The following is a 121,896-nucleotide window of genomic DNA, read 5'->3' as shown; positions in this document are numbered from 1 at the left end:
TTTATTTTTTATTTTGTCTTTAGGCCCTTTTTATTAAAGATAAAAAATGAAATAGTTAATATTTATATAGGAAATGTACAGCATTTTATTATGTTTGTAATCACAGACATGTTCCTTCTTTTAAATCTGTATTGTGTGATTTAAATGTGCTACGTAGCAAATAACATTTTGATCTATAAACGGTAAAAGTCTTAAGGTTGGGTTCCAGGATTTATTTGATAAGATAAAATAAGTCCTGGTCGGGAAACGTAAGCGACACGTGTTAAGTTTAACGACGAATTGAAATGCGATGACTTAAAACCAATGAAAAGAAGATATGGGTGGTCAGGAGGTCAGGCTCCACCCCTTGGATCAGATCCAGCCCCACCCCCTGGACTTGTGGTTCTGCAGCGAGGGGTATCTCCCTTTTGGAAGCTCATTAACAAACTTTCATCTTTGGTGGGAAAAAAAAACATCCCTATGTTTAAGCCACCCGTTTTCAGAGAGTGACTCAAATTTAGAGAGCGCCCACATCCTGTGGCCCTCCGAAATGCACCCTATATAAAGGAATGAATGAGCTATTTAGGCTTATACAGATACAGAGACAAAAATTTGGCACGTCGTCATATTTATTAAAGCTCACCTTCCGTAGTTTTTTCTTTCATTTTAAAATGTCTAGTTGTGGTCTCTAGTATGAATGAATGACATGTGAGCCGTTTTTGTAAAAAAAAAGTGCTCAGGTGTCTCTGTATAGCTCTTTTTTAATGGACTGTTTTAGGGGTGTGTCCAAAATGACCGGATTCCAGCTTTGCTCATGAATATTCATACATGCAAACAGAATGCAAATATCTCTCCTCTGATTGGCTAGGAGCACTGCGACGCCCCTCCACCGCTCTGCCGCTCACTGCCTCCCACCTCCTAACTGATGAGCGGTGATGTTGCGTCGCTTCAGCTCCGCCTCTGGGAGTTTCTCGAGCCAAGGTGGGCTGGTCTGTGAGTTTCTGCCTACGTAGGCAGAAAGATAATTCAAAATTCACCCGTTTTTCGGAGGGGGGGAGGGGGGATTTCTTTGCTTAGCTCCTGCAGACAATGGGGGCTGCAAAACAGTTTAATGTGCAGGTGTACACATTCAACTCGGAGAGACCTACTGTATTCCACAAAAAACAAGAAAAATCGGATTTTCGCGGAAGGTGAGCTTTAAATACCGTCCTTGGTTAGAGATGCCATTAAAATATTTTATTTGAGCAATAGAACACGAGAGAGAGTGTGTTATCACGAATAACATCACGGCTTTTATCTAGTGCCGTAGATCATCACAGCCGTGATGTTATTCGTGCTGAGCACCATAGATTAATAGTCCAACCCCCTTAACCACTAGGCCACCTCGCCTTAAATTGCTTTGTTTAAAACTCAGTCGGAAATGCCTTTACACAAAGTTGACTTTCTTTACAGTGAACAAGGGAATACAGACGCATTTCACAACATTCCAGTCCCAGAAATGAAACTGTGTTTCTGACTGAGTTTTAAACAAAGCACTCGACGAGGGTGGGATTCGAACCCACACGTGCAGAGCACAATGAATAGTCCACCGCCTTAAACAGTCGGCCACCTCGCCTTAAATTACTTTGTTTAAAACTCATTCGAAAAATAGAGTTAATTAACTTATTTAATTACCATAAATTAATTAACTTAATTGACTTATTAAGGCGTGGGAACGAGTATCTCATTCCACGTCTTAATTATCTTGCCGCCACGCCTTAGGATCTCATCCCCACACCATGCATTATGGCCATGCATTATTGTTATCTTTTTAAATAAAAAGTTTAAATTTAAAAATATTTTGGAGGTGTGGGGAGGAGGGAAGGAATGTAATTTAGTTTTTGGGAGAAGGATGATCCCACGACACGCCCGTATTTATAACCTCGGTTGATGACGTCTTCACTGACCAAATTTACAACACTGTAAGGCATTGTTAAGTTACGGGACAGCAAAATACAATGGAATTAGGTACATTTACACAAACAAGCAGCAAAACAGGAAATCAGCTTGACAGAACAAATAATAAATTATTTATCAACACCTTATTTACCATTCGTTTGTTATTTATTTACTACTGTCTGTCTACCAGCCTAAGTGCAATAACATTCATATAAAATATATTTTTTAATATTCTAAAAGTATTATGCCAGGCTATATGAAATAAGTGTGATATCATAACACATACGGACATATGTACTAGGGAATCAGTATATAAAAATATTATCAAAATGTAATATTTATATAAAAATAATATAAAAAAATTAATTGTTTAATTAAAAACGTACTTCTCGTTAATCGTTAAAACCCTCGCTGCTGCGGGACTTTTATTATGCATAATAATCGCTTAACAAGCTATATATTTCTTATGTCAGTGTAAAATATTATTAGAATAAAACCTTTTGCATGTTATTTACAGTCATCGCTTATTAAACACGACTGGTTAGGTTTTTATTTAGTAAAACCCTCGCTGCTGCTGGACTTTTAATATTATGTCTCAATTTCTAAACAACACTAACATATAATTTAATTATAATATTTTACATGTTATTTGCAGTGCTTTTATTTATTAAAACCCTCGCTGCTACGGGACTTTTATTCTATGAATCTCAGCTCCTTTAACTCCAGCCTTTTATGGTAACTTCATCCACCCAAGTAAACTTCCCCCGTTCAGTGCAACCGACCTTCAGACAGCTGAGCGAAACGGATGATTGACGGATTTTTGGACCAATAGAATCAGTGAAATGAGGGCCTGCCCATGGCTTTGACCAATGAGCGCGGAGTACGCCAGTAGGGGGCGGAGAGACTGCAAGTTTACAGTAGTTTACTCCAATCAAAACACAGTGCAGCGGGGAGATGAGCAGCTGTGGTGGCCAATGAAATGGCAGTCTGCAGTGACGTGGGAGGGGATAAGTGCTGCTTATGCAATCAGGATCTTGCAAGAGGTTTGGGGCGTGTCTTGGTGCGCAGGAGGTGAAGGATTAGGGTGCAGCAGTGCAGCTCGAGCGTGAGTGGAGGAGGATTGACAGCAGATCCTTTGGGCCCTTTTTTGCAGGTAAGACAGTTTGGGGGGCTTTAATGGCTTGTGCATGCGGTGATCACCTGTCTGACGTCATATAAACCCACCAGCAGTGTGGCAGTACCAGCGCCAGTTTGTGTTTGTGTTGGGAAAGCTGGGGAATGCTTCTGCTGCATGCTGAACTGGGGGAACTGGGAAGACTGGGGCTGTAACTGTGCTACTGGTGCTACTGGTGGTAAGGTTTACTGGTGTGTACTGGTGTGCAAAACCTGTTAAAACTGATTAGCACTGGGATTTTAGCTGAGATTAACAGTTAACTACTGGCCTGTTGGAGTCTAGGCCTCCTGCATGCAGAACGAACCAGGCTACCTATCAGTGGCTGTATTCAATCAACTGCAGGGTTCTAGACTAAGTAAGTTAGCTGGTTTAACTAGTTAAGTGGTTCTGGTGGTCTTGGTCCTGGTGATCATACTGTCTTTATAGCTAACAAACATACTGTAGCCGCTTGTCTCTAGTGGTTTCCATTGTTTGTAGCTAAATTTAGATTCAGTGCAACAATGTCTCTCTTCTGAAAAATCCAGTTTAAGTCCAGTCTTTGGTCTAAGATGGTCTCTGATTGTCAAGGTGGTTAGAAAGCTGGTCAGGTAGAAGATAGCTACAGTAACATAACCTAGACTGCTATGCTAGCTTAGTTGGTTGGTTAACCATGGTCATGGTGGGTGGCCAGCTTGGCTTTGCTGGTCATGGTTGGCGACCAACTTGGTTTTACTGGTCATGGTGGGCATTTAAATTAATTTTGCTGGTCATGGTGGCAATTTAAATTAATAAAGGCGAATAACTTGGTAGTGCTGGTCTTGTTGGGCGACCAGCTTGGGTTTGCTAGTCGTGGTAAGCAACCAAATTCATTTTGCTGGTCATTATGGGTGGCCAGCATGGTTTTACTGGTAATGGTGGGTGGCCAGCATGGTTTTACTGGTAATGGTGGGTGGCCAGCTTAGTTTTGCTGGTCATGGTGAGTGAACAACTTAGTAATGCTGGTTATAGTGGGCAACTGGATTGTTTGTGCTGGTCATGGTGGGCAACCAGCTTAGTTATGCTGGTTATAGTGGGCGACTAAATTTGTTTGGCTGGTCATGGTGAGCAACCAGCTTAGTAATGCTGGTTGTAGTGGGCAACCAGATAGTTTTTTCTGGTCATGGTGGGCGACTAAATTTGTTGTACTGGTCATGGTGGGCAACCAACTTGATTTTGTTGGTCGTGGTGGGCGACTAACTTGATTTTGCTGCTCATTTTGGGTGATCAGCTTGGTAATGCTGGTTATAGTGGGCAACCAGATTGTTTTTACTGGTCATGGTGGGCAACTAAATTTGTTTTGCTTGTCACTGTTGGTGAACAACTTAGTAATGATGGTTATAGTGGGCAACCAGATGGTGGGCGACCAGCTTGATAATGCTGATCATGGTGGGTGACCAGCTTAGTAATGCTGGTTATAGTGGGCAACCAGATTGTTTTTCTGGTCATGGTGGGCGACTAAATTAGTTTGGCTGGTCATGGTGGCTGACCAACTTGGTTTTGCTTGTCATGGTGGGCGTTTAAATTAGTTTTGCTGATCCTGGTGGTCGGCCAGCTTGGTTTTGCTGGATGTTTTATCTTATGAAATGCAGAACATCGCATCAGGATAAGAAGAGCCATATGTGTCCCTCACCCACCCCCTTAAAAAAAACACCTGTTGGCTCATTAGTAGGAACTTTATTTACAAAGAGAGACCATTGCAATCATAGTAACACAACTTACTTAGGATCTGTACACAGTGCTGATTCATCTAGAAACCATTCAGTTCCTTGATATATTATAGTATAGTGTTATTGATATTGTGAAATAGGGGTTGGTAATATTTGAACAGACAAACTGTCCCTTACACTGCAGCAAAATTTCTTATTGGACCGATAGAAAAACTTAAAAATGACCTGAACAAAACTTTCAATGGAAGTCAATGTAAAAAAAAGTTTATAAAGTTTTTTCTTTCTCCTGTAAAGTTGCTGTTTTGGAGATACTTGTTTTTCATTGGACAGCAACGATATGCATGTGCTATTGCAATATTCTACAATTTATTGTTGTAGTACACTTTAGTTACATCACATTCTTTCTATGTTACATTATTCAGTGCAAGTTGATAAACTACTGATACAAAATATAGATATTTTAAGTTTCTACTGACTAACTTTTATTTAGTTGCAGTTTTTAGTATATTTCTGTAAATAATCAGGAATTGTTTAGTGTTTCTTAGTGTGTATTGTAGTAAAATAACTATTAAAAAAACACATTACTTTGAAAACCGATGTGTCTAAGGTATAAAGTGCTGCGCTAGAGAATATTGCATAACCTGACCTCATGTCTCATAATATAAATATACACTTAAAATAGATCATTCTCTGTTTAATACATCTATATATTATCTATAGGTATTATATACTTCACATTTTGAACTACTTCGAATTACTGAAATTAGTTACTTTTTAATGATATTTTTTTAAATGCACTAGTAATTCTGATATCATCATTACTAAACTATACGGAGTAGAACGTCATTGGTCAGACACTCAGGCCAGTCCTTATTGTCCTAAATGTGCATTCTGTGCAGACTGAGATAATACTATTTTCATGCTACATTTTTTTAAAGTGTAAGCTTTTCAGTTGACCTGATATCCTATATACACTGGTCATCATTAGGATTGAATGAGCAGCTTTTTGTTTCAGTGTTCCCTCTAGTGGACAGTCAAAGCAAGTGGCTTTATACAGCTCTCAAAACAATTGAGACCACTTCAGTTTCTGAATCAGTCTCTCTGATTTTGCTATTTATAGGTATAAGTTTGAGTAATTAAATTCCAAATAAAAATATTGTCATTTAGAGCATTTATTTGCAGAAAATGAGAAATGTATAAAATAAAATAAAAAGATGCAGAGCTGTCAGACCTCAAATAATGCAAAGAAAACAAGTTCATATTCATAAAGTTTTAAGAGTTCAGAAATCAATATTTGGTGGAAAACACCTGGTTGGTTTTTAATCACATTTTTCATGCCTCTTGGCAGCATGTTCTCCTCCACCAGTCTTACACACTGCTTTTGGATAACCTTTTGCCTTTAATCCTGGTGCTATAAAGGTATAAAGGTGCTCCAACAGGATATGAGTGTGTGACTTTTTTTGGCCAGGCAATGTATTTAACCTTTTAATTTAAAAGAGGGAAAAGTCTATGAAATCTCTTTTTAACGTCCAGTTAGCTAAATGAATGTGAAAACAAATTTCTCAGTCTAGTTGCTAATGTGCTGTTTTTGGCCAAGCTTTGATTTTATATTTGAGTTTTTTTTTTATGTTTTTCTGATCTAGAAATCCTCTGTCGGAACACAGCCACACAATGGGAAAGAAGAGTCGAGTGAAGACTCAGAAGTCTGGGACAGGAGCCACGGCGGTGGTTTCCCCCAAAGAGATGATGAACCTGATCTCAGAACTCCTGCAGAGTGAGTAAAACACTTTTTCTCAACGACCTACTAACTGCATATGTTTTCCTTCATTCATAGTTTTAAAATAAGTCTTTAATATTAATCTACGATGTAGTAAATAATTTACAGCTCTGGAAAAAAATGAAGAGACCACTTCAGTTTCTGAATCAGTTTCTCTGATCTTGCTATTTATAGGTTTATGTTTGAGTAAAATGAACATTGTTGTTTTATTCTAGAAACTACAGAAAACATTTCTCCCAAATTCAGAATAAAAATATTGTCATTTAGGGTGTTTATTTGCAGAAAATTAGAAATTGTTGTAAAGAAAATGTAAAGAAAACAAGTTCATGTTCATAAAGTTTTAAGTGTTCAGAAATCAATATTTGATGGAATAACCCTGGTTTTTAATCACAGTTTTTATGCATCTTGGCATCATGTTCTCCTCCACCAGTCTTACACACTGCTTTTGGATAACTTTATACTGCTTTACTCCTGGTGCAAAAATTCAAGCAGTTCAGTTTGGTGGTTTGATGGCTTGTGATCATCCATCTTCCTCTTGATTATATTCCAGAGGTCTTCAGTTTGGTAAAATCAAAGAAACTTGTCAATTTTAGGTGGTCTCTTATTTTCTTTTTTTCCAGAGCTGAAGAAAACGAAAAAAGAGTGTGTGTCCAAACTTTTCACTGATATTCTATATATGCATGCTTTAAATTGTATTATTATAATTAATTTATTGGTTTTACATTTTTTATTACTGCATTGATGCACTGGTAGTCGAGACTCTTAAAGAAAATAAAATCATGAATCAATAAATTATTTTAATTTATAGATTATTTTGATTTAACTGGGATTGTTCATTGCATTCCAGAAGTTATACAGTTAAAGAGCTGTTTTTCCTTTGTTGATTGCATGATTACAATACTCTTACTAAAGAATCATATTTATTACTTTATGTTGTTGCATTATTTTGTTGCTATTTGTTATAATAACTTGTTATAGTTGATATAGTTGAGTTATAATCCATGTGTGCTTTATTTTGACGTGTTTTGGTCTGTGTTTTTAGAATGCAGCAGTGCAGCTCCTTCAGCAGGGAAAGAGTGGGAGGAATACGTACAGATCCGAGCTCTGGTGGAGAAGATCCGCAAGAAACAGAAAGGTACGCTATGCAGTTTAACAGCTTTGTTCATTTTCTGTCTTTTATTACACGCCTAAACCTTGGGGATTTATACTTAAGCATTACATAAAAAGTTTTTCTTGTTTGATGTTAGATTTTAAGCGTCAAGGGAGCCAAACACGGGACAGACAAGCGCGGATGCAAAACAAATAGTTTATTAACTACAGGATTAAACAAATATGGATAGTCAGGGGCAGGCAGTAACAAAATGGCAGTGTGAATAAACAACATATCAGAGCGTGTCCAGGCAAACAGAGGTCATAAACAACGAATCCATACACTAGAATAAAAGGGCAAAAGGCAAAAGAGTGGTCAGTAAACAGAAAAAGTTCGAGAACTAGAGAGAACTAACAATAGAAAAGTTCAAATTACAATAGAAAAGAATGGTCAAATAGCAAAAGAGTGGTCAAAAAGTGTCGGCAACTAGAAAACAAAGTATAAAACACATGTGAGGTAGAAGAGCTATACAAGATACATTCAATACCGGGCAACAGTAGAGTGAAAGCTAGGGCTATTTATACTGCAGGGACCAGGTGTTAGCAATCTCAGTAACAAGGTGATCAGGAACACTGATGTGTCACGTGATCCGGCAGTTCCGGAGGACAGAGCGCAGGTGCATTCTGGGAACTGGAGTCTTTCTCAAGAGAATTAGAGTCATTGGCCGGCAGACAGGCAGTGAAGGGTCTGACAATAAGAAACATTAATGCAAATTTTAATTGTAATAGAGATTATATATAAAAAAGAAGTAAATCTGCAACTTTAAAAATATAATGAATAACAATCATAAAATTGGCACTGTCTTCAACTTCATTTAAATTTATTTATTTATTTTTCTGAATATAAAACAAACATTTCATGTCCTCCAAACCTTTTGTTATCTTTGTCTAGTTTTTACGTCTATTTTCAAACCTGCAGAATTTGGGTTGATTCCTGTTACTGATCTGGAATTATTAGGAAGAGTAAAGAGAAAACAGGCAGCTTCTCCAAGTGTCCTGTAGGAGATTTTAAAGCCCTCAAATTTCCAGAATGAATTTTTAAGTTATATTACTGCAGAGAATAAGGGTTTTGTATCACCTACATCTATAGCCAGTATACAATCCAAGGCCTGTAAACAGGTTAAATCAGCCTATAGGACTAAATCTCAGTGTGAATCCAGTGGGTCTGATCTGATCACTCGTCTCTTGTCCTCTGTTCCAGGGGTCTCTGTGGTGTTTGAGGGCAGCAGGGAGGATTATTTCCCTGAACTGATGTCCTGGGCTGCAGAATGCGGCGCGTCGTGTGATGGGTTTGAGATCAGCAGCTTTGCAGATGAAGGATATGGTCTTAAAGCCACCAGAGATATCAAGGTTTGTGTTTAATCACCTTCAATGCATTTCTTTCTTTTTATGATTTTTTGCATTGTGAATTTAATATTGAAGACTATATTAAAGCTATACAGGAACATGTGCTGATTTTTTTCTTTTTTTTTAAAGAAAAGGTGTTTAACAAACCAGAATATGTTTAATTCTTCAGATTACTCTCTTTGAGGACAGATCTGCACACTCTTGGTTTACTCTTGGTCACCTGGAATAGTTTTCTCAGCATCTTGAAGGAAGGAGTTCCTGGAGGTCACATTAGCCCAAGCCTGAACCATAAACTGTCATTATGAGCCCAATTTAAACTTAATTTTTTTAATTAAGTAGAGCATTGTTAAAACTGAGCTTTTAAAAACATTTTCGGGCTGTTTGAATGAGCAAAATCTCTTCAGAATGATGTTAATTAACATTGCAACACTGAAGAAACATAGACCTATAAGACCTTTTAATAAAAATGTTTATTTAGAGCAAAATTATCTCCAATCTCCAAATTATTAAAACATGAATGTGAACAATGATCAACAGCCTGAACACTGGTAAATTAGGCTACAAGAATGATGTCAGAATGACTTTCCTCTAATCTAATATTTAATTTAACAAAAAAAAACAAAACTTTCTAAACATTTTGTTTTTTTTTTATATTCAGCTTATAGACTAAGTGCAAAAACACAAAAAAACAACAATAAGGCTATGTACTGCACAATCATTAAACCCAAATAGACCAACAACAACAACAACATAATTTACAGTGACTTTCCTCTACTTTAATATGATTAACAAGGTTTAAGAATATAAAACTCTTTCTGAACAAACAAACATTTTATTTATCATTTTAATATTTAGCATTAGGGGTGCGTCATATTGTATCGTACGCTATAATATCGCCAACGTTTTTGAATATGGTGAGTAATATTATACCCTGAAATATAGTGCCATATCACTCACATCTAATTATCACATCAGGGTTCTACTTTTTTGCTGTTTTTAGCAAAAGAAAAGTTCAAACTGTTCTAATTTCCCTTTATATATCTACTAGAGACAGATTATATCTGTCCAGTATTTATTGTACTTTAATCCTGGATATATGGAGATATTAGAAGTGCATTTATTATAAGTATCATGACATTCTGGATCATTGACTTTTTGTATTATTTTACATCTTAGTTAGGGCTGTGTCATATCATATAGTGTGCCATAATAAAATGTTAATTTCTTTTTGTTGCAGTACTGTATTCTTATTTTATTTCATTGTGTGTAAAAGTGTTTTGTCATATTTCCAAGAGTATCGTTATTGAGAAAATACCATAAAATATTATTTTAGGGGCTTATCGCCCACATCCAAAAAAAAACAAAAAAAAGCAATTAGACAGTGCACTACAAGTCAGTTGCATAATGTGGACAAGCGGAGGAGCTCATAACATTCTAACTTGTGCAAATTTTTCCTTAAACACAGTTTGATTTGTTATTTTGCTATATTGTGATCATCACTCCATATATATATATATATATATATATATATATATATATATATATATATATATATATATATATATATATATATGTTATATATATATATATATATATAGTTATATATATATATATATATATATATATATATATATAGTTCAGATATTTGTATATGTCTACTGTAAGTTAGCAGCGGGTTGCCATATTGTCTTTGTCTTACATTGTTTAAAGATGTGTCCTCTTTTAAAAGGAGATGCTATAGAAGACCTATATCTGCGTCCCTTGAGAGCCTTTAAATGATACAGCCTTCCTAAATGGAAATATCGGAAACGGTGCTGTATGGCAGAGAAATATGATGTCTCAGTTCAGAAAAAAATAGTATTTTGCCTCTCTGCACTGGTCAGGACCTAGCAAAAGTGGTTCTGATTAGGACCACCAGTGAACTGGTGACTGGGTCATGTGAAGTAGAAAAAAAGCTCTGGAAAAAAAAAATAGGAGACCCACTTTAAAATGATGAGTTTCTTTGATTTTACCAATTTAAAAACCTCTGGAATAAAATCAAGAGGAAGATGGATGATCAAAAGCCATCAAACCACCAAACTGAACTGCTTGAATTTTTGCACCAGGAGTAAAGCAGCATAAAGTTATCCAAAAGCAGTGTGTAAGACTGGTGGAGGAGAACATGATGCCAAGATGCATGAAAACTGTGATTAAAAACCAGGGTTATTTCACCAAATATTGATTTCTGAACTCTTAAAACTTTATGAACATGAACTTGTTTTCTTTGCATTATTTGAGGTCTGAAAGCTCTGCGTCTTTTTTTTTGTTATTTCAGCCATTTCTCATTTTCTGCAAATAAATGCTCTAAATGACAATATTTTTATTTGAAATTTGGGAAACTGATTCAGAAACTGAAGTGGTCTCAATTTTTTTTTACAGAGTTGTATACATGTAGAAAAATCCCACAAGTTAAAAAATAGTCTAGAAGATTATAATAAATTGCGCAATGATTTCCATGTATAAGAAACATAAGAAAAACAACTTATCAATCAGTAATAATTCATTAATTTAATTGAATATAATTTTATATATTTATTTTATTCCTGAATCAACCCCTTAATCCAGTGTACAGGCCTAAATCCACCTCTACTACTACTATTAAGATGTGCCGACTGTAATAAAGGAATGAGTTTTCTGCTGTTTTCCAGATGATCAGAGTTTTTATTCCAGCTGTCTGTCTGAAGAATTGATCAGCACAACCAAACCAGCGTTTTACTAGAGCGCTTTTTACTGTAGAAATCAATGCTGTCCACTTCCTCTCAAAAGCAATGTGATTACTGTTACATATAGATGTAATAATCATTGTCATTTTCCTCAGAGCGACTTGTTAGCTTATTAGAAACAGCCTGAATTGCGGCGTAACCTGAGCATTGAAGGGAGCGGAGGAATAGAAGCTATTGATTGGTCATCTTTTGCTTTCAGACGAGGCTGAGTTTAGTTCAGTGGTCAATACGCTTCCATGCGGCTGCGGCGTGAGTCCTCATCGATGTTTTCAATTGCCTCCATTCACTGCTGGTCAAAGCCGTGCGACTGTAATGTACTGGAGACGGAGTGTGCAGTTATTGCAGTGTTTAGATTATTCTGATTTAGTGATTATGTTTGGATCGAGTGATGAGAGGCCAGCGCTCTGCTCTGCTGTTTTGACGTCTGTCTGCTCTGTGAGTTTACAACAGGTTATAAAAAAACAAGCTGAATAAAAAACTGTTGTATCTGAATCTCCTGCTCTTTCTGTGTTCTGCAGGCAGAGGAGCTGTTTCTGTGGATCCCCAGGAAGATGCTGATGACGGTAGAATCAGCTAAAAACTCTGTTCTTGGTGAGTTCGGAAGAATTGCAGATCCAGAATTTAACCTGAAAGCCCTTTTACACTGATTCAGATGCACTTTTTTGCTTTTTTGTTTTCTTTAAATGGGTCTAGACATGCCAGAGCTTTTATAAATGTCAATTCTTCCAGTTTTAGCAACCAGAATCAAGAAACTGAGGATTAAAATGGGTTTCAGAGATAACAACCAAAAAAAATAAAATTGAAAACCTCTGGAATATAATCAAGAGATGGATGATCACAAGCCATCAAACCACCAAGCTGAACTGCTTGAATTTTTGCACCAGGAGTAAAGCAGCATAAAGTTATCCAAAAGCAGTGTGTAAGACTGATGGAGGAGAACATTCCAAGATGTATAAAAAAACAGGGTTATTCCACCAAATATTTTTTTCTGAACTTGAATGAATATGAATATGAACTTGTTTTATTTGCATTATTTGAGGTCTGAAAGCTCTGCATCTTTTTGTTCTTTCAGCCATTTCTCAAATTTTCTGCAAATAAACGCTCTAAATGACAATATTCTTATTTGGAATTTGGGAGAAATGTTGTCTGTAGTTTATAGAATAAAACAACAATGTTCATTTTACTCAAACATAAACCTATAAATAGCAAAATCAGAGAAACTGATTCAGAAACTACTATATACTAAATACTTTGATGTGAACTGTGTTTCAGGTCCGTTGTACAGTCAGGACCGGATTCTGCAGGCCATGGGGAACGTCACCCTGGCCCTCCACCTGCTCTGTGAACGGGCGAACCCCGCCTCCCCCTGGCTGCCCTACATCAAGACCCTGCCCAGCGACTATGACACACCTTTATACTTCGAGGAGGAGGAAGTGCACCACCTGCTGGCCACCCAGGCCATTCAGGACATGCTGAGCCAGTACAAGAACACAGCGCGCCAGTATGCTTACTTCTACAAAGTCATCCATGTGAGTACATGACTTTTATTTTTTTTTTAATGGTTTATTTTGTATTAAAGATACATTCTGTAGGAAAAGAGAGCGAGCATGTGAAATAGCTGGAGCGGTCCAATTTTAAAACATCACAGAGTAGTCTGCTCCGCCCACCCCTCCCCAGCCACGATGCTACCTCGGGTTGCCAAGTTGGGCTGAATCCAGTGAAAGACGCATTCAGTAATTTCTACCATGGCAAGAAAGTAGGGGTGTCACGATTTCGATATTTTATCGAAATCAATCGAAATTAAGTCAAAAAGATGATCGATGATCCCTCCCTCTAAGCTACGCTACGCAAATGGCGCAGCACACTGTAGCCGATGCCGCGGACATTGTGACTGCTCAAAGAGCAGCCCTTTCTCCAGAGAATGTGAACATTCTCATCTCCTTAAAAAAAAACATACAAATATAAAAATAACAGTAGTTTTGTCTAGCCTCAAATATGTTAATAGTTTTGGTACCTTAAGAAGCATCTTTCTGTCAGATAAAGTTAATAATATATCTTTATTAAAGAAAAAAAACTTGTCATTCTCAGGGACCGAGTCTTATTTTTTATGTTTAACTGTTATAGTAGGACAGAGTTCAGTTTGTTAAGGCTCTAATTGTTCTATTATTTTGTACATAACTGTTCCTGTATTGTTTTATTATTTATTTTATGTTGCACATTGCTGTTTTAATAGTGCACACTGCTGCTACCAAAAAAAGCCACTAGATGGCATTACGTATATATCTTAATTAAATTATTTAAATTTGACCATTAGTGCCTAATGTGGTGTATTACAGATCACTTGGATCACTTTGCATCACTTATATCAAGCCCACCTTTTGAAATAAGATATGGTAAATTTGATGAATCAAACCAATGACTGACCATAGACTAATCTAAAACTGGCATAGGCCTCTCTGCAGTAATAAATAAATAAATAAATAAAAGAAAATCGATAATCGAATCAAATTGTGACCGTAATTTATCGGAAATAAAATCGAATCGAGGATTTAGAGAATCGTGACACCCCTACAAAAAAAGTTATATTATAATCCGGCTCATGTGAACTATATCCGTAGCTAGCTAAACTTGCCTCATGCATCGCTAGCTGCGTTAGCCTAAACCAGGCCTGTTATGCCTGAAAAATCCCACTGCTCCAAAAATACACACCCCAGAGAGCTGGAGTAGAGTGGAGACTTTACAGGTGCTAGTAATATAACTACTGCTTAGCTTAGCAAAGCCAGTAGGAAAGACAGATAATGGAAAGGGACTCTTCTAAAACCTGTATCTAACGTTATATTGACTGCTAAACAGCTAAATAGCTAAAAAGTTGCTAGGGATGGCCATAAGTAATGTTTACCATTAATCGTTTTAGAAAATTAGAAACAAAATTATTTGAAGTCTGAAAGCTCTGCATCTTTTTTGTTATTTCAGCCATTTCTCTTTTTCTGCAAATAAATGCTGCAACATTTTTATTTGGAATTTGCGAGAAATGTTCATCCAAAAGCCAAAAAGCAGTGTGCAAGACTGGTGGAGGAGAACATGATGCCAAGATGCATGAAAACTGTGATTAAAAACCAGGGTTATTCCACCAAATATTGATTTCTGAACTCTTCTGAAAAAATAAGAGATCACTTAAAAATGATGAGTTTCTTTGATTTTACCAAATTGAAAACCTCTGGAATATAATCAAGAGGAAGATGGATGATCACAAGCCATCAAACCAAACTGAACTGCTTGAATTTTTGCACCAAGAGTGACATAAAACTATCCAAAAGCAGTGTGTAAGACTAGTGGAGGAGAACATGATGCCAAGATGCATGAAAACTGTGATTAAAAACCAGGGTTATTCCACCAAATATTGATTTCTGAACTCTTAAAACTTATATATGAATATGAACTTGTTTTTTTTGTTGCATTATTTGAGGTCTGAAAGCAGCTCTGCATCTTTTTTTTTATTATTATTATTTCAGCCATTTCTCTTTTTCTGCAAATAAATGCTCTAAATGACAATATTTGTATTTGGAATTTGGGAGAAATGTTGTCTGTAGTTTATAGAATAAAACAACAATGTTCATTTTACTCATTTTATTTAAACATATACCTATAAACAGCAAAATCAAAGAAACTGATTGTCCTATTAGTGGGATGTTACAGGTTAGGACTATTTTATTGTATTATATAATGGACAAGCTCCACCACTGGTTTATACACACAGGACTTCCAGAGTCAGTGGCTCCTTTAAGCAGCTTCTGCTACAACTTATTCAGCCTCGGTAGTTGTGTACAGCTGTGCGTTACTCCTCTCAGTGATCAGGTGTGGAAATCAGGTCTTAAAAGGTTTTAGCTGCTGGCAGCACATTGGAGATGGGTAAAAGGAGCTTTATAATGCCCTCTTGCACCCAATTTCAGGGGCTCTGATAAGCTGCCATTGACATGGTTTAGAAGCTGGGGTGCTGTGGGCTTCTGGGGGCAGCAGGGGGAGCTGTTCACCCCTCCATGAGTGTGCCGCCCTTCAACCCACAGTGAACACGGCGCACGGGGCACAGATACAAGGCCGTCACTGTTTTTTATGGCTCTTTTGGAATCAAAGCTCGAGCTGCAGTTAGATTATTACGAGGGTTAAGATTAATAAGGGCTGGGATTTTATTAACATTAACATTTCATTAAATATGATTGTTATAATTAATAATATGGTTAATTCTCTTCTTGAGACTTGTTAGATTTTTAGTGAGCAGTTCTCTGTCTCTGTATTTTCCACAGCTGAGTGTTGCAGTGTCTCTCTGATGATGGTGATATTTAGGCTTGTCCTCATTAACCTGATTGACCTTATGTTTCTGAAAGTGTCCACTACCTGTGATTAAGCTGGCTGAGATATTTATTGCTAATGAAAAAAGCTGCAGTGTTATGTAGCAACCAGTCAGAACCAGTGATCTACAAAAAATTACCTCTTTTTCTTTCCTGGAAGAAAAAATAAACCTTATCTTTCAACCATTTCAACACAGAGATTAACCGATCAGTGTTTGTTTTGGATCACCTGACCCTATTGTCCTTTTTGGCCACCTCTAAACAAACATTGTAAATCTAAGGGATTTACTTATTCAAATATATATATTTTTTCAGAAGAGATATGCAGCTCTGGAAGAAAATGAGACTTTCACTTCAGTTTCTGAATCAGTTTCTCTGATTTTGATATTTATAGGTTTATGTTTGACTAAAATGAACATTATCGTTTTATTCTATAAACTACAGACAACATTTCTCCCAAATTCCAAATAAAAATATTGTCATTTAGAGCATTTATTTGCAGAAAATGAGAAATGGCTGAAATAAAAAAAAAGATGCAGAGCTTTCAGACCTTAAATAATGCAAAGAAAACAAGTTCATATTCATATATACGTTTTTAGAGTTCAGAAATCAATATTTGGTGGAATAAACCTGGTTTTTAATCACAGTTTTCATGCATCTTGGCATCATGATCTCCTCCACCAGTCTTACACACTGCTTTTGGATAACTTTATGTCTTTACTCCTGGTGCAAAAATTCAAGCAGTTCAGTTTGGTGGTTTGATGGCTTGTGATCCTCTATCTTCCTCTTGATTATATTCCAGAGGTTTTCAATTAGATAAAATAGTTCTCTGTAGTTTATAGAATAAAACAACAATGTTAATTTTACTCAAACCTATATCTGCAAATAGCAAAATCAGAGAAACTGATTCAGAAACTAAACTCATTTTTTTCCAGAGCTGTATATTTTGGCTGAAATTTAAGCAGTACCGATTTAGAGACCATACTTGATTCTGTTAATGATGTTGATTATTGTATGTTAGACACATTTCAGATCTCACTGTTAAAAACTGTTTTTTTATGCTTGTGTGTTCTGCCATGACATTGTGTGGGCATTTAACAATTTATTGCTTGTCCCGCAGTGGACAGTAGCTCAGTGGGTGTTAATAATGATGATGACCGGTGGTGTCTGGCTGGAAATGTCCACATAAACGGAGAAGCAACTGTGGCAGAAATCCATAATGCACTTCTACGGGTCTTTGGGCACAATATTAGTTCCTGTACCTGACTTTTGGCATGTGTGTATTATATCCTAGCAGCAGCTGAATGAGTTGTGTCCCAGTGAAATGCATTAATCAGATGTCTGATATTATTCCTAAATTTAATTTAATGATCAAGTTTATAAATTTGTGAGGAAATCCTCCATCGTGCAAAAGTGACGTTTTGAAGTGATGCTCTGATATGACTATTAATTTTAACCGTGCCTTTAATCAGACCAATAAATATTAGCTTTGTTTATGTTCCTCTTTTTCTTGGCTATTAAAGAAGCAATAATCTGCTCTGCTCCCCCAAATTCCAGAGCCAGTGTCTGCCAGGGCATTTTGTCTCTTTCATTAGATGACTGTCAATTAGAAAAAAGGTAATATTTCACATTATTGTCAAGATAAGCCATCAAATATTCATGGGAATAGTTAATGTATTTGTCATGGTGTCATCGAGTCTATTGACATTTTTCTTTATTAAATGTTTTCTAGTGTTCAGCTGTGTGTGCTGGGGGGGGGGGCGTCGGGGGTTGTGGGGGTGTTGAGTAATTAGGCGGAGCTTTATTGTTTTCCCTGCCACAGCCTTGTCTTAATCAGCTGAATTTGTGCCAATTTGACTACAGTAATACAGGTGACAGATAATATTAACACGGGTAATCTGGTATCCGTTAGCTCTTTTATTCAGAGAGTTCTTCAGTTGTGGGAAGAACGTGTGTGTGTGTGAGGTTGGCGAGGATGAGGTGTGTGTGTGTGTAAAAGAGTGAGAGTTAGTTATGAGCTTTAATCCGTATTTCAGCATAAATAAAATGTAAAAAAAAAAATAAAAATAAAAAGATTTTTAGGTGTCTGATCATCCCATTTGTATATTATTGTGTATTAATTGTTGCTGATCAGATCATTAACGGCCTGCAGTATCTCAGAAAACACTGATAATAATTTATTATATTTTTTTATGGGACGACACTGAAGATATGACTCTGAAACGTAAAGTGGTCAGTGTACAGCTTTTGAATAACAGTGTACATTTACTGTGCCCTCAAAATAACTCAACACACAGCCATTAATGTCTAATCCGCTGGCAACAAAAGTGAAATTTTCACTGTTATACAAACCGTACACTGTCCTTTTGAGCCTGAGCCGACATTTTTTGAGTGAGTACAGCGTTAAAAATGAGCTTTTTTGGAATGTTTGAATGAGTGAAATCTAAAAGATTAAAACACGAACAATACGGGGGTGTCACGTGAGGTGATAGGAGATGGCCGCCTGAAACTTCGCTCCGCTCCTAAATATTCTAAAAATAGCTTTTTCTTCTCCGAAAAGGACATTCTGCTTTTAAAAAGGTACTACTATCCGTTTCTGAAACATGTCGGATCCACAAAATGACAAGGACTTTCCAATTTTTGCCTCGTCTCGCCCTCAAACAGGCAAGAAAAAAGAACCGCATGTGTCCAACGAACGGCTAAAGCTAACATGGACGCCACGGCGTCAGCAGCTCCGTCTGATTCAGACCTGATCCTTGCCGAGATTAAGTCTGTTGGGTCGTGGCTGGACACCATGGATGGGCGACTGAACACAATCGCTGTATCAATCTCATCTATGGAAAGAGCTATCACCAACCTCACTCAGCGGGTCCAACAAACCGAAAGTAGGCTCAATGTAGCCGAAAACAGAATCTCGGCAGGCGAGGATGCTAACGATAAGCAGGCTACGATTCTCGCGTCTCTGACGGCAACGGTGGGCCAGCTTCAGGCCAAGGTCGATGATTTGGAAAACAGAGGACGACGGAAGAATTTAAAAATCATCGGCCTACCTGAAAAAGCCGAGGGTTCCACACCAAGAAATGCTTCCCTCTTGGGTCGGTCTTTCTCAGGATTTCCATCCCCTTGACGTAGAGCGTGCCCACCGCTCTCTCGCTCCTGCACCAGCCTCAGGTTCTCCACCGAGGAGCGTCCTTGTCCGTTTTCTGCGGTTCCCAGATAGGGAGGCTGTCCTGAGAGCCGCGGCTAAGAAGCGTGAGATGTCCTTTCAGGGTTCCCGGCTCCACTTTTACGCAGATCTGTCATCGGAGGTTCTTCGGAAACGCCTTACATTTGACACCGTTTTGAAACGCATGGTACAACGCAACATGTTTCGTGGGTTTGCGTACCCCGCCAGGCTTAGATGCGTTCATGAAGGACCGATCCGGCTGTTTGAGGATCCAAAATCCGCTCTCACCTTTCTGGAATCCCTCGGACCAGAGTGAGTTTTCTTACTTGTACCTGTTCTGGCTTAATGTCCTAGTTATATTTTATTTTTATTTTTTCGGAGATGTCTTCACTTTAAAACCAGCAGTCTCTTCACCACCCAGGGCATTTTGTTGAGGTGTTGTTGTTTTAGTACTGGGTGGATGACAAATAGACATAAAACACAGTTTGTATAACTTTCTCATTTGACTAATATTAAGTTTTCTTGCTGGTTCGTAATATACATGGAGCCGCTGTTGTCCTCAGGAGGTCCCGATGTTTGTCCTGTGATATGTTTGATTTTGGTGACCTGCTAGATCTGATTAAACTGCCCCGTCATTTGGGGACGGGGCTGGGAGGGTGGGTAAGGGGATGTTATTGTTATTGTGTTCTTTGTTTAATTTTGTTCTACTATATAACTGCTCAATCTCTCGCCGCACAGTATGTTATCTTTGCATATGATTATAATACAAGCCTACTTTTAAATCATATTTATTATGAATGATACTTTGAGGTTGGTTACATGGAATGTTAAGGGTATGGGCAATGTTATAAAAAGGAAAAAAATCTTAACGTCCTTAAAGAAAGATAAAATATCAATCGGATTACTACAAGAAACGCATCTCACTGATGCAGAACATGCTAAACTTATGCGTGATTGGGTAGGTCAAGTCTATTTTTCTTCTTTTACATCGAATAAACGGGGTGTAGCTATTCTTATAAATAAAAATATTCCGTTCATCCTCGACTTCGAAAAGCGGGATCCCGAAGGTCGTTATATTCTAATTGTTGGCTCCATTTTGGGACAATCTATCACTATAATGAATGTTTATGCCCCCAATGTAGACTGCCCTCAATTTATGTCTCACATCGTTTTGTTGTTTAATCAGTACTGTAAAGGATTAGCCCTTTTGGCCGGGGACTTTAATTGTGTGCTGGACGATACATTAGATAGATCATCATCTGTGCCATCATCAAATCAGAAATCTTCCAAAACCCTTAAAAAACTCTGCAGTGATTCTGGCCTTGCTGACATATGGAGAGAGCGGCACCCCATGATCAAAGATTATACATTTTATTCTCATCCACACCAATTATATTCAAGATTAGATTATATTTTTATACCGGTTAGTTATATACATTCAGTAATTGATTGTAAAATTGGCCCCATTTTGCTCTCAGATCATAGTCCGGTTTATTTGAGCTGTAATTTCTGTGTAACTTTACCAAGGACAAAAAATTGGAAATGTAATTCGTCATTATTGAGTAATGACACATTCTGCGAATCAATCTGGAATTCAATAAAATACTACTGGTCAGAAAATCAACACTCCCCAGTCTCCCCGTGCATAATCTGGGATGCTGCCAAAGCCACAATTCATGGCCATATAATCAGCCAGAGCTCGTTTATTAAAAAATCACGAGAGGAGAGACGACGCACTCTAGAGGCCGAGCTTCTCCGATTGGAACAGCAACATAAACAAATACCTAATCAACATAATTGGAATCAGTTGATTAAAGCAAGGGCACAGTTCAATCTCCATTACACGGATTATATAAAGAAGCTCCTTTTTTTAACTAAGCAAAATTTTTATGAGTACGGGAACAGACCGAGCAGACTGTTGGCGTATCAACTAAAGGCAGATCAGAACATGAAATCCATAAAAGCAATTAAAACAAATAATGGTGACATTACATATGACCCACATTTAATAAATGAAACTTTTCGAGATTTCTATAAAAATCTCTACTCAGCACAGCCCAAGAGCGGTGTAAATATTGAAGCTTATCTTGATCAGATTGTTCTACGAGTAGCTTCCGAAGCCGAAATAGCAGACCTTAGCTCACCGTTCACTGAGGAGGAGGTTTGGGAGGCTATTCAGTCTATGCCCTCTGGTAAGGCTCCAGGACTAGACGGATATTCTGTGGAGTTTTATAAGAAATTCTGGCCTGAGTTATCACCTATTTTTATGCCTGTTCTCCACCACATTTATGAACAAAATGTTATGCCAGATTCATGGAGAGCCGCATCTGCTTCTTAAAAAAAATAAAAATCCACTGGAATGCTCTTCTTATAGACCGATAAGTTTATTGAATGTGGACTTTAAAATGATTTCTAAAGTGCTAGCTCGAAGACTTGATGGTTTATTACCACGGTTAATACATGCCGACCAAACGGGATTTGTAAGATCAAGATATGGTTCAGACAATGTGCGTTGAGCTCTCAATATAATAGACCACCTTAGTAGAAACACGGACCCAGCACTAATTGTTTCTCTTGACGCTGAAAAAGCGTTTGACAGGGTCCATTGGGATTTCTTATTCGCGGTACTGGAGAAATCAAACTTGGGATCAGTTTTTATCAATTTAATTAAATCACTGTACTCACACCCAGCTGCCATAGTTAATACAAACAATCTTAATTCTGGAATGTTTCCAGTGGCTAGGGGCTGTCGTCAGGGGTGCCCACTCTCTCCTCTCCTTTTTTCCTTAGTAATTGAACCCTTAGCTCAGTCAATCAGAGGTGTAATATACTTCTTTCTGAAGTATATTACCCTGAAATATCATGATATTATTTTAGGGCCATATCGCCCACCCCTAGTATATATATGTAACCCAAGTTGTTGGGTGCAGTATTGTATTGTATTGTATCGTCTACCTGTATTATTTTCAAGTCTATATGAAGTCTGTATCCTTCCACTAGGTGCCAGTAGATATTTGTGGATGGTGTACTGTATGGAATGAGCTGTAAATCTCTCTCTAAAGCTCATCGTTTGTCTTAAAACTTTTTTTTCTTTAGTCTTCAGAAGTCCAAAACCCCGCGTGAAGTCTCCAGAGCTGAAGGCTAGTACTAGTGTGCTCCTTTTTTTATTTTTTTGAGCGTGCATTTCGGCCCAGTGCTGCTGAGGGTGGTGGAGGAGTCAGAAGTGATACGTGCATATAACTGTTTCTTGCTTGGCTGGAGATTTCAGGGGGGGGGGGGGGTGGGGGGTGTCGTCGCTCTGGCCCCTTCGGAGAGTGTCCTGTCCGCACTCTTCCTCGGCTCAGGTTGGAGCCGGTGTCACTGTAATGACTACTGTCAATGTCAGCCTCTCGTCGGAGGCGGCCGCAGATGACCGGGCTGGAAAATTAGCTTGTCGCATCGGCTTTGAATTGAATTGACCTGATTGTACCTTCCGCACATGTTGAGAGAGGAGACTGACACCACCTCGCAACCAACACACACTCATACACCCCTCCCACCAACCCCTCCGTCCCTCCGTCCCTCTGTCCCTCCATCCCTCAGTCCCTCCACCAGTCGCTCGCCTTTATACTGCTGCCCCCCCTGCCCACATCCATCCACCCACCCCTCCCAATGCTTTTCTGCCTGCCTGCTTGCTTTGGACTCTACCCCACCTCCATCACATCACCCCCTGTACCCTCTTCAATCTGCATTGGCTGGAAGTCCAAGAGTCTAGGCCCTCTGTCTGCTGCAATTGGGGTTCTATTATTTATGTGTATGTATATATATACATACAGGGGTTGGACAATGAAACTATAACACCTGTCATTTTAGTGTGGGAGGTTTCATGGCTAAATTGGAGCAGCCTGGTGGCCCATCTTCATTAATTGCACATTGCACCAGTAAGAGCAGAGTGTGAAGGTTCAATTAGCAGGGTAAGAGCACAGTTCTGCTCTGAATATTGCAATGCACACAACATTTATGGGTGACATACCAGAGTTCAAAAGAGGACAAATTGTTGGTGCACGTCTTGCTGGAGCATCTGTGACCAAGACAGCAAGTCTTTGTGATGCATCAAGAGTCACGGTATCCAGGGTAATGTCAGCATACCACCAAGAAGGACCAACCACATCCAACAGGATTAACTGTGGACGCTGTAAGAGGAAGCTGTCTGAAAGGGATGTTCGGGTGCTAACCCGGATTGTATCCAAAAAACATAACCACGGCTGATCAAATCACGGCAGAATTCAATGTGCACCTTAAATTATTGTAGTCTAAAACCAGGTGTTTCAGTTTCATTGTCCAACCCCTATATATATAAATATTATTATGTATATATCTAATTTTCCTCTGTCTGAAGAAAAGGGATAGACTGTCGTCAAAGGCGACTGCCCTCTGAGGCATATCCGAGTGCCGTTCCTGTCCGCAGGGGACCAATGATCGCAGTGCTGTCCTTACCAGGACTATATGTGTGTATGGGTGTATATGTGTGTATATGAGTGTGTGTGGGGGAGGTGGACCTCATAAGGTGACCCCCAGTATGCAGCGAATGCAAAGTAACCTTGGTGTGCTGCATCTGCTGCTGTTGATGAGAAATGAATAGGGTCCCTGAGGTACCCTCTCGCCGCCACCCGCCCCCTCCGCCCCCCTCCCCTCGTCGTCCCCGTATCTCACACGAGATAGTTGTTTGACCTTCCTGGTGTGGCGAGCGAAATAATGGGTTGGCACATCATGCATGACTACATCGTCTACGTTGTGTTTTTTTTTTCCTCTCTGGTTTCACTTGGAAATCAAGGAACTGAACATTTTCATAGGGTCGTAGTTAATATGGAATATTTAACTCTTAGATGTTGCAGTTAGTTAAAGGGATACTTTACCAATTCGTGCAATTTTAGTCATAAATGTACCTCAGCAGTGCTACTTACTGTAGATTGAAAATCACATGTGATTGAAAATCACAGAAAAATGCCCAGAGTTTTGGTAAAGAAATGCTAAAGCTGCGATCCAGTTACTTTATTGTTGTTAGCATTGTCTCAGATTAGCATTGTTAGCAATACCAGTTGATGATGATGATGATGATGATGATAACTCATCAAACAACTGCATCCAATGCTTATAGAAACATGGTCCACAGATTAAAAATGGACAAAACTGTGTGTACGACTGATTTAACGATACACTAATAGATAGAGGTGGTGATGAACTGTATAATACTAATACCTACTACTACTTTTACTGTTGATGTATAGGGCAGCCATCTTCGATTATAAACTCTGGGTTGTTGAGGTTCTCTCAACCTTTCTAGTAGGAAAACCAACCTGTAGGAACGTTCTAGTTAAAATTCTGACTTCCAGGGCTAAGCACTGCCAATATAATTGGGAGATCACTGGTTCAAATCCCAGTCATGCAGCTTGCTATCAGCTGTGTGGCAGAAGCCATGGGACACGATACTAGTTTCTGTCCCATGACATGTGGCATGACACGTTATAGACATAAGAAAATCTGTAAGACATAATAAGAAGGTATACGTGAATATAAGAAATATGTGTATGTACTAGTGCATCTCAAAAAATTGGAATATAATTGAAAAGTTATTTTATTTCAGTAATTCAGTTCAGAATGTGAAACTTATATATTATATAGATATATTACACACAGAGTGATCTATTTTAAGCGTTTATTTTTTATTGTTGATAATTATGGCTCACAGCCAATGAAAAGCCAAAAATCAGTGTTTCAGAAAATTAGAATATTATATAGGACCAATTGGTACTTAAGACAGTACTGTGGTCAGTGTGCCAAGTCCTGCTGGAAAATGAAATCTGCATCTCCATAGTAGTTGTCAGGTGCTGTAAGATTTTGTGGGAAAACTTCACTGACTTTAGTCTTGATAATAAAACACAGTGGATCAACACCAGCAGATGACATGTCTCTCCAAACCATCACTGATTGGTGGAAACTTCACACTAGACCTCGAGCAGCTTGGACTGTGTGTCTCTCCACTCTTCCTCCAGACTCTGATCCCTTAATTTCCCTTAAATGAAAAGTAAAATTTACTGATGGATTTACTCAGTGATGGTTTGGAGAGTCATGTCTGTCATCTGCTGGTGTTGATCCACTGTGTTCTGTCAAGTCTAAAGTCAGTGCAACACCTCTATATTGCTGTGGGTTGAAAACCTGAACTGAGCGACGGTCCATTTTAAAGAAGGAGGGAAATCGATGCAGATTGAGCTGTGAAATGGATGGCGGCTCCCGGTGATGCTGGCCACTGTTTCAGGTGGGGCACGGACCCCGGAAACCCTCCGAGGACCCCGAGCCCTCCTCCTACAGACCAGCGACCAATTAGCTGTTTCCCATCGGCTCGTTAAAGAAATCTGGAGCTCGGCGTGAGAGCTTTTGTTTTTTAATTGATTTACAGGACACCCCCGCAATCCCACCTCGTACCCCCCTCCCCTCCTCCTCCCGGGCCACCACCACACGTGGTGCCAGTGTGGGCTGCTGTAGCACATGATGAATTACCTCTCTCTCTGGTGATGCTAATGCATCAAGAGCTCGAGCTGCAGAAGGAAGAACCCCCCCATCTCCCCCCCACATCCAACCTTTTTCCCTTTTCTCTGGAAACTCCACCCACGCTCATCAGCTACACCACCCACAACCACCTCTGGACCCTCTGCCCCCCTTCGCACGTCTCCGTGTTTCATGTGATGTTTTTCTTTGTGTTTGAGATCTCGGACGCCTCAGAGTCTTGTATATCTTGCCTGTTCGGACGGCGCTGCCCCCCGAAGAGCGCTGCACCATTTCCCCAGAGCTTCACTGCTCCACTCAACTAATTATTGCCTTAATTGAGTCTATTAACGCGTCCAGGTGCTCCAAGGTTGCTGATCTCAGCGGGCTGAAGATGCTGCTAATCCCTCTTTAACCTCTTAAACCCCAAGCGCTGGTGTACGGCCCACACTTCCACACTTCTGCACTATTAGAACTTTAAAACTTTAAAACGTACCTGCAAGTTTCATACTTCAGAGTAGTAAATAATTTACACATTTATTTTTTTTAAGGCTAAGGATGCACTAAAATGAACATTTGTGGCCAAATAACACACCATTCCAATATACAATACGACTACTATTTTAAAATGCATATTAAAATACATGTAACACTGAATATTTTAATATCCCAGAAAACAAACCATTAATGGAGCATTAATCATCAATTTACTATCAGTACTATTCTAGTAACACCTTAGCAGTGCAACACTAGTCATTCATTTACTAAAGCAGTGCAATTGCATTCAAAGATTTACCTCAGTAGTGCTGTTCTAATCACAAATTTACTTAAGCAGTGCAAATTTTAGTCAGAAATTTGCCTGCCTCAGTAATGCTTTTTTTAATCATAAATGTACATAAGCATTGCCTTTTTTTGTCAAAGATGTACCTTAGTAGTGCTGTTCTAATCACAAATTTACTTAAGCAGTGCAAATTATAGTCACAAATTTGCTTCAATAACGCTATTTTAATTATACATTTACTTACAGTGCATGTTTTTCTGTCAAAGATTTACCTCAGAAGTGCTGTATTAATCAGAAATGTACTTAAGCAGTGCAAATTATAGTCATACATTTTTTTAATCAAATTTACTTTTTCAAAGATTTTTAGTGCTATTTTAAACATAAACCTTACTTAAGCAGGGCACATTTCCCAGAAATTAAAACAGTGCATTAACCATTAACCAGTTGGTTTACTATCAGTACTATTCTAGTAACACCTTAGCAGTGCAACGTTAGTCATACATTTACTAAAGCATTGCAATTGCATTTAAGGATTTAGCTCAGTAGTGCTGTTTTAATCACAATTTTAGCAAAGCAGTGCAAATTTTAGTCAGACATTTGCCTCTGTAATGTTATTTGAATCATACATTTACTTAAACAGTGCATGTTTTGTCAAAGATTTACTAAAGTAGTGCTGTACTAATGGCAAATGTATATAAGCAGTGCAAATTAGTCATAAATTTTCCTCAGTAATGCTATTTTAACTATATATTTACTTAAACATTATTTTTTTTTCAAAGATTTGCCTCAGTTGTGCTATTTTAAACATAAAACTTACTTTCAGTAAGTGCACATTTCCCAGACAACAAAACAGTCCATTAACAATCAATTTACTATCAATACTACTCAAGTAACACCTGCAGTGCAGTGCAGTGCAGTGCAATATTAGTCATAAATTTACTAAAGCAATGCAATTGAATTCTAAGATTTACCTCAGTAGTGCTGTTCAAATCAGAAATGTATATAAGACATTTGTCTCAGTAGTGCTATTTTAAATATAAATTTACTTAAACAGTGAATTTTTTTGTCAAAGATTTTTCAAAGATCTCAGTTAGTGCTATTCTTATCATACATTTTTAAGGAAGTGCAATTTTAGTCATGAATTCACCTCAGCAGTGCTGCTTTTACCAAAAGTCTAGCTGCTTTTCTCTGTGTAACTGTTTAACAATTTGAGAAAACGCTGCAATAATTTGTTATAAATTACTCAGTCTTTCACTCTTTTGAAGTGCTTTTCTTTGCTGATTACGGCTGAATATTGTAGCTGAAGTGTTGGTTCAGCGTTGGTTCAGGCATTATGTTTGGAGATTTGCTGTCCAAAGATTTGAACCTTAACTTTTGTCGATCCTTTAATAGGCATTACGTATAATTTATTTATTTATTTTTTGGACATGGAAACTCTGTACAGGTTCATTCAGTGAGACCCGGACCCGGGCATTCTCAGCGGCTGCTGGCTTTACTCTCCGCCTGGCTATCTTTTAATGGTTGTCTGTCAGAGGTTTATGAGCTTCAAACCCTTCAATTCTGCTCTGTGGACAGGGACAGACAGTCCTTCAGCACAATCTTGAAGGAGAAAAGGAGGAGCAAAGGGGTTTAGAATGGCAGTGATTGGTCGAGAAAGTTGATTATTTATCGATATTGATCAGTTTGGTCTTGGAAGGGGGGTGGAAGTCATGTGGATTGTGATAGATTGAACGTATATATTAAAATTTTTACATTTGAGCACATCAAGTAACTGCTTTTAACAAAAAGGTTTGGAAAAGTCATGGAAATTTGGTTTACAAGACTTTGTGTTTCAGTTTATCGATGAAGATGATCTGTTTTGAGGTAAAAAAAAAAATAATCAGCTCAGAGTTAATTCAGTAATTTAGCCCGACACAATGGAGCTTTCAGGATCTGACACACATTTTATTATTAAAGATTGTGTATAAGCATTTTTATCATATTCATTTTAGGCCTGATATAATAAAAAAAATCAAACAAAAATTTATTTAATTATTTTTTTTTTTGTTTTATTTTCCATGTCTGCATTGATAGTCATGAAAATTTCCCTTAAAGACATGGAAATGTCATGGGGAAAAATAATAGAAATGCATTGGTTAAAAAGTGTATGAACCGATCCCTGTAATAAACATCTTTAAATGGTTAAATAATGTCTTAACGGATTATAAATTGACACTAGTTAAGATATGATTAATCAAGTATAATGCTTAAGAAGGCTGTAAATAATTAAGACATGAGACATTCATAGTTAAAAAAATTTATGTTCTAAGTTTTGTCAATTTATAACAAAGTTGATATACATTCTGTTAATTAATGTACCCTTACTGTAAAGTGTTTTTGAGACTTTTTAAAGAACAACTGGTTCTTTTTGTTTAAAAAAATATGATTTTATAAAGCATTGCATAGGACTTTTTTGTGTTATTTGGCTGTAATGTTTCCAGACATTCCAGACTGTAGGTACAAGTTACAAGGCTTTCAGCAGTGGAATGGTAAAGCAGGGCTGCAGACATTTTTTTTCACAGCTGTCAATGAATGGTCCTAAAAGAAATAGTGAGGTAACTATAAGTGTCTTAGTCTTTGTTTAAACTGAATTAAAAGAGATCTATAACAACTGCTCTGTGTTCGAAAACATTTCTAAATAAATGTCTGAACATGACCGCAATAGGGCGCAAACCAAAGATGTGGGCGTGGCCAAAAATTCTGCCCTTTTTTTTCCCAACAGTGAGTTGGAAAATAATAGTTCTGTAATAATTATTGTGATAAGCCCGGCTGTGAGCCACTGGAACTCATTGATGGATCCTGAAATGCTGTGGAAGATGAAACCGAAACTTCATGGGAAGCGCTGTTCTTTTAGAGCATTAGTTAAGGAGTTGTTTAGACAGATGTCACATAACTAGCCCTTACGTAGTGGCTTTTGTTACTGATGTTTTTTAACAAACAACTAAAGTGCCCTAAAGTTTGGATAATAGTGTTAATATCATTTGTTAACTTTTTCAACTAAAAGTAAATATTTTTTTTAATTTCCAATTTTTTCCCAGTTTCTCCCATTTTCTCCCCAGTTTGGACGGCCAGTTACCCAACCCTTGCCCAACCCACTCATTAGGACTCCCCCGTCACTAGTGATGCCCCAACATCCCTAGCACACACCCCCATTTTTTTTTAAACTGTTGCTAATGCAGCATTGCCGAGTAGCATCACGGCAAACTCTGAGAAAAGCACAGCTACTCGGTTTTTATACATCAGCTCACAGACGCAGCCTTGTGCTAATCCACATCACCCTTTGGAGTGATGAGGGGAAAGAGCGCCATCTACTGTACCCACCCAGAGAGAGCAAGGCCAATTGTGCTCTCTCAGGGCTCTGGCAGCTGATGGCAGACTACAGGAACAGGATGCAAACCAGCAATTTCCTGCTCATAGTGGCAGGACTTTTTCTTCATTGACAATATACACAGCAAAAAGTCTATGATGTGTGTCAGTGTCAGAGGAATCAGACGATTCAATATTCAGGTCAGTTATAGAGGTCATGATTAGTTTGAGGATGTTTTAGGTGTTTGTTGCTGGTGGTGGTTCTTCTCTTTCGGGCTGATATCTCAGTATTTAGGCCTGTCCTGTCACCCCTCATCTGCACCTGAGTGTGTTACACCTTGGCCGGCGAGTAGGGGCTGGTGGAGCCGGCGGAGTGGCCGCAGGCGGGGTCAGGAGGGGCGGAGGAGAGCGTGGGGCGGCTCTGCGGTTAGACGCCGGCTCTCGCTCCCCTGTAGGCCTGAATCAGCATCAAGGCTGGACCTGCCCGCTGCAGCAGCACCGCGCCGGGCCACGGGCGAGCCGGAGACGTGACCACACGCCTACCCTTAGCATGGCACTTACAGGCTCAGAGAGAGAGAGTGTGTGTGTGTGTGTGTGTGTGTGTGGCGGAGCAGCAAGGGGTAGTACAGGGCTCAATTAGTGTCAGTGAAATTGATTAATGGGAAGAGACATGGAAGGTAAAAGTTAGCTAGCACCTCTGAGTGGTTTCATTTCATGCTTATCCTGCTCTCTGAGTGTGTGTAATTATACTGTTTGATATGCGCATGTACCGCTACCTCCAGAAAAAAGGAAGAAAAAGCTTTTCTGAAGTCCGTATTGAAGATATATATGTATAAGATTATTTTAAGATATATCAAGTTTAGGCTTTATCTATCTATATATATATATATATATATATATATATATATATATATATATATATATATATATATATATATATATATATATATATATATATATATAAAGCCTAAACTTGATGCATCTTAAAATAATTCATATCGTCACTGTCCAATGAAAAGAACTTATCTCCAAAACAGCAACTTTAAAAGAAAAAAAACCTTCTAAACTTTCATTTTGAAGAGTTTCTATTGGTCCCTTCATTAAGAAATGTTGGCACAGTGTAAGGGACAGTTGGTCTGTTCAAATTATGTAGTAAACTAAAATTCAACAATTAGATATAAGGAGATAAGTCTTTTTCATTGGACAGTGACGATATACAGTACCAGTTTCATTATTATAAAATGTTCTGCATTGTATTGTAATTAATACAAAAGTCATCCAAACTAAAAAGAAAGCATAAAAATAACATACAAAGGCACCTCTTGCTAAGATAACTGTAGTTTTGCACACCTTGGCTTGATTTTCTCAGTCAGTTTTATGAGGTAGAGTCATCTGGAATTCAAGCTTTCAGTTAACAGCTGTGCTGAACTCATCAAGAGTTAATTACTGGAATTTCTTGTCTTTTAATGTTAGTTTGAAAGCATCAGTTGTAAAGTAGTGAAGAGGTAGAGTTACAGGTATACAGTGAATAGTGAATATTTGAGTAATGTTCTAATCCAGATTATAAGAAGCAACAACTACTCAATTTAAGTAAAGAAAAAAAGAAATTAAAAAAGAAGTGAGGTCAGTCAATCCAAAAAGAAGCATTTCAAGAACTTTAAAAGTATCCTCAAGTGTAGTTACAACAAAGACTATAGTAAATATTATAATGATGAAACTAGCTCTCATCAGGACCGCCCTAGAAAAGGAATAGCAAGAGTTACCTCTGTTGTACAGGATAAGTTCATCCCAGTTACCAGCTTCAGAAATCGCAAGCTCCCCAGAGCCACCTTGCATTTGTTAAACACTTTTAAGGTCCTACATGATTCCTTATGGGTTCCTTTTTTAGCCTGGATGACTTCAGTATTTATTTACAATGTAGGAAAAAAATATATATATCAAATATATATTATATCCAACTTGTATATTGCGATATATTGAATTCTTTCAATAAGCTTCTGCAGTGCCACAAGATTTATTATTTCAATCCAGTGTTGCATTAATTAATTTTTCACCAAGATCTATCAGCAGCATTGATGATGGTAGAGTCTGACCACTGCACAAAGCAGCTCTTCTCCATCCAGCACATCCCAAAGATTCTCAATGAGGTTAAGATCTGGACTCTGTGGTGAACCCCCCCCAATCCATGTGTGAAAATGATGATCTCATGCTCCCTGAACCCTGAACTCTTTCACTATTCCAGCCCCATGAATCCTGACATTGTCTTATCTTGGAATATGGCCGTGAACATCAGGGAAGAACAAAATAAATGCATTGCTGGAATAACCTGGTCTATATTCAGCAGAGGTGGATAAAGTACTGAAAATTTGTAATTAAGTAAAAGTACCTTTACTTTGCTTAAATTGTACTCAAGTAAAAGTAAAAGTACCAATCTAAAAATCTACTCGAGTAAAAGTAAAAAAGTACTCAACTTTGAGTAAAAGTTACATAGTTACTTTTAATTATTTGATGTAAAAAAGTACCACAAATCATACATTAAATAATTTTTAATTAACTATTATTCCACATAATAATTTGGACGTTTCAGGCAGTATTTGTTCAGACCACCCCATAAAACATTTTCAAGAACAAGTGGCATAGGTTTCTATCATCCATTTTTTTTCTTTACTGTTAAAAAGTTATGGTCATCTAGGTGACTGTATACTGTATTTTTACAGTTTTACAGACCATTATTATTTTTTAACATGCCATTGCTGTGCTTTAACTGCTATTTACATGTTTTTTTTTTGGGGTTTTTTTTTACATTTATGCAGATTGTTTAATGATAAAACACTTAACACGACGAGCTTTCTCAGGTTTGATGTGGAAGTTTTGAAAGCTGAACAGCTCTGTCCAGCGGGGCACATTGTGTATTGCATGAGGACGTTATTGCCTCGCTATTCCACGTGCCAGCATTTTATTTTTTACTCAGTAACGGGGAGTTTTCCAATGTAGCGAAGTAAATTACTTGTGTCAAAATGTACTTGAGTAAAAGTAAAATGACCTATTTTAAAAACTACTTTTAAAAATTACAAATTACTTTACAAAATCTATTTCAATACAGTAACTTGAGTAAATGTTATTCATTACTTTCACCTCTGATATTCAGTATATTCAGGTAGTCAGCTGACCTCATTCTTTCAGCACTTACTGTTGCTGAACCTAAACCTGCAGACCAACTGCAGCATCAACCAACCCCACATCATTTACTTGCTTTTTTTTGTTGTTTTTTTTTTTAGCCAGGCAGTCTATAATATACAGTAATATATAATTTTACATTTTACAAGGCATATGCTAGCCTGGAGAAAAAAATCTACTTAAAAAAATAATAATGAAATAAAGCTACAGGGCAGTGCGATCATTTGGTCAGTGTGACGCAGTGATCATTTGATTAATGCAAATGATTTCGGTGCACAAACGTAAGGTGATGAATTGCTTTTTCACTCCCACTGAGAGTATGCTGTAGTGCTCTCTGTGTGTGTGTGTGTTTGTGTGTGTGTGTGTGTGTGTGTGTGTCCTCGGTGTGTAGCGGGGGGCTTCATTTAGTAGGACGAGGAGAGCCACACACACAGCCTTGGGAGCACCTGGGTGGGGAGAAGTGCTGCATGCTTCTCTTTCACATTCATTCCTACATCTATTTTTATGACTCATTTTGCATGTTCAGGAGGGCGCTTCAGTCTGCCGGAGTCGGACCCTGGCATTCTTTACGCCTTCCAGTTTTTTTTTTACCCCCCCTCCTTTTTTTCTTTTTTATCCCTCCATCCCCCCGTATCTCTCTCCTCTCCGCAGGAATGCAGCTTTTTTACCCCCTGCATGACACCCGCTGCAAATGAGCCCTTGGAGGGAGTTGGTCTGTTCCTTTAAATGTAGATTTCTGTGGCACCAGTGGCTCTCTGTCACCCAAATTGATGAAGCAGATTTATGACGGCTGCTGGGCACAACAAATTAAGTTGACAGTGATGTATGGGGGGCTAATGCCACAATGATCCCTCAGTACCACCGCTGGACGTTCCTACCTTCTCCACGCTCTTGTTAGGATCTGTTAGGCAGCCACATAATGAAATTCCACTGACTGATTTGTGTGTGTGTGTGTGTGTGTGTTTTTCTCTCTTTCTCCCCTCCATCCCTCATTTTTCCACCTCCTTCCCTCCTTTTGTCTCTCCCTTCTCCTCGCCTCTGTCCTCTCTGCTCGTCACCTTCGATCCCCAGACTCATCCCAACGCCAGCAAACTGCCCCTGAAGGATGCTTTCACCTTCGACGACTACAGGTTGGTTGGAACGTCCTGCCTCACTTCCCCAGTTGGAACTGAACTGGAACTTCTCCTCTCTGACTCTTAGATTAATTTTTACAGTGAAAAAAGTACAGACTGGATGCGAGGCTGTGAAATGGCCCCTTATAAAATCCCAATTGTTCTTTAATTTGCACAAAATTACATTATCACACTGTAAAACCTGCAACCACTGCAGATTCATACTGGATAAAAATTATTTAACACTTATCTCACATGATTATATTAACTATACCACTGCAGATTCATACTGGATAAAAATTATTTAACACTTATCTCACATGGTTATATTAACTATACCACTGCAGATTCATACTGGATTAAAATAATGAAGCACTTATCTCATATGACTATACTAACTATACCACTGCAGATTCATACTGGATTAAAATAATGAAGCACTTATCTCACATGACAATACTAACTACACCACTGCAGATTCATACTGGATAAAAATAATCTAAAGCTTCTCTCTCATGACTATACTAACTATACCACTGCAGATTCATACTGGATTAAAATAATGAAGCACTTATCTCACATGACAATACTAACTACACCACTGCAGATTCATACTGGATAAAAATAATCTAAAGCTTCTCTCTCATGACTATACTAACTATACCACTGCAGATTCATACTGGATTAAAATAATGAAGCACTTATCTCATATGACTATACTAACTATACCACTGCAGATTCATACTGGATTAAAATAATTAAGCACTTATCTCACATGAATATACTAACTACACCACTGCAGATTCATACTGGATTAAAATAATGAAGCACTTATCTCATATGACTATACTAACTATACCACTGCAGATTCATACTGGATTAAAATAATTAAGCACTTATCTCATATGACTATACTAACTATACCCCTGCAGATTCATACTGGATTAAAATAATGAAGCACTTATCTCACATGACTGTATTAACTATACCACTGCAGATTCATACTGGATTAAAATAATTGCACGCTTATCTCACATGACTATACTAACTATACCACTGCAGATTCATACTGGGTTAAAATAAATTAGCACTTGTCTCACATGACTATACTAACTATACCACTGCAGATTCATACTGGATTAAAATAAATAAGCACTTATCTCACATGACTATACTAACTACACCACTGCAGATTCATACTGGATTGAAACCAGTCCACAATTGTTACTGTCATACTGTTTGTTAAATGTTGAAGCATTGCAAAGTCATACCGTTTAAATTTACTCCACACACTGCAGTTTCATACTGGGTTAAAATCAGCCTGCACTTATTACTATCATACTGTTTACTGTCAAACTGTAATGCCTCAGATTCACACTGGGTTAAAATCAGCCTAGAATTATTATCATACTGTACACACACATCATACTGTATACACTGCACACACTGCAGATTCATACTGGGTTAAAATCAGTCTATAGTTATTACTATTATATTGTGAACTTGCACACACTGAAGATTCATACTGGGTTTAAATCCCTCTACATTTATTACTATTGTCCCGTAAAACCTGCGCACACTACAAAAAAATAATTCCAGATTTATCACATATGACACTATAAACTACACTGTAGATTCATACTGCACACACTACAGATTCATACTGGGTTAAAATTAGTCTACATTTCTTACTATCGTCCTGTAAAGCCTGCACGCACTAAATAAAATAATTTCAAGCTTATCACATAACTTTATAAACAGCACTGCAGATTCATACTGGATTAAAAACAGTCCACAATTATTGCTGTCAGACTGTAAAATGTGAAAGCATTTGCAGATTCATACTGGTTTCAGTTCACTCCACATTTATTGCTGTTTTGACTACAAAAGCTGCTCACATTACAGATTCATACTGGAATGAAGTTAGCCTACAGTAATTACTATCATTCTGTGAAACCTGCATACACTGCAAATTCATACTGGGTTAAAATTAGTCTGCAGTTTTTACCATCATCACATAATACCTGTACACACTACAGATTCATACTGGATTTAAAAGGTCCAGAATTATTACTGCCAGACTGTTAAATGTGGAAGCATTGCAAATTCATACTGGTATAAAATCAGCCTACAGTTATTACTTTCTTTCTGTGAAACCTGCATATCCTGTGCAGATTCATACTGGATAGAAATCGCTCCACATTGTTAAGAGTAAGCATGTTGTTTGGAACGTCCTGCCTCACTTTTCCTGAACTGGAACTTCTCTTGTCTGACTCTGAGAGGAGGAAGAGGGAGGGAATAAACTGAAAGGGAGGAAGGGAAGAGTGCGGCTGGTTGTGAGGCTATGGAATGGCCTCTTAAAACGAGGCGTTTGTTCTCATTGTTCTTTCATTAGCACCAAATTATCTGTGAGGGAATTATTTATCATTGGTCCCCTTTTATCTTCGGATTGTTGGGCATGATGCAAGTCTTCGCTCCCGCTGGGCAATATGTGAAAGGAATGAAATAGCGTCTTGTCATAGTTAATGCCTGCGTCTCCAGTAGCCTCAGATATTCCAGATCTTTATTAATTAGAGCGGGATCATTTGTAGAGGTGAGGGGGAATATTCTGTTCTCTGAGGATGAGCAGTCCCTGTCCTGAAGCCATTATTATCATACCTGCGCTGCAGAAGAGCTTATGTGACCAGGCAAATTGATTAGAAGGACTTGTCAAACTGCCTAATTTCAATAATAGTGTGAGTAATAATCCTTTGTATTTTATGGTATTAGACAGTAATTTGTAGCCTTCATACACTCTGTACTAAGTTCATTAATTAAACTGATTAAATGGACTTTTAAAATTAAAAAGTACGTGTGTGTGATTCATACCTTAAGTCTATAATTATTTAGTTATACAGCAGGTGCCAAATAATGCATCTTTAAGGTTTAGAACTGATTAATAAAGCTAATAAATCAATGGATTTATTCTAAGAAAACAAATCAGTTCTGGATTATTCTTAAAAAAAGAAATCTGAGAGGCCAGCTGGTAATTTCCCCCAAAATTCCCCAGAGATATTCCAGATTTACAGGTAATAGCTACCCTTGTTAAAAAAAAAAGTGCTTTTAATGAAATTTTTTAAAAGTATACTTAACATAGAAAAGTTTTTTTTTGTAATAAAATTTAAATATGTAGTTGAGTACATAATAAATGTTTTATTTTGAAACAACTTATGGCAACTTAAGTATATTTCAATTGTAATTAAGCTAGTACCACTAATACAACAAAATCATTAAAATGTGATTTTGAGTGCTTTTTTCAAATAACTTGTGCAAACTTGAGTAGATTTAAGTGTTTTTTTTTTTTTTTTTTTAACAACTTGAAGTATGTTGTAAATTTACTACTTTGCATATTGTTGCACATATTGTGGTCACCTTAATGCTACTGGGAAAAAACTACACTAAAGTGCAATTGACTGATCTTCATTTTTTTTTAAGTATTTTTTTTTTTATTTAATTAGTTGAGTAGTTTTTGCTTCTCATATTCTGGATTAGAACATTACTCAAATATTCACTATTCACTGTATACCTGTAACTCTACCTCTTCACTACTTTACTTTAACTGATGCTCTCAAACACTTTATTAAGAGACAAGAAATTCAAGTAATTAACTCTTGATGAGTTCAGCACAGCTGTTAACTGAAAGCTTGAATTCAAGATGACTCTACCTCATAAAACTTAATGAGAAAATCCAGCCGAGATGTGCAAACCTGTCTAATCTAAGCAAGAATTGCTATTTTTTTATTTTATTTTATTATTAATCTACATTGCAGAACGTTTTTTAAATAATGAAAAACCGCCTCATCATTTATGGTTTGTTTTTGACTGGTACTGTAACACCAACTAATCCACCTTTAATAGTCCTCGTCAGTTGATTTCTGTTGTTACTGACAGTGATGCTCTTCTGTATTTTAGATGGGCTGTATCTTCTGTGATGACCCGCCAGAACCAGATCCCCACAGAGGACGGCAGCCGGGTCACCCTGGCTCTGATCCCACTGTGGGACATGTGCAACCACACCAATGGCCTGGTGAGTACACACGCACACACACACACACACACTGATGCAAAACTGGACCCTGGCACTGTCCGATGTGTATCGCAGGTGCTGTGTTAGGATCTCCTATCCTGTATTCTGCCCCCTCCCCACTCCCCCGCTGGCCTACACTCACACTGAGTTTAAACAATCCGTGCCCGAGCACACTTTCTCTGCTCAGTGGGCGTGCTGGTGTTGTGCTGAATTCAGACCCGCGATATTACGATATTGGAAAATCTTTAAATTGCAAATGTTCTTTTTTCGAAAATGTACATTGCAATATTAAACAATGCAGGGCCCATGACACCAGCAGCCCCGCCCCCACCCATGCGCTGTCTTGTGTCCGGATAGATCAAAAGCTAAGTCAGCGCCGAGCTCAACTCAAAACCCGAGGAAAACAGCAAAACAATAGCAATCAGCCTATTAAACAGGCATTTAAACAGCTTTTTAAAAGTTAAATAGAAGCGTTTTTCTCGGATTAAAACCGAGAATTCAGCTGCAAAATATCTGCAAAAATCACAAAACTGTGCTGGACTGAGGTGCACAGCTTTCAACACTTGCTCATGTTTACAAGCACATTTGGATGGAGGCCATGCATGCAGTTACCTCGTGTTTACTCCTGCCCCCTCCCCATTACGCTTCTCAGGCAGCAGCAGCCTGTCACTAACACAGACACAGAGACAGCGCTGTGTATCTACTTCTTGTGTTGAGAATCAAAAAATTGCAACATGTTGTGTTTGATTTAATTGCCTTAAGCGACATCGCACTTCCTGCACTGTGACTATTGCACATGCACACATCGAGATGACTACACTGTAAACTCATACGTTGTTTGAACTCAAATGATTTAAGTCTGTTTTACATCAAATTGGATGTTTCTAAACAATACTCAAATATTTTGAGTTAGTTGAACATTTGTGGGCACATAATAATAATACATTCAAACTGAGATCTTTGAGTTGAACCACCTTATAATAACTGAGTTTAGTCTGTTGCCATTTGCAGCTTCTTTTCCATTGGCTTCTGTCACAATCTATTTGCATACTGGGTGTGTCCAACAGTTTCTGACAGACTAACACTCACCATCAGTGTGTAGTGATTCCCTCTGGGCTACCTAAGAAATAATTTAAGTTTCTTTTTAGTTGTAATAACTTAATATATACTAACTCATTAACTTTTTTAAGGCAACCTTTTTTTAAAAAAAAAAGTAACTTCAACTTATCTGGGCTTACAGTGTATGCTTAAATGATATATCGTGCAGCTCTAATGCGCACAGTGCCATAGTGAACCGTGCCCTGGGCCAGCGCTTCAGGTGCCGGGCATGGCACGGATTGCCTAGTGTGAGTACAGCCCTAGTTATGCGTTTGTAAATGCATATCATGGGGATATACTGTATGCGAAACAAGCTGTTTGTAAGAAAAGCTCTAAAGTAATGTAGTTTTGTGTTGATTGTGCTGGCGGCTCGGGGGATATTTTATATTTATTTGAATCATTTGTATTTGATTGCATTCAGCGCCTCTCGCCGCAGAGCAATATATCGCTTTCTTTCATTTGTGCGGGGAAACGCGTTTATATCCTGCAATGAATTTTTCTTTTTGAATTGTCATATGTTGTGAAAATGAGAGTCATTAAGATGCTTAATGAAACGACTCCCTGCTATTCCCCTGGTTTAGGGTTAATAAAAATGCATTGTTTCTGTAATAGTTTTGTTTATCGTGAAGTTCCGACAATTTAGCCTGGCTTTATTAAGTTGTATTAATTTCTTTACATTTTCTGTGATTGGATTTCACAGGTACGTATTTGCCGGGACATGCGCTGATTTAGTGCTTTATAACTTTAAAATGTATCTAAGCATCTTAATCGGTTTGTTTTTTTACACACTGGTAATAAGTGGTGTGACAAACAGCTTTGTATTATTTATTTTTGGGTTTATAAGGTTGTTTAATTGAACAATTAATACACTAGAGCTTTTTTTCCACAGTGACTGGGTGTGTAGCAGTGCTGTTATAAGAGTATTATCTCAGGATTTTATGTTGTTAATCTGAGAAGAACACACACCTGATCTCAGTGCTTTTCTTTTTTCAGATTACGACCGGCTATAATCTGGAAGATGACAGGTGTGAGTGTGTTGCTCTGCAGGACTATAAGGAGAATGAGCAGGTGAGTGTGTTATTTACAGCTCTTCTGACTGTTAAACACAGTGTTGGGTTATGAGACCTCAGACCTGAACAGCTTATTGTGAATTAATGTAATTTATTGTTAGTAACTGAGTAATGGCATAGAAGAACCAGTCATTTTAAAACTAAAACTCGCTTAAAAATACTGAATTAAAAGTTTTTTCCATTATAAATTAAATCAGTAGTTTTAAGCGAGTTTTAGTTTTAAAATGACTGATTCTTTAGTTTTTAGTGTATATTTGATTGCATTGCCCCAAATGTCTCTGAGCTCTAGAGTTTATAAATGTATAAATGTTGTCTTTGCAGAAAAAAAAAATGTGATTAATGTAAAAGTTATTTTGGAGCACTTCTATTGGCCCATTCATCATTTAAAAAATAAATTAAAACAGATATATATATGAAGGAATAAAACGATGAAAATGACAAAAAATCCACCATATTCGAATGATGTCACAAAAATTATACAACCGAAGTGGACATACAAGGTTTTCACATGGCCGTAGCAAAATGTAAGTGATGGCAAATTACCTGGTCAGCAACTTCTTCAGTTAGACACTCTCACTGAATCCTCACTTAATTTGAGTTTTTTTGGGTTTATAGATTCTACTGTTATATAGAGGTAATTGCAGGTAGACACACTCACTGACTACTGACTTTGTTTGTGTTTATTTGCGTTTATATAGTCTAATGTTATATAGAGTTAATTACTGGTAGATACTCTCACTGACCACTGACTTTATTTGGGTTTATACATTTTAATGTTATATAGAGTTAATTGCAGGTAAAAATCACTCACTGACTACAAACTTTTATTCATGTTTATTTGGGTTTATTTTAATGGTGTATATAGCTAATTACAGGTAGACACACTCACTTACCGCTGACTTTACTCATATTTATTTAGGTTTATGTATTCTAATGTTATATGGTGTTAGTTACAGGTAGACACTCTCATTGACCACTGAATTTATTTATGTTTATTTGGCTGTGGTTTATTCTAAGTTTATATAGATTTAATTACAGATGTACATTCTCACTGACCACTGACTTTATTTATGTTTAGGTGGGTTTATATATTCTGATATATATTCTGAGTTAATTCTGACTTTATTTATTTGGCTGTGGTTTATTCTCATGTTATATAGAGAAAATTTTCTCTGAATGTAAAATTGGAATAATCCCAAATAAACAGCGTCAATTACAGGTAGATACTCTCACTGACATTTAACCCCTGTTATTTGGCTGTAATTTAAAATTCTAGTATTCTATACAGTTCAGGTAAGTACTTAAGTTTTGACCACTGACTTTATTTATGTTTATTTGGGTTTATATATTCTAATATTATTTAGAGTTAATTACAGGTAGGCACTCTGTGTATTTTAATGCTATGTGAAGTTTTTTCAGGTAGGTGTGAACGGGTCTGTTCTGTCCATCGTTTTTGGGTGTTGGGTTTCCGTTCACGTGTTCCCGCTCCGTTTTTTTTCTCCCGCTCACGGTCGTGTGATGCGTTTATCAGCCGTTGGCTGTTACAGGGGCTCGTGGGTAATATCAGCTCACAGGCATTCAGCTCCAGCCATAGGGAGAGAGGAGAGGGGGGGGCACGGGCTGACAGGCCAGGTAGATCCCCCCCCCCCCTCCTCCACAGCAGAATAGGAATTATTTGATAAGATTTGGGGAGACAGGCGGGAGAGGAGGAGAGGGGCTGTGGGGGCTGCCGTGTTGGACGAGGGTGGAGGGGAGGGTCGGAGTGCCGAGGCTTCTGATCCCTGATTCCTGCTGCAGATTTCACATGGGGCCTGAACTGGTAGCAGTGGCTGAAATCAGGACTTTCCCTTTCTTTCTCTCTCTCGTTCACTCTCTCTATATATATACCCAGCTCTTCTCTTTCTTTATCTGACTCTCTCTCTCTCTCTCTCTCTCTCTCTCTCTGGCTGACTCTGTGCTGCACTATCAGTAAGTGTTATACGGAGGAGGGAGACGTGAGTGGGGTTTGGAAAGGGACACAACCGCAGCTCTGGAATGATGGAAGTTTGAAGTTCGTTTTTTGGGACCCAAGCTGTGTTAAGTCTGAGCTAAAATGGACAGTATAGGTGGGAGATTTGTTTTTTATTCTTAGGCCCAGTCTAATTTCAGCCCTTGGCCCTACTACATACCCCTATTACCCCTAGTAATAACCCTTCAAGCACCTGATTCGTCATCAGGAGCGCCAAAGTTCAGTAACCTAATTGCTGCTGCTGGTTACCTGTATAACTTATTTTAATATTGTATGTCTTCAGAAAGGAAGGACAAGGAGCTGAAATTAGCTTTGATTAGCTTTTTTTTTTTCTTCATTTTATTTTTCCGTTCCACCCTAAATGCTGCAGCCCCTGCCGTCTGTTGCACCATTTAAGGTGGAACTGAAAAGTTAGCTAGCTTGCTACTGAGACAAACTACTAGCAATCTTTTTTTTTTATGCTTTTTATGAAAAATTCGGCCACAAAACATTGAAACTACGCATTAAACTATAGTAATATAGTGCTAATCATCACTTTTAATAAAGAAAATATTTACATTTGTGTGTTTCTTAGCAGTGATTCACATAACCCTTTGTTTGAAGTGTGTATCTGTAAAATCTTTGTATAAAAAGGCTAACAAGCCCTATTCCTTCCCCTAACCTACCCCCAGAGGGGTAGGGGTAAGGGGTGAAATGGGATTGATGCATCTCGATTCGGACGTGGACCAATCTAAAGCGATTCACAAATGACAGAAATCAATTCAGACCACTAGTACACTTTTTGACCTCCTAATACGCTTGTTAGATTCCTTGTTTTTAAGTATGCGTATCTCCCGTTTAACTTATGTTCTCCCAAATTTGTCTGTGTGAGAGTGTTTGTAGCCCTTGCGTTGTTTATCAATACTGATTGTCCACTTAGCTTGAATGCTAATCCAACAAGCTACCTACTGAGCCATCAGCTACTTTCCTCCGCATCATTTTCTTACAAATATTTGAAACTAATTCACTGTGCTGAAGACCCTTAGGCCCAATCCCATTTCTCCCCTTGACCCTTCTTGTATTGTGTGTGCACGCCAAGGGGTAGGGATGTCCCGATTCTTGTTAGGCTGGAGGGGTAGGTTAGGGGAAGTGATGGGGCTTGTTAGCTCTTCATACAGAGATTTTTCAGAGGCACACTTCAAACCGAGGGGTGTGAGAATCACTGGTAAGATGGTGGAACAAGTGACCAAAGAAACCCACAAATATAAGTTGTTAAAAGTGACAGTTAGCATTATATTACCATAGTTTAATGTGTAGTTTTAATGTTTTATGACCAAACATCATAACAAACATAAAAAAGATTGCTAGTACTTTGTCTACCTTAAATGCTGCAACAGACAGCAGGGGCTGAAGCATTTAATGCGAAATGTAAGAAAATGTGAGTTAAATTTTAGCTCCCCATCATAGAGGAATTAGGGAAGGAAGTTTTTCACTTTTGGATGTTGTGTAAATCCAGTACTTTTTATTTATACTCTTGTCAAATTGTATTATAAATGGGCCAATAGAATTGCTAGAATTGCCAAAATGGCTTTAGAAAATTTATTTTACATTGACACGTTTACATTGTCCCATTGAAAGTCAGGAAATTGTTACGTTTTTTTATGTGACTGTCAATATGTAAAATGTCTCTTATGATGTATTTTTGTTTCAGATCTACATATTCTACGGTACGAGATCCAACGCTGAGTTCGTGATCCACAACGGCTTCTTTTTTGAGGACAACGCACACGACCGGGTGAAGATCAAACTGGGCGTCAGTAAGAGCGAGAGACTGTACGCCATGAAGGCTGAAGTTCTGGCCCGCGCTGGAATTCCTGCGTAAGATATTTAAAATACCGTCATTTTCATATGCAGCAAGCATCTGCTGGGCTACTGTTCCACAATATGGAGAAAAGTGTTGGGTTAAATGTTCATTAATAGTTTCTTCCCAAATTAAGAGCATTAAAAAGAGTTTATCAGAAGGCATCAGCAGCCAGAGTCAGAGAGAGACACAGCACAATTGGCTGTTCTCTTTCTGGATGGGTACAATAGGTGGGGCTCTTTCCTCTTATCAATCCCAGTGTGATGCTGGTCATTACAGGTGTCTGTTAGCTGATGTGATGTTGCCTAGTGATGTGAAATTGGTGGCAGTTGGAAAAGAGGCGGAGTCTGACTGATTCCTAATTAGTGGTTGGGTTAATTGCTAAGCTAAATTAGGGAGAAAATAAATAAAAAAGAATCATTTTTTATCTGTTTCTAAAGTATTCAAATGTCCGATGCTCCTCTCTTGGAGTGTAGATACACTGAAGTGATTTTTATTTTTTATTTTTTGGCTGAAATTGGAACCAAACAGATGGTGAAGACAAGCACATGCCTCCTCCAATACATGTGAAGTAAGACTCCGCCTTTTTTTGAACTGCTGCTGATGCAGCATTACCGAGTAGCATCACAGCACTCTCGGAGGAAATCGCATCAACCCAGCTCTGATATATATATATATATATATTGGCTAACAGCTAACATCTGTGCTTTGTGAGTGATGTGGGAAGAGAGCGCCATCTACCCACTCGGAGAGAGCATGGCCAATTGTGCTCTCTCGGACTCAAACAGATTTTTATAGAATTCGTCCCTTTTTTACCATTGGGTATAATAAATAGCCTATATGTGTTTTTTACCATTGTGTGTAATAAATAGCCAATATGTGTTTTTTACCATTGGGTGTAATAAATAGCCTATGTGTGTTTTAGCCTTCCTTTTCAAGGGAAAATCACTTGTTCAGTATAAATTATAAGTCGTTTTACATAATTTTAAAGATCTCATTACATCGTTTTTTTATTCATTTTTTATTCACTAGACATAACATGTCTAGTTGTGGTCTCTAGTATGAATGAATGCCATGTGAGCATTTTTACCATTTTTTTGGTATAATGCTGCTTTAGTCTGGTGGAAGAGGGGTCAGGGAGAAAAGATGGGATTCCAGCTCTTGCTCATGAATATTTATACAAGCAGACATATCACCTCTGATTGGCTAACAGCGACAGTTAGAAATTTTTTAAAATAAAGACATTGTTATGTGACACTGATGTGTTATTTGCACAAATAACGCAGGAACGAACTGCCATGCTGTTCCTCGAGCTCTCTGTGGGCGGTCGCGAGCCAAGGTGGGCAGGGCGATGAATACTAATTCGCAGGTTGATGTAGACACGGTGGTTTTCCTGATCGACTCATTTTGTCTGAATAATTTCTTTTACTAGCTGCTGCAGACAATGAAGGTTGAGGAAGAGTTTCATCATGTGCAGCATCATAAACATCTCAGGGAGACCTGCTGTATTTCACATATAGTACAAGAGAAAGTGGATTTTAGCAGAACACCTATTAAGTATTTTAACTTTTTTCCTCTAATATTCATTAGAATATTTTTGGTTGCCAAATATTATATATTATTATATCTCTTTCGTGCGATGGGTGCATTAGTGAGTTCAGGATGATGTTAGATGATCACCAGCACACCTCATCCCCAACTCCTAAACTCCACAACTCCTTCTAGAAGTATTGGAGTATTGGAGTCGTGATAGGTTTTCCCTTTAAAAAAAGAAAAGAGAAGTTCAGTCCGTTTCTTTTATAACTTCTGTCGCATTAGCTGCTCTGGGAGAGAAGTTGACGTGTTGAGATCATGTTCCTCAGTGTGTTTCTCAGTGTGTTTTCTGAGTTTAAACTTCAGAAAGTGTTTGGACGGATCTGACAGCGGTTGTTTTTGCTCTCAGAGTGAAGGGTTAATCTTCCCCTATTGAATCCATTCGATATGAAGCACAGGGCACGGGGTAATTGAATTGCTGTGCAGCAGCAGAACCTCTGTAATGTATTTGCGGTGTAATATTGTTGACTCGATCGCCTGCGTATTGTCTCGCTGATCAATAGCCCGGAATTTATGAAAGCGTCGGCCGTCCAAAATTACCTTTTTGATTCAGCCCAAGCGATCGCTCTCCTTTTCATCCGGTGTCGGAATCAGTCAGGAAAAGGCCATGGATATGCTCCGGTAATTAAATGGTAATTAAATGGTCTCATCACTTCAGATCAATCAGCTGTGGTGTGAGGGGGAGCCGCCGCGTGCTCCGTTACAGGCAGGAGGCTTCCATTAGCTCCCGCCTGCCCCACCTGCTGGAGTTAATTAGGGTTTAATTCGAGGGTGGGGACGTTGGCGGGGGGGTGGGGTAAAAGGCCCTCACTGTAAAGCCTCACTTTGAACCCTTTCTGCTCCTCTAACTCCTGCAGGTCCAGCATCTTTGCCCTGCACTGCAGTGAGCCGCCCATATCCGCACAGCTCCTGGCCTTCCTGAGGGTCTTCTGTATGACTGAAGGTAAGAGAGGCACAGCTGGGGGAAGGTGGCAGGCAGTTTTAAAGGGTCCTGATATTGCCCTTGCTGACTAATATACAGTATACTGGCTATATATATATATATACTGGAATTGATATAAATATTTTACTTTTCTACAGGTGCATCTTTTAAAAAATATGAATATCATTGTGAATTTACTTTATTTAAGTAATTCAGTTCATTGTATAGATGTATTACACACAGTGTGATTTATTTTAAGCTTTTATTTCTTTTGTTGGTGATGATTATTATGGCTTACAGCCAATGAAAACCCAAAAATCAGTGTCTCAGAAAATTTTTATATTATATAAAACCAATTGGTACTTTGGGCAGTGTGGGCAGTGTGCCAAGTCCTGCTGGAAAATGAAATCCGCATCTCCATAAGCATGAAGTGCTGTAAGATTTTCTGTAAGAAAACACTTTTTTTTTTAAAATATCGATTATTTGAACATGCAATCAAAGATTTCTTTAAAACAAATACTTTTTTCAGAGAAAATCAAAGGAATTAGTTGACTTGCTTTTAAAGATGCTTTTTGCATGCTTTTTCACATGAGTTTTTAACCCTCTTCAGATAAGAAACCTCATATAAAATGAAGTAAAGCTGCCTGAGATTGACCAGTAATTAAGTAAAATAATTAAATATGTGCTATTAGATTCAGAGTTGAAAAAATATATATATAAAAAAAATATATGTTTATTTTGGAAGAGTTACAACGAGCATATGGCTCCCATTCAGTGGAATGACCCTCTAATTTTCTGAGACACAGATTTTTGGGTTCTCATTGGCTGTAATCCATAAACAACTATCAACAATAAAAGAAATAAACTGTTAAAATAGATCACTCTGTGTGTAATACATCTACATATATAATAGTTTCACATAAGTTTCACATGTTTAATTGAATTACTGAAATAAAGTAACTTTCCAGTGATATTCTAATTTTTTTAGATGCTTTCTAGTAATAGAATTAGTCAATCCTGTAAAGCATCTCATGATTTAAAATATCAGGCTGCTTCTCAAGCTCTGTACCTGAGCTGCTGCATGCAGTAAGGGGGTCGGGGGCGGGGACCAGGCTGAGCGGGCGTCCCTCAGGTGTTTTAATTGATGGAGACAGTCCTCCAGCTGTGTGGAAGGAGTGATCCACAGCCAGTGAAATATTCATCCACACATATGCAGAAAGAGTTTGTGTCATAAATCCCATGAAGCAGGGCGTGTCCTCTGGCACAGAGCTCTTATGGGTGAGTTATTTATTATTCAGCTCCTGTATGTAAATTTTTAAAGCAGGAGCGGGGCCTGTAGTAGAGGCTCACTTTCTACACATCTGACATCCAGCACTCCTTCACCCGGCCCCTTCATCTCCTCATCAGCCGTGTAATCATACCTTACGTAATGTCTCATCACTCGCCAGAGCTTACCGCCTCAACGCTAACACACACACACACACACACACACGCACACAGGTTTTTTATACTGTGTTTAATTAGGGCTGGGCGATATTGTAAAAAAAAATAATAATAATAATTAATTAATTAAAAATATATGTATTTTTAAATATATGAGTGATTCTCGATTAAAATTTTTGGTTACAACTTAACAGTTTCAGTTTTTGTATTTTCAAACAATCAGCACCATTTAAAGTGATTGCACAACTATTGTTTCCTTTACATTTAATTGTATTCATTTATTCATTTTATTTTTATTTTATTTTATTTCTTTATTTATTTATTCAACTTTAAATGCAGCTTTTATATTAACCCTTTGATGCACAGCATATCCACCAAATATTGATTTCTGAACTCTTAAATCTTGAAAACTATGAATCTGAACTTGTTTTCTTTGCATTATTTGAGGTCTGAAAGCTCTGCATCTTTTTTGTTATTTCAGCCATTTCTCATTTCCTGCAAATAAATGCTCTAAATGACAATATTTTTATTTGGAATTTGGGAGAAATGTTGTCTGTAGTTTATAGAATAAAACAGCAGTGTTAATTTTACTCAAACATAAACCTATAAATAGCAAAATCAGAGAAACTGATTCAGAAACTGAAGTGCTCTCTTCATTCTTTTCCACAGCTGTATTTTATCATACTGTACAATCATATGATAAGAGTAATAGTGTCTTAATGCAGTACAGTTCAGTTAGTGAGGTGTTTGTGATGATCTCGTGTCTGCAGAGGAGCTGAAGGACTACCTGGTGGGTGATCATGCCATCAACAAGATCTTCACTCTGGGGAACACAGAATTCCCTGTCAGCTGGGAGAACGAGATCAAGCTGTGGACCTTCCTGGAGACGAGAGCCACTCTGCTCCTCAAAACGTACAAAACCACATCAGAGGTACATCAGTACAAATCCATCTTCAATACCAGTATAACCTATATAAGTCATGCATCTGCCATAGTTCATATTATCACAGTGGATCAACACCAGCAGATGATGGACATGTCTCTCCAAACCATCACTGATTGGTGGAAACTTCACACTAGACCTTGAGCAGTTTGGACTGTGTGTCTCTCCACTCTTCCTCCAGACTCTGCCCCCTTGATTTACTTTAAATGAAATGTAAAATTTACTGATGATCAGTGATGGTTTGTAGAGACATGTGCAACATCTGCTGGTGTTTTATTGTCAAGTCTAAAGTCAGTGCAGTTTTGTTTTCCCACAAAATCTTACAGCACTTCATGCTTCCCTCTGCTACTGACAACTTTTATGGAGATGATAATTTAATTTTCCAGCAGGAATTGGCACACTGCCCACACTGCTAAAAGTACCAATTGGTCTTATATAATATTCTAATTTTCTGAGATACTGAGATACTCAGTTTTCATTGACTTAAAATAGATCACTCTGTGTGTAGTACATCTATATAATATGAAAGTTTCACATTTTGAACTGAATCACTGAAATGAAGTAACTTTTCAATTATGTAAAAAAAAATTGAGATGCAGTAGTACAGGCCAAAAGTTTGGACACAGCTTCTCTTTTTTCAATGCGTTTTCTTTATTTTCATGACTATTTACATTGTAGATTCTCACTGAAGGCATCAAAACTATGAATGAACAAGTGGAGTTTTTTACGTACTTAACAAAAAATATATATATTCTAGTAGTGCTGGACGATATGGCCAAAATTCATATCACGATATATTCCTTAATTTCGGTCGATACGATATAATTTCGATATCGATATAAATACTTAGAAGGCCACAGAAAACTGCGAAGAATCCCTGCAATGGAAATATGTACCTACTACTGTCTGAAAATTCAATTTAAGTCTTTGAAACCTCCTTTCACGAAAACATTATAATACTTAAGAAATAAAAAATAGTCAAGATAAATCAATGCTCAATTTTATTTGCATATAGCAAAATAAAAACATGACATCCCTGTCAAACATAAGCCTATATAACTATTACCAATAAAAATAACTTTAAATTAGGACAGAAGCAGAGCTTCTTATTCTTTTGTAAACAAATTTAACAGATCAAAACAAAAGTGTTTCAACTAGGATAAAGTATAAAAGAAGCCTTTATACACATAAAAGCAACAAGATTTTCCCGTCAAATAAACAAACCTATAGGCTTTATCAACTATAAATAACTTAGTTACAATATAAGCTACAAAAGTGCTTCAGCCAAAATACAACTCTTTATAAACATAAAAGGAACATGATATCCCCGTCAAATAAACAAACCTAAAGGATTCATAAACTTTAAATAACTTAAATAACTTACAACAGCTATAAAAGTGCTTCAGCCAGTATAAGGAAAATATTGTATGTAGTGGAACTGATTGAGGTGGTGGAACAGATTAGATGTTTTAACGTTACCGCTGCTGGTCGGCTCCACTCTCCGGCACAATTTGCAGCAAACTGAAGTTTAGCAGACCTTCCGAGAGTCGAACCAAATCCTCACCACTGAATTAGACCTCCCTCCTTCAATTAATCACTTGTGGAAGCGGCAGGGGCATTCATTTTGCATCAAAAATGTTCCACGCTGGGAGCCAAGAGGACCCGCGGCGGACCGAGAGGACCCGCGACTGACCGCTGAACGAGCGGACCCGTGGGTGGACCGAGCGGACCAGAGGCTGACCGAGCGGACCTGTAGGCGGACCGAGCGGACCTGTGGGCGGACCGAGCGGACCCGAGGCTAGGCTAGGCTAGGCTAGGCTCGGCTCGGTTCCGCTCCGTTCCACTCCAGCGCGGAACATTTCAGATGCGAACCGAGCCTACCTTAGCCTTGGATCCGCTCGTCCCGGCTCCGTTTGGCTCCAGCGCGAGGCATTTTAGATGCGTAGCGGACCCGAGCCTAGCCTAGACTAGCCAAATCTAGCCTAGCCTAGCCTATCTGGCTACGTGCCTATGTGATTACATCATCACGCACAGAGATAGTCCAGCTACGGAGGCTGATTGTGTTCAGCTGTGCGGCGAGCAGACGCCAGTAAAACGCCTGTCCGTGACAGATTCTGTAAATAATACATATCGATATACCACAAAAATTATATCACCGTTATTGAAACATTTCTTATCGCGATAAATACCGATATCGAATTATTGTCCAGGCCTATATTCTAGTTTCTTCAAAATAGCCAACCTTTGCTCTGATTGCTGCTTTGCACACTCTTGGCATCATTCTCTCAATGAGCTTCTCAATAAGAGGTGGCCACCTGAAATGAAAAGTTTTCCAACAGTCTTGAAGGAAGGAAGGAGTTCCCAGAGGTGTTTACTAGCACTTGTTGCTCCTTTGCCTTCTTCACTCTGTTCTCCAGCTCACCCCAAACCTCAAATCTGGATTGGGTTCAGGTCCGGTGACTGTGGAGGTTCAGCTCATTTTTTGTTAAGTACATAAAACTCCACATGTGTTCATTCATAGTTTTGATGCCTTCAGTGAGAATCTACAATGTAAATAGTCATGAAAATAAAGAAAATGCATTGAAAAAGAGAAGGTGTGTCCAAACTTTTGGCCTGTACTGTATGTAGTATGCAAGTGCAACTGTCTAAATTATGGAGGACCAAAACTGCCAAAATATAAAATAATATAAAAATAAATAAATAAAAAAATGCTAAGCAAATCACTCGATAAAAGTAATATGGTGATTAAAACAGTAAACAATAATGATAATTAATATAAAAATAAATACATATGCATAAAAATAAATATCTTACATATCTTACACATGTTATTTATGGGTTTAATTTCACTTTTGATTCGTTTGTTTATTTATTTACATAACTATTTATTTCTGCATTTATTTATTTCCTGAATTATTTATTTCAGATTTTATTGTTTTCTGTTTTTCCTTTTCCTTATATGATAATGAAGGGGCTGTCCAGCAATGATGTCACGGTGTCTTAGCATTCCTATTGGTTGATCAATGTCAGATAAACTAGACTGATTGTACATGTCTTGCCCCTGGCAACGTAGAAGATTATTAGAAAACACATCCCTTCATTATCATATAAGGACAAGGAAATAATAAGATAGATATAAATATATAAATTTATATTTATATTTATAAATATTAATAAATGAGCAAATAAATGAATGCAAAAATAAACAAGCTGGAAATAAATAAATGCAGGAATAAATAAATGAATTAAAAAATTAAACAATATTTATAAAGAAACCTATGAATAACAAATAATTAAGATATTTCTTTTTATAGATATGTATTTATTTTTATATTAATTATAATTATTCTTTACCATTTTAATCACCATATTACTTTTACTGAGTGATTTACTTTCGCTTTTATTAGGGGTTCGAGCACGTAGTGCTAGAAACCCTATTGTAATTGTTCTGATTATTATTATAGTTCTTATTCTTTTTCTGCCATAGAAGTGATTGGGCAGAAGAAACCGTAAGGCCTACAGGGCTGAGACTTGGTCATATGGTAGTACTTCTCACCGCTACTCAGATTCAAAAGATGAGCCCGATCGGCCTCAAGGGGGCGCTATGGCAAAGGTCAACGCGTTTGGCCCCGTAACTCCTACGCCCTGATAGCTAGAGCAAAAACACTTGCATTATATGATTCCTTGGTTAATGGCAAATCAAAAAGGTCAATAGAACCACTAAGCTCCGCCCACTTAGATTTTTTGCTATTTAGCATAATATGCAAAACCTACTTTTGAGAACTTGTCCTAGGGTCATTGACCAATCCTGCCATATTTGGTGTCAAAAAACTCAGCAGAGTCCCAAGCTCAATAATTATCGAAAAAATCTTGAAATTTGCAAAAAATATGGCCGCCATATGCAAATTAATCTTACCGTGGCACACCCAAATTTACTTTAACAGCTGTAACTTTGGAATGCTTAAACCGACACTTATGCCACTTTAGACCTATGATGCCAACATGATTCTGAGGTAGCATGTCAATCTGTGTAGACATACGCCCCCAGGGGGCGGAGCCAAAGCTAAAAATCTGTTTCTCAGGAACCGTACAAGCTATTAAGCTCTCCTTTGGCATGTATCATCTATGGCCTATGTCCTAATGTTTTACAGAAGGAAAATTTGATATGCAAATTTTTGCGATCGTTATTAGCCAATCAGATTCCAGCAAGCTTTTGACAGGCTAAACAATGACCAATCAGGACGATACTTATACGCTACATGTATCTCAGGGCCTTCTATCATCCATTAAAATATGGCGTTGATTGGCCTCAAGGGGGCGCTATAGCAGAAAATCAGTTATATCTAAAGGTACAAGTGGCCTAGGCTTGTTATTCTTTTTTAGTTGTATACTTTGCTGTAGGCTTTACAACTTTGTATTTACATGTGTTTTCCAAAAATGCAAAGATTTTCATCAGTGGCCAAAAGAGTAAAAATTGCTCTTTTCGAACTTGTCTTTAAGTCCTTAATCAATCAAAACAAATTTGGTCTTGATGCAATCTTGAGACTCTGTAGGTAAATAATTATCAAAAAAATCTTGACATTTTAACTATTTGAGGCCCATAAACCTTGATCAAACATGTACGTGAAAGCCTTTTCAGAGTTATTTGGCCAAAACTCTGTCAAAGTTTTAAACAGGTCAAAACTGTTGAAGCTACTAATTAACAATGACATTTCACGCACATGTGCCAAGTATGAGCCAAATAAGTCTTCAGTAGGCTCTACAGTGACAAATTAACTATTTTCAATTTATTCTATTTATCGCTATTTTCCAACCTAAATGGACAGAAGACAGGAACCTTTGACCCTATCAACACACAAATTTATACACGTATATAGACTGATAATCTGATCTTGATTGCAAATTGTCAGCCAAATCGGACATGTTTTCCCTCTACAACGGCTGGAAAACTACAGCGATTTTGTAGGCCTCAAGCCTGTATTATCGCTTTTTTCAAACCTAAATGGACAGAAGTCAGGAACCTTTGACCCTATCGACACAGAAATTTACATACATATATAGACTGATATTGTGATCTTGATTGCAAATTTTGAGCCAAATCAGATATTCTTTGCCTCTAATATGGCCAAAGAGCAACAGCCATTTTGTAGGCCATAAGCCTGTATTATCGCTTTTTTCAAGCCTAAATGGACAGAAGTCAGGAACCTTTGACCCTATCAACACACAAATTTACACACATATATATACAGACCACTTGATCATGAGTATCAATTTTGAGCCCAATCGGACTTTTCCTCTCTTTGTAATAAATAGAAACACACTGATAGGGAATGTTCTGTCTTACTTAAAGAGTGATAGATTTCCAGCAGGTTATATGTGGTCTCTTGCTGCGCTCTGGTGGTCATTTGGTGAAACAGCTACAGGTGAATTATTCTAAATTAAAGCTCTGCTGAACTTATTTAATCTTGCTTGTCTTGCTTAATTGAAGATCTTTATCCTTCTTGGTCATGCTAGTCAGCCACCTGGGTCATTCTTGTTTATGTTCCACCCACTTAATTTTTTTTTTATTTGCATAATATGCAAAACTTACTTTTGAGATCTTGTCCTTGGCTCCTTGACCAATCATGACATGTTTGGTATCAAACAGTTCAGCAGAGCTTACTCCTCAATAATTATTAAAAAAATCTTTACATTTATAAACAATATGGCCGCCATATGCAAATGAGTTCTACCATGGTGCAGTAAAATCTCTTTAACACTTATAACTTTTGAATGCTTAACCTGACACTAATACCACTTCAGTCCTTTGATCATTACATGATTCTCAGATACCCTGTCAGTTTAAGTAGACATACACCCCCAGGGGGCGGGGCCAATGCTCGATAGCTGTTTCTCTAGAACCATACAAGCTATCAAGGTCATCCTAGCCAATTATCATCTATGGCCCATGCACTAATGGTACACCAAATGAAAATTTGATATGGACACTTTTGTGGTCACTATTAGCCAATCACATTCCAGCAAGCTTTTAACAGGCGGAATGTTAATCAGGTCAAAACTTATATACTATATACGGGTTATTTATATGCCCTTTTTATGCGTTGTGTTTTTTCAATTTAAGAACTGAATTTGTTTCACCAAATGCCCACTAGAGTGCAGTAAGACACCACATAAAACCTGATGAACACTACAGCTCAATTTATCAATGCTTTTCAACTAGTTTACTCACACCACTCATCTAGCATTGCCATTATGGTCTTTATGGTCACGCTGGTCACCCAGCTTGGTTATGCTGGCCATCCAGCTTGGTCATGCTGGCCATTCACATTGGTCATTATGGTCCTGCTGGTCATTCAGCTTTGTCCTCATAGTAATGGTGGTCTTCCAGCTTGGTCATACTGGCCAACCACCTTTGCCATGCTGGTCATCCAGTTTGGTCATTATGGTCTTCCAGCTTGGTCAATATGGTCAACAAGTTTGTCATCCAGATTAGTCATGCTGGTAATCTAGCTTGGTCTTCACGGTCATGCTGGTCATCCTCATCCAGTTTGGCGATGCCGGTCAACCGGCAACATGTTTTAAGCCTAACTGGCCTCCAGGGGTCTCTTTGCCTGTAACGCTCGAACCCCGTAAATCGCCGCTTGCGGCTATATTTTATTTATTTATTTTTAATTTTGGCAGTTTTGGTCCTCCATACTAAATGGGTTATTTATGTTTAAGTTTTTTGTCAGTGAGCATGCATTTGGAGTACAAATTTTACATTTTTGGAAATAGAAGCTCATGCATTGTTCAAATGTGTCTAAATCACACAGTTCTTTGAAATTAAAGTGTTTGATGGTTTATTTCAGGAGGATCGCTCCATCCTGCAGAAGCCGGACCTCTCCCTGCACTCCCGTGTGGCCGTAAAGCTGAGACTCGCCGAGAAGGAGATCCTGGAGCGCGCCGTGTCCAGCGGCCGCAACAAGCGCCTGCACTTCCAGAAGCAGCTGGAGGAGGGCTCTCCGCTGCCTCTGTACGAAGAGAGCGACATTGCGCTTCTGGAGAACGCAGACGCCAAGCTGCCTATCATCCTGCGCAAGCTGGACGAGGAGGACGAGCACGCGGCCGAGGCCCACAACGCCCTGCTGGAATCCGCACAGACTCCGCCTCCGCCGCTGCCGCTGCTCCTCAACGGCCAGAGCAAGGAGGAGGTCAACGGCAACCTGGAGGAGGAGGAGGAGGACGGCGGCAAGCGACTGCAAGCGACCGCAAAGGGAAAAGAGGAGGCTAGCTCACAGCGGGAGGAGCCGAGCAGCCAGCGAACTGAAGACGCGTCCAAAGATAAAGGAGAATAGTGAATTGGGAGCTTGGCGCGGCCGTTGTTTATTACGCTACTTATTTATTTTTTTTTCCGTTTTAAGTGACTGGCAATTAGGAGTCAAAGCAATTGACAGGAAAAAAAAGAGACTAAAATGGCAGAAGATTTTGTTTTGTTTGGTTTATTGACTCATTAATGGCTCATTTTTGGGTTTTTAAATGTGCGCTAAAGCATTAGCATTCTTTAGCATTGCTAATAGAAGCCTTCTAGAGGAGCTTTATGGAGAACAGAGAACAAACTGCTGTTTTGTCCCATGTTATTTGTGCTTTTCGAGGTTTTTCGAGTTTTTTTTTATGTTTTTACAGTGACGCACTGATGATTTATGTTTAGTTGAGTTTTTGTTTGAAGCAGATCCTATCTTATCATGTCCGTTCTTAAAGAGGAATGCGTTGAATGTTCGAGGATCTGATTTGAGAACAGAGAGACGGGAAGCGTAAAAAATCAGGATTCAGATGTTCAGTTAATTCAGGACTTTGCCTAGTTGACTTTAAAGGTGTTTCAGGTGTGTGGTTTTTTTTCTTCTTTTCTTTTGCTTCTTTTTTTTTTCAGTTCCTTGCGTCTAAAACACTGCCTGCCTGCCTGACTCGCTCTGCTCTAACGGAGGCCAGCGTTTACTTTAATTACTGTAGGCTACGCCAGGAAAGTGCTCGATGTGTTGACGTGTTGCTAGACAATCATTTTCCGCTCATGTTTTTTGCATTGATCTGTTGTAGAAGCCTCCTGCTCCTGCGCTGCTCTCTGCTAATATTACCTGTGGAGTCCTGGCATTTCCGAAAAGGACGTTCGCCCAGAAATAGATGATAGATTCTCATTTTTTTTTTTGCACTTTGGGAACAGTCAGTATATTTTTCAAAGTGATATCCTCCACACAAACACAGGTAAAGGTGCAACAGAAGGGGTTCTTTGAGAGATTGTACAGTGCAGAGGTTCTTAAACCAGTCTTTCTGTATCTTCTGGATGGTCCAGGGTGCATTTAACTCTTTTCTACTGCACCGTTTTCATGTATGGTTGGACAATAATTCAATATCAATGTATATTGCAATAGAAAAATGTTTTAATAGTGGTGATAAGCATCTGTCACTGACATTCATTACACGATTCATGGCGCAAATCTCTTTTGGACGTTCTCTGCAGCTTCTCTGTTTTTTTTGCAGCTCTTATATTGTTTAAAAGAATTTTGAAATGATACTGTGTTGAATTAAATTAAGAAATACAGTAGTAATGTTGGGCAAGGCCTGTAGTGATTTGGGACAAGGCCCTTAACCAGAGTGCTAACACTGTGGTAGTGATGCTGAACAAGGCCATTAGCCAGCATGCTAATCTCACTATAGTGATGTTGCACAAGGCTCATTACCAGAGTGCTAACACTGTGGTAGTGATGTTGAACAAGGTCGATAGCCAACATGCTAATGCCACTATAGTGATGTTGCACAAGGCTTGTAACAAGCTTGCTAACACTGTGGTAGCGATGCTGAATAAAGCCATTAGCCAGCATGCTAACACTGTGGTAGTGATGCTGAACAAAGCCATTAGCCAGCATGCTAACACTGTGGTAGTGATGCTGAACAAAGCCATTAGCCAGCGTGCTAACACTGTGGTAGTGATGCTGAACAAGGCCGATTGTCAACATGCTAAAGCCACAGTAGTGATGTTGCACAAGGCCCATTGCCACAGTGCTAACACTGTGGTAGTGATGTTGAACAAGGTCGATAGCCAACATGCTAATGCCACTATAGCAATGTTGCACAAGGCTTGTAACAAGCGTGCTAACACTGTGGTAGTAATACTAAACAAAGCCATTAGCCAGCATGCTAACACAGTGGTAGTTATGCTGAACTAGGCTGATAGTCAGCATGCTAAAGCCACAGGAGAGATGTTCCACAAGGTTTGAAACCAGAGGGCTAATACTGTGGTAGTGATGCTGAACAAGGTCAATAGCCAGCATGCTAAAGCCACAGTATCGGCCTTGTTCAGCATCACTACCACAGTGTTAGCACTCTAAACAAGGCTGATAGCCAACATGCTAAAACCACAGTAGTGATGTTGCACAAGACCCATTGCCAGCGTGCTAACACTGTGGTAGTAATGCTGAACAAGGCCAGTAGCCAACATGCTAAAGCCACAGTAGGGATGTTGCACAAGACCCGTAACTAGCGTGCTAACACTGTGGTAGTGATGCGGAACAAGGCTGGTAACTTGAGTGAAAACTACAGTTTTACAGCATTTAGTATTTAATTAGTTTACTCAGTTTCAAAGAACCCTAACAAACGATTGGAGGAAATTAAAACCGTTACCAGTCTGATGACTGGCGCAGAGCGGTTCAACATGCATTAGTAACGATTTGGCCCTGCAGTGGAAAAGAGGCAAATGTGTTTCTAGTTGGACCATCTGTATTGTGTCTAAAGAACCACTCGTTTTAGAACCACTGCTATAGAAGAACCATCAATCAGCCATAACATTAAAACCACCTGCCTTTTATTGAATAATGTCAATATTTTTTGTTTGCGATACGTTATCGATATATTTGAGTCGTTGACACACTCCTCAAGACCTGTAATATGACTTAGTAAAGTTACTGCTTCATTACTCCACATGGTGGCGCTAATCTGATGATAAAGGTAACATATTTTTTGCACCTAAAATCCTTCAATTTTGTATGTATGAATTTTACCAGTTTGCTTGTAAGGAGCAGTAAAGCCACTCCACTGAAATTTTAGTTAAGTTGGAGCTGGAGCAGCATTAGCATTAGCCGCTAACTGCCATTCAGGGGTAAATATTATCGGCCTGTAGCCTGCCGCTAACCCCGATAATACTCATCTGTGAAAGGCGAAAGAGCTAGTGCTTAGCGGCTAATGATAACCCTGCTCCATAGCAGGGCTCCTTAGCATTAGCCGCTAAGCACTAGCTCTTTCGCCATTCACGTTGAGTATATTGGTCTGTAGTCTGTAGTAATATCTAATATCGCCCTGACTTTCTGGAACACTTATGGTTTCTAAGTGTACCGCTGTTGTGCGGCATTAGCCTAGTTCTAGCAGTTAGCAGCTAATGCTAATGCTCCAGCCTTAGTGCTGGAGAAATTTTGGAATCTAAGCTTACTGTAAATAAACAGAAGCGATTTGCAGTTTAGTTTTTTTTTAACTTAGCTTTTCTTAACTTAGTTAACCTACCCCACGACCACCACCCAGCGGTGAGACCTGCTGAATTAGAAGGAAAACATGGCGACACCCCTGTTCCTTACTAGTGTCTCATAATTTAGCTTATAATCTGGTGCATTTTATAGTCTGAAAAATACGAAAAACCTGCGGTAAAGAATATTGGTTGTGACATTCTGTGAAATTGATACTAATAAATCTATAATTCCTGGTATTTTATTATTTAGGAGTATTTTATCCTCTTCAGTAACACAGATATATGTGATATATTGAGTATCGCAGAATCACAGTATCGTGATATCATCGTTATCGTCGGTAATGTATCATGATGATATTGCAACTACTTTTCCCTCACTGCCTAATATTCTCACTTATTGAAATGTGCTGCTGCATCCAAGTGATCAATGATTTTCACTTCCTGTCTTTTTTTTTTGTTATATAGTGGTTTTAATGTTATGGCTTGCTGATGTCTGAAAGTTCTGGGTCAGTTTAAGGATTCTTTCTAAATCTTTTATAAAATATAAAATATAAAGGTGGTTTATGCTTTGAAAGGGTCCATCCTCATTCTCATTGGACAGTTTTCTGTATGTGGTTCTTCTCTGTGCTTTGGATAAAGAAAACCCCCTTCAGCACCATTACGTTTCCTGTTTTGATCATTTGAAGCACTATAATAATGAATTAAACCTCAGTAGAATTGAACCCCAGTCCACATGATGATGTGGTAGCTCACTGGCACCCCACCACACCAACCACATCCCTATCGAGATACATGTTTTTATTTTTGTTGGATAATGCTAAAGATTCTTGATATTCTTGTATAGGGGTTGGACTATGAAACTGAAACACCTGTCATTTTAGTGTGGGAGGTTTCATGGATAAATTGGAGCAGCCTGGTGTTCAATCTTCATTAATTGCACATTGCACCAGTAAGAGCAGAGTGTGAAGGTTCAATTAGCAGGGTAAGAGCACAGTTCTGCTCTAAATATTGCAATGCACACAACATTATGGGTGACATACCAGAGTTCAAAAGAGGACAAATTGTTGGTGCACGTCTTGCTGGAGCATCTGTGACCAAGACAGCAAGTCTTAGTGATGCATCAAGAGCCACGGTATCCAGGGTAATGTCAGCATACCACCAAGAAGGACCAACCACATCCAACAGGATTAACTGTGGACGCTGTAAGAGGAAGCTGTCTGAAAGGGATGTTTGGGTGCTAACCCGGATTGTATCCAAAAACATAAAACCACGGCTGATCAAATCACGGCAGAATTCCTCAAATGTGCACCTCAACTCTCCTGTTTCCACCAGAACTGTCCGTCACCACAATCAATTATTGTGCTCTAAAACCAGGTGTTTTTTAGTTTCATTGTCCAACCCCTGTAAGTTACTGCTGCTTATAGCTTTAAATACCTTTTTTAAACTTAAAAACTGTTATCAAGGCACAAAAAAGTAGTGGTCGGGTTCGGTCAGTGGCAGCAGATTGTGTTGGAAAATGTCCAGAATTGAAGAGTCCAGGATTAAAGTCGCTCACAGTTTTCACCTGATTTGTGTAAGGTGCTGTTCTTTCTCCACTACGTGACCCATCCCTTCACTTTTAAGTTCCCGAGATGACATAAGGCCACCGTCCCATTGTCTCTTAGCCCTGAGTGGAATGAATAAAAAAAAAAAAAAAGTTTTATCTAATGTATTTTTTTTCCCTATTCTTTGCCCCCTTAGCCCCATTACGAATTTATAAAAGAAACATTATCTTGAATCATTTAATTCGGGGCAATTAAATTTTGAAATTCCATATTCATTATTCATGGGCTTCAAGATAAAACCCCTTTAATCCTTGAATAGATTATTATAATGGGCAGCAGGGTGGGCAGTAGTAAACGGGGGCAGCGCTGCACTTGTCCGGTGTGGTTAGTATTCCTCGTGTCAGGGCTGAGAGCACGAGCATGTGGAGCTTCCCTTGGCCTGGGACCACTGCACCAAAGTAATCTCGCTCATGAATAAAACACACCCCTCCCCTATTAATATACAATGCCTCTGAACGCACTCGAGCAGAAACCAAACCTATTGTCATGCAACTATTTACCAATATGTCTCGCGTCTTTGTCCGAGAGCGCGAGGCCGGGCTGCTCTGAGGTCAGGGGGTCACTGTACTCGCTCTACTCTTCACTGACCAGAAACCACGACCCCGGACTTTCAGTCACATGACTCCCACCATTTCTGTCTGTACTAACTGTAACTCAGATCTGACAGCTGAGTGAAATCTCTCTTATTCTCACAGTCCAACTTCTGAGAAGTATTTTAGCAGCTCATGGCGAGATTTATGCTGGGAATCGTTCTGACGTGTGCTGGATTTCAGATTTCATCTCTTCATATGCAGGGAGATCATCAGGGGTTCATCAGAGGTAGATGTCCATCTTGCGTCCAGGACCGAGCTTGCAGCTCTTCATTCAGACACTGGGAAGGGACAAAGTGCATGAGCAGATTGAAAAGTTACTTTTAATTCAGTTACAAATGTAAAACTCATATATTATAAAGATCAGGAGTATTTAATTAGAAGTCAGGACAGTCCAGTTAGAGAAATTTCATCAGGCCAAGGTCTAGACATTTTTAACTTTAGCTTTTTAACATCTTAATGTGTTATGATTCAGTGCTATATCCTGTATACCGAAGAAGCCTAGTAGTTATGTCAGTGTATTATGTCCTTAACGCCTGAAAGACAAAACAATTTACACATACTATTAAGTATATTTCAACAATATTTATTGTTTTAAATAGACCCGTCACAATAATTACATTATTGACTTATCATACAATAAGTGGAAACACCCTCAATAATTAAACTTATTGAGTCTTTTAATATGAATCTGAATCTGTATGTCAACTTTGTTTAATAAAAAAATATATATTTATATTAGATTAAGGCCTGCCTGTCATGTTAGTTACATGAATGACAAATCATACAATATATGGAGGAATGTTTGCTGATCTTGGCCAAAATATCAGATTTGTTAAAAACAGCAGTTTTATTTTATTTAATATTATTACTGTTAGAATGTTTTATTAATGTAGTATTTTAATCTCTTTTTCTGGTGCGCACCATCTGAATTAGCCTTTATCGCTTTATTCTTTAACTGCTACTTCTTACTGTCTATTTCGCCTGTGCGTAATCCACACTCTGAATCTGCACAGTTCTGATTGGCTGAGGAGAGCGTTTGGTTATCTTATAGCACACGTGATTGGTCTGTGAGTTTACTGCACCACAAAGCACGTAGCACTTTTTCTTTTATTGTTGATGATTATGGCTTACAGTCAATGAAAACGCAAAAATCAGTGTCTCAGAAAACTAAATTTATTTATTATATAAGAACAATTGTTTGGCAGTGTGACAAATCCTGCTGGAAAATGAAATCCACATCTCCATAAAAGTTGTCAGTAGCAGAGGGAAGCATGAAGTGCTGTAAGATTTTGTGGGAAAATAAAACTGCACTGACTTTAGACTTGATAATAAAACACAGTGGATCAACAGCAGCAGATGACATGTCTCTCTAAACCATCACTGATTGGTTGAAACTTCACACTAGACCTCGAGCAGTTTGGACTGTGTGTCTCTCCACTCTTCCTCCATACTCTGCTCCCTTGAATTACAAATGAAATGTAAAATTTACTGATGATCAGTGATGATATGGAGAGACATGTCATGCTTAAATTAAACTGGTTTCTGTTTATATCATGATGTTATTATACATCTATTTCCATATTTATGAATATTTTATGAAAGTTTTCCAGAACAACTTTTTAAAGAGTTTTCTCTTCCAGATTCTTCAGGAATTGTTTTTAAATCAAATAAACATACATTTAAATGAATAAAAAATGATGTGTTGTAATAACAAAAGTTTTGTAAAAAGGACCACGCCCGAACTTTATGTTCTAACTCCCTGTATCAATCAACCGCCCTATAAATATCTGCCCTAAATAACTACCTCTCGTGATGAAAGTTTGCAACCCATCTCCTCCCCAACAACTCCCTTCTTCTACTCTACCACTTCCTGTTAAATAAAAAGGGGGGGATATAACTGCACGCTCCTTCAGCACGCAGTTTCAGAACTCCAGCCCAAATTCCCAGAGTTCCCTCACCTTTTTCTTTTCTTTTCTTTACTTCTTTTTGGCGTGGTCCTCACTTACCAAAAGCAGGTTCACACCAAATGAGAACATGATGGGCATCATTTACCCAACTGGCTTGTTTCCTGGCTTGAATGAGTGTTTCTTGGAGAAATCTTTAATTGGAGAGAAACTGTTGCGTTAAAATGTGTTTTTTAATTAAATCAGTTTACGGTCTTATCTGTGCTGTCATTATGCATCTTATTTCTCCTCATTTATGAAAATACAAAGTTGCAAAAACACAAAGAAACTCAAATTTAAAAGGATTTTTAAGAAACTGCTTATTGGAAATTCTGGAGTGAACCAATGGTGCTTCTCACTTACAAGAAAACACCTTTTGGGCACCTTAAGTAAAGTAGATTGACTGCATTTATCTATAAACTAAATCAGGTAAAGCACTTGTTCTGTATTGAGAGAGAGAGCGTAAGGCCCTGGTCTTGGCCGCACTGGTTGGAGAGCGTGAGTGATCTGCTGGCGGTTGCAGCTCCTCTCTGAGTGAGAGTGAGGAGGGCTGGAGGAGACTGCTCGTCGTATGGCCTGTGGTTTCTCTGCTCTAGTCTGGCTGTTTAAAGGCTGAGACGCGCTAACGGTTGCGTATACAGAGCGCTCGGGCTGTCATGGCTGCTGCTTCTGCTGTCTGTTTGAAGTGGTTGCTGCTGAGCGTTCGTCCTCCTGCTTATCACAGGCTCTTATATCACTGTTGTCACAAAGAAAAGCCCTCAATTTCCAAACAGCAACATTTTTCAGAAGATCAGAGCGGATCAGAGCACCAGTTCTACTGGTGTTGACCTCATTAACTCTGAATAGCAACAGCTTATAGGTTTTAGAAAAATACATGTCATACAAAAGCCCTTACAGACCTCCACTTGCTTTTTTATTGCATGTAGACTTGGGTTGATGTTTAATTTGAGATCACTGTATATTGAATTAAACACTTAAAGAAGAACTCAGGTGTAAAATTGAATTTTGTTGTAGTAAATGTAGTAAAAACGTACTTACCTTTGATAACCTCCGTTGAGAACCTCCGTTCTCCAACAGTGTTCCAAGATCCAGAAATTTTAACAGTTCGTCCAAAACCCATCAGACTGGGTGAAACGGGGCATAATTTACCCCAATAAATCGCTTTTTCCACCGTTATCCAGCTCAAAATAGCTCCACACCTCCTAGCTAGAATCTCGAGAGCCCTGACATTTAAAACAAGGCATTAATAACTTAAAAAGTGCACAAGAAGCTTATTAAAAAACACTTTTTACATTCTATAACGTGAGCCATTACTCCTGGCACCAGCTTCTATGCTGTGCGGAGTCTATGTATATATATATATATACTGTATATATATGTCTATGTATATATATGTCAGTTCAGTAATGGCGGCGCTCGGAGCTGAAGCTCGCGTTACAGGATGTAAGCAAACTGTTAAAATTTCTAGATCTCTGAACGCTCTGGGAAAATGGAGGTGTGCTATTCATCAAAGGTAAGTCCTTTTTTATCATGTTTTACTACAACAAAACTCCATTTTACACTGGAGTCCTCCTTTAAAATTTACACATAGAGTATATCTAGGCAAATCTATTGAGATAAGGTTCTCAATTTTGCATCTGAAGTGATTGAGTGACTGATCAATGCCATCAAATTCTCACACCAATGTTCCAATATCTAATCTAAAGCCTTTCCAAAGCAGTAGACGGACCAGTATATGTCCTCAAACGTTTAGACATACATTATTTGGACAAATGTGTTGGCAAATTCATTATTTACTCTGAAATCAAGGCTTAAAAAGTGTTTATTCTGCTTTTGTTGGAGTAACTGTCTCTACTGTCCAGAGAAGTCTTTAGGAGAGTCTTTAGGTTTTGGGAGCATTGCTTTGAGGATTTGATTGCATTCAGCAACAAGAGCATTAGAGGACAGGCTGTTGGATGATCACCACCCTACCTCCTCCACAACTCATCCCAAAAGTGTTGGATGGAGCTCCATCATTCTAGAGAACAGTTTCACTTCTCACCTGGCATTTGTTATCGTATAAAGAGGTTTCTATTCTTTTGGCTATATTATCTAAAGGCGTTTTTACACCTGTAGTTGGTTTCTATGGTCTGGATAAGTTTCTTCCTCTGTTTGATTTGGTTCCAGACAGATATAACCCTAAACGCAGGAAAAAGCACTAATAAACCTTTCGAGCACATCGTCTTCTCTGATTGGTCAGAGATTCTGGGTTCCAGCATGTATGTCTGTGCAGTGTGAAGCTGCTTTAGCACAGAATGCTGAAACACTGCACTTTTAAAAACAGTGTTCAATAGAATGTGCAGCGCAGATGTTGTGCAGCTAGCTGCGAGCAGTGAACACAGCAAACACACTGCACATGTAAACAGCATGGAGCAGCAGAGACAGCATTTGTTCATAGCTGTATTAACTAATTAGCGTTATCTGGCTAATATATAAGATTAAACTGCACCTTATTAGCATTTTTGCTTAAGTAAAATGAGTATATTTGATATCTGGGTCGGATTGAGACCAGATGATGTTTTTACCACAAGTGAACTGCTCCAGAATCCGGACCGAGACCACCTCCAAATATTGCTGGTGTGAAAACACCCTAAGGAACCGTACAGGGAATAGACAAGCTGTGATAGCTGTGACAGTTATATAATAATTTAAATTCAGCAGTGCAAAAGATACGTAAACAGTAGCTGAATGAACTAGTGAATGAACTATTAGCGCAAAATAGGGTAGAACTATAAAAATAGTGTTATAGGCATCAGCAAGTCTGAGAGTGTGTCCATGGTGTGGCTGGAGTTACCAGAATGAAAAAGTGTCACAGAGTCTTCAGTTTGCTGTGCTGAGAGGAGTTGAACAGTCTTATGGCCTGAGGGACAAAAGACTTTCGAAGTCTGTCTGTGGAGCAGGACTGGGACAGCATTCTGCCGCTGAATGAGCTCCTCTGCCTGGTGATGGTGCTGTGCAGAGGGTGGTGAACATTGTCCATGATGTTCAGCAGCTTGCCGAGGGCTCTCCTCTCTGCCAGTGGTGTTAAGGACTCCAGCTCTAATCCCAGCACAGAACCAGCTTTCCTCACCAGCCTGTCCAGTCGTCCAGCGTCCCTCTTGCTGATGCTGCCTCCCCAACACACTACAGCGTAAAAGAGGACGCTGGCTACCACAGACTGGTAGAACATCAGCAGGAGTTTCTGGCTGATGTTGAAAGATCTGAGCCTTCTGAGGAAGTACAGTCTGCTCTGAGCCTTCCTGTAGAGGGAGTCAGTGTTCACTGACCAGTCCAGCCTATCGTCCAGGTGCACACCAAGGTATCTGTAGGACTTGACCACCTCCACATCGACCCCCTCGATGGTGTTTGTGCATTAGCTGAATTCAGTCAGTAGAAAGGATCTCCATTTTTGGCCATAAAAACATATAAAAACATCTAAGTTTGTACTTAGAGCCCTGGTAGAAGCCTTCAGACGGCTGTGACCTTCACGTGACCTTGTAAAGATGTCTATGCTCAGTCAGTGACCTTAGTTCAACATGCTGTGTGTGTGTGTGTGTATGTGTGTGTGTGTGTGTGTTGCTCTGGTCTGATGTTAAGGATGAGTCTGATAATGGAGGGATGGTGTATAATAGATGAGGGGGGTGGTGGGCGAATGGTGTGCCTGAGAACGAGTGTGTGGAATCTATCTATCCATCCATCCATCCATCCATCCATCTATCCCATTGTCTTTTCTTCCTTTTGCCTTATTTTTCTGTCTTCCTCTTTCTTTTACCCCTCTTTTATCTGTTCTTTATATCTTTCTTCTCTGAAGTCACTCTCTCTCCAACTAGGTTAAACTCTGTTTCTGCCCAGTCACTCTCTTTCTTTTTCTTTTCATCTTTTTTCCCATATACTATTTTTTAATCTTTCTCTTTTTCACTTCTTTCTTTCTTGTTTTGTTTTGTTTTCTTTTGTCATTGTTTTTAATGGACATGTAGCACAGACGTACATGTAGGAAAGCTGTGGTAACTAATTTATATTTTTCTTCTTTCTCTCTCTCTTTCTTCTGTCTATCTCTCTCACACACTCCTCTCTTTGGCATTATCATCTTCATTTCTTTATTTCATTCATTTCTGTTCTCTTTGTTCTTTTTACTGTCCTTCTTTCTTCCTGTCAATTTTTTTCTAATGTTTTCTCCTCTCTGTGTCTCTTTGTTCTCTGTATCTCTTTCTTTAATTCTTTTTGTTCCTCTTTCTGTCCCTCTTTAGCCCTATCCAGATGGGGTTAGTTTCTCAGGTGGATGTCTGTGAAAAATTAAATATGTCACACTTTTATTCAGTGATAAAACTCTTACATCTGGATTTCAATTGAAAAACAGGAGAACCAGTGAGTTTTTGGTCATGTGCTTTCTCGGCCACATGACATCGCGTTCAGTAGCTCCTCCATTTCCACTCGCTGTTGTGTTTACATGGATCTATATGGAAACACATGCCCAAAGTATAACTACGGTGTGTGGCAGTGGACAAATAGCTGTTTTATTAAATGCGAGGAGGTGAAATTCAGAGATGTCTGTCTGGAAAGGATTAAAATTACCGGAGGACCACGAAAAAACAGTAGATAATTCAGCCTGTAATTTTCTGATTTCTGACGTCTGAGGAAAACATGTATATGGTTGTTCTGGACGGTATTAAAATCACAGAGGATCCCCTGTGAAACTAATGTCGTCCTGATAGGGCTTTAGTTTTTCTTTTCACTATTTTTTTTACATTACTTTCTCTTTCTCCCACTTGTCTCGTCCTCTTTGTTGTGTCTTTTTATATTCTCTCTCTCTCGCTCCCTTTTTTCTCTCTGCTGTTTAAGATTTAAACAGGTGAACTGATACCTACAACATGATTTTATCCTCCGTCCACTTGAGCAACATGAGCAGCGCTGCAGTGCGTTTGTGTGTATGAAAAGTGTGTGTGTGTGTTTCTGTGCGAGTTCGTGTTTAAACCCCGGTCTGGGACGATCTCTAACAGCAGTGCGTGGTGAATTATGGAGTGCAGGCTGGGTCACTCTGCAGCCGGGGCCCTTTTAAGTGCACTTTTCGGCGGGGCTTGTTTGTGCGGCGCAGTCTTAAAGTTGGGTAAATATTTGCTGGTGATCTGCTCAGAGACCAGCCATCAAAGGGTTGGCATCCTGGCATCGCGTGGCCTCGCACGAGCATCCCGGCCCAAAACAGCCGCCGCCGCGGCTCCCCCGCCGGCCCCGGCAGTCCTGCTTGAAAGTAGCAGGAGTTCAGGCTGATTTGGTATTCCTTTTCAGCAGCCATATTTAATTTTTAATCCTATTTAAGCCAACTGGAAATAGTATTTTGCAACAGTGAAACCAAGGCATGTATAATTGATGCCTTGTCTTAACTAATGCAGCGGGAGTGTTTAGGAGCAGGAGTGATGCATGGCAGACCCTGTGGGCACTGAGAGGCCGAGCGAGCCTCTACCCAGAGCGAGAGAGAGAGAGAGAGAGAAAGAGAGAGAGAGAAAGAGAGAGGAGAAAATGGGCCTGAACCACACGGCTCCACGCACATGCAAATGGCATGCTGATAAGGAGCCATAAATCCATTGTGTGTGACGTCTCATATACTAGCACGCTCCCAGAGCACCCCCCTGAGCACCCCCCCGAGCACCTCCAACCCCACTCAGCACACACACTCACACACATTCACACACACACACACACATAAACGTGCACTAGCTTTGAAAAAAATAAAAAAGAAAACTGTCCTTCCAGATCTGTAGCATGTACGTAAATTAATACACTCATTATCAATTGATCAAGCACCACTAATCATACCGTAGCACTCTGTAGTTCTATAATAATTACAGACTGTAGTCCTGAATCTGTTTCTCTGGGTACTTTATCTACTATCCTCCTTTCACCTTGTTCTTCAATGCACGGGACCACCACTACAGTGTGTGTTATGCCAGTGTGAGTGGAGCTGCTCAGGTCAGTATTTTCTGCTGAGACGAAGCTAAAAAGTGCCGCGCTGTTAAGATAGGAACGCGCCAAAGCCAGAGCGAACCTGCCTCTTAAAGGGAATGACAACTGGTACACTGATTGGATTATTTCATGTTACATACAAAATTTAATCACACCCATGATTAATTAAGAGAATTAAGAGAACTTCTGCATGTTTTGAGCTGTGCAAGGTGTGTTTTTTGCGATACCACAGACACACCCTAAATCCAGCTGCATGATATGCAATCGACCGGTGATAATAGGTTCATGTTCATGCCACTTAAAGTGGCTAAATGCATTCATTGAAGGAAGTGGCCATACATATTTGGACATATACTGCATGTATATGTATATATGTACATGTACAGCTCTGGGAAACAAAAATAAGAGACCACTTAAAAATGATGAATTTCTTTGATTTGACCACATTGGAATATAATAAAGAAGAAGGTGCCTGATCACAAGCCACCTTGAATTTTTGCACAAGGGGCGGCATAAAGGTATCCAAAAGCATTGTGTAAGACTGGTGGAGGAGAACATACAACATACAAAAACGCATGAACGCAAATGTGATTAAAAACCAGGGTTATTCCACCAAATATTGATTTCTGAACTCAAACTAAAACTTCATGAATATGAATTTGTTTTCGTTGCATTATTTGAAGTCTGAAAGCTCTGCATCTTTTTTGTTATTTTAGCCAAATAAATGCTCTAAATGTCAATATTTATATTTGGAATTTGGGAGAAATGTTGTCTGTAGTTTATAGAATAAAACAACAATGTTCATTTTACTCAAACATAAACCTATAAATAGCAAAATCAAGAGAATCTGATTCAGAAACTGAAGTGGTCTCTTAATTTTTTTTTTTTCCAGAGCTGTATATGTATGTATGTATGTATTTTTGTACAGTATGTATGTATATATGTATATATATGTATCTTCCATTCCTGGACTGCAGTATTAGACTGGCCTCCTCTTTCTTCTGCCCACAGATAGCTCCTCCATCACCCCCTCCTCTCCGGTTCTTTTGTGTGAGCGAGCTGGTGAGTTGTGCAGTAATGGGGGAAGGACTGTGGCCCAGAAAGGCGTTTTTGGGGGGAGCAGGGCGAGGCGGCCTGACCGCTGTGCCTCGGCCATCCCCACAGAGTTGTTAATTCTCCTCGCCCTGCTCCGGCGCGAGAGAGGAGGAACATCATTCTCTATTCTCTCAGGTCAGAGTGGGAACAATTAAGTGTGGAGGGCGCCGCGAGCCGGCCGACAGTTGATGAATGTGCGGGCAGGCTGCAAGTGACAATATGCAGACAAGCGAGATCATTTGCAAATGGATGCAGGGAGATGGAGGGAGAGAAAAAGAGAGAGGGAGCGAGGGAGGGAGGCAAAGTCAGGGGCAGGGGACGAGAAGGTGGGGGGGGGACTTAACCCTTTATGGGCACCTATTTTAAGGAGAAAGAGGAAAAATAGAGGCAATAGAGGACCAGGCTGGAGGATACTGAAGCGTCTAGTGGCCAATTTATTGGAAACATGGAAATCCAAGGCTGACGTGATTATTTGCTAAGAAAAAAAAAAAATCTCAAGCAAGTGACATACACTCATCATCAAAAAAAAGTAGTTACACTCAGAAGGAAGTATGGAATTGTGATGCTACTCAGAAAGAAAGATAAAGTTACCGGGAACAATAGATATTTTAAATTTAATACTGATATGGAAACTATTGGTCATATTTATTGGGCTATACATACAAGTAATGCATGTGTAACACAACCTCAGGCATCTTAAAATGTTTTAAATGAGTTGTAGAGGGTACTAATGGAGTCCTGTGATAATATACTGTATCCTATGCAACACACAGTTCCTGCAGATTTTGTGGTAGAGGTTTGTGGTTGGGGGTGTTAAAAGTGCACGTCCAGTTTCATCCCAAACGTTTTTAATCAGGGATAGGTCTGGTGATGTACAGTACTTGACCGTGACATTGCATTCGATGAATTCGATGAGGACCACAAGGAGGGTGAAGACTAAGCACATGCCTCCTCCGATACATAGAACGTCAGCCACAGCCTTTTTGGGAACTGCTGCTGATGCAGCATTGCCGAGTAGCATCACAGCGCTAATGCTCGGAGGAAAGCGCAGCAACTCGGTTCTGATACATCAGCTCACAGACGCAGCCTTGTGCTGATCAACATCACCCTAGGAGTGATGAGGAGAACGAACGCCATCTATCCACTCAGAAAGGCAAGGCCAATAGTGCTCTCTGCTCTCAGGTCTCCGGCAACAGATGGCAAGCTGCATGACTGGGATTCGAACAAGCGATCTCCCGATCACAGTGGCAGCGTTTTAGACTGCTGGTAGCAGATCGATCACCTTTGGTCATCCCTAAGGTCATCCTGCAACCTGTGGTCCTACCTTTTTTTCTACCTATTTCTACAGGACAGTGCTCTTGTCCACATACTGCTGCAATCTCAAGAGCTTGGAGAGCATTGGAGACACAGATACTATTCCACGTCCAGCTGCATCACCGGACCGGTTCCCAAATAAAAAGGGTTGAATGGTATTGGATGCTCAATCAACACTTCCAACCACCCATAACCACACAATCTGCAGAAACTGTGTGAGAATATTGAAGATGCATGGGACTCCATTAGGAACATCTACAACTTTCTACAAGCTGAGATATCTGGCTTTTTGCCTCATTACATTGAACACATGAATTACACATTACTTCTGTATGTGTAGAGGCACGGTGGCTTAGTGTTTAGCACTTTCACCTCTCAGCACCTCTCAGGAGTCTTGGGTTCAAGTCCCTATAAGGGTGGAGATTACATGTTCATGTTCTCCTGTGGAGATCAAGTAAATTGGATGTATGTGTAAAAGTGTGTGGTATGTATGTAAGTTTGTGTTTGTGTAAATGTGTAAAATGTATGTATGACTGTGTGCCCAGATATGGATTGGCACTCTAGCCTGGGTAAATGCTGTAGTGCTGGATGCAGTCCTCCAGGTGGACGGTGGTTTCCGGTTGAGAGTACGCTGTGCGCTATTGGCTGCTGCTTCTCACCGGTGTGTGGATGAGTCCTGAGTGTCAATGGTTGTACGTAAAAACGTCTAAATTGTAAAGCGTCCTTGGGTTTCTAGAAAGGTGAGATATAAGATGAACTTCATTCATTCATTCATTCACAAATATGGCTATGTTTTTTTTTTATTGTTTATTATTCCTTCCAATATAGCAATTCCTAATTTCCTAATTTCTTAAAGATGAGTATAAATGATTTGAGCAGGGTTTGGTCAGTAGATGGCTGTTTTTTTCTTTCATTTGTTTCTCGCTGTAACAGGTCCAGAATCCACTCTGAATCTTAAGCACTCAGGTTTTTAAGTAAAGACCCCGGTGATGGATGCTGATGCAGAGCCGCGGTGATGTGCAGAGGCTTCAGGCCCGGCGTGTTATTTCTCATTTGTACTCTGAGGCTGTTGTTGTGGACGGGGCAGTGGGAAAACCCTCTTCCTCTTAAGTGGAGATGGTTACGTTGATGGGTAAAGGATGATCTGAATGAAATCAAAGCCCATTAGCCTGCTAGTGATGGAATAAGGAGCAGCGCTACCCAGTCAAATCTCCCATTAATCACCGTCTCCCTCTCGTGATATGTTAATCCGACAGCATCTATATTTAATGCTGAGAAGACGTTCTTCTCGATCCATCAGTGAAGAGCAGCGGTAAATAGACTGACGGAGGAGAGGCAGTGTATTAATGCTGTTAACCCTCTCTGCCTTTTCTTTCCCTTTTCAGTCTTTTTCTCTGGACTATTAAATGAAATGCATGTTATAGACCTATTGCTCTCAGTATATACAGTATACAGCTCTGGAACAAAACAAGAGACCACTTAAAAAATTATGAGTTTCTTTGATTTTACCAAATTTAAAAACCTCTAGAATATAATCAAGAGGAAGATGGATGATCACAAGCCATTAAACCAAACTGAACTAATTGAATTTTTGCACCAGGAGTAAAGCAGCATAAAGTTATCCAAAAGCAGCGTGTAAGACTGGTGGAGGAGAACATGATGCCAAGATGCATGAAAACTGTGATTAAAAAACAGGGTTATTCCACCAAATATTGATTTCTGAACTCTTAAAACTTAAAAAAAAAAAAAACATGAATATGAACTTTTTTTCTTTGCATTATTTGAGGTCTGAAAGCTCTGCATCTTTTTTGTTATATCAGCCATTTCTCATTTCTGCAAAAAATAAAAAAATGCCCTAAATGACAATATTTATATTTGGAATTTGGGAGAAATGTTGCCCGCAGTTTATAGAATAAAACAACAATGTTCATTTTACTCAAACATAAACCTATAAATAGCAAAATCAGAGATACTGAGCTGTGTATGTAATTTCCAAAAATATCTGAACAAAATTGTTTAAACCTAGAACAAATGGTCCTATCAAAGCTACTTAATGAAAAAAAAAAAGATTTGGGTTAGGTTTCTTGTATACTATATTACACTATGTACTATTATATAACTATAGTAAGTTACATTAAAAGTAAGACCAAACAAATTTAGGACATTCAATACTATTTATAAGAACTTGCATAAATAAAATATATATATAATAATACAAATGAGGCACATTACTATTTTTGTACATTCCAACGTACATGTATTATATATTAGACAGGTTATTGACTATACACCAATACAGTATGTTCTATTAATATGATTGAATAGAATGTTTGACATAATATATACAGTACCAGTCAAAAGTTTGGACACATCTTTAATTCAGTATTTTTTTATTATTTAAAAATTATCTGCATTGTAGATTAATACTAAAGTCATCCAAACAAACCAGAATATATTTTTTATTTTAGATTCTACAAAGTAGCAACTCTTGCTTAGATTAGACAGTTTTGCACATCTCTGCTGGATTTTCTCAGTCAGTTTTATGAGGTAGAGTCACCTGGAATTCAGGCTTTCAGTTAACAGCTGTGCTGAACTCCTCAAGAGTTAATTACTTGAATTTCTTGTCTCTTAATAAAGTGTTTGAGAGCATCAGTTAAAGTAAAGTAGTGAAGAGGTAGAGTTACAGATATACAGTGAATAGTGAATATTTGAGTAATGTTCTAATCCATATTATGAGAAGCAAGAACTACTCAATTAAATAAAGAAAAAACATGTTATAAAGATTAAACTGGATCTCATCAGGACTGCCCTAGGAAACGAAGAGCAAGAGTTCCCTCTGTTGTACAGGATAAGTTTATCAGAATAGGCAGCCTCAGAAACCGCAAGTTAACAGCTCCCCAGATAAAATACTGTACTACATAATTCCTTATGTGTTCATTCATAGTCTGAACCATTTCACTGTTCATTTATAATGTAGGGAAAAAATAATAAAAAAAACATTAAATGAGACTGGTACTGTATATTACTATGACAAGTATCAGGTGCGACATATTACTTGGCCTATGTATAAATATATGTTGTACATATATATATATTTTTTACCTTATATATAATACATGAATATGACAAATATTTGCATATGAAATTAATTTGACAAATTACTGGTGTTACATATTTACATATTGTTAGTTGCATACAGTATTTATATAGGGCAACATATTAATAGTTAATTAGCTAGATATTTACACATGGGGCACAATACTAAACCTAGTTAGTTACACACATACATATGGGACATATTTTATTTATGTCATATACTACTATATATATGTGATATTACTGTTATTACATATAGCTGGTTGTATCTTTTGATATATACAGCTCTGTGGAAAATGAAGAGATCACTTGAGTTTCTGAATCAGTTTCTCTGATTTTGCTATTTATAGGTTTATGTTTAAATAAACATATTGTAATTTTAAAGCATTTATTTGCATTTATATGAGAAATGGCTAAAATAACAAAACAAGTTTATATTCATAAAGTTTTAAGAGTTCAGAAATCAATATTTGGTGGAATTTTGGTGTTTTTTTATGCGTCTTGGCATGTTCTCCTCCACCAGTCTTACACACTGCTTTTGGATAACTTTATGCTGCTTTACTCCTGGTGCAACAATTCAAGCAGTTCAGTTTGGTTTGATGGCTTGTGATCATCCAGCTTCCTTTTGATTTTATTCTCGAGGTTTTTTTAATCGAGTAAAATCAAAGAAACTCATCATTTTTAAATGGTCTCTTATTTTCCATCAGAGCTTTATATGGTAAATTATTAAATAGATAATATTTTTATTATTATTTGATTATAGGATTATGTATGACATCATGTTGTATCAAGGTATGTGCACATACACATACACAGATATGTGAGGTGTACACTGTCCTTCAGGGCCAGACCCTCCCCCATAAAAAATAGTCATAGAGCGAAAGGGGACAGGCAAATGAGTGTGTGTGTCTCTGTGTGTGTGTGTGTGTATGATAGGTGGGTGGTAGGACTGGAGGACAGAGGACCGGGCTCTGTGCGGTAGATAACGGCTGCAGGTTCCCGGTTCCTCCCTCACCTCTCCAGCTCCTAATTGACCTCTGGGTGTAAAATGAGCTGTGGACGGGCGCGTCCACGCCTTCACTTAAGGATCTGACATGTAGATCAATCACTGTGTTGATCCTAACACCCTTAACAAGGTACGTCTGGGACTCAGAGGACATCCCGGCCAGCCCGGCTCCCCTCTCTGTCCCAGTCAAACCTTTCATGTCCTCGGCTGCGCTGCAGTCCGCTCATCCTCGCTCATCCTCCCTCATCCTCCCTCTGTCTGTGAAATATGTATGAGCTCGGCTTCATCACCAAAATACTGCGCACATCTCACACTCTGTATTCTAATCTGGTTTTAGCCCACACTTTATTTTATTCAGGTTTAATGTGCCAAATAAGTGTATTGATTTATTTATTATATTGTTAATTTACTGTACATATATGAGTCATTTAGAGCATTTATTTGCGGAAAATGAGAAATGGCTGAAATAACAAAAAAAAAAGTTTTAAGAGTTCAGAAATCAATATTTGGTGAAATAACCCTGGTTTTAATCACATTTTTTATGCATCTTGGCATCATGTTCTCTTCCACCAGTCTTACACACTGCTTTTGGATAACTTTATGCTGCTTTACTCCTGGTGCAAAAATTCAAGCAGTTCAGTTTGGTGGTTTGATGGCTTGTGATCATCCATCTTCCTCTTGATTATATTCCAGAGGTTTTCAGTTTGGCAAAATCAAAGAAACTCATCATTTTTAAGTGGTCTCTCTTTTTTTTTTGTATACAGAGCTGTATGAATGCAAATGTCCTCAGTCCTGATTGGCTGCCTTATACTGTAGTGTGCCTTGTTAAAAAAAAACAGTCCAGTTAAAACACAATTAATTTTTGGTTCTCTGTAGAGTTACTGTTCGTAGGTTTATATAGGACCAAATCTGGTTGTTAAAAGCATATAGTTACAAAGCATTAAACCATTTTTCTAAGATTATGAGCTCTATTGTACACATGCCTTGTGATGCTCATTGCTATGTTACACCTTACCAACAGTCTATTTTCACGCCTTGAGTTAAGAAATTCATATTTATGCCGAAAAACGCTGTTTTAGTGACGGAAGGCACAGGTGCGCCACTGACTGAAATAAACCTAGACAACAGTCAATCGTCAGAGTCCATTCCTGTAGGTGCTCCCAGCGCATAAACTCAACTTTTAACTCAACAATAAACAGAATAAAGAATAAAATAACTACATTACTGTTACCTTAAGTGAACTGCTGGTGTATCATCACAGCGTGAACTCGCAGGTCAGTATTCTCTGCTGAGACTTACAAGAGGAAAGCGCCGCACTGTTAAAATACCAATGTGCCAAAGTCAGAGCTCACCTGCCTCTTAAAGGAAATGACTACTGGCACACTGATTGGTTTCTTTCGTAGTACACCCAAAATTAACCACAGCCATGATTAATTAAGAGATCATTAGTTCATGCCTTTTGCTAATTTCAAGCTGCACCTTGAACACCTGCTGGAAAATGAAATCCGCATCTCCATAAAAGTTGTCAGAAGCAGAGAGAAGCATGAAGTGCTGTAAGATTTTGTGAGAAAACAAAACTGCACTGACTTTAGACTTGATAATAAAACACAGTGGATCAACACCAGCAGAAAGTTATTTTTTTCAGTAAATCCAGTTCAGAATTTGACACTATATATATATATATATATATATTAAATAGATGTATTTTACACATAGTGATCTATTTTAAGTGTTTATTTATTTTATTGTTGTTGATTATGGCTTACAGTCAATTTAAACCCAAAAATCAGTGTCTCAGAAAATTAGGATATTATATAAGATCAATTGGTACTTTTGGCAGTGTGGGCAGTGTGACAAATCCTGCTGGAAAATGAAATCCACATCTCCAGATTTCACACTAGACCTCAAGCAGTTTGGACTGTGTGTCTCTCCACTCTTCCTCCAGACTCTGCTCCCTTGAATTTTTTTAAATGTAAAATTTACTGATGATCAGTGATGGTTTGGAGAGACATGTCATCTGCTGGTGTACTAATAGTACACTAGTAGATGCACTAGTAGTACCAAAACAGGGTCTGTCACAGTTGCCTTTTCTGTACTCTAAAGAATCCATTTCTCTAAGATTTTGTAGCACCAATAGTAGTTCTATAGTTGCCACAAGTTGTAGAATATTTTTGATACTCTGTGTATCCACGTATAATCATGTTTTTTTGATGATGCAGTGCTAAACTGAGGAAAATAATAAAATAATCATAACAACAACATGCTTTTAATTATCTTATATAAATAGCTCATTATTTAGGAGGATGATGTAAACGGTAGATCGGGGCTGTCCTCTTGAACTGTGTGGTAAAGGGGGAGGGGGGGGGGGGGGGAACTCATCAAAGCAAAATCAAATTAGATTGTGACAAACTAATATGACATTTCATTTTTATGAATAATTACTGGCTGAAGAGTCCCCGGCGGCCGTGCCTGAAGGAGATCAAACTTCTAATGCTCTTAAAATTGTCTGCCATTTTTTATTTATGGCGTTTTATACACTTTGTTGCCTGAAGATCCCCTGAAAATACTTTATTGTATCTGATGCAGGCGTTCTATAATAGGATTCTGGCTTTTGTAGTTGGTGTGCCGGTGGTCCTGCTCCGCGTGTTTCTCGTAATAACCCCGGCGTAATCTTTTCACTTGTACGGGAAAAATGAATTTTGTGTCTATCTTGAGATCAATATATACGAGTGCAGAAAATAGCATGTAGGAACAGTCAGAGACAATATGCGCTGGGTTTGGAGGTGTGCGGATCTGTGAGGAGCTGCTGTTCTCCGGCTCTTCTCGGATGTTTTTTTCTGCGTTTGACGGGTCGGACAGCTCTCTGCCGGACACTGCGCTCTCAGCGTGCTGTCTGGACCCCGGTGAACATGTGACCTGGCAGAGGAACTCCCAGAGAATGATGGTTTTCAGCACACAGGGGGAGAAATGAAGCCATGAAGCTTCACACCTATTAAAGCCATTGTTGCTGACAGTGAGCTTCAGTATCTGAGAGTCTCCACAGCTTTCCTCTATGCCAGAGGTGGGCAATAGGCTTGTGTTGTTACTTGAACTATAATAAACAATAATAAAATAAAATAAAATGCTTCTCTGGTGAGCTTTTGTTTAAATTCCTTCCCTGTCTCTTTTTTCCCGGCTGTGTCCCAATTCACTAGCCGTGGCAGCGATTTAAGCATTTAAGCATTAGCATTTAACCACGACCCTGATGACATGGGTTCGATCCCGCGTGAGGAGCGGTGTGTATATTTATTTATCTATTTAATTGTTGTTCAACTCTTCTGCAATTGGGTTCAACAACCCTCTGGGCTGGAGAGCTACTAGTCTGTAGCATTGCATCCCATTACACTACATTTTCCAACACTGAACTTTTTTTGAGGCCCGACCTCTGCATTATGCATTGCTCTCTCTCACCATGCAGAGGTTTTGACAAACCCACAATGTAACCCTTTCTAAAAGTGCCTAAAACTGATTATTTGGGGTGGTACCATCCATTCACAAGAAATTACAGTTGAAAAAAAAAATACTAATTAATTAGCCATATCTAAATAATATTTATTTGTATGGGATTATATTTTTTATTTTGTGGAGAATCTTTAAAAAGTACATATTCTGTGCAAAACTCACTTTTTTCATGATTTTGTATTTTTACGCTGATCTCGACAGCCTCTATAAACATAAAAAAAAAAAACTGTTACAATACAACGTTACATTAAGGAAACCTGCACCTAATTAACCAGAGCCCCACCCACTAGATAAAGAAAAAAACAGCTCAAGAAATGCCATTTCCGTAATTTTGGTTGAGAACCACAGACAGAGTACACAGCAGGATTAGCCAGCAGACTTTGTCCGAAGGAGGGCTCTGTACCTACTGTTGTAGTATCGTAGAAGTTGCAAAAAAAAAAGCAGAGCTTTCAGACCTCAAATGCAAAGAAAACAAGTTTTAAGAGTTCAGAAATCAATATTTGGTGGAATAACTCTGTTTTTTTAATCACAGTTTTTTTATGCATCTTGGCATCATGTTCTCCTCCACCAGTCTTACACACTGCTTTTGAATAACTTTATGCTGCTTTACTCCTGGTGCAAAAAAAATCAAGCTGTTCAGCTTGGTTTTAATGGCTTGTGATCATCCATCTTCCTCTTGATTATATTCCAGAGGTTTTTTAATTTGGTAAAATCAAAGAAACTCATCATTTTTAATTCACTGGACATGGCAAAAGTTATTGGACTCGATACTTTGTCACAAACCCTGCAGTGTTGTAAGTGAAATAAACAACAGTATAAAAGCAGTGTGTCTCACTGTCCTGCCCTGACCGCTCACCGTACTGAGACACCATACTTCAGCCAGTGTGATGGTGCGTCCTGTCTCTCTTCTTTGAGATGGACGATAGTGCGAGAGACAGAGAGACAGCGAGAGAGAGAGAGACAGCGAGAGAGAAAGCAGGATCAGTTTGGATCAGGTCTGATTCCTCACGCAGGGCCGGTGAGCTGCACTTTTCACAGTTGGCCCACAGTGAAGTGGAGATGCTCCATTGTCCGACCCAATCTCCATCACACCCCCTCCTCCCTCCAGCCTGACCTAGAAACAGGGCGGAGTGGTGTGGCGGCTGACCGGTGGAGGAGCGCAGGGCCGCTCAGGTGGACGCAGCGCGGCGTGGAGCCGAGCCGAGAGGAAGACGAGATGACTTTTGGCACGGCGGAGCTCCAGCCGGCCCAATAGCCACACTGTCACAGCTAATGTCTGAGAGAGAGGGAACGGAGAAGTAGGAGGAAAGAGTGGTGGAGGAGACTGGAGGAGAGAGAGAGGGACATCTCAGAATCTCAGAGGAAGCCCCTTTGGGGTGGAGGCCACTGGACAGTGACCCTGAGCCCTGTGATGATAGAAGATACAAGTACACTGCAAACCCATATGTTGCTTGAACTCAAATGAATTAAGTTTTTTTTACATAAAATTTTAAGTTATTTTAAGTCAGCTGGAAATTTGTGGGCACATATACAGTAGGGGTGGGCAATATTATATCGTATACAATATATCGTGACACAGAAATATCATGATAGTAAAAATCCATATCGTGATAATAGGGCTGTTCTGTCTTAAAAGTAGTCTATTATTTACTGTGAAGCTTTAGGTGTATTTATTGTATAATTGTTTTAGTTTGCAGTTTATATGCATGCACTAAATATTCTGCAATATTATTTGCTGCATTATATTATTTTATGCTATAATATATATTTTGCCACGTTATGATTATTCTGTTATACTATTATACTATATTCCTGAAATGAATGAATTATTTTAGTTTTCCTATATCGCCAAGTATATCGTTATCGCAAAAATACCCTGAAATATCGTGAAATTATTTTAGAGCAATATCGCCCACCCCTAATATACAGTACCGTGCAAAAGTTTAAGGCACCAAAGAAATTACACTAATCCATTTATCTCAGCAATATGAGTTTTTACCTGAAAAAAGCACCACATATGATTTGAACAGATGCAAAAAAACATACTAAATACAGCAAAACGCAACAAGGAGTTGGAGATAAATTCATTTTTAACTATTTATAACGTTTTTAACCTGTGAGCCGAGCTGAAGCGCTGTAGAGATTGTAGAGATGAATATGTTCAGTTCCGTCAGCAGCTCACCTGATTTACCACACTTACCAAAATTTACCAAACCAGAACTAGAAATAACCTCATTAAACCCAGATGAGGAGAGATTAGGAGATGTTTTTTAAGGAAAACAGGGCTATAAAAGCTGTAACTGCTTTTTGTAAAATTGCTGTTAGTATTTATTGTAATGCTGCTTTAATAATGTTTATTTTTCTGAGCTTTATTAAACACTTACTTCACAGATAAGAAGCTTTTCTTTTCTTTACTAAAATTCCCACAGGTGCCTAAAGCATTTGCACAGTACTGTACATTCACACGGAGATCTTTATGTTGAACCAACTTATAATAATTGAGTTTAGTCTGTTGCTATTTTCAGCTTATTTTCACTTGGCTTCCATTGGCACAATCTGCAATTTGCATTCTGGGTGTGTGTCCCACATTTTCTGACTAACCCTCACCATCAGTGTGTACTCACTCCCTCCAAGGCTACCTCGGCCTCTGTATTGTAGGCTGTAAGAACAAGCACCAGTTTCTGAGCTGCTATAGTAACTCTTTAAAACTTGTTTTCGACTTTCTGTGCAATTTTCTAATACGTTTTACTAAGATATTACTTTTTCTTCTTTTAATTTAAATTTTTTTGTGGCTATAAAAACAGCTACAATATGCTTCAATATTTGAGTGAAAACCACTTAAAGTAATCATTGCAATAAACTGCTTTGCAATTGTTATTTTAAAGGAGAACTCTGGTGTAAAATTGACATGATGAAAAGTACTTACCTTTGTTGAATAGCACACCTCTGCTCTCCTACAGCTTTCTGAGATCCAGTAATTGTGTGCTTTTTGCCCGGCACTCTGTACAACGGCCATATCAGCGCATATTTTGACCCAATAAATCGTTTTTACATGTTTTTTTTAGTAGCTCAACGTAGCTCCACATCTTGCTAGAATCCAGAGAGCATTGACATTTAAAACAAGGCATTAATAACTTAAAATTGCACAATATACATAGATTTCAGCATAGCCTGCCTCCTGCCGTAGCAGCCGGCACCAGAAGACAGGCTATGTGGAGTCTATGTACAGGAACACCCAAACTGAAACACCTGGTTTTAGACCACAATAATTTATTGTCCTGATGGACAGTTCTGGTTAAAACAGGAGAGTTGAGGTGCACATTGAATTCTGCCGTGATTTGATCGGCCGTGGTTTTATGTTTTTTTGGATACAATCCGGGTTAGCACCTGAACATCCCTTTCAGACAGCTTCCTCTTACAGCGTCCACAGTTAATCCTGTTGGATGCGGTTGGTCCTTCTTGGTGGTATGCTGACATTACCCTGGATACCGTGGCTCTTGATGCATCACAAAGACTTGCTGTCTTGGTCACAGATGCTCCAGCAAGACGGGCACCAACAATTTGTCAACAATTTCTCTTTTGAACTCTGGTATGTCACCCATAATGTTGTGTGCATTGTGATATTTTGAGAGAAACTGTGCTCTTACCCTGCTAATTGAACCTTCACACTCTGCTCTTACTGGTGCGACGTGCAATTAATGAAGATTGAACACCAGGCTGTTCCAATTTAGTCATGAAACGTCCCACACTAAAATGACAGGTGTTTCAGTTTCATTGTCCAACCCCTGTATATATGTCTATGTCATTATCAGTACAGTGATGGTGGTGCTCGGAGCTGAAGCTAGCGTTTACGGGATGTTAGCAGTGTTTTTTTAATAAGCTTCTTGTGCACTTTTTAAGTTATTTATGCCTAGTTTTAAGTGTCAGGGCTCTCCGGATTCTAGAAAGGAGGTGTGGAGATACTTTGAGCCTGAGAAGAGTAATGATGTCCGTAGTTTATAGAATAAAAAAAACTATGTACAAATAGCAAAATCAGAGAAACTGATTCAGAAGCGGTCTCTGAAGTGGTCTCAATTTTTTTCCAGAGCTGTAGTTTATACTGTATATTGTTCAATATGTATTTTAGTGTGTTGTACAAATTTAGGATATACTTTTTTTTTATGGAACCAGAATTTTTTTTGATTTTTTTCTATGACATCCCTCAAACAACCAATTAAAACACCTTTATTTTTAAAGGTGAGTGTTATTTTGAGTGTAGATGAGCGCTAAATTTATATTCAGAGCTATAAACAGTTGTCTTTTTATGACACATGACACATTGTGGACTTCTAAGAGTGAAAATTCCCACTGTGTAATCCACAGGACCTGTCTGATGTCCGTTGTCTTCAGAGCTCCTGCTGCTGAGTGTTTTTGGTCCTATAGTTTAATTTAATTAACAACAGCAGAGGTAGCGCGTTTAAAGGGCTGCCGTTCTGCCAATATGAAAGCACAATTAAATATTAATTGGCCGCTGAATAATAGATGAACAGTGTCGGTGTACAGTTCAGCAGCCTAATTCCTGTTAAAGTACAAGTCTTTAATCAGGCTGTAATGAACATTACTGTGTCAACAGGCGTTGCGCCGTATCAGCAGCGAATAGAGGGAATTACCGCGGAAGGCCCTCAGCGTGAAGGACCCGGACCAATTGTAACGTAATTACGCTTATTTCAAAAACAATCCAGTTCATTTAAAACTGCGCTCGCTGTAATCGATTCTATAAACAGCCGACGTTCTGCATAATATCTTCTTCTACTCTGTGCTGCTGAAGAACAAAAAATGTCAGAGGGGTGAACATACTAATGCATCTTAAAAAAAAATAGAATATCATTAAAAAAAGTGACTTAATTCCAGAAATCCATATATTATATAGAGGTAATGTTGTAAGCATTTATAGCTTATAGCCAATACAACCCCCAAAAATCAGTGTCTCAGAAAATTAGAATATTATATAAGACCAATTGGTACTTTTGGCCAGTGTGCCAAGTCCTGCTGGAAAATGAAATCCACATCTCCATAAACGTTGTCAGTAGCAGAGGGAAGCATGAAGTGCTGTAAGATTTTGTGGGAAAACAAAACTGCACTGACTTTAGACTTGATAATAAAACACAGTGGATCAACACCAGCAGATGACATGTCTCTCCAAACCATCACTGATCATCAGTACATTTTACATTTCATTTAAAGTAAATAAAGAAAGCAGAGTCTGGAGGAAGAGTGGAGAGACACACAGTCCAAACTGCTTGAGGTCTAGTGTGAAGTTTCCACCAATCAGTGATGGTTTGGAGAGACATGTGATCTGCTGGTGTTGATCCACTGTGTTTTATTATCAAGTCTAAAGTCAGAGCAGTTTTCTTTTCCCACAAAATCTTACAGCACTTCATGTTTCCCTCTGCTACTGACAACTTTTATAGAGATGCAGATTTCATTTCCCAGCAGGATTTGTCACACTGCCCACACTGCTAAAAGTACCAATTGGTCTTATATAATATTCAGATTTTCTGAGACACTGATTTTTGGGGGGTTTTCGTTGGCTGCAAGCCATTATCATCAACAATAAAATAAATAAACGCTTAAAATAGATCACTCTGTGTATTTAATACACATGTATAATATATGAGTTTCTTATTTTGAGCTGCATTACTGAAATAAAGTCATTTTTCAATGATATTGTAGTTTTCTGAGATGCACTAGAATGTGTCGCTCATATACAGCTCTGGAACTTCAGCTTCTGAATCAGTTTCTCTGATTTTGCTATTTATAGGAATAAGTTTGAGTAAAATGAAAATTTCCAGCAAATTCCAAATAAAAATATTGTCATTTAGAGCATTTATTTGCAGAAAAAGAGAAATGGCTGAAATAACAAAAAAGATGCAGAGCTTTCAGACCTCAAATAATGCAAAGAAAACAAGTTCATATTCAAAAAGTTTTAGGAGTTCAAAAATCAATATTTGGTGGAATAACCCTGGTTTTAATCACAGTTTTCATGCATCTTGGCATCATGTTCTCCTCCACCAGTCTTACACACTGCTTTTGGATAATTTTATGCTGCTTTACTCCTGGTGCAAAAATTCAAGCAGTTTAGTTTGGTGGTTTGATGGCTTGTGATCATCCATCTTCCTCTTGATTATATTCCAGAGGTTTTCAATTTGGTAAAATCAAAGAAACTCATAATTTTTAATGATGTTTACATTTGGAATTGTTAATTGTCCAACAAAACCAAAGTGAAGCTACAGTAGAAGTGTTTCCAATAAAGTGTCCAGGCGTGTGTACAGTCACACACATACACATGCCTGCAGCTTCAGCCAGAAGAGGGCAGTGGTGGACAGTTAATGAGTGGAAAGCATAATTAATGAGGGGAAGTGAGTGACCTGTGAACCACAGCGGTGTGTGGGCAGAGCGGTCAGTGTGGGGCGTGGTCAGTACACACAATGACGGTCAGTCAGTCTCATTATAAACATCACTGGAGCTTTTTGTAACTTCCAGAGTTCAGTGTGCGTCTGGATGTGGTTCTGACCCCCCTTCCTGAGTTCTTTATACAATAAAATTCAACTTATTCTGTAAATTAATTTTACAGATAAGAGATGTGTGCTGTGATACACCAGCCATAACATTAAAACCACTGGCAGGTTATGTGACAAAAATTAAATAAACTTTTTGTCCTTTAGAATTGAGTTTAGAGGTTTGCATACACTTCTAATGTCTCAATAAGCACACTAATACACTATTAACACCCAGCCAACCACTTGGCAACACCCTAGCAACCAATCACTATTCGCTAAGCAATGACATAGCAATGGGAACCAGCAGAAATAACATACAGTAGCAAGCTACCTCCAAGCTAACATTTTTTGGTAAGTTAAACGCTTTCTGAATGTTACGGTTAACATTCTTAGAACTTTCAATCTATCAAGCCTTCTGGATGTTCTCAGAACATATTTTTTTTTACTTTTTAACATTTTTAAACATCACTGCAATGGCACTTTTTAACGTTTCCAAAATGTTATAATTCGTCTAGCTGGGAATGTTATGTAAGAGACATTCTAATAACGTTGTGATGCAAACATTATTGTCACATGTTTTCAGAACATTATTTCTGCAATGTTACAGGCTAACTTTCCTGGGACTCACAATGTTATTCTATTTCATCCTAATGACCTTGTAGCTACTGCTGTTGCTGGAAAGCTAGAAAGCTGTGCAACAATTCGGTGTTTCTCCTTTATTCATTGGGACATTGACTGTTTTGGTTTACATGTGGTTACACCAATAGCAGAATTATTCTCAGTTTTTATTTAAAATGTTATTATTATGACAAATATATATTTAGTTGATATATATATATATATATATATATATGTATATATATATGTATATATATATACATATATATATACATATATATATACTGTATATATATATATATATATATATATATATATATATATATATATATATATATATATATATATATATATATATATATTATTCCTCAAATTTCCACAATTATCTTTTTAAATTTCTAATTAAATGTAATTTTAATTTCTAAGTAAATAATACTGTGTAGAAATGTTTTGTTTTTTGTTTTTTTTTCACACATTTTTAGCCTGATAGTGGATGCCAGATGGATATGACATTTACCACTTTACCATTTACCAATTACCAGCATTATCACCCATAGTGGACAGCACAGTGGATACTATATATAATGTAGAATATACAGTACCAGTCAAAAATTTGGACACACCATCTCATTCAGTGTTTTTTTTTTCTACACTGTAAATGAATAGTGAAGTGATCCAGACTATGAAGGAATCATGTAGTAACTTGTTTAGTGTTAAACAAACCAAAATACTCAGTGAATCCTTTAGGTTCTCGTATCTGGAGAGCTATTAACTCGCAGTTTCTAAGGCTGGGAACTCTGAATAACTCTTTCTCCTCTTTTTCCTGGGGCAGTCCTGATGAGAGCCAGTTTCATCGTTATAATGTTTTTGATGACTTCACTTAATGACACTTTCAAAAAATTCATGGAATTTTTTTAGGATTTACTGACCTTTATTTCTTAAAGTATTTTATCTTTACTTATTTGAGTAATTCTTGCTTCTCATAATCTGGATTAGAACATTACTCAAATATTCTCTATTCACTGTGTACCTGTAACTCTACCTCTTCACTACTTTACAACTGATGCTCTCAAACTAACATTAAGAGACCAGAAATTATATTAATTAACTCTTGATGAGTTCAGCACAGCTGTTAACTGAAAGCCTGAATTCCTGGTGACTCTACCTCATAAAACTGACTGTCATGTTGAAAAATCTAAAATATAAAACATATTCTGGTTTGTTTAACACTTTTTTTGTTTAGAAGATAATTCCATATGTTTTTCTTCATAGTTTGAGTGACTTTAGTATTAATCTACAATATAGAACATTTTAAAATAATGAAAAAAGAAAAAAAAAACTGAATTTAATAGGTACTGTACATAATATACAGACTTGATACAAACACATTTTTTTTTTTGAATGTGTAAATGTAGTGTGTAAACAGGGAGGGAGGGGTATGAGGTGTATGATTACGGTCGCTGCGAGCTATACACACACACTGTAATGTGTGTTTCCACCTTTTCGGCCTCGTAAGTCATGTGGTCCGCTGATGAGCCATTGATTTTAATTCCAGATAACAAAAGGATTGAACAGATAATCACAAATTCTGCCTAAACTAATTTATCAGTCACCTCTGCATAATTAAGGGCAGGCGTGGTATTGATAGCGGATTAACACGGACTCTCGTACAAGCGGTGCGTTTCCTCTAATGAATGTATTAGACAAGCTGCACGCTCCAGAGCCACGGTAAACAGCGCCGGGCCAGAAAAGGTCAACTGATACTGAAAACAGACCGATCTGCTCTGTAATACTGCCTCTCTCTCTCTCTGCAGTTAGAAATACTCTGACAACTATATTGTTATTTAATTAATGTTATTTTTCATCTTTTATTTTTCTTCTTTTTAACCCTTTCAGACCTGAATTATGTTTAATTGATGGAAAAATATAAGAATGCTATTTTCCGTTTGTAATGCACTCAAAATAAAATTACTATTCTAATATAAAATATTAACATTAAAATAAAAAGTTCAGCCGCAGTTCAGCCACTGACCTAGTCTTAGAGTCTCTGTAAAATCCACGCCAAATCCACCGGAGATCCTATTTAAACCCATAGTTACACACACACACACAGAGGTGAGTAGTCCGGGTCCAGAAAGTAAAAATCCACCCCCCGGGTTTTGTTGGCTGAACCGTGGCAGAGCCAGTTGGAACAAAACCCTGGAGTGGAGTCACTTTTTTGGAACCCTTAGGATAGCAATTGCTTGCATTGCACCTTTTTACTTTAGTGATCATATAGCAACTGCTTTGAAAGTGGGAATCATTTAAGCTAAGCTACAATTCTGCTTTTTGTTTTATTTTGTTGCTTTTTTAAAATATAGAGCAAATGTCACTAATAGGCGAACCGATGTCCAGTGTGGATATCATTTAGAGCATTAATTTACAGATAATGAGAAATGGCTGAAACAACAACAACAAAAAAAGATGCAGAGCTTTCAGACCTCAAATAATACAAAGAAAAAAAACAAGTTTTAAGAGTTCAGAATTCAATATTTGGTGGAATAACCCTGGTTGGTTTTTAATCACAGGTTTTATGCATCTTGGAATCATGTTCTCCTCAACCAGTCTTACACACTGCTTTTGGATGAACTACTGAAAAGGGTTTAATTCTGACAGTGTTTATTTAAGGCAGTGGAACGTTTCTTGTCTTTGCGGTATACAGTACGTGCTTTGCAGCACAGTAAACTCACAGACCAATCACGTGTGCTGTAAGATCCCAAAACACTCTCCTCTGCCAATCAGATATGTGCAGATTCGGAGCGCAGATTATGTACAGGCAAAATACACAGTGAGAAGTTGCAGTCGGAGAATAAAATGAGAAAGGCTAATTCAAATGGTGCGCACCAGAAAAATAAATTTAAATACTACATTTATTAAACATACTAACAGTAATAATTTAAATAAATAAAACTACTGTTTTTAAACAAAGCTGATCTTCTGGCCAAGTTCAGCAAACATTTCTCCATATATGGTACGGTTTGTCTTTCTTTAAAAATCATTTTATTTAAAATTTTTCCCATTTTCTTCCCAATTTACACGCCCAACTACCCAACCCACTCATTAGGACTCCCCCTATCACTAGTGATGCTCCAACACACGAGGAGGGTGTAGATTAACACATGCTTCCTCCGATACATGTGAAGTCAGCCACCGATTTTTTTCGAGCTGCTACTGATGCAGCATTGCTGAGTAGCATCACAGCGCTAACGCTCGGAGGAAAGTGCAGCGACTCGGTTCTGATACATCAGCTCACAGACGCCCTGTACTGTGGACATCACCCTAGGAGTGATGTGGGGAGAGAGCGCCATCTACCCACCCGGAGGGAGCACGGCCAATTTTGCTCCCTCTGAGCGCCGGCAGCTTGATGGCAAAGTTGACGATTTGTCATTTATGTAATTATCGTAACAGGCAGGCTTAAATCTAAAATAAATAAAATCAAATAGAATAAATATGGCATTTTGATTAACATTAATAGACTCGATAAGTTTAATTATTGAGGGTGTTTTATTTTTTGTATGATAAGTCAATAATGTAATTATTGTGACAGGTCTATTTAAAACAATAAATAATGTTGAAATATACTTAATATTAGTATTTGTAACTTACAGAACTACTAGGCTTCTTCAGTACACAGGATACAGCACTGAATTATAACACAAGTTAAAAATGAAGACGGTCTCCAACTGGATGAACTGAATTCTAATTAAATACCCCCGATATAGAGGTTTATATTCTATTCTATTCTATTCTATTTTCTCTCTCTCTCTCCCTCTCTTTCTTTGTGTGTTAAGCACTGCTCGTTCTCTCTCTCTCTCTCTCTCTCTCTCTCTCTTTGGGTAGGATGGGACTGGTCTGGGAGGACATTGAGATGGTAGATAATGCTCAATGACGGAGAGGCCCTTTTGCCACCGATCCCGCGGTGATGAATCGAGCGGCCGGGGAGAGATGGGCGAGAGACGAAGAGAGAGAGAGAAATGTGAAACAGGCAGATAGCCCTGCTGCTGCGAGGGGCCGAATTAAGGCCCTGTCGAGACAGCGGGGTGAGGCGGGACACGGCCGGGCCTGCGAGGGGCCGGCGAACAGCCAGGAGCACGGAGCCGCCGCTGCCGCCGCCGCCACCGGTGATAAGAGAAAGGTAGAACTTAATCTTCTAAAGTGCTGATGGAGCTGGATGGCAAGAAATAGGGCCAGAAGTGCCGCTTTCCAAAGAGGACACCATTATTCAACATCAGAGAGCGCCGGGCTGGAAATTGTGTGTGTGTGTGTGTGTGTGTGTGTGTGTGTGTGTATGCATGAATGGAACATGTGCTTGTGTATGTATTATCTTTCCATAAAATACTAATCTCCAGATAGCAGATCACACTACAAGCAGGAACATGCTGAGGTCAGGCTGGGGTCGCTGTATGTGTCACCGCTGGGCTGTTTAATACAGGACTGGGTAAACTGGGATATTAATAAGATCCAGAACAGACTGGACTCGCTGTGCCGCATGCTGCATAGTACAGAATGTAATTTGGTTATGTTAGATTATTCTACCAGAAAAAAAAACGAATAAAATGAATAAAGTGCAACTAACAAGCAATGCAGCGTTCACACACACATAAAAATGCAATAAATAACATAGAGTATATGTCCTTGTATCAAGAGCTGTTATTCTACATATTATCATCACATACATACATAGGTTTAAAACATAATAATGTGTATATGCACATACTGTGAATACCTGTCAGGTATTGCAGCAAGCAAGACGTGAGGCGGATTTATTAACAAGAACACAAACAATTAACCAAAACTAAACTTTAAACAGGATGAATTACCAAACCAACTTGAGACCAGGCTGGAACAAACAGGACTACTGTAATAAACACTGAATAAACTATCGAAACCGAAAACAAAGAAACAGCAACCTGACTGACGTCAAACACGCACAAAACCAGACAACCTAACACTGAAAACACAGGGATAAATACAAGGATAAATACACATGGAGGCAGCAGGAAACACCTGGAGACAGGTAAGCACACCGGGCCTTTAAAGGGAATAAAAAGTGAAATGCTTGGTTTATTTTATGTTATGCCCAAAACATACCCATCATTAATTAAGATAATAAGTACTTGCCTTTTAAGCATTTTAAGCTGCATAAGATGTACTTTTCCCATTGTTACGATAGCAAAGACACACTGACAAGCCCTAAACCAAGCACCATGGTGCATGGTTGATGGCTCGCCTGTAGATCGCTAAAATAGGGCCCTTTCCTGGGGTTTTACTTTCCTGGGGTGTTCCTGATGAGAGCCAGTTTCATCATAACATTTGTTATGGTCTTTGCAACTGCACTTAAGGATACTTTCAAAGTAAATGGAATGTGGTGCTGCCATCTTGGATTTTAAACACATGTTTAGTGAGGCCTTACTGACTTTCCTTTCTGACATTGACCTATAAAATCTAATCAAATCAAATTAAGTATATCACACTTTTTACAACTGAAGTTGTCACAAAATAGCTTTACAGAAATGTGGTAGCAGAACAGATAATCAGACAAAACATTTTAACGTAGAACATAAAACCCCCAGTGAGTGACAGAGGCAAGGAAACACTTCCTTTGGAGCAATATATTTTCTACTAGAAACACAGACATTTTGACATCTCAGTTCAAATCGAACACAGCATAAGTCACTATGATCAGGACATCCCTGGTTCGAATCCCGGATATGCCGCTTACTATCAGCTGCCAGAGCCCCGAGAGAGCACAATTGGCCTTGCTCTCTCTAAGTGGGTAGATGGCGCTCTTTCCCCTCATCATTGGGTGGGACAATCAGCCTAGCTAAATTGAGATAATGAAGGTGACTGGCAGTGTCTGGCTAGAATTGTCCACATGAAGCAAGTCTCGAAACTTACTGGTCATGCAGATAATATGATTAAACAACCACATGTACAGAAATTGAATTTTGAGAGGGATTCTTCACGAAAATAGAGATAGATTATTTTCTTAACCCTCAAGAATCCAAATATAAGAATTGTTTGGACATAATCTAAAATTGAGCAGTAGATTCAAGGCAGCAGGGTTGCCATGTTTGCTGCAATCGTGCGCACTGATCCCATCTAAAATGGCAGGACGAGCATTGCTCATAATTGCATCACAACAGCTCACCCAGAAGAAAAGCCCCAATAGGATCTGAAGGGGATAATTTGTGTAATAATTAACATGTGCATACAGTAATAGCGGCTGGCTCCCCATTGAAATCATGGGATGCTCCTTTTGATATGATTTACGTAGCCTTGAACCACCCTACCAGCAGAGTGACAGAAAAACACATCCCACACTCCTACACACACACACACACACACACACACACACACACACACACAGAAGAGACAGAAGTTTGCCATCAGCTCACGTACGCTGGGCTCATGTTCAGCTCGGGAGCGGTGCTATCAGTTTGAACCGGGAGTGGCTTCTGTGTAAGGTCAGCAGGACCGTATTTATCACTGTAGTCCTTCAGTATGTTCACTCGTTCACTCGTTCTCCACCACAGCCTCCCTTTCTCCTTTACAGGCCTCACTGTTTTACTGACCCAATCAAAACTGGAGGCACAACCAGGTCAGAAAACCTATGGACAGCAGGTAAATGGATTGAATAACCCACTGTAATCAGAACCTGAGAAGAACATGCAATTCACTGTAAACCCATATGCAGTGATGTCAGTAACACCAATCTGACCCTTTTTTTCAGTAACGAGTAATCTAACGCGTTACTATTTCCAATCCAGTAATCAGATTAAAGTTACTTCTTTAAGTCACTGTGCGTTACTCTCTCTCTCTCTCTCTCCACCTCATCTCCTCCACACACACACACACACCGCTCCCTTACCCATTCCCCCTCCGCTCTTCCCCAATCACACGCGTCTCGCTTTCTCCCCTGTCTCTCTCTCTCTCTCTCTCTCGCGCGCTCGGCGTGTCTTTAGTTTCCGCCCGTTTTCGTTTTTCGCCAGTTCTCGGGCTCCTTTGTAAAGGCGTTTTTTTTTGCAGCCGCGTCCCAATTCACTAGCCAGGGCAGCGGTCTGCCACAAATTTGATTGGCAGAGGAGAGCATTTAAAGATTTTACACCACACGTGATTGGAAGTTCACTGTGGCGCAGAGCGCACATACCGTAAAGACAAGAAAAGTTCCGGTGCTTTAAATGAACACTGTCAGAATTAAATCCTTCTCAGTAGTTGGGTCCGGTATGGGTCCGTATTGGACAACGTCTGGGTCCGCACCCGGACCGCAGTCTGCAAATATGTGATCCCTGGTCTAGACCATATACACGGTTCTGTTTTATAAAACCACTCCTTGCTGCCCTGCAGAGAACAACAAGTTCAATGTTCAGTTTTACAGTGTTAAATATGTCAGGTCAAGAAAGACTTTCTTTATTTTATATATATTTTTATAAAAACAAGTATTTATGTTTAGTAAAATCAAGAAAGACCATATTTTATTTTTTATAAAAAAATATTTATGTTAATTTTTTTATTTTTATAAAAAAAAACGTATTTTTTTAGGAAATAGTTCAACTTAATAGAGATAAATTGTTGCTGTTAAAAATGCATTTTCCAATAAAGGGAGTATTGGCAAAACTGGTTATAATGTTTATGTTAAGGCGGCGGGAGGTGGTGTCTGCAGCTGCTGAAAGTAACTAATAAAGTAACTTGTAAAGTAACTTAGTTACTTTTAAAATCAAGTAATCCATAAAGTAACTAAGTTACTTTTTAAAGGAGTAATCAGTAATCAGTAATCAGATTACTTTTTCAAAGTAACTATACCATCACTGCCCATATGTTGTTTGAAGTCATAAAATTGGATATTTCTAAACATTACTCAACTATTTTGAGTTAGTTGAACTGAATTTGTGGGCTCATATACTGAACTATTCAAACTGAGATCTTTGAGTTGAACCAACTTATAATAACTGAGTTTAGTCTGTTTTGCCATTAACAGCTTCTTTTCCATTGGCTTCTGTCACAATCTATTTGCATACTGGGTGTGTCCAACAGTTTCTGACTAACACTCACCATCAGTGTGTAGTGATTCCCCCTGGGCTACCTTACAAATAAATCAACTTCCCCTTTAGTTGTAATAACTTGATCAACATTGATGTTTTAATTTGTGCTAACTCAAGTTTTCATTCCCCATTACTTAAAACATTTAAGCAAACCGGCTGCCTTAAAACAGTTAAGTAAACTTAACTTATCCGGTCTTACGGTTTAACAAAAATGAAAAAGTTAAATCAGCTTCCCCTTTAGTTGTAATAACCTGATGTTCTAAGTTACGCTAACTTAAGTTTTCATTCCACCAGATGTGGCTCGCAAGCCTGAAACTGAAATCTGGCCCGTGAGGTTGTTTAAACTATAGTGAACGATAATGAAAAAAATAAAATAATAAAATGCTTCTCTTGCAAGCTTTTGTTTATTTCCCTCCCCTCTCTCTCTGTCGCGCTTGGTGTGACTTTAGTTTCTACCCGTTCTCATTTTTTTCACCTGTTCTTGGGTGCATTTAATGACCAATTTATGCAGAAATCCAAGTAATCCCAAAGGGTTCACATACTTTTTCTTTAAACTGTATATTGGGTCTGCAATGTCCATACAGTCCCAACTTTTCCGTATTTGGAGTTGTACAAGACTAAGACATTCTGTACTTGTTTATTTGTGTTTATATAAGTCCGAGGTCATTTGAGGTTCAGTTTGTTGTAGTTCTAATTTGGGGGACATAATGCAGTACATTCTGAATACTGAAACAGTGTGTTGTTCGGCTGTGTAATCCGATTGAGTGAGCCCACACACACTCCTATAGAGCCCGTCCCCATTCAGCGAACTCCACTCCGGATCAGAACACTATTACAGAAGAGTCTGAAACTCCGGCGCTTCTGCTGGATCTCCACATCTCCGGCTCGCTCCTTTAATCCCTCAGAGTCGTCAACACCAACTCTCTCTCGCGCTCTCGCTCTCTCTCTCTCGCGCTCCGGCGGCAGTTTTCAGCCTATAGCGGGCTGCGGCGGCGCTGTACTGAGCGCAGCGGGCTGATTGTGTTTTCATGCTGCAGGTGGAGGAAGTTGCAGGGCTGGAGTATTAAAGGCTTACAGAGCTGCAGGCTCAGCTGAGTGTATTCCAGCTTATCAGCTTCAGTCTCTCAGATACAGCCTCTCTTACTCACTCTCTCACAACTCTCTCTCTCTCACACACACTCTCACTCTCTCTCTCACTCTCTCACAACTCTCTCTCACTCTCTCACAACTCTCTCTCTCTCTCTCTCTCACTCATTCACTCACTCACTCTCTCTTTCTCTCACACACACTCTCTCTGTCACAACTCTTTCTCACTCATTTACAACTCTTTCTTTCTCAGTCTCCTTTTCACGTACAACTCTTTTTCTCTCTTTCTCACTGTTTCTCACTCACCTACAACTTTTTCACTCACTCACTCACTTACTCACTCGCTCAAACTCTCTTTTCTCTCTCTCTCTTTCTTACTCAGAACTCTCTCTCTCTTTTCTTACTAACAACTCTCTCTCACTCTCACAACTCGCTTTCTCACTTACCTACAACTTTCTCACTCACTCACTCACTCACTCACTCACTCACTTACACTCTCTTTCTCTCTCTCACTTTCTTACTTACAACTCTCTCACTCTCACAACTCTCTTTCTCACTTACAACTCTCTCACTCTCTTTCTCACTCACCTACAACTTTCTCACTTACTCACTCACTCACTCTCTCTCTCTCTTTCTTACTCACAACTCTCTCACTCTCTCTCACTCTCACAACTCTCTTTCTCACTTACAACTCTCTCACTCTCTCTCTTGCTCTCTCACTCACCAACAACTCTTTCACTCTCTCTTTCTCTCCCACTCTTTCACTCACTTAGAACTCCTTCTCTTTCTCACCCACTTACAAATCTCCCTTACTCTTTTTCTTTCTCATTCACTTAAAGCCCTTTCTCTCTTTCTCTCTCTTTCTTTCTCACTCACTTGCAAAGCTCTCTCACAACTCTTTCTTTCATGTTCAACTCTTTCTCTCTCTCTCTATCACTTTTATCCTACTTTTTTGCTCTCGAGGGTGTTTGTTCTTTCCCTTTGTATTTTTTTCTTGCCTTATCTATTCTCATCTCTCTCATTTACTAAAGTCCTCTTTTTCTCCTCTGTCGCTCATCATCTCACTTTATCTCTTTCATTTTACATGTCTGCTTTGTTTTGTCTTACTTATTTTTCTGTTGAAAGATCTTGCACTGTTTCTTACTCTTACTGCCTTTTTTTCTTTTACTGTCTCTAATGTCTCTGTATCTTTTTTCCTCTCTCTCTTTTTCTGTCTTCTGTCAGGCTATTTTTTCTCTCTCTTGTTTTAGCATTACTTTTTCTTTTGTTCATATATCTCTTTATCTCTTATTCTTTCTATTGTTTCTTTTTTCTTACTCACTCATTCTCTTTTCCTTTGTCACTATCTCTACCTATTTCTTCTCTCTTTCTCTTTCTCTCTCTCTCTCTCTCTCTCTCTCTCTCTCTCTCTCTCTCTCTCTCTCTCTCTCTCTCTTTCTCTTTTTTTTGGCATCAGAGTGAAAGTGAGCTGTTCCTTTAAACAAAGCAGACGATTAGATAGCCACCTAGGGGACGGATAAGCGAGGGGCCGGGACTGAAAAGGTAGCTAATTGTCGTGAATGCGGCGCCTTTGGCAACGTTCAACTTTTCAATCTGATGCCAGGATTTTACGAGGCCCCACTCTCTCTCTCTTTCTCTCTCTCTTTTTCTCTCTCTCTCTCTCTCTCATTCTCTCTCGGGACGAGTGGAATCAAACCTATGTCCGACTGCCAAGCAAACCGATTTAGTCACACTCCGATGCCATTTTCCTTCTCAAACAATTGCATTTCCCTCCCGCATCCACGCGCCGGGCGCCTCAAAGAGCAGCCACCGCCGGCCCCGAGGGGCTCAGCGAGAGGGGCTTCCTGAAGAGAAGCTGCGGGGGCCTTTGCGGGGCATCTCTAAATGTATGCACACGCCCACTTACAGAACTTCCATCATTAAAAGAACAGAGTTAAGAAGCTGAGTAGCCCTAAAACTTCTACAACATTCTCAGAGAGGTGATGAACATCTCTTATGTGACCACGTATCTTTAGACCAAGTGTCAGGAATAGGTGAACAGAGGGCCAGATGTGGCCCACAAGCATAAAACATCTGGCCTGTGAGGCTGTTTCAACTATAATGAACGATTTCTCTGGTGAGCTTTTGTTTACATGCCTCCCCTGTCTCTCTCTGTCAGACTCTGCGTGACTTTAGTTTTCACCCGTTCTCGTTTTTGTCACACGTTGTTGGGCTCCTTATCTCCTTATAAGGACGTTTTTTTTCCCTGGCTGTGTCCCAATTCAATAGCTGGGGCAGTATATTGTTTCGATCTCGCGTGAGAAGCGGTGTGTTTATTTATTTATTTGTTACTCTCTTCTTGAGATTACCTGCTTTGAATTCAACTATTCTCTGTTCAATTGGGTTCAACAACCCTCTGGGCTGGAGAGCTACAAGTCTGTAGCACTCCATCCCATTACAGAAGAATAATGGGACTGGCGTATGGTTGGTGTTAGCCATTAGCTTAGCACTAACTCTAGCTCTCTTGCTGCGATTTTGCCGTACAGACCCATATGAGTACCCCTCTTTCAGAAAGCAGGCTCAGGAAACACTGTGGATCTTAATATGCCTATCTCTGGCAGCTCTGCTGATTCATAGTAGTCTTGGAGATTCGTAGAAGTTGGAGCTGGTTGCACGACTACCGAAACTGAGTAATAAAGCATTTAAGTACCTTTTTTCCCAATTTATAGGCCAATTGTCTCACCCGTTCAGCTGCTACTCAGCTGTATATTCCCTATCACTAGTGATGCTTCAACACAAAGAGGGTGAAGCCTAGCACATGCCTCCTCCGATACATGTGAAGTCAGACTCCGCCTCTTTTTGAACTGCTGCTAATGCAGCATTACCGAGTAGCATCACAGCGCTAACGCTCGGAGGAAAGTGCAGCGACTCAGTTCTGATAAATCAGCTCACAGATGCAGCCTTGTGCTGATCCACATCACCCTAGGAGTGATGAGGGGAAAGAGCGGCATCTACTGTACCCACTCAGTGAGAGCAAGGCCAACTGTGCTCTCTCAGGGCTCCAGCAGCTGGTGACAAGCTGCATGAACAGGATTTAAACCAGCGATCTCCCAATTATAGTGATATATATGATATATGATTTATTGCTGAATCCATATATTGTCCCACTCCTAGTTCAGATATTAAATAATAAACGTAGAGTATGATGAACTCTAGTGTTACAGTATGAGGGGTTACACAGAGCAGATTTAAGGTTTAAATTTGCATAAATAAATACATTTTTTGGGCTGGACGAAGCCAGCAGGCCTCAGCGGAGCATCAGGACACGCCATCCATCCCATCATTCACTGCATGACAGAGCGATGCCTCCTGCCTTTATCTCTCCTTTTATTGAAAAGCAATTAAGGGTGACATTCCTTCAGATTCTGTAGATTAATGCATCTGTATCTCTTTCACTGATAGAGATAGAAAGAATGGACAGAACCCACACACACACACACACACACACACACTTATAAACCTTTATACACAAAACACACTTCTTTATAGCATGTCATTAAATAGGCTATAGTCTTCATTATCTATAACTGCACTTCTATTGTGTATAATTCTGTTAGGAGTGTACAGTAACATGGGGGATCCGAATCCTGTTTATGTAGCTTGCCGTTTGGCTACCAGAGCCCCCAGAGGGTACAATTGGTCTTGCTCTCTCTGGGTGGGTAGATAGCACTCTTTTCCCTCATTACTCATCCATCCATCCATCCATCCATCCATCTATTATTCTTGCTATTTTTAGTTGCTTTTTCAGTGTTTTGAGATAATTCTTAATATTTAAGATAATTTCTGAATATTTTAAGGAAAATCATTCTTTTGAGACACTTTTTAATAATGTTTTGAGGTGCTTTACAATTATTTTTGTATCAGAACAGAATATACTGACCATTAATCTTATTTTCATAATGTTAGGCCACTTTTTAATATTTTTTTTATAATATATATATGTGATTTTCACTATGTATCTATCTATCTATCTATCTATCTGTCTGTCTGTCTGTCTGTCTGTCCCTCTCTACCAGTGTATACTAACTATTAATAATATTTAAGAAAACACAGTCAGTGTTACTAAAGTTCCTTAATGTCCTGGTTAATATAATATATTTGTATCTGAACTGTTTGTAACTCAGAAAGTTCTGCAGTCAGTGAATATCAGCTGCTTTATTTATTAGAGAACAGTGAATATATAACAGTGTTAATCCAGTGTTAAAGTGTGTAGTTAAAAGTCAGATTCTCACGCTGACTTTTTAAAAAAGTACATTTTCTTTAGGTTGAACTTTTCCTCATTGTGCCTGAGTGCACGTCTATACTGCTGATGGGTTCATGTGTAAATGTGTAAATTTCACAAAGCGTTAAGGTGTGAGAACATCTTCAGATATCAGCTCACTCTCATCCCTCCTCCTGCGAGGTGAAATTAAACTAAAGTAAGGTGAAGTCATTTAAACATTAATTTAATAAGTTTAGATACAGAGCTGTGTGTGTGTGTGTGAACTATGTGTGTGAACTGTGTGTGTGTGTGTGTGTGGTGTATGTAAATGTAATGTAGTGTTTGAACAGTATGTAGGTGAGGAACTATATAGCTTTTATAGCCTAGATCTTTATATTTGTATCTATTTACAGAGACTGCTGTTCTTTATGGAACCAAAAGTGATTCTTTATTGGATTCAAGGATTCGCTGTGCATTTACATTGGTGCATTTGAGCCACTGTAATCTAGATCAATATTTTTAGTGATAATTATATATTTTGAAACATATATTAACTATATAAACAATAACTCTATTGTTCTGCAGCCTGTATGTACTTAGTACTGAGTTAATAAGACCTTTAGTGTACGTATAATGTAATAAACTGTAATAATAATGTTCAATATAATTTTATTAAATATATATCAATATATTTTCAATATAAAAGGTTTATAAAACTATTATCTGACAATACAGTTAGAATACAATACAATCCAAATAGAATAGAATCAGCTTATGGCTTCAAATATAGAATTAAATGTTAAAATCTAACTGAGTTAATACATTTTAATGTGAATTAATGTGTACTTGAATATGTGTTCAGTATTAGTGATATGTTTCTTATTTCTTATTATCTTTAACTATGCATTTTTTTAACTATATGAACTGTAACACTGTTGTTCTGCTGCATTAAAATACTGAATGCATTAAATGTAATTACAATGTAATAATGTGTAATGACATTATAACGTAGTGTAATAATGTACTAACGAGTGTAATAATAACAATGTTCATGTAGCCTGTTTATAATACAATAACATGTAGGGTAAATTTCCATTTTAAGTTATAATATGTGCTTTTAAACATTTTAAATATTTTTCAGTGTTATAATGAAATTATTATCTACACCTATATTAACTATATGAACTATATGAGCTATAACACTATTGAGTAACACTTTGTAAGAAGTTTGTTAAGCAGTAATCTGTCTTATATATTGTTCTATTATTCATATTATTTATGGAGTTACATCTAATTTTTAACATGGATTAATAAGAATATAATAAAACAATATATTTATAATTTATTTAATATTTTGTCAGAATCAGATTTTTTTTATTGGAATTAGTTATATAAGCTTTTAGTATAAACAAACGCAGTCAGTGATGAGATCAAAGGAAACTAATGGCTGTCTATAAATAATATTATACGATGTTTTAAAAGTAATAATTAAAAAAAGCGTTTTATTACTTTATTATTTGCTTTATATTGGAAGTAACACACCTGTCACCTGTGTGTAACAGTTTTCAATATTAAATTTTGTATGTAGATGTTTTTTGAATGGAAATATATAACCTATAAAACATATCCGGAACCTGTGGACGCAACAAGGTTTATTTTGTAAATACAAAATATCTTAACCACTGTATAATCTGTATATAACTCCTCAATTAAATTATCATCAGTTATTTTAACCATATATTGAAACTTCACAAATGAAAAACTAGATAGTTAACAAATTATTTATACTAGTTTCTATATTACACTTACATTACGATTATAAAGGATTTATAATATATACACAGCTCTAGAAAAATCATGAATTTCTTTGATTTTACCTAATTAACAACCTCTGGAATATAATCAAGAGGAAGATGGATGATCACAAGCCATCAAACCAAACTGAACTGCTTGAATTTATTACCAGGAGTAAAGCAGCATAAAGTTATCCAAAAGCAGTGTGTAAGACTGGTGGAGGAGAACATGATGCCAAGATGCATGTTTAAAACTGTGATTAAAATCCAGAGTTATTCCACCAAATATTGTATATTTTTAAACACTCTTAAAACTTGTTTTCTTTGCATTATTTGATGTCTGAAAGTTCTGCATCTTTTTTTTTTATTTCAGCCATTTCTCAAATAAATTTGTCTGCAAATAAATGCATTAAATGACAATATTTGTATTTGGAATTTGGGAGAAATGTTGTCTGTAGTTTATAGAATAAAACAACAATGTTCATTTTACTCAAACATAAACCTATAAATAGCAAAATTGGAGAAACTGATTCAGAAACTGAAGTGGTCTCTTTATGATTTTTTTTCAGAGCTGTATATTTATATATATTTGGTTTAAAGGGTTAAGGTAGCATACTAAATATATAAATAAATTTAAAAAAAAAATATCACCTGTTTTATTAAGAATTCAGATTCAGTTTTACAGTACAGCAGATTCAGTCAGTGCTGGTAGCGCGTGGCTCAGTGCAGCCGGCCTGTGGTTGTGGAATCTGACACACTGCTAGCCAACAGAGGGTACTGTTGCATTACAAGTCAAGCACACGTGCAGAGTCCAACAAAGCAGCAGCAGCAGCAGCAGCAGCTTTATCAGCCTGCAGCTCATTTCCACCTCCAGCTCTATCATCAGCTCCAACACAGCCTTCAGCATTTAAACTGGAGACATCTAGCATGTGCTTAATGTTTTAGGGAGTTTTATGCATTGGAATAATACATTTATTGCACTTTTATAGATTTTTATATACAAAAACTTATTATTAAACATATAAAATATGTTTAAAGTTGATTACATGTTTTAAAAATGTGCCACACACTTCGTTCGTTTTTCTGTATTTCTGTATTTCTATGAGAAAATAAACAAAACAATATATTTTTTATAATTTATTTCATATTAAACTAAATTTAAAGTGAACGCTGACATTTACAGTCAGTTAGTGAAAAGTTGAAATATTCATGATTTTTAATAAGGAAATAAGAAATAGTGCCTACTATTCTGTACAGGAAAACTCAGGATTCATTTGTTAAGAATCTCTGTTAAGAGTCATTTGGAGTTTGAACTGATTCACTCAGTGTATTTAGAGGTATTTACAGCAGCCCCGGTTAAGTTTAGACCCTGAATTTGTGGAGAATATCCAGAAAAAGATGAGATGAGGTGGCCTGGGTCTCTCCAACAAATTCACAGAGAGGATTTTACACCTTTTACACACAAAATGATATATTTTTCCAGATTTCTAGCTGTGTGTTGGAGCGTGATGAGCTGCAGCAGGTAGAATCACAGGTAGAATTTCCCTTTAAAGGCCTTTTTAAATCATTTTGGAGCTAAATACCTAATACCTATATTCTTATTTTAAGTGTTTTAAAATCACTTATATAAAGAATTATTCATTTAGCCTTAGCTGGAGTGTGGTTTGGTACTGTAAAAGCATTATGATTTACTTAAAACCCTTTAAACAAAATATATTGTACAGATTACAAATCGTTTAGAATCAAAGTAAGTATGTGTTTTTATATTTGTTGAGTTTTGCAAGGTTTGAATTTATGGTTAAAATAAATAACGATAATTTAATTGAGGACTTACAGGAGATATACAGTGGTTAAGGTGTTTTTTAAACATTCAATATTTAAAAAAACTTACTTCCATAGGAGATCTCATTGTTACTAAAGGTCTATGTTAGCTAAAATTAGATATCTAGCATAGCTAAATATACCAGTAGGTCCTTAGATAGGTTAGCTAGCTATAAAGCTAGTTTTCAAGCTAATTTCAACAGTTAAACTAGGTATTAGCTAGTACCAGTTCGGCTATGCTGTTAACAGACTGTGAAAATGTAATTGGAGTATACAAAGACACATTATAATACATTATAAACTAATATGATCTATTATAATATTTATTACATAGGTGCAATAATAATTGTGTTTAAAAGTAATTATAATTAAAGCAATTATTTGTTGAGGTCCTTTATACTGACACATAACATCTTATAAACACTTTATAAATGTTTATTCGATGCTTTATGATCGCAATTCATAAAGCATAATAAAAATGTGAATACATTGTGTTGTACATGTGTATTCCTATGCATAATCATGCTTATAATGCTCTGTGAATGCATTTTACTGTGTCTACATAGTCTAATAGACATACCAATCATAGAAAGTGTTTTAAATATAGAACAATGGGACTAATTGTAAAACTAATTAAGATTCTTTTCCAGAATTTTAAACCTATATGATCTTCTATTTTTACACATTTGTTTAGCTGTATTTATCAGTAAGTTTATAGGAAAAAAATAGATACCACCTTAAAATTAGGCTCCATTATAAAGGGTTTATAAATAGTTTACAAAGGAGTTTATTAATGTCTATTAATTAGGTTATAAACCATTAATAAGCAGTTACAACACATTTGTTTATACACTTTCTAGATGCTTATCTTACCTTGTCTTTTGCATCAGTCATCATTAACATTTCTGTGGATAACTTTATTCATTTAAATATAATAACATATTAAATGACTAATTAAACTGACTTTTTATATCCTTTTATTAGATATGTTCAATCTAAATTGTCGCTGTTGTTCTTTCTAGTTATTATGTGTTGTTAAAAGTATTTACAACTTTTTTTTACAACCATTAATAAACTACTTTATGAACTATTAATAAACCCTTTATAAATGAGCCTCATTTTAAAGTGGTACCGAATAAAGTATATGTTTTTTATAAATGGACTAATTGAAGAATAATGCAAACTATTATTCAAATTAAGTAATAAAACTGAAGGTACAGTTTCTTTCCATTTTTTAATGCATATATATTATTGTGCAAATGTTTTAGGCACCTGTGGGTTTTTTTTCAGTAAAGAAAAAGCTTCTTATCTGTGATGTAAGTGTTTATTAGCTCAGTAAAACCCTATTAAAACAGCATTACAATAAATACAAACAGCAATTTTACAAAAAAAAAACAAAAAACACTGTTTTCTTTAAAACATCTCCTCATCTCTCCTCCTGATCTGAGTTTAATAGAGTTATTTCTAGTTCTCATCATATTAATCAACACCTGGTTTGATAAATTATTGGTAAACGTGGTAAATCAGGTGAGCTGCTGAAGGAACTGAACATAATATACACATGCTGGCTGAGGGAAATCATCCAGGAGAAATCTGGAGAAACTACACTTTGTTCTTCAGCTTGGTTCACAGGATATAACATACTTATAGCTAAAAATGAGAATTCCTTGTTACGTTTTACTGTATGTATATGTTTATTTGCATCTGTTTAAATTATATGTGGTGCTTTTTTTTCAAGTAAAAACTCTCATATTGCTGAGATAAATGGATTAGTGTAATTTGAATTTGCTTTGGTGCCTATATATATATATTTTACAGTTCACACGCGCACTCGACCCCCTTTATCACCCTGTCCCAACTCATCCCGGACCTCAACCACTGTCCCTACTCTCCCACCCGCCTCATCCCGAGCTGGTTAGACCGCTGTAGCTTCAGCACCGGGGCCGCGCGAGCGCACGAGGCAGCGCGTAAAAGCGCGTAAAAGCGCGTGAAGGCAGAGAAGAGCCTGGCTGTGGTCTGCTTCGTCCCACAGCTGCCAGGAGCCGCCGCTAGTCGCCCCCAGTGCACTTGCATACACACACACTCTCTCACACACACACACACACTCGCTCTCTCTCTTTCTCTCTCTCTCTCTCTTTCTGTGCGTCTCTCTCTCTCTCTCTTTCCCACCGTTGGACTTAAACGTCACGTCCGCACTTGAACTTGAACGGAGGCAGCCCTCACACACACACACACACACACACACAGAAAGATCAGGAGGAGGAGGAGGAGGAGGGGCAGGGGGGCGAAACGAGCAGGACGGAGGGACCGAGTCGCCTAGAGAGAGAAAAAGAGAGAGAGAGAAAAAGAGAGAGAGAGAGAGAGAGAGATTGTGTGTGTGCGCGCGCGTGTGAGTGTGTATGTGTGTGTGTGCGCGCGCGCAAGGTCCGCTTGAGCCAGTCTCGTGCGCCACGCGCTTTGGAGAGGCTGCAGAGGAGGCGAAACTCGGGGCCATAAGAAGACTCGCCCTCAGCTCGCCTCATCCCTCTCTCTCTCACACACACACACTCACACACTTTTACACACTCTTTCTTTCTTACGCGCGCGGGCATACACACTGACACACACACACTGACACACACTCGCGCCACTCGCGCACTTACGCGCACCACGCATACCTACCACACCACCACCGCCACTCACATCACTCTCAGACCGGTCGGTCGGACGGACGGACGCACGCACGCACACGGACGCACGCACGCTCGCTCGCGCGCGCGGCGCTCGCTCCCTCGCTCAGCCTTGGCACTTCTCTGTGCCTCTCGCGCGCTCTCTTCTTTCTTTCTCTCTTTCTTTTATTAAAATCCTTTTTCCAGCACCTCCACGCGCTCTCCGAAAAACACACGCACTGGAGGGCTCGCGCGTGGTTGGCACCAGATTGGCACTGGAGGGCACGACGAGACGAGAGAAGAGAAGAGAAGAGAAGAATACAAGACAAAACAAGACAAGACAAGAGGAGACGAGTCGAGACGTCGAGGATAATTTTTAGTTTTTTTTCTTTTTCATTCTTCCTATTTTTTTAAATAGAGGGGTCATTTTTTTCCCCTAAAAATTGTTTTTGCTGCTTTTTGTTGCTTTTTTGATTCTTCTCCTGATTCTTCTTTGATGTGCACGGGGCAAAGAGTTACTGCTGGTGCTGGTGCGCTCGTGCTCGTGCTTGTGACACTCTGATTTTGCTGCTTTTGAGTGTGGGGGTACCTGGCGAAAAACAGAGAAAGAAAACAGAGAGAAAAGAAAAGAAGAGAAAAGAGAAGAGAAGAAACGAGAAAAGGAAAGAAAAAGAAAAGACCCTGTACTAAGACTACAACTACTACTACTACTACTACTGCAACAGCTATATAGCTATTCATCTTTTTCTCTCTCTCTTTCTATCTGTGTATTTCACACACTTTCTCTTTCTACCTATCCATCTCTTTCTTTCTTTACCTCTCTCTCTCTGTATTCTGCTTATTTACTTTTTTTCCTTTGTACTGCCACTGCCACTGCCACTACTGCTGCCACTGCTGTTGGTGCCAGGGCTGCCCCTTATTTTTTTAAAAAAGCCTATTTCTTTTTAAAAAGAAGAACGATTGAATAAAACAAACTAAAAAAAACACACAAAGTCAGGAGGAGAGGAGAGAAAAGAAGAAGGAAAGGAGAGAGAGAAAGGAGAAAGAAGAGAAAGAAGAGGAGAAATAAGAGGAAGAGGAAGAGAAAGAGGAGGAGGAGGAGAGGCCACCTCGCCATCCGTTGTGCACCGTCTCCGGGCGATGCCAGTGTAAATGCCAGGGCAATGTCCCGTCGCAAGCAGGGAAACCCTCAGCATCTGTCGCAGAGAGAGAGCAGGACGCGTGAGTACCCTCTGGGCTATACACTATACTCTATATACTCTATACTCTATACTCTACTATATATTATATAAACAGTATTATACACTATACTATACCGAATACACAGTTAGGAATAGTAGCAATAGTAGTAAAACACTCAGAAATGACAAAAAACACACAAAAAACTGGCACTTCAAAAGTCTGTCTTCATTCTCTTTTAAATAAGGTTAAGAAATATATGAGTACTATATATACAATATATTTTATTTTACACTTTATTTACAATTTATACTTTTTTATACTTTTTTTTAAAGCAGGCACATTTGATTAAAACCTGATGGGTCCTAATTTTAGGGTACGTTTGATTGATTGGTTATCTACATTAAGGCTACACAGGTTAGAAACTGTTTGTAACAAACTAAACCTAAAAAAAAACCTAAAAGCTAAAAAAATACTTTACCTGGTATGACAGTGTTTTAGTAGTAATAATAGTAACAGGAGTAACAGGAGTAACAGTAGTAGTAGTAGGCAGTAGCAGTGTTAGTAGTAATAGCACTGCTGTTGTGCTGTTGTTTATGTAGAGTGTGTGTGTGTAAGTGTGTGTGTGTGTTTAAGCGTGTGAGAGAATAAGTGTGTGAAAGTAAGCACCTCTATTTTTTGTTTGCAATTTTTTAAAATAATTTTCTTAAATACCATAATTAAAACTGAATCTGCACCTTAAGTGAGGATGAAGCTTGTTTTATGTGCTTTTAGTAAGTTTTTTATAATAAGTAAGATAAAAGAAGATAAAAGAAAGTAAGGGATATAGAAAGATAGAAAGATAGATATAAATAAAGATAAAGATAAAGAGAGAAAAACATGCTTTAGGGTTTTAACTGAGGGAAAAAAAAGTACCAAATCCACTTTTTCAGTACTTTTTAAGTTTTATTGCTTTTCTGTATTTCTTATTTTTGGACATATTGTATATATTCCTAGTAATAGTTAATTTTAAATCTTACATTTTAAACAGAATGACTTTTTAAGCTTTATATATTTTTTAAGCCACATTTTAAAGAACAGCATTTTAAATTATATTACTTCAAAAAAAATTGAGAAATGTGCATTTTCAAATGTGCATCATTAAAAACAACTTAGAAATATATATATATATATTTATGTAAAACATGCATTTTTCAAAGCCTCACAATTTAATTATTCCTTATAATTTTAAGCTGCTGCTATTAATGCACACTTAATGCACACTTGCACTGCATGAGAGTCCTTCATTTACTTTAAGCTCCGTTTACTTGAGGTTATTAGTTTATTACTGTATGATTAGCGTATTCAGGATTAAGTATTAGTGTGTGTTGCTGCTACTCAGTGTTAATCTGCAGGTTTGATCTGCTGCAGTTTATCACAGAGGGAGAGAGAGAGATAGAGTGAAAGAGAGAGAGAGAAAGAGAGAAAAAGAGAGGTTTTAATGCAGTTTTAGCAGATTTTGGAGTACTTATCTATCTCCAGAGCAACAGCTCTTCCAGTGGGAGCGTGAGGGTCATCTGCAGGCTTGCTGTAGTAGGTATTAAGCTGGCAGCTGCCCTCTGAATGGGCACTGTAGTGGAGGAGCTGGAGCTCATTTATTTAACGTTGATCAGAGCCAGAGAGGTTCCTGCGGGTTAACGTAACTTATCAGCGAAGAAATGCATGCATTTAATTAAATGCAATCATTTTTATCTTACTTTTAAATTATTTTTATTATTTTTTAATTTGTGCATAGACATATCTTTATTTATATATTTGTATTTGTGCATATTTAGCTTTGCAACATGCAGAGGCTGCAGGCCTGCTTTTGCATATCGGCACAGCTTAAACCTTAACGCTAAATCCAGCTTTAAAAAATGCATGCAAACCTGCAGATCTGCAGCTGTAGGTGCAGTCGTAAGTGCATGCGCGGGACGCTGCACAACACAGCGAGGGTCAAGGGCAAGCGAAAGGGCTGCTTTTTTTATTTTAAAATAAAGCTGAAAAAAAAGCTTAACGATAATATTTATATATTTAAATATTTATATATATTTTTATATTTTTATTTATGCACCTTATAACCTCTAAATTAATGCAACATTTATTGCATTGTGTATATATTGGACTTTTGGCATTTATATCTATATACTGTATGTGTATATCTGTTTTAAATACAATTCTATAGTGATAATCATCATCAGCATAGGTGTATATGTATATATGTATATTTTTTGCAAAGCTATAATGATTATCATAGACTTTTCCTTCTTTAATAGATAAAAGAGAAACAATACGGTATCTATATACTGTGTATAAGTGTATTAGCTATACACAAGCCTATACAATTGATGTATATATATATATATATATATATATATATATATATATATATATATATATATATATATATATATATATATATATATATCACACCAGACCACCTACTTGACCACCAATGATGTGTTATTTTAATTATCCAGATTATATATTTTTAGCCCTATTTTAATATTTAATCCGTGGGGCGTGGAACTAACAAACAAACAAACAAGCACTTCAAAGGCTTTGTTGTTTTTTCTCGTTCTATATTCCACTATTTAAGTATTTAAGCACAGTCTTCTAACCTAATCCCACTAATTCATAACAGAGAGCAGAACGCAGTGATGTAATGCCACCCAATCTGCTTTGTGCTGTGCAGAAGAGTTAGGACAGTGTACGCTCCTTCTTCTTCTTCTTCTTCTTCTTCTTCTCTTCCCACACACCGTTCTTTCACTCTCTAACGGCCTAATCGCTTTCTTTACGCGTATACGCATGTGCAGCTTTTTTTTTTCCTCCACTTTGCGTCGTTTTACTGCCAAATTTGATTGATGTCTCTTTCGTTTTTTGATTAATTCCTGCATTTTGAACGTTTTGCATGCCGTTGATTTGATGACACTTTTGATGGGCGTTAATTTAGCTCTGGTATTTTGCACTTTGACGTTTCGCGTTGTTTATTTGACACACTGTTTTTTTTATACATTTGTATTTTTTTACATTTAAACACTTTGAATGCCGTTGATCTGATGGCACTTTTGATGGGCTTTAATTTAGCTCTGTTATTTCGCAATTTAACTTTAATTTTAATTTTGCATCGTTGATTTGACACACTCTTTTTTTATATTTTAAACATTTTGCATTCCATTGATTTAATGCCACTTTATTTGAACTTTAATTGTGCATCTTTTTTTGTGTGTGCATTCAGTCATTTTGCATGCAGCTGATTTTATGATTTTACTTTTAATAGGCATGAATTTAGCTGTTTTTTTTTTGCACCTAAACATTTTGCAAAAGTGATCTGACATGCCATACACAAATTTTACATCATTTTGCAGCTCAGAATGGACAGTTTTATATGTGTTTTGCATATTTCTGTCCACATTCAGCATCAGCACCATTCTTTATTAAACACTATTCTTATATAAACACTATTAACAGCTATAACAGCCCTATAGATGATGTGTACATATGTATATATAAATGGCTTTGCATGACAACATCCACGATGATACAGAAACACTATATATCTATTATCTATCTATTGGTCCATCAGCTTGATCAGTCGTGCTCTTCTAGTTTGTATGATTTCTGCTGTAACTAATTTGGCCTTCGGATCAAAACGCTCCGATTACACCGAGGAACTCTCAAGCCTCTGTCCTTTTCTCACACACACACACACACACACACACACACACACACACACACTGACTTACACACACATATATACACACTGACTTACACACGTACATACACACCGCAGTAGTCACCAAAACAGACATCAAGAGTTTCAGTTTTTTTCTTAAGAGGGATAGAGAGAGAGAGAGAGAGAGAGAGAGAGAGTGGGGGTAGGTACACACACACACATACACACACATGCAGAGAGAGAGAAAGAGAGAGAGAGAAAGAGAGAGAGAGAGAGACAGAGAAAGAGAAGGAAAGAGAGAGAGAGAGAGAGACTCTTTCTTACTGTACACCTATAAGCAGCACAGTAAGTCGAAGGCAGTTTAGTTGAGGATCCAGTAAAATAAATGAGATTGTGAGGAACTGTGTGTGTGTGTGTGTGTGTGTGTGTGTGTGTGTGTGTGTGTGTGTTTAACACAGGCACAGGGGTGATCATGCCAGCCGGCTGCTGCTGGCACATTTCTGATATCTGAGCTCAGGAGTGTGTTCTTCCTCACAGTTCATTGTTCTCCTCAAGGACTTCACGTGTAACAGAGAGAAAGAGAGAGAAAGATAGATAGAGAGATAGATAGATAGAGAGAGAAATAGAGAAAGAGATAGGAAGAGTGAGGGAGTGAGGACTGGTGTGGAGACAGATGTCTTAAAGGTTTTTGTTCATTGCTTGGCATGTAGACTAAATAGACGTCTATAGAGACACACATACAAATCATATACATATATAAATATACCTATATACTTATATACCTATACCCCTATACATATACATATACCTATATACTTATATACCTATACCCCTATACATATACATATACCTATATACTTATATACCTATACCCCTATACATATACATATACCTATATACTTATATACCTATACCCCTATACATATACATATACCTATATACTTATATACCTATACCCCTATACATATACCTATATACTTATATACCTATACCCCTATACATATACATATACCTATATACTTATATACCTATACCCCTATACATATACATATACCTATATACTTATATACCTATACCCCTATAAATATAAAAACACATATCATATACATATAAATATAACTATATATCTATACACCTATACACCTATACATATACATATTGTCACTGTCCAATGAAAAACAAGTATTTTCCTTTTTTATTTTTTTATTTTTATGTCTTTACATAATTTTAAGGCACACATATTTGAACTGTCCTTTACACTGTCTCAAAGTTTCTTGTTGAACGGACCAATAGAAAATCTCCAAAATTACCTGAAATAAACTGTTTTTACATTGACTTTTACTGAAAGTTAAGAACGCTATCTATCTATCTATCTATCTATCTATCTATCTATCTATCTATCTATCTATCTATCTATCTATCTATCTATCTATCTATCTATCTATCTATCTATCTATCTATTTTTGTTCATATATATATGTGCATAGTCTAAAAAGGTATATGATGAAAAGCATTTACAAACATAAATACATACACCTGTGTGTGTGTGTGTGTGTGTGTGTGTGTGTGTGTACAGTATATATGTATATATAAATGGATCTATCTGTCGGTCTAGCTATCTATTTATCTATATACACAAATATCTACAGGCAGACATATATATTTATAGACAGACAGGTAGCACTTTTGTCTGTGTGTATGAATACTGTAGAAGACGTTGCCCATTTTTAGTTTAAACGACAGTGTGGGCAGTGTGGGGGTCTGAAATAGTGTGGGCTCTTTATGGGGTGTGTAAGAGTGTGAGAGAAAGTCTGAGTGTGTGTGTGTGTGTGTGTGTGTGTGTGTGTGTGTGTGTGGATGTCTGTGTGTCTGTCTGTGCATGCAAGAGTGTGTGTGTGTGTGTGTAATGTGTGCTAGTCAGCATGTATTCTGCGGTATTTAGATTCTGTTAACCGCGTGTCTTTGCTGGATTACCCCATGTCAGTAATAGGCGATTTTTGTGTGAGTGTGTGAGTGTGTGTGTGTGTGTGTGTGTGTGTGTGTGAGCAGTTCAGTAGCCAGTTAATTCATATGTGCTCTCGGCCTGAGTGACAGAAAAGTTTGCACTGCTGCACATCACTGGTTTTACTGGCTCTTAGAGCTGTGGAGGTTATGTGTGTGTGTGTGTGTGTGTGTGTATATATATATATATATATATATATATATATATATATATATATATATATATATATACACATATATATATATATATATAAATGACACACACTCACACACTCTTGTGTGTGTAACGTGATCAGTGTGTGTGTGTGTGTGGGTGTTGGGTATGTCTGTCAGAGCATCTTGGAAACTTTAGACAGCTCTTTAACAAGGACTGCACATAAAAAACACACTGAAAAAACGACACTATAATCTCATTTATTAGCAGATTTTTTCCTTTTTCTCTTTTTTTTTTTCTATCTAGAGCTGCATGTGTTCATGTGTTCATGTTTAAGGTCACTGTCTTACTCACAGATCTTCCTTTTTTCTCATTTTTTTTGTCAGATAAACGATCAGATTATCAGACATGCGCTTCAGCGTTATGGATGGAGGGAAAGTGGTTTAGTGGTTTATCGCAGTTAAAAATTGAGCAATTTTTTTAAAAATTGCTTTTTTTCTTTTTTCTCTTTTTAAATTTAGTTTAGTTTGAATGAAAATTGTGAAAGCGTAGCATGTTTTTCTTTGTTGGTACGCTTTGATGCGTGCTCAAAATCTCAAATGAAAATGAAGGAAATGAGACGAAAGCGTGGGACTATTTTCTATTTTCCGTGGGCCAAAAACGCTTCAGTTTTTTTTTTTTTTTTCTTAAATAGTTTTTTTTAGAAAATTTTAGAAAATTTGGCGTGGATTGACGTTTTAGTACATGTGTTTTTTTTTTAAATATATTTTTCTTTTCAACAATGCCTTTTATTTTTTTAAGAGTTTTTTTTTTGTTTTTTTGTTGTGCGTTTGTTACCTTGTTCAATGTCATGTTAAAAATGAGGTCTACATTTAGTTAATAATAAGCAAAGTTCAATTTTTTCTTTTCTCCACACATATTTATGTAATACATGTAACTCGCAGTGACACACTGACACTGATACATAAGTCATTTTTTGCATAAGTCAATTGTTTTATAGATTAAAAAAATACAAAAAATATTTAGGTGTATTGTTGCATATCCAGCCTGTAGGTGAGAGATTTTAACCTGCAGGGATGATCTTTAAAAGAGCTTTTGAGTAATGGAGGCTGGTGCAGAGATGTTCAGGCAGCTCCGGAGAGCTTTAGGAAGCATCGGTGAGGGTGTCTCCATGTGTCTGAACTTGTCTTTGTTGGGGACGTTTTGTTTGCAGGCTGTTAAAGGCGAGTCTGTGGCCTCCTGACTCTTTTTTTCTTCCTCCCTCTTTTATTCCGTTCCGCTGCTCTCCCGCCGGAGCCGGGGCCTGAGCCGGGGCCTGAGCCGGGCTTGCTGGATCAGACCTGCTAGGGGGAGCTCTAAGTCTGTGGCAGGGTGTGTGTGTGTGTAAGAGTGTGTGTGTGTGAGAGAAAGAGAGAGAGAGAGAGACGGGGAGCTGAGAAAAAACTGTAAAAACATATTTCCTAAATGATCTATAGAAGGAGGGGGTCGGGGACGTGGGGGAGGTGGGGGGAGGAGTGTAGGAGAGGAGTGTGTGTGTGTGTGTGTGTGTGTGTGTGTGTGTGTGCGTGTAGAGGGGGGTGTTTAGTTGACTGAACTTCTGGGCGGTGGCTTTTGACGACTCTGCATAGATGTTTCAGATGATATCACCATTAACAGGCATAAGTTTACATCAAACTGTCAACGTCTCACAGCAGCAGCTGGTCGTGCGACACTCACAATCTCTTAGCCTCTCTCTCTTTCTCTCTTTTCCTCTCTCTATCTCTCTTTTCTCTCCTTTTCTCTCTCTTTTCCTCCATCTCTCTGTGCTCTCTGGGTGTTCTTCTGCGGTGCATATTAACTTTTAGACACGTTTAAACCAACAAAATGAGATTTATAGAGAAGAAAGAGAGAGAGGTATTTATGCATTGCACACTTTTACACTATTACTGCATGCTTATGCATTGAAATATATGCACTATATTCATGTAAAAGAAATGCAGAAATGCATTGCAAATCAAATCAGAGCGATCAGAGCATAAATAAGCAGCAAAAGTATTATACCAAGCATTAGGAAGAATAAATAAACAGTAAGAATCAATATACATAGTGATGTATATGAGGATTTTTATATTGCGTGCATGCATATGCTTACTGTAAATGTAAAAGAAAAAAATGCATGTATAAATATATGTACAAATCAAATCAGAACAATCAAATCAGGACAATCAATCATCTAGCATCCCTATGCTATTGCTATACTATATGCAACTATATACATTTCATTAATTAATTCAACGCATTTCATATTGCATGCTTCTACACTAAATGCTAAATGCTTCCGTACTTTTATCTAGCAGCAACCACCGTCATGACAATAAATACTCATAGATGTACGACTGAAGCGTACGATAAAGAGTGTACAAACAGCGATATATATATCTATATATTTATATTTATATATGTATATGAATTTTAATTTAATTATGATATAATGTTTATGCGTTATAAAGAATAAACAAACATTTATATTCATTTTAGCTATTTCTATCTACACTCTCAATGCATGCTTCAGCATACAAATATAAACCATCATATAAATGATATATATATATATAAGATGTAAAAAAAAAAATAAAAATGTTCAGACCTAATCAGAACATCCAGCGTTGTCACTGCTGTCGTGGCTTATGGTCGTTTACCTAAATCATATCTTTAATTTCAGATATGTTTACAGTATATTGCACGCTTCCACACAGGAGCTGCGTGCACATGCATTCATATACATATATAATTTGCATTTAAATATGTCCAAATCCAATCAAATCAATCAGATCTAGCATCCAGCATCTCTCTTATAACTTTGACTAAATAGTACTGTATGTATTAAACAACAATAAATCACACATTATAAAGAATAAATAAATAATTAAATAAATACTGAGAAATTATGCAAGGACTGATAGTGATACATCAATCATTCAATTTATTTATTTGTATTTATATAGTAACTGCATGCTTATACATGTAAAATGTCCAAATCCTGTGATATATCATTCATTTTTTTTGTTCATCTGAATCATTTAAATCATAGCTTTAATTTCAGGTATTTGTATTTGGCATGCTTCCACACAGTAACAGCATGCACGTGTTGTCACGAACATGTTCAACCTGTCTGTAAAAATCAGATCTAAACCCCAAATGCAGTGTGAGTAATCAGATCGTCAGCGCTGCTCTCGGGATGGGTGTGAGTGCTGAGTGCTGAGTGAGGGAGGAGCGGGGTGATAAAGTGGGCTCAGAAACTTGAGGGCGGTTTGGAGTGAGGGCCCATTGTTCCAGCTATCTAAATAAATAAATGTGGCTCAGCGACGTAAAAAAAAAAAAGCCGGCGACTCGCAGGAGAACGCGCTCTCCCCGCTAACAATGGACAAAATGTCTGCCTGGCGATTTTGATTAATACGCTTGCAAATTCACTCCTTCAGCTCTCAGGTGCCTTTTGTTTGCATGCAGAGAAAGAGAGAAAGAGAGAGAGAGAAAGAAAGAGAGAGAGAGAGAGAGAGATTGTGTGTGTATATACTGTATAAAGTGTATGTCGATCTCTCTCTGCGTGTGTGTGATGTTATATGTGGTGGTGGAAGAGTGCACGCTTGTCCGTCAGTGTAAAAATATATAAAGGCAGCAGGATCCTGGCGGTGTGACGGTGTGCTGATATCCACGCCGGATTCTTTAGTGTTTTTTTTTTATCTGTATTTTTTGGCGGCGGTTTGATTTACGACGCTGCGAGGCTTTTACTAGCGGCCGGGCCGTTTGACGTCCCACAGCTGGCTTAAGGCTGAGTGCCCCTCAGTACGGAAACACACTGCAGCAACCTCCTGAGCTGCACAGATTGTGTGTTTCTGTGTGTGTGTGTATGTTTCTTCATGTGTGTGTGTGTGTGTGTGTGAAGGTGTGTATATGTGCAAAAACACTTGCATGTCAATTTTTGTGATTTTTTAAATTTATTTTTGCCGTAATGTGAATCGTAAATCTGGTAGTCGTTCTTTATGGTTTGTCAAAATTACGGATTTATGCTCTGTTTCCCTTTTTTTGACTTTACTAGTCAGTTGATTTATATATATATATATATATATATATATATATATATATATATATATATATACATTGACTTCCATTAAAACTTACAGAGCTTGTATGCATGCGTGTGCGTGTTATTATAGGACGCAGACATATAGATACATATAGATACATGTATACACATACATATAAATATATACATGGTCCAACTCCAACTAATTTAATATATTTATATAGTAATCTGATAAAATAAACATGGATGTTTGACACTTTTCACTTTTTTTTTACATCAAATAAATCTTGTAGTTGCTCTTTGTATAGTCTCCAAATTTCACGATTAATGGAGCAATAGTCTCACTTAAAAATGACTTTTGACTTGTACATGTGTTATATATGTGTATATATATATGTGTATGTGTGTGTGTTTGTATGTGTGTGTGTGTTATGATAGCACACATAAATTGTGTGCTTTTATTGGATATACGCAAATATATACACATATGAATACATCTTTATTCATATACACATATATTCATATGTAAACATATACATCCAACTCCTAATAAAAAAAAATACTTAAATAAAGGATTTCATTTTTTTCTGATCTGAATTCGTCAATTGTTGTTTAAATTGTTTAAGTTGTTTCCAATTGAATTCCACTGACATCCATTAAAAGTCAAAATGATATATACAGTATGTGACATACAGTATATATGGCAGGCTTTAGACATACATATATACACATATATATATATATATATATATATATATATATATATATATTCATACTGTATTAAAAAACAAATAAACATATAACCCAGCATAATGCACACATGCATAATGCACAATAATCTGCAATATATTTTCATGCCATACTATACCATACCATTGTTTGTTCTGCATTGTTGTGCCAAAACATTAGGAACACTTCTCATTGCTTCCTGTATGTAGTACAGCTGCCTCTCCTGGCAGGCGTTTCTTTAAGCTGTTCCTAGCGTATGGTGGTCTCTCCCTATCTCTCTCTCTCTTTGTCTCTCTGTCTCTCTTTCTCTCTCTCTCTCTCTCTCAGGCAGCAGGTGAAAGTGATACAGTAGTAATACCCTTCCTTCTCTCTCTCCGTATGAAAATATTAGGTAATGCCTCCCTGATGAGATTTCCTGATAGAGGGTTAGCAATGCTTAGACTGGCTCCCAGTGGACGCCTTGGTGTTAATCTCATTTTACCTGCAAGAAGACTAATTTCCCTCTTCTTCTCTTATTCTCTCTCTCTCTCTCTCTCTCACTCTCTCTCTCTCTCTCTCTCTCACTCTTTCCTCTCTCAATATATGTCTCTTTCTCTCCTTTTTTAATTACACCACCACTTCCACGTATGATTGTAAATTGTGTTGTTTTCTCAATTTCTCTCTATTTTCTATTTGTTCTCATTCTTTGAACAGCTTCATCTGCTCTCGCGCGCACACACACACACACACACAGAGCTTTGCATTCACGCCTACATTATTTGTGAGAGCTATAAGCAAAGCTGTAGACTTCTGGATGCCTCATAATCAACCTCAACGTGTGGATGAGTTGGTGTACTTGGTGTGCACAAGTGTCGTCACTTGAGCGCTTTCTTTTCTTTCATTTACTGTGCCTGCGTTCAGTCTCTGTGTGTGTGTGTGTGTGTGTGTGTGTGTGTGTGTGTGCGCTTATACATTTGCAACATGGAAATTGCCCATAGAAAAGCATGCATGTCAATTTTTGCATTTTTTTTTACATTTTAGTAGTGTTTTTTTATATTGCATCAAAAATTCTTAAAGCTTATTTTTTTTCTTGAATCTGAGACAGTTATTCACATATAAATTCACATATACATATATATATATAGTGAATTATTTTCACAGATTTATTTGACATATTTTTCCCATTTGTTCTTTATGTTGTTTCCAAATTTCAAGCTCAATGGACCAATAGAAATGCTTCAAAATGATGTTGAATTAAACCTTTTTACATTGACTTTTTTCTTTAATATTGAATATTTTCCTTACTTTTTGCTTAAATTTCACAAGTAAAAGCACCAATAGAAATGCTCCAAAAATGACGTTGCATTAAACCTTTTTACATTGACTTTCAGAAGTCAGTAATGAAGGTTTTTATTTTTCGTAATCTGCAATATTTAACTTACTTTTTGCTCAAATTTTACTAATGAAAGCACAAATAGAAATGCTCCACGAATTGAATTAAACCTTTTTACATTGACTTTCTTAAAGTCAGTAATGAAGCTTTTTTTTTCTTTAATCTTGAATATTTTTCTGACTTTTTTCTCAAATTTCATTAGTGAAAGCACCAATAGAAATGCTCCAAAAATGACGTCTTGTATTGAAATCAGAAATTAAGATTTTTAATATTTTCCTTACTTTTTGCTCGCATTTTACATTGAAAGCACCAGTAGAAATGTTCAAAATGTTAAAAAAATTACTTTTTCTTTTTTTTTTTACTCAAATTTCACATTAAACGCATGAATAGAAATGCTCTGAAATTAAATCTTTATTAATCTTTATTTTTTTTACATCTACTGTAAAGTTGCATAAGGGAACGTGTATCTGTGTACGTTGTCGTTGTTTGGTTTCGTTATTTGAGCGCTTTACTTCCGCTCCGTAATTTCCGTTCAGCTGATTTCCGCTGGCTTGTTTGTTTTTTTATAAGCAGTAGAGCCGGGTCCGTGCGTGCATGTCAGAATCAGAGCCTGATCTTTTTAGCAGTGTGTGCTGTGAGTGTGAGTGTGTGTGTGCTGTGAGTGTGTGTGTGTGTCAGTGTGTGTGTTCAATATTTACTCAGTCATTTTAAACTAGGCAATGCAAATACAGACATACAGAGATATGAGATACAGACTGGATCATCTTCTCTCCACGGTTGAGCTCTGAAGGAGGTGGAGGAGACGTGGTGGAGGAGGAGGTGGAGGTGGTTGTTGGAGGAGGGGAGCAGCAGCAGCAGCAGCAGCAGCAGTAGAGATGGTGTTTTCTCAGCTCGTGCCTTTAGTGTTCGGGCGCTCCGGCGTGCCGATGCTCTGAGTGTTTTAATGTAGGTTACAGATTAATGACAGCCTAATTAATTCCTGATAGATTCCTGCGAGCAGCGTGGCGAGTGTTTGATGAGCGCGAGAGCGAGTGAGTGTGCCAGGGCCTGCTCGGGCGCTTTCGCACGCGTGACGGACTAGCGGACGGACGGACATGTGGAGCTGTTTGTGCTGCTGTTTGTGTTGCTGCTGCTGAGGCATGGGCCTCGTTACCTCTGTGCTCTGTGTATTTGTTTGTTTGTTTGTTTGTTTGCTTGTTTATTTGTTTGTGTATCTGTCAGTTTATTATTCAGTTTGCTGCCTGAACGAATGGCCTGAAAGATTGTGTCCAAACTTGCTTCCAAACTTGGTTATTTAACATTTTCTGTTACATATAGTTATATATGTATATATTACATATACATAACACCATACAGTTGCATCATACAGTTGCTCTATTGGGGACTGGATTAAACTGAATATATATATACGTTAAATAGGTCTATTTGTGTGTATATACACACAATATGCAATATTTTCCTTACTTTTTGCTCAAATTGCATAAGTGAAAGGACCAATAGAAATGCTCCAAAATTTACGTTGAATTAAACATTGACTTTTATGAAGTCAGTAATGATTTTTTTTCCTTAATCTTAAATATTTTCCTTACTTTTGGCTCAAATATAAAAGTCATTAAAAGTACCAATAGAACAGTCCAAAAATGACGGATTACCTACGGTTGCTTTATTTACAGTTGTGACTGGATTGAACTGTATATGTTACATAGATGTATTTGTGTATATACACACATGTATAAACATATGCTTCACTCAGTTACTAGTACTATTTTGTTTTAAAGTAAGTGAACCAATTTTACGGATTTCAGATATTTTCCGTAATTTTTACTTTTTCACATAATACATATCTACCTTTCATTCTTTATATTGTCATTGAGTTTCAAGCTGAATGGATCTATAGAATTGCTCCAAAATGACTTGGATTCAAATCTTTTTACATTGACTTCCATTGAAAGTGATCAAGGTTTTTTCCTTCTCCTGAAAAGTTCGGTTGTATATCTATCTACTTATTCAAATAGCATGTG

The 121,896-nt window shown here is 38.0% G+C and overlaps 2 protein-coding genes across 4 annotated transcripts in view; both read left to right on the top strand.

Moving 5' to 3' along the window:
• The first annotated feature begins 2,964 nt into the window (after positions 1-2,964).
• Positions 2,965-61,297, top strand: setd3 (SET domain containing 3, actin histidine methyltransferase). 2 transcript variants are annotated; one of them, XM_022673270.2, is made up of 13 exons: positions 2,965-3,070; positions 6,420-6,550; positions 7,596-7,688; positions 8,904-9,052; positions 12,330-12,402; positions 13,084-13,340; positions 34,220-34,278; positions 38,212-38,326; positions 40,418-40,492; positions 44,193-44,359; positions 46,793-46,878; positions 49,071-49,231; positions 56,092-61,297. In XM_022673270.2, the coding sequence occupies exons 2-13, from the start codon at positions 6,448-6,450 to the stop codon at positions 56,575-56,577; spliced, it is 1,824 nt and encodes a 607-aa protein (XP_022528991.2). In that variant the 5' UTR covers positions 2,965-3,070; positions 6,420-6,447; the 3' UTR covers positions 56,578-61,297. The 2 variants fall into 2 exon arrangements, with proteins under 2 accessions (XP_022528991.2, XP_049320090.1); XM_049464133.1 differs by lacking the exon at positions 2,965-3,070 and adding an exon at positions 3,174-3,269.
• A 46,355-nt stretch (positions 61,298-107,652) lies between these two features.
• bcl11ba (BAF chromatin remodeling complex subunit BCL11B a) overlaps positions 107,653-121,896 on the top strand; it is a 98,456-nt gene continuing 84,212 nt past the window's right edge. Inside the window, exon 1 of one of the 2 annotated variants that reach the window (XM_049464132.1) lies at positions 107,653-107,904. In XM_049464132.1, coding sequence (XP_049320089.1) covers positions 107,847-107,904 — 58 coding nt within the window. In that variant the 5' untranslated portion in view covers positions 107,653-107,846. The remainder of the gene's footprint in view (positions 107,905-121,896) is intronic. The other variant, XM_022673271.2, reaches the window with a different exon arrangement.

This window comes from Astyanax mexicanus, chromosome 14, assembly GCF_023375975.1.
Source record: "Astyanax mexicanus isolate ESR-SI-001 chromosome 14, AstMex3_surface, whole genome shotgun sequence".
Classification (NCBI taxonomy): Eukaryota; Metazoa; Chordata; class Actinopteri; order Characiformes; family Acestrorhamphidae; genus Astyanax; species Astyanax mexicanus.
Note: the sequence above shows the minus strand (reverse complement) of the source record. Positions and strands in the feature narration are given on the sequence as shown.

Excerpts from the sequence above, each read along its gene's own strand:
- setd3 (XM_022673270.2), top strand. The coding sequence starts at position 6,448 with ATGGGAAAGAAGAGTCGAGTGAAGACTCAGAAGTCTGGGACAGGAGCC. Across the intron at positions 12,403-13,083 it reads AGCTAAAAACTCTGTTCTTG|GTCCGTTGTACAGTCAGGAC; the intron begins GTGAGTTCGGAA and ends ACTGTGTTTCAG. Across the intron at positions 46,879-49,070 it reads GGTCTTCTGTATGACTGAAG|AGGAGCTGAAGGACTACCTG; the intron begins GTAAGAGAGGCA and ends TCGTGTCTGCAG.